This window comes from Drosophila obscura, unplaced genomic scaffold (genome assembly GCF_018151105.1).
Source record: "Drosophila obscura isolate BZ-5 IFL unplaced genomic scaffold, ASM1815110v1 contig_200, whole genome shotgun sequence".
NCBI lineage: Eukaryota > Metazoa > Arthropoda > Insecta > Diptera > Drosophilidae > Drosophila > Drosophila obscura.
Window position 1 is genome coordinate 4,727,596 of NW_024542791.1, and position 121,896 is coordinate 4,849,491.

General features: G+C 41.4%; 2 protein-coding genes across 5 annotated transcripts; both read left to right on the forward strand.

Moving 5' to 3' along the window:
• Nucleotides 1-16,371: 16,371 nt before the first annotated feature.
• Nucleotides 16,372-120,300, forward strand: LOC111077335 (putative neural-cadherin 2). 4 transcript variants are annotated; one of them, XM_041593926.1, is made up of 15 exons: nucleotides 16,372-16,414; nucleotides 30,092-30,132; nucleotides 42,541-43,287; nucleotides 90,262-90,405; nucleotides 96,028-96,143; nucleotides 97,344-97,508; nucleotides 100,872-101,009; nucleotides 103,624-104,044; nucleotides 104,231-105,139; nucleotides 107,631-109,956; nucleotides 110,454-110,624; nucleotides 112,420-112,661; nucleotides 118,194-118,421; nucleotides 118,518-118,691; nucleotides 118,774-120,300. In XM_041593926.1, the coding sequence occupies exons 3-15, from the start codon at nucleotides 43,233-43,235 to the stop codon at nucleotides 119,040-119,042; spliced, it is 5,358 nt and encodes a 1,785-aa protein (XP_041449860.1). In that variant the 5' UTR covers nucleotides 16,372-16,414; nucleotides 30,092-30,132; nucleotides 42,541-43,232; the 3' UTR covers nucleotides 119,043-120,300. The 4 variants fall into 4 exon arrangements, with proteins under 4 accessions (XP_041449860.1, XP_041449862.1, XP_041449861.1 ...); XM_041593927.1 differs by having other exon boundaries at nucleotides 16,396-16,414; nucleotides 42,546-43,287; XM_041593928.1 differs by lacking the exon at nucleotides 90,262-90,405.
• Nucleotides 94,241-94,912, forward strand: LOC111077355 (akirin). The gene is made up of 2 exons (XM_022371604.2): nucleotides 94,241-94,533; nucleotides 94,596-94,912. Exons 1-2 carry the CDS (start codon nucleotides 94,339-94,341, stop codon nucleotides 94,839-94,841), a joined length of 441 nt encoding a protein of 146 aa, XP_022227296.2. The 5' UTR covers nucleotides 94,241-94,338; the 3' UTR covers nucleotides 94,842-94,912.
• Nucleotides 120,301-121,896: the final 1,596 nt, after the last annotated feature.

Consider the following 121,896-nt stretch of genomic DNA (forward strand, 5'->3'; position numbering starts at 1 on the left):
CATTCAAATCTGTGGCTAAAATCTATGTACAGTCCATAATCGCAGGACTGGTCTGCTATTTGACCCAAATCTGTGTTAATCTGTGGAAAAAATTGCACTCTGATCAAAATGCAAATGGCGAAAATTGAAGAAAATTTCATTGACAACAAAATGGCGCAGCGCATATAAAATGCAATGAATAGCAAATGGCAAAATTTCAAAACGGCAAACAGCAATAAATCGATGACATAAATGCATTAAAGTGTACCCAGTTCTACAATATACGTTATCTGTGAGATTTAATGTGCGATTATAGGGTTGTTGGTCCCGCTTAATTGAGCATGCATTAAAATAATAGCAAAATATAAATTAATTCCGTCATAAAATATAAAGGAATGCTTACATAGCTTAGGCTTATGAAACATTCAAAGCCCCTCCGTAGCGCATACAAATGTTGATGTCAATATATTGTAGTTGTGAGTGAGTGAGTGCATCAGTGCGAAGGTGAATTAAATGCGTTAATTAAATGCACGGCATTAAAACACAGCCCGCTCGGATACCCCTGGGAATATACCCTGAATAAAACGACTCTTTGGTAAGCAATTTATTCTATATTCAATTTAAAATAGTCATTTGAAAAGGAAATCAAACAAAAATATAACTGAATAAATGGTATAAATGTATTTTTATGGATATTAATTGAGTATAAATGCATGAAAATTACATAAATAACAGTGCAGCTGACAACAGATGGAACTGGGAATTGCAAATCAATTCAATTTAATTTCTTAATTGATTTGAAAAGAAATCAAATTATATTTTTAACTTTTTATAGCAGTTCTCAGAAGTAAATTTGCGCAAAAATGAAGATATTCTGAATTCTATTAAGAAGTGTAAAACAAATACAACCACTATAAAATTCTGTACGAAGAAATATATATTCTATAAATTATGCATTGATGCTAGACATTCGCCTGAAAACCTACTGAGGCGGAAACGATTTGCCAAAAAGGACAATAAAAAGAAATATAATAAGAAAAGGGAAGTGCGCAACATTTGTTCTGATTTTTATTGATTTCCCCTTGGCATAAAAACGAAATTAATTGATTTCTAATGTTGATGCAGGGGAAAAATAAACAGAGTACTTGACAACTTTCTACTTTCCTTAGCGCCCTGTTGAAGTGAGAGCCTATCCCAAGTTCTCATACCATTTCCCAAGTAAAGTCCTTTCCCCAATGTATAGTCCCTTGCCAATGTAATCTCCCGCCATTTTTTTTTCTTTCTTGTTTTCCCGCCCCAATCTTGGTTGTCAGAGTTTGCTTTGAGTGTTGATTTTGGGGCCGGGAGTTGTACCAGCAGCAGCAGCAGCAGGAACCCGTGAAACCCGCCAGCAGCTTTCCATCAAACAGCGACTTTGTTGCTATTGCATGTAATTAATTTTTGCGCTTGAAGCTGGCGTTGCTTCCCATGGCAACCAGATAGATGGAAGAGAAACTCCGTTATAATTAATTTAAATTTAGCTTAAAATGTTTTGATATATTGTTCGAGTCTTTCGTCGTGTGGCACTCACGCCAAGTTTCCGTGGCTTCTCGTCACAGGCTCAGCGCGGACCAAAAGCAAATGTCACACTGTGCGTGTATTAAATAATTGGAAGTCATGAATTTATAATACCTTGCGCCCAGCTACATGGCCTAAGTCTTTGCTAATTGGCACCATGAATATTGTTTAATATTAAATCGACTGCCGGCGAGTTTTCGTGCGAAAGTTGAGGAAAGTTCTGGCAAATGCAATTTTCTCAAATTGATCTTAATGGAATTTTTCCACAAACTTTCAGTGAACTACTTTTTTTTCCGACCTTTTGATTTAACTTTCATGCTGTGGACTTTTTGAAGTTTTGGGTATTGCTCTACAAAGTGGATATTCCGTGGATAAGACGGGACTATGCATTAAGTTTGACGAAGGTAAGCCTAAAATATCAGGTGAATCCTCTCAAAATGTTTGCCTAATTGGTAAAAGGTACTTTTCCGATGCCCTTTTCTATGAAAATTCGAAAGAAATGGGAGAAATATTACTCTGACTCTTTTATTCAAGTTTTCCTTCCAATATAAAATCTGTAATAAATATCGACAAAATCTTGCTGGAAAGCTCTTACTCCCTTTAGATTATCATTCTAAATGCAAGCTAAGCTCGGATTATGGCACTAATAGTCACGGCTGCAGCACTCTCCGCTGAATCGCACTTCCTTCCTGCGTTTCTTCCTGCCGCGTGTTCCCCATCCACAGCTCCTTGCCACACCGCAAACGGCGACGTGCTCAAGTGCATGACAAATATGTTGAGGTAAGCCGATCCAAGGCAAATGCTGCCAGTGGCAGACGTGGCAGTTCTAATGTGCCATGGTCATTAGCACCACCACATCGCTGCCTGCCAGATGCACTGGCAGCAGCATCCGAGAGATGGCTACAAACCGAACGACGTTAACAATTTGTAAGTCATGTGTAAACATCATAAGTCAGGACGCGCATTCGTTCCAATTATAAGCACTTAATATATCTCCTGAGAGCGGAAGGCCTCCGTTCCCATCGTATCCACATAGTCGCATTCTGCATATATTACACATACGCCACGTAGCACACTCTTCCAGTAATAAAAACAAACAAAATATATCCGCATATGTATGTAGGAATATATATATGCATGCTTGTACAGGAAGTTGTCTGAGTCCTTGTACCCGTCCCGTAACCCCCGGAGTTAGTTAAACAGCAGGCAAGTAATTAGATTTTTCCACATGAAACAGACACAGACTCAAACACACTGCCGCATTGGGCCACCCGGAAGAGAGAATCGTGCCAAGCAGTGTGCAAATACGAGTAGTTTCAAGTGCAAACAAAGAGCCTGCCACACCCACAAACAGCTGCTTGCCGCCCATACAATTCAATTAAAAAAAATAAAAATGAAAACTGTGGAGTGGCGTGGAAAAGTTTCTGGGAAAAACTTAATGCATTTAATGCGTGAGGGGCAAGCAAATGGATTAGTGAGCAAAAAGGGAACTTTTGTTTTTCCCGTTAAGCCACACAACTCAACATGACCCACCAAAGGAGCAGCGCCCAACGAGCACCACCCAGCAAAAACACCACCCGACCCACCTGCCATAAAGTTGTCGTTGTCATATATACATTGCCATATGCCACATGCCACATGCCAAAATCTCTCGAGTGTCTGTATGTGTGTGTGCCCCGCAGTAGGAAAACAAAAATATCCCAACTCCAGAACGAGCATTGCAGCCCTTTGGGTATACCAGAGCATACCTTGTACTCGTAGAGACCAAGAGACCGTATTGTGTGTTACAGGAAACGTTTTGATAAGTTATAGTAGTAAAGAATATATAAAGAAATTTTCGTGTGTCTAAAGACTAGATATTAGAAGTCATTGGAGGTGATGCCTTGGAGACGCTATACAGAAAACGCTGTGGTATCCACAATTTTAAAGGGTTATGCAAATCTAAAATGCTAAAATTGTATACCCACATATGTTGATTATAATCATAACTAATAATTATCCATCAATCAAAAACCTTTTTTACCTTTTTATAGAATGTTTTTTTTTTTGCTTTTTCGATTTGTTGAATTCCATTTATATTTGATTAACATATTCTCAATAAATACTCAGGAAAATTCACGGGTATCTTGTAGTCGTAGCATCAAATAATTTATTCTTGTTATATTTGGGTTTGTGTGAGTCTCAAAAAGTTATGCTTGAATCTCGCATTACAGGTCCAGTATGTATACACTACATACATACATATATAGATGTGTGTGTGTATGTGTGCTCTTGTGAATATGTGCTTATGTAAGTTTTTTTCGCGCCAGAGCAAAAACACCTGACTGCCGAGACAGGTGGCAAGTCTATGCAAAAAGTACAAAAAGTGATACGAGTACCTCTGAAAAAACAGAGGCTGACAAAAGAATTAATAAACTTTCCGGACGTTATTTAATTACCCAAAAGTAGTTAAAGTTGAGATGTGCAAACTGTAATTACCAAAAGTATGGTTTTTTGATTGGTTAAGCACATAGTTACTCTAACGGGTCGCAGAAGATATAGAGAAGTGTGGCTTTGGAGATTTATGAAGGGTGGAGTAAGTAAGTTAGTAAATATTAATTTTAGCTTGTTACTATTGGGTTTTAAATATGTGCTGTGTTTGAAAATATTTAATTTCTGCTTCCCTTAAAATAATCAACTATTTCATGACATTCATAAAGCCTGTATTTATGACAGACTCCATCACAAACTTATAATACCCTACTCTGTGGTTAAAAGACAACAAATGCTGCCCCTAAGGCAAAAACATGTTAAGCTTCGGAAAGTTTTCGCATATCAAGTCACGCTCTCAGGCACAGATATACTCGTGTATTGTGGGAAATGCATACAACGGGCCAAGCAGCTAGCTGCCTCAGGTATACACTTATATGCGGAGGAAAATTTTAAAGTCCAATTTATGCATATTTTAAATAATATGGACTTTGGTGCATATGCAAACTTTATGCGACCGCACATAACCTCAGTGTGTGGTTGTGTGTTGCATCTTCGTGTAGTTGAAGGTGAAACGCTGAAAGGCTTTGTGTTTTTGGCTCTAGACGGCAGCAGGACCCGAAGCATTGCTCCTTTGTGGGAATATATTCGAATATTCTACTCTGTATGCACATAGAAGATAAAATAGCTGCATATAAATCATGTCATGGCCGAGATAAAGAGCGAAAATAGTCTCTCTTTCTCTACTTTTCGGGGGAAAAACGTGTAAGGCAAGGAAAAGAAAGTACATGGAAAAAATTGAAGACTTAGACTGTCGTACACTAGAGACATACACAGGACTTTGTTTGATTCAGACTTCATAATGCATTTATAATGGTCAAGTGCAATGGGATCCACAGACTATAATTGAATTACCTTTGAGTGGTTTTGATGGTGGGTCAGTAAAGTCTTTATTTTGGGTCAGAAAATTTTCAGATAAATGGAAATATATGTACACATATAATAAATGGAAGAACATGAAAATATTTGCCGAAGAAAGAACAAATATTTTGGAGCATCAATGGATTCAACAGAAAGAGAATATCTTTGGTTTATTATCGTATAATATTTTCTAAAATATTCTCAATAAATTTGATTTATTTCAGTTTACTTCTCTCTTCTTAGCTCATTCAGAGAGTTCTAGTTCTGGGAAATCTTGTTCAAATCGGAATCGATTCCCCAACAAGTTCTCCCCAAGTATGACGCTAATCCCCAAGTAATTGTCTGCTTAGCGCTTACTGCCAATTTATTGAGATTTTTGTTGCTTTTCTTTTCTTTTGCCGTCCTCTTGCTCGTTCTCACCTGTCGCACGTAGTTAACTATGTCGATGGTCTTTGGCCCCCAGCCACCCCCAGCCCGAGAATATGGTAGAAGTTGAGCTGGAAATCCCTGGCACACATAGTTATCACGTCGCAAACTTTGCACACTTCAATTTTTATTATGCGATTTTATTTATTTTGATTTTGCCCAGGAGAAACTTTTGCGCCCCATAGACAGGGAACGTCTAATGATGTTAACAGCCAACGGCTTATCCGTTGAGCGAATCATCTAAGGATTTAATAAGTTTGATGGAGTGGGAGTGCAGCTGGGGATCGTTGCCATGAACATTAAGTAACTTGTGGATAAAGTTCAGCTTTTGCTGCCCATGCTGCAGAAGCTTTTCCCTGGTCTACTCGACGCTCGAGTCGGTTCTTAATTAATACCAGGCGTGTGCTGAAATCAAAAGTTTTTCTCTCTCTTGCCGAATTTCCAGAATGGGGGAAGAAACGGCAGGACCCCCCTCCCTCCTGATCCAATGAACTATCCTGCACTTAATATATTTTCCATTATTTTGCGTACTCTTTTCCTTGTGCATTTTACCCCCATATGCAATTTCAATTTTCTCATAAGGTAAGAGGAAAATGCAATTATTTTTGCGCCACTTTTGCACCCACTTCATTCTGCATAAGGGGCGGTTTCGCCCATATCCATGTCCTTTGGTCCTGCTTCACCTCCAGATCTCACTGCAGCATCAGCAGCAGCAGCTTCGGGCGCCATTGATGGTCATAAATTTTTAAACAACAGAAATTACAATTACTGACCGCGCCAAAGGGGGAAAAGCAACAGCATCAGCATCAACATCAGGGATGGGGAAGGAGCAGTAAGAAGTGCGGAGAATATTGTGAAAAATGCATAATGAAAGCAATCCATATTAAAAATATAAATCACGCATTGCGCCAAGGACTCAACAGGACAGGAGGATCGCAGGATGTAGGAGGCAGGCTGCAGGACATGCACCATATGCAGGACACTTTGGGAACAATAATCATATGGCCAGCTGTCAGTCAATGCGCCTGCGGCCCAGAGTCTGGTCAAATAATTAATTGGCTGCATTATGTTACTCGGCAACCAAAGACTTGGCCAGACTGAAAGCGACAGCCCATGTGTGTGTGTGTGTGTGTGTGAGTGTTAAAGCGAAAGGGAAACAGAAATGAGCGGAAGAAGAAGCAGGCTCCGCGGCAGAGCCACCTGTCAGTGGCATTCATTCCCTGTCATCGTCATGCTTCTGCAACCATTATGGGCCATAATTTTCAACTTGTTGTGGTCGCCCAATTGCCGTTCATTAAAAGCGCGTAATTGTGGGCAAAGTGGTTTGGCACTCGAGTGCCCCACCACTCACTCAGTGGTTGAGAGGTGTCGCAGAAGACTTGTGGGGTCTTTTCGTATGCAGGATAAGATTTAATTGCCTTGAAAATGTATGACTTGAAATTAAATAAAGTGTTCGAGTGCGCCGCCGCTATTCGGGCTCTTAAGCAAATTAAGTGGAAGTGAATGCACCACTAGCTCTGCGGGAAAACTTCACCATGAAAAAGGAATTCCAATATAATATGAAATATTATTATACATATTCTGAATATTCTGAAGATATTGTGTCTCTCCCCAAAAAACATCAATAAAAGAATACAAACTAAATTTTAAATTTCATTCAACTGAACTCCAAATTTTTGGCATTTTCTTATGCAAAATATAAATTAATATTCTCGTATCAATATTCAAGTTCTTGCCATATGTTGATGTGCTGTCCATTCGACCGTATATATTTATTTATTTTGAATCGAGCCCCAAGGAAGCCCTGTAGCTGCATTTTCTTTAGAACGAACAACAATTCTGCACTCTGGCTTACAGGAAAGTCAAGACAGAGGACATGCCAGGGACAGGACGAGGACTAGGACGAAGGCTAGGACCCAGAGCAGAGCCAATGGATATTAGCCTGCATTCCGAGCAGCTGTTGTGCCATTGTCGCTGGGTCTGTCCTTGTTTTTATAAGCTTTCTAGCATGTAATCAGTTAGGGATATTCATGGACATGACTATGATTTTAGTCCGCCCGAAACACACACATATAATATACACATATACATGGATGTCTGGCACAGATTTGTGCATGGCAGTGGGGGCCATTGGCTGGCGCCAAGTCACAGCAAGAAATCTGAAACAGAAAAAAAAACCAAAAAATAAAAATAAAAGAAACAAAGACATGGGGCAGAATGCCATGCAAATCCTGCTGAGCAACACAACTCAACATGAGTGCTGAGCGATGGAGCCACTTGCTCTGCAACGGGTCCTTCCTCATCAACAACATCCGTGTCCAGCGGCAGCCTCTTGGCCAGAGCCAGGGACGTCTGCTGGGCAGGCGATATTTGTGGACTGCCGACTGGCTTTAAGCCCATAATCAGGCGATTTGCAGGCATTACTGAAGGGCGAGTATGGCAGTAGCCTGTAGGATATGGCCTGCCTGTTGTCGTCCGTCAGCTTTTTTCTATCGTTGATCATTTGCTGCACACTGGATTTTGTTCCTAATACTCTTGAAAATGTCTTGGCAGGTCGGGGCACACATCGAGCGAGGCTTGTTGCGTGTGCACTCTACAGCTTCGGACTTCTGAAGATGAGAGTACTTATTGGAAGCTGTGGAGAGGCAGTGCCAGTTCTGATTGGTTGTCAGGATTTGGTGCACCTCTCGGCAATTGGAATAAAGCCCTTTCTTCAATTTTGTTATGCAACAGACTTACTTAACTGCAGCTTTGTCTTAATGTTCTCTTCTCTCCTATCGTATAGAAGCAACTAATCTAAGGTAGACCGCAAAAAAAAATGGGCAGGCAAACTGTCATCTATCTTCTGGCCTTATGGAAATCCGTTTTCCCCACTTCTTGGGACGGCTTTTCCAAACCGCAAGCCTTTCTTTTGCTCGCTTTTAGTGTGTCTCTCTCTCTCTCTCTTTCTGTGAGTTTTTTGTCCGGTCCATTACTAAAGTACAGGACTTTTTTATGGCTCTTCACTGCATATGCTGACATCTTGCACAATTTCCAGCCGAGTCCGCTTCTTTCAGCTTTCATTACGTCTCTCCTGCACTTGCCATTGCCCTTATTTTCTTGTTACACTTGCCTCCAAGAATTATTGCCTCTTGCATATTCCACTTTATTCTCGGACTCTTTCCTTGATCCTGTCTCTGTCTTTCTGTCTCTCTCTCTCTCTTTCCCTGTCTCACTATCGTTCGTTTTTTCTTGGAATGTTTTTTGCGGCTACTCTTTCCACAAAAATGGCAGCTGACACTTGCGTTTAACCGCACAGATTTGCTCTTAGTACGCTTACGTATCGTCTTTTTTTTCTGTCATACCCTTTCTTTTACTGCTCCATCTCCTTCCACTCCTCTGTGGCCTATCAAATTGCGGTCCATCGGTTTGTACGTTCATTCGAAGGCAAGATGTAATTGTCGTTTGTATTACCACAAAACGATGACAAACCTGAACCTGCCTCCCGGCTTTGGGGTGTTCTGATTGCGGTTTCCTCCTGGAACAACTCTACCTTTGCGTCACACTCTATCTGTCTCTTTGTATTTTTCCTTGTCTCTTCCGAGTCCTCTCAGCATGTCTCTAAATCTATCCTTTTCTGTGGTTTTCCCAAAAAATGTTAGCAAAAAAACTCAAAATTCAATTAAGCCAAGAGATTTCCTGTTGGGCCTTTTCCTTCAATGACTTTTGTTTAAGGATCTTGTCGCTTTATTAATACATACCGAACTTGAGTAAAAGTTAATCTGTTCAGAGTTGTAAATGAAACTGGATGTTATTCCGATTTTATTTGCTATTCTGTATAGGCCTGTGCATACATTTGCATTCAATTTGAGCCCAGTTTTTGGGTTCTGGTGGATTTGTTTGGGCTGCTTACACGTTGGCTCGCTTCAGCTGAAAATCCAAAACAATTTGCATTTGCCCTCTCAACAAAATCCTACCGTATTCCTTTAACCCTATTCCATTTTCATAGATTTTTCCACTTCTCCACTAGCAATATTTTCGATGGCCCATACGGCGTATGATGAATTTTTTGTTACTTCCACGTCCGAGCACACTTCGAACCCCCTCCCCAGTGGGGCAGTGAATAGTTTTTTGTGAAAATATGTATACATTTTTGTGTATATATTTTGAAAGGGTTAGTTGCAAATTGTTGCATTCCCTGCAGAACATTCACTGGGAAAACTGTGCTGGGATGAGTGGATGATTTTGTTGTAGGATACTCGGCTCGTTGAGTTTTTAATTTGTTGTAGGTTTTAAAAAAATTTTTGCCATCGTGTTATTTGAACTCCATCTGGCTGCCTGTTGTGCTGGGCATATGAGAAATTATCAAGGATTGGGTAGGAGAGTGGTTTTGGTTGAAATTTTTTATTCTCAATCACTCAATATACACAAAATACACTTTCAATACAAGTGAAAGGTTTTTTCTGCTCTTTAAGGTCATGTTTCTTAGTCCCTATTTAACCGAAAAAAGGAAAATATCTAATCATCCACTCGAACATAAAGTCCAAGGATAAATGGCTTAGAAAATGTTCACCAACAATTGCCATAAATAAAACTCACTTCTTCCCACCATCTTTGGGGCTTTGCCATAATAAATACAACATCGAGAGGAAGGGCGGTGGAACTTGAAGCTATTGATGATGACAAAGCCGACAATACGCAAATAAGATTTGGCTCAAAAATGTATTTAATTTCATTTTATTGGATGAAAGTCAAAGGCTATACAAGTCGCCAGACAGTCAGACTAACGAAAAATCCATGGGGGACCCCGCAGGAAATGTAGGGGAATGTTTTCCAAAGACCAGCGCGACTCCAATGTGGAATCATTAATCTTTTCCCGCTGAATCAGCTCAAAGAGCTTTGCCCCCAGAAAGAAAAAAAAACTCCCAAGACGCAGAACTTCTGGCGAGACGGGAAAAATAAACAAAATATCCAATTTGATGCCAAGTCATTCGGGGCAAAGCAGAGGGCGGCTCTGGTCTGGTCTTTCAGCCATTTGCAAATGAGTCGCCAGCATAATGACCATGATGCTATTTACTGAACAACAAATTGCAAACCATTTTGCACACTCCATTGACTCTCCGCTCTTTCCGCTTTCGGTGGTTTGGGGGCCTGTTCAATTTTCATTAATTTACTTATAATTATTTGCTGACATTTTCATATTGACTTTTTCCATGGCCTCCGCGCCTAAACAATTGAAATTAAAAATTCAAACGGTAGCCGGGGACCCGGGAAAATGGTTCTTGTTCCCTCAACAACAATAAAGAAAAAAGGCAAGAAATGAGAAATATGCGCCTGTTAACTTGTTCATTACCCTAATGGAGCGTTTTCCCATGCATTCTTCTTCGTAATATCCCATTCCCAGTGCTGAATCCCAGTCCCACACAAACACACATTTCGCATCCCTTTGGCCTTTTTTTTTCCAGCTTCCCTCTTGAAGGCTGCCATCGTCGAGATGTTGTCCTTTGGTTCGTTACACTTGTGTCTCTCTCTCTTGCATTGTGTGCCTTTTGTTATATGGGGAACGGGGCATGGGGTATGGGGGTATAGGGCAGGAAACATGCCTGTCTGCCTTAATAGAGTGAAATTCCTCACTGTTATATATTTCATTTAAATGACATTTTAATTAATGTCAACAATTTTGCTATTGCGGCAAGTCGACGCACTCATTATGACGGCCTTTCGGTGTGCTCTTTCCTATCTAATTAGATAATGTCATTAAAATATAATTCGTTGAAAGGCTTCTAAAGGGAATACTACTGTAGATGATTGTTTTAAGGGTTTGCTTGTTGCTTGGATACAAAATTAACTAAATAAATGGAAAGCTTGGGACCGTTTATTTATGTTCTGGCTGAAGTGTGGGACTTATAAGATAATACATAAATACACAATACACAAACTGGACATAAGAGAGAGCATATCAGAGTTACAAATTCAAAGCAAACTCAAGTACTAATCACAGATTAATGTCTGGATTAAACCCAACCCACGTCCCTGCTGACAATCGAATGTTTGCCAAAGTCAAAGACAGAATTTCAAATGCCAATACCAATACCCCCCACTCAGAGCTCTATAAAATTATACACAAGAGACCGACAAAATATAAAGCCAAACAGAAACGAAAGGGACGACGACAACGAATGTTTTCTTTCCATTTTGGTTAAAAAACTTTTAGTTACAATAAATTATATGCAACAGTTTAAAAAAAAAGGCACAGAAGCCCCAAACGAAACCAAAGAGTTAACGATGTTGTGATGTGGGGTAGGGCAGGACTTCAGTGTGGGGGCTCTCGACATGTTTTTTGGGCCAAATAAAGCACTTGAGGGAATTGCACATAAAACGACTGACGGATGGGGTTGTGGGCCCTCGAATCGGTCCTAGGCCCATCATTGGCATGTGGCGAAAAAAATCTTTTCATTTGGGAAATGCCAAATATTTGCAGGTAAAAAATAGAAGACGGCAAAAAAAAAAGGGACAAATCCCAATATGCCAGGCACTTTATTGCAATCCCTTTAAATACATTTTTTCCCCTTTTTCTTTTTACATTATTTGCTACCTTGGCCTGGGACATGACCAAGACTCCATGGAATCCTTGGACTACTACTTCACGTGCAAATGCGCCAAACAAATGCGAGAAACACTTCCATGTTTGAGTGGTGGCAGATATAAGCATTTGTGTGTGTGTGTGTGTGTGTGTGTGTGTGTGTGTGTGTGTGTGTGCGTGTGTATTTTGGGGAAGTTGCTTTTCCCCTTTTCAAATCCTTTCTTTTTTGGCTCCCGGCAAGGGCAAATAAAATATGGAATTACTTAGCGGCAATGTCAGAGCGTAGACATTGTGAGCGTCTGTCTATTTGCTGGCGGTTGCCTTTGTGCTGGCACTGTGTTGGATTCTATTTGCACTGATGTGATTTGTTTAGAGCTCTCTACTCCCACAAACAGCAGCAAGCAAATGTCCCATATGTCAGGTTGTCTTTAAATTCTCGTTGAAAATACTTCGACTTTGAAGGGTAGTTGGAGCAGCCCCAGCAGCAACAGCAGCAGCACCATCAGCAGATGATGTGTGTGGGAGGGATTAGGGAGACTAAGTGCTACATATGTATGTGCACTGGCAGGGCTTTAAAAGTAATTTTCCCATGTTTGTTTCAATTGTTTTTACACTTGAATCACAAACAGCTGCACACCCGGAATATGATTGATATTTGTGTGTGTGTGTGCTGGCGTAGATGAATCTTTTCGCAGAACTTTCCCATTAGACCAATCTTCTTATCGCATCAATAATTTACGAGTATTTGCGCATTTTAATAAAAATCTTAAATAAAAACTTTGCCAACTTTCTCTACTATCTGGAATTATTTCCGTTTTTCTTATTAAATGTGAGGAGCGAAAAAACTTTGGCCGTCCTGCGAATAAATTTTTGTATTAAAAACGTTTTCCGTCTGACAAAATTTTGCACGCTTCATAAAACTGTGGCATATAAATAAAATTTTCATAAGAAAAGGACGGAGATTTTCTCTTCGTATTCGTAGGAAGGGTTGCCCGAGGCCTGGGCTGAGTATCTGGGAAAACTCATCAGTAATTCAGCATGCGTGGTTCTTATGAAAACTTTGATGCCTTCGTGATGACACTCATTGTCTTGAGTGAAAAGTGTGGCAAATGACATGAATGGTGGAGGCTTACATCGTCCCTCAGTTCAGTGGAAATTTCAAGCATAACTGGCAAAGCTTTTATAAAATTGCCAGAACAGAACACCCACACAATTCTGTCGCGGCCCGATGCCTTTTGTTTGGGGGCCCCTCTTTTTAAACTTTTGCTACACATTTTTGCTGAGCGGCAAATGACTTTCAAGCTTTCATTTCCTTTTCAGGCTCGGCTCCGGAATCCACTTCCACTTCCTCCATCAGGTGTCGTCTCTCTTGTTGTGTTGTGTTGTGTCGTGTGTTTCTTTCAGTGCATAAAAAGTTTTCTAATGAAAAATTCAGCTGCTCCTGCTGCCCCCTGAAACGAGTCTGAAACGATGAAGACCACGCCAACGACCACTCATCCTTCTAAAAGAAATACAGGAGCTAAACTAATGCTCTGCTAAAGTTTTGCTTATGAAAATGCAGGAGTGACCAGATAACTGGCAAATGTCGCATTCAGAAAAGAACTCCCTTAAGCTCCCTGAAGCTGCCTCCAATTGCGAGATGAAAGGTAATCAAATTTCAGTTGCTAGTTTACAGTTTCATGGAACATGAAACAGGTTTGTGCAAGTTTTCACTAAAACTTTTAAAGTTTTCGGATTCTGAAGGTGACAGAAATGAAATTAAAGTTTCGCTTGTAAATGTATTTATTCCTCGAGAAAATTTAAATTATTTAATTAGGTCTCTAACTGTTTTTGTTAGGAGTTTTACGGAACAGAGAAACTTCGGCAAAACACTCTCAAAGTATTAGCTAAATATTACGACACATAAAAACTAGCAAAAAGGAGGCTCCAAGCCAAACAATCATAAATAACACCCGTAGGCTATAGTTTAAGAAGGAAGACAGGCTGCACAAAATCCATTATCAAGACCTAACATTTAAAGGGACTAATGATTATCATGATAAAATAATCTATACAATACCCAAAATAGCAGTCATTCAGTCACCTCAATATGTCCGCCCTTCAGAGACTCATTTAATAAAAGACATTTTCTCAATTCTTGATCAAAATTAATTTGATTCTAGTCAAAACATGAAAATTTCATTAAAGCCTGCGCCACTACGACTACCATCCGCATAATTTATAAAGTGTCGAGCTGAAAACTGCCCAGCCCAAGGAGCAGGAGCATCCATTCAACCAACCAACCAACCAACCAACCAACCAACCAACAAATCCGTCCATTTATCCATTGAGGAAAGGGTCCAGCTTTGGCCATAACAAGGCGTGACTTACAGCGTACTTGAAGGGCCAGAATGAAGCAATTTTAATTTTCTGCTCTTGGCTGGGTAGTAAAACATCAGCAGGACCAGTATCAGGATCAACAGCAGCAACAAGCCCAAGATAGAGATGAAAATGTGAAGAAAGAGAAAGTCGGTGATGGGGAGTGGGGTAGACTCCGAAGTTTTTGCAGTCAAAATGCAGTGGGTGGCTCCTAAAGTGTTGCGCTTCATAAATAAAATGGGTGGAAGCCGAAACGAACGGCGGCGGATGAAAGGAAGGATGTGGTAGAGCTGGTGGTGGAGCGGCTCTGGATCAGCAGTAAACTTATAGCTGTGTTGTCCAGTGTAAAAGCATATTTTCTGCTTTTAATTGCAATATATTCTTTTAGACAAAATGACTGATGATGGCCGGGCTCTTGCTCGCTCACTCGCTCGCTCCTTCATCCGTTCTCTGGCTCTGTGGCTCTCTGGCACGAGAAGCAAAAATATATTGCCATGAAATTTGCAGATGGCACAGGAAACGGAAACCCAACGGAGACAGGCATGTCTCCACGCTGGCAAACTCCGTTTGACTGCTAAATGAACAAGGAAAACTCATTCACCCCACCATATACACCCCATTTTACCCGTTTTCCTCCACTTCCTTTGGAAAATCTTATACGATGCAGAGCTCCGGAGGCACTCCGAGGAGGAGCATTGCGGTTGCTGGTCATTGCGGTGCCTGTTGTTCTTCTCCTGCTAGTTGTTTGTATCCCTTCTCGAATCCACAAATAACTCTGAGATACTCGAAAGAGTGAGGCTGCTCTAAAGAGAGGCCTTTGTCTTGGCCATCGCGACCGCCATTTTGGATGATGAATAAATGAAGGCCTTTGTGTTTTTGAACGTGGCCAAGAGAAAATTTACCACTCTCATTTACTCGGCGTGCATTTCTCATGGCCTCGCCTCTTAGCTTTCAGCTGCCAGCTCTCAGCCGTCAGCCCTCAGCCCCAAATGGAATAATTAAAATGCTCTCAACCCACAAATCCCTGGCACATCTTTAAAGCTTCAGATCTGTTGGGGATTATACAATTTTGAATTAATTTATAAACATTTTTTTGTAGATATTTACCCGGCTTCAAGATGAACTACAACGCTCATTACTCAGTGAAGTTTTCTCCTCATTCACTCTCCGGCTTTTATATAAATTCTATAATTTATTTCACACTGAATTTTCAGTTTTTGCGAGCGGCAGGCAGACGTTGCCATTCACTGACCGGGAGACAAAGGAGAGCGCAGAGTGAACAAATTTTCGCTGAACTGCAAAAATGGCAAATCGCTGAGAAAACTCATAATTTTCAACCGTCTGCCATGCTGTGAAGGCGGCGTAAATTTTATTATTGGCAATGCCAAATGCACGGACAGCAGCCACCAGCCCCTCAGCCATTATGAAACTACAACAAAGTTTCGGATAAAGTTTTATTATACTATATATATTTTTCTGGGGCCATCAGAGTCTCCACCTCCCCATCAACCCTCTCAAACAGATGATTAATGAAGCTTTGAAAAGTTGAGTGCAAATTTAATCAAGCGCACAAGCAAATCGAAACAATTGACGGAAAAAAAAATGGAGGAGAACTTATAATAAGCTTGAAATTGGAACAATATTCAAAAGGGAAAAAAATAGAAAAGCCTGAAATGGAATCAGGAAATTATGCAGAGAGAGAGAAAGAGGGCGCATCGAGCTTAGAAATAAATTATGCAATAAGTAGGACTGTGATTTATTACATGATTTTTGACATGTATTTATATTGTTTTAGTCGGTTTGAAATGAGATTCGAGTGGGTTCTGCGGGCAGAGAGTAATGAATTATTCAAATCGTTGGAAGGAAAATAAGAGTAATGATTGATGCTTTCAAAGATAAAGCTAATTAAAATAGTTTTACTATTAACATAGCCCTGAGGAGCTTAAAAATAATTTAAGATCAACTCTCTAAGTTAAAACTGAATTGAATCAAAATATTTATCCTTATCCTTTTATAATATGTTCTAGAAATGTAAAAAATAATTATTCAAATTTCATATTTTTAACATTTAAACCAATTATTTTTACTTTCAGATGACGTGGTTCTCTTTCGTAACATATGCGGGTAATAGAGGCAAAAAATGTGAGTTATATTTATGTAAATTTAAAGATTTGAAATGCTGATTATCTCTGAATCCGATCCGTTTCCATTGTAACACTTCCTCGACAGAAAATCTTTATTAAAGAGTCTCTTTAATTTATTTATTGCTGCAAAGCTTTTTGTATTTCGTGGGCTTTCGAATCGTTGAACCCTCTTCTGAGTATTTCTAGCCTTTTCCCGCAAAGAAATCAAAATTAAATTCCGTCTTATCCCATTTTTAATATTAAGCATTACTTCAAACACCCTTAATATTTCACGTGAAAATCTCCACCTTGAGTTCCTCACCCCTGACCCTCTTCAAAATATTATCTGGCCACTCTCGCAGCCTCAGTTGAGACATATATTTTCTCAACCTGAATGAACCCTTTTCTCAGGCACGTGTTTCAAATTGAACAGAAATTTTGTGTGTTTGCTCCACGAAAAAAAGTAGCTCAAGAGTGCTTCAATCATTAAAGAAAAATTCATTCATCATGCGGACCCTCCAATGGCTGTCTGTTTTATATATAAATTGCATTAAACTTTATTGGGTCCTTCTTCGTTCCGTGGATGCCCAATAATCAAGTGGCCGTTTTATGCGTATTTGTTTTTTGACGTATTCATGAGCACCAACTAACGCCATCAATTTTGGGAAAGGAGCTCCAGCTCTCTCAATCCTGCAAAAAGACCTCCGACAGGGCATGACAGGCTGGGCCTAACTTTTAGCATTTCTCGGTGCCGCCCTGACCTGCACATTTGACATTAGGTGGACCTGGCAGCAGCATAGTGTGATGGGGGGGCCTGGCTTCTGGCCCAATTATTATCATAATGCCAAATGAAGATGACAACATTGACAGCACGTTGGGTGAGGAAACTTTTAATGATACTGTTAAGGTTGCTGCCAGAACTTGAGGGCCAATTAATCACTGCTACTCAGGACATTCTACCAGTGTCTCGGTTTGAGTGTCACTTAATTTTTTTATGATGCCCTAGCAGTCCTTCGGACCCGCCCCCGTCTCGGCGATAGGGCTTGCGTCAAACGCTTTCACGTTCAATTGTTTTATGCCGTCTGCGCTTTGAGGTTACGAGTGGCCTCTATAAAGTGTTTTTCTCTCCCCCAGTCTCAACCACAGAGCACCCACCACCAATCTCCTTCGAGCGAATTGTTGTCGAGACTTTCGAGCCATTTTGAGTGGCGGGGGGCAGAAAGTTTTCTGTGTTGGCCGAGAATGAAACCGTCAATTTGCCGCAAATATACGTATACACCCGTGCAATGTACAGTGGGGAGGGAGAGAGAAATATACCAACTATGAGAAGTTTTTAATGGCCATTGAGGCCAGTTTATGCAGCTGCCAGTCACTGCTGCTTCCCCTCCGATGGTTGGTATGTATTATTAAATTAGTTGCGGGCGATTTGTGGTAATTAGGGTGAAATTTAATAGCTCTTTGAGGGCAGCATCCCCACAAATGCACAGCCACATACTCAAACTCATACTGGTACTCATAGCGGTGATATGGGAAATGGAAACTCCATCAAGATGACATCTCTGTGGGGTTCAATTAGTTACCATCAGGGAGGCCATCATCGATTAGCCCAAACACACACCACACACACACACACACACACACAGTAGTCTCGATTGACGAGGCACCTCTCTCTCTCTCTCTCTCCATAAACTTCAGTACTTCAAAATTGGAAACACAAGTCCCTTCGTGTGCTTAATCCTCTTGGTGAGGATATGAAGAAGAGTGACATGAGGCATGTGAAAATCTGTGCGTGCATGATGCTGAATCTTATTTGAGGAATCATCATCATCATCATTTATTTATGCGTGGCACAGCGTTGCATGGCTGCATCATGGGATGACAACATCTGGCCAGACTTCTCTCTGGATTCACGCGGTGTTAATAACACGTCAACATGCACACGCACACCCCCACGCCCACTGAGAGATGGGATCCGCATCAAGTATATGCCGCCATCGCAGCTTCCTACACAATGTCACCTGGCATTTGGCGAAGGAAGGAGCATTTCGCCTTGGAGGAGTGGCGTATGAGTGCGGCTAGAAGAATGCAGGATGACAGCGGGTGCAGCTAAACGCATTTAATGGCCATCGCTGTCACCCTCCCCTGCTGGGTGCACCGTCTCCAGGACATGCTTCGCCTTGCAAATTGCAATTAATTAATTGAAGTGCTTGAGCTGCTGCTGTTGCAGCCACCGCGTTGCCTATTAATGTCTGCACAATGGTGGAGGCTCCCGAGCTCCTCACCGTTTAAATGGCTGTCACGTCTGTTACCCTACACATCCGCTGAATCCTCCACACTCGAGAAGCACTACCCAAGACCCCAGCCAGACTCTCCTGTCTTATTTATGTGTCTTAATGGCGGAGTCAGCAGCCTTGTGGCAGAAGCCCACACATAAGTTGTGCACGGTTTCTTAACAGGTTAAGTAGCAGTTTCCTTCGCAAATTGAATAGCAATTGAAAACTCACTCTTGCGCCTGGATGTCAGGGCCTCAAATGAGTTTATCCTTTAAATTACACGTGCAAAATGTTCCAAATTAAATGGGTTGCAGACGGCGGAGCTCCTTTCTTAACGAAGGCAATTCAGCAGGCGACCATATTGGTCCAATTATAAAAGATAATATGGTAAATCAATGAGAGAAATCAGCAGGTGCCAGGCAAGAGAATAATCAGCCATAATACCCGACGTAATGAACGAGTATACTCGTACATACATATATGCAGCATATGAAAATGACTTTAATTAATTTTCATCTTTGCACTGCGCGAATTTTGAGAAAGAAAAGGATGGTCGAAGTTGGGAATATCCTATGGAAGATATTGAATTATTATTAGTATTTTAAAGACTTTTGTCTATAGAAGCTAAAGGATTTAATAGATTTAAAATAATTAATAGTGAAGAAATGAAGTCAGAGATGTCTGCAGCAAATAGTTGGTGCATTCTAAAATCCCCTCTCTTGCAGAGGGTATCACAAGCATGGGGGAAAAGATTCCAATAATTTGGTGGCATAATAAATAAAGAATTTCGTTACGAAGCTTGCCTCTGAGAAATACTTGTGAGAAGAGTGCCAGATAATATTTAAGGATAATTGTATCCGAAATTCCTGCTACCAGTGCGTGTGTGGCTCTTAATTAAGACAGAAAACGCAAAGGACTCCGATATGTGCAACTTCCCACTCTGTGGGGGGAAGCAGATACTGTTCTGCAAAAACAATATTTATTGAAATTTGTTCGTAATGATAAAATAAAAGCGAATGACACACGCGAATGGCATAAAAGAAAACGAGTGGGTGAATCAAATTAAAATTGCGCACACATTTAATATTCATTGAAAACATTTTGTAACAACAATAATAACGGTGCCATCGAAATTGAATGGCATATTCGAGGAATATTCGTATGTATGCCAGAACAGTTCAAAAATATTCCCAAATGCTGCCTTCAAATAAATATATGCGTGTGGGAAACAAATTTTTCGGTGGGTTACTACTACTCCCAGTTTGATTAGATTGCTTGTATCCTCATGCGGCAAAGATATCACTGTGAGTGATCTGAGGAATTTTAATAAAAGTACATGCATACATACATACATATATTATTTTCTTAAAAATTTGTTGGAAGTTTTGCTTTGTAGTAAAAGTTACAAGAACACTTCAAATATATTTTATGTGTATTTATCTCGAATGGGTTACCTTTCCATTCAAGTGAGTAAGCTCATGATTCACTTCATTTGGCAACTTAAATTCCCAGCCAGACAAACTCGTACAAAGTACATCATATCATGTCTTAGGCATTTGATTAAATGTCCGTTTCTAGCACATGCTTATATCGTACGAGAGCTGCCACGAGTATATTATATATGGGGGTGTATATACCCATGCATCTATCAGCTATAATGAATTCAATTAATTTACTCCTGCCAAAAATGTTGGAATACACACACACATGCTGAGGAGAGCTCCCTCACTCATTGTCCCCACTCAGCCTCATCCTCGTCGTCTGGGCCTCATTATGATGAGTGATTGTTGCTGCTGGCCGTGTCTGCGTGTGTCGAAGATTTCTCTCTTGATATACCCTTGCAGGGGGCATTATGAATATGGATCATTGCAGTGCAAAGAAGAAAGAATAGACTATAAATAGATATATTGATAAGTGTGCCAGAGACTACTTTTGAATACATCTTTGAGTAAATCTCAAATCAGATGATTCTATCCATTACCTTCTAGTGCTCTAAATGGGTATCAGCATCGTCGGCTCTCAAACACCAATCTTTTTTCTCATTTCTTTTCTTTGTTGCTGTCTTTTGTTTGACTCACGTTCCTTGCGGTTTTATTAATGTGTGCTAAATGTGCCGTCTACTTATAATATACGATCCACTCATTCATATATACTTTTGCACTTCAGCCGTACCCACAGACGAACAGCGAATGGCTTATTTTTATGGAACATCATGAACTTGAGGCTGCGCTCTCTCCTCTCCATACACTGCCCTCACTCTTTTGTGAGTGATTTGTTTGCCCAAGATGATGCCAAGGCCATCTATGTGAAGTGTATGTTTATATATCTCAAGTGCCGGCAATTTTCAAGTGATTTTTCTCGCTTTTGTTGGTCGGTTAGGGGGCAAGGACAATAGCCCGATGGCTATTTATTATTTTCCCAGGTTGCAAGTGGAAGTATACCAGAAATGGTGTCATCATGGGTTCGTACGACATGAGGGAACATTTTAAGGCAGAGGCAATGCCATGAAAATTAAATCCTTCCTGTCGATTTCCATTTTGATTTTCAATCGAGCCAATCTAATCGAATATATTGTAAACCGTATCTGTGTTGAAGCGATGTCCAGAAACCACTCACTACATCCCCAATTTATATTCAAAAATCTGCATCCAGTTTCACTGCAGCATGGCAGTGACATTTCAAAGCCAATTTCACTCGGTTCCAATTTTCCGCCTGCAACCAAACTAATACATAATTAGTTCAATTTCCGTTGTTGTCGATGTCAGCGAGGCATTTGCCCAATTTTTGCTGTTCCGAGGTCCCTTTTACACTGGAAAATTGCTGGAAAATTGTGTTGCCTCTGAAATTAGGCTGAAAACTCGAGCGAAAATTGAACGTAAATTAGGGAAATTTATTCAATTGAAAGTTTTTGGCCAAAGCTCAATTGAGGTTTATTGCCTGCACATTTGTTTGGCCAAAAATCCTACAACTAATGTACAGAAATAAGCTATGGGGCTTATATATGGAGGAATCGGTATAGAGCCCACAGTGCAAAAACCCTGGGCCTGGGCCTGCAATCTCCATATCAATGGAACCAACTATTTAATATCAATCTAGTATCAGTTCTTTTTCTAAGTAATATACACATATGTATAGTAGTATAATCGGTGTATGCAGTGTAGATATTTGCATCCCAATATTATGAAAATGTCAACAAAATGGTTTGTCACAAAAGGAAGCTTAGATTTCTCCATCAGTACTATTTTATAGTGTGCTTTCTCCTCTATTGGGAACTCAAGTGTGAAACTGCATTTGCCATAAAATATTTTTCATGTCCGATTCTCAAGTTTTTTGGCCAGAGTAAAAGCAGAAAAACAAATAAACATAATGCGTCTGTTTGCCACTTAATGAATTTTTTTCCAGCGCAACAAACAAACCCAAAAATGTACACAAAAAGAGATGGCAAAAGTCACACAGAAAGAGATAGCAAAAGTGAGAGATAGTATGAGGGAGAGAGAGAGATAGTGAGAGAGAGAGAGAGTGGCAAAAAGAGATGGCAAATGGCAAACCTGTGTCCTGCATTGTACGGCGGCAACTTCATTTCTTGGCTTTTGCCAACTTTCAACTTTTGTCGCGCCCTCTCAGTCCTCAGCCAAGTGGCAAATAAAATATCGCTGCCACTCCTCTATGGTTGGGGTTTACGCTTGGGTTGCCGGAATACTCCTGGTAAACAAGGTCTGGAGACTGGCGCAGAGCTGGAAAATTTTCGCTTCTGTCTGCCAAGTTAAATGTAATTGTAATTTTTAATTTTAAGTGCTCTGCCGAAAAAAACACAACAGCGAAATAACGAGTGAATGCGGGGAAATGTTCTGTGCGCCAGCATTACAAATGTTAATTGCGCAACACATAACTCATAGACAAAGAAGCGCTTTCGGGGATGGGGCCCAGCGATGTCTACTCGTAGAATGCTGCATGGAGGCGCAGGGCTTCCTTGTGAAGCAGTTTTAATGAGTTGTGCAGCGAGTAAGTGGTATATTTTACTTCAGGTGAAAGCGTATATGATACGCGGTAGGAAAGGGCTCCTGGAAATTTGGCAATTCTTTGAAAGCGAATAAAACAGAATTTCCCATTGTTATCTTCAGAGAGATTTGATTTTATTAATTTGTGAGTTTTTGTTGATATGAAGACGGAAGTTCTGAATATGTAACAGCATAGCAGGAAGGCTCCAGTCAAGCATATTTTTATCCAGGATATCTTTAATCTTTAATTTAACTCCTACCTGCACTTCTTCTCTCAGCCCATTCCTTTCTGACCTGCACTTGATTATTTTCGTTAATTTAAAGTGCCGAGAGGGGCTCCGGTGCTTAACTTCAAAGATGCCGCTACCGTTAAAGCTCTTTCATGGCTCTGATTGAGCTCCGTTGAGTACCTTTCCGGCTGCACATTCCCCTACCTGATGTCACAGGAGGTGGAATCCGCCACTCAAAGGAAGCCTCCACAAATGCCTGCGAATGTCAGCGCGGCCATATAAACTGCACGCTTCCTGTGTGTACGCAAAGGGTGTCTCCCACTGACACGACTCCACGCCAGTCCCTATAGGATTTCTGCACTTATGCCTTTTGTGCGATACTTATGGGCGGCACTGTATCTGATAAAAGGACGTTTGCCATCGGCGGCGTGCAGCTTGCTGCAGGACAAAGCATAAATTCCGCATATAACGGGACCCACATGGGGGCTATGAAGCTCTACGTCTCTGCCGCAATATCCCCTCTTTTGAGTCACCCACACTGACCATTGTCCTTTTTGTGCCTCGACTGTATACGCTTTGCCAGCAATTGCAATTGTTTTCTATGGTGGCAGCATCGATGATACGGTCATGACTTGCCGCTACGCTATCTCAGCCATTTGCCCCCGTTTCGACTGCTGGTCCCTCTGCCATTATTTCAGCTGTATCTGCCATTGTCGGTTTTAATTTTCACCCCTTCGTGTGCCATTGGTTGCGATTTTAATCAGCCTGGAATCGTTGACTGTCGTCCAGGGTCTGTTGTTCAGCTCACTTGCAGTTGATTATCGCATTTGCACTTTGCCACCCTCCGTCCCTCTAATGTGGATTGCTTTATGGCCTAATCATTAATAATCGCTTAAAGGCTTCCAGCTTGGGAAGCCTTGCGAGATAAAATCTGTGGCTTAAACAAAGGGGAAAGCGAGGCAGAGTTGTGTATTTATTTTGTGGTCATCATAATGAGCATAATTTGGATCTCATTCGGTACAAATAGAAAGAAAAAATACCAACAAAAAATTTAGCCTTTGCAAGAATGTTATAATTATGAAAAGTCTCGGGTGTCGGGTATTCAAACACACAGTATGCCAATGGTGAAACACACAAAAAATTGTTATAGATATACTTCATTCAATGTTATAACAATTTTTGTTGTTATTAGTGAAGTCCACTTGAATTGGCAACTGGAAAACACAATACCAGATTTTTTTTGCTGGAATACAACTAAACAAAAAAATATACATGTCATTTATAAAAATCTGTAGAAGTCTGCTCCTCTCATTACAAAAAGTTTCAGTGCAAAAAAATAATCGTATTACCAATATTTTATTTATAAAATTGTTTAGAGCGTTTCATCAGTATTTAAACCATTCCTGTTTTATTTGAAACGTAAGTGGACAATAATTCGTACTCCTTTATTAATAGAGCGGAATATCAAAAAAAAAATAAAACGAAAAGAATTCCTGCTCTCATGAGATAACAGTTATTTTTTGAATATAGTTTACTTCTCCATACATCCAGAAACAGTGTTTTATTTGTACAGAAACACACATAAGCAGAAATGAGAATGTTTCTGTGCCTGGTCATGGATTTCGGACCTGCTGTTGGGCCTAACCTAAGCGCATTTCCAATCACAGCAGCAGAAACAACATGCATACATTCCCCAAAGTGGGGATGGGTAACTCCCAAAAAAGAAAAACAGCAACAAGAGCAAAACGATAACAAATTAAAAATCTGGCGTGTTTGCTTACACTGCGTGTCTGCGTGTGTGTGTCTGTGTATCTGCGGCCGGAACTCTGACAGAATCGCAGGCCTGCCTGCCCCTCCATCACACCATGTGCAGGATGTTCCATATGTTCTGTAATATTTTTTGGTTACATAATTATTTTGGTTTGGCCTCTGGCGGATGTGGTCGCTTAACTGCATTTGGTTGGGTTGACTTTACCGGGGACTCGGAAAACGCATTTGATGAAAATTTATTCCTGCCCAGCGAGCCTACCCAGTACCCTTTGTATCCACCACAGTTGCTACAAAAAGAGAGAAAGCGAGAGAGAAATTCAATAAAAGCCAATCCCGCTTTCCCATTGTCGGGTCTGTGTCGGTTCTGGTCAATTTTTCTAGCTAATGATTTGGTTTCCTGTCGGCCAAATGTGTGCGTGCCTGAATGTGGTTCCGGATGAGGCATCTCCTTCTCTCTCTCTCTCTCTCTCTCTCTACAACTCTGTGTGTGTCTCTGTGTGTGTGCTAAATTTATGGCTTGCCAAGTGGTTAATTGTGAATGCGAGTTCGCGGCTGAAGCGCTGAATTGTGGATTGTCTGCTGGATTATAAGTGAAATGGGTTGTGAATGAAAATGTGGCAAACAGTAGCAGGTTAAGCGGAAAATTCTGTTTGTAGAAGTGTCCCTTTGAAGCCAGAGAATCGTTTATTGAAGTGCCGATTGCAATTCCATAGTTCCAGCAAAATTTCAGTTCGGAGTAGTGCATGCAATTTCCATGAAAATATCTCTAGTGCATGAGAATTGCTCATTGATGTGGCATTACTAATTCCCCATTCTCTGACATTTCCACAGCTCTGGGCTACGCCTCGGTAAGTCCACAACTAATGAGGTGGTTCCCCCTCCCACAGCCCGGGCGGCAAGGTGGCAAGGCGGTAAGCTTGTGCTATACACTCACACACGTATATATTCTCTAGGCCCACACCATAAATTCTGTTATTTGTTTGGGTCAGTGGAGTGCTGAGGAGGGTGACCAAATATTTCGGTTCGATCATGAAACGCCACCTAATGAGAAATTGTATTAAACTACAAATTTAATCCTCTAACTAATTTTGCAAGCACGCTGGAAGCAACACGCACACATTTGGCAGCATCCCCGATGGCTTTGCCGACACTCGGACATCCTTACAGCTGCGACAAACTGACAATCTCTGTGGGTATGTGTACATAGATGCATGTATAGGTATTGAGTTTCTAAAACCCCAGTAAACCCACCCCCTAAAACTAAAACCGAACTGAGCTGAACTGAAAATATGCACAGGCGATTGAATCAATTAAAAGTTTGCCACACAAGTATGCAACACCAGCTACAAAAGTGGAGAAAGCCAGAGAGTTTTTGGTAAATTTACCCAAAAAATTAACAACAACCAGCAGATGGAAAATCTGCAAAGGGAAAATGTATTCCCCAATGGAGCCGAGTGGAAAGTGTGGGCAAAGTAACTTCAACTTCTATGATAGGTAAAGTGCACAAGTTGTGGCAAATATTTTGAGCGCACTTTATTGACCAATACTCGTATGCGTTGCAGCTGCCAGTCAGGCAGTCAGCCAGTCAGCCAGTCAGAGGGAGAAGTGAGTGGCAGAGGGGGGACAGCAATTGATGTTGGTTCTTGAGCAGCTTGAATGGGGTGGGGGGGGTGGTACAAGTTTTCTCTGGCAACCAATGGAAATGACTGACTTCTGACAAACTTCCATGCAGCTCGTGCGCACTGAGCGGGAAAGATTGACATTTTTTAATTGCAGCCAAGAGTTGGACAAGCTATTGGGTCATGTGAGTGGATAAACTCTAAGATTAATCAATTATTGTTAAGCTGGGGATTGAAAACAATCCAAGGAGAGATAGTAGTCTTTGTGTAATCTCCAGAGCTCTCGTTTAATGACAGACAGAGAGGGAGAGAGAGTCAGTCCCAAAAGCTGGGACTCCAAATAGCTGGAGACTTAACGTACTCCACAGATTGCATACGAGTAGTACGAGTAGAAGCCATATAAATTGATGGTTTTCCACAGCCCGCATGTAAATGAAAAACCCAGACAATTGCATTTGCGTCAACTGAAATGCAATCGTTTGAAATTTTAATGAAATTGAACAAACTGTGCTGCACGAAAGGCAGCTGCAGCAGCAGCAGCATAAAATAAGAAGTAATTGGCAGGCAATAAAAAATGGCCAAGAAAACTAAGAAAGAATAAAATTCAGTTGGCTGGGTGCGGTGGGGTGGGGGGAAAAGAGGTTTGTTCCGCAACGACAGCAAATGGAAATGGAAAACTTGCACTCGTCCGTCGAATCTATTTGCACTAAGTGTTCGTTAGAAAATGTTTGCATAGCAGCACTCAACGTCATTCAAAACACATGTAGAACGGGTGCTGGGATAAGGCTGTGCGACAGGGACTGGCGCTGCGACTGAGATTGAGGAGAACTGAGAAACCAAGGCCGAGGCTGTCCCGAAGACTGAGGCTGTTCCGGAGACTTTAGCAGGACACGGAACGACAGCCGTGACTGTGTGCGTGGTGTGTGTGTGTGTGCCTGTAATCTGGTTGAGTGCGGGAAATCAAAGAAAATCAATAAAAGGAAAATTGACGTAGGAAAACAGAAATGTGCATCATTTTCACTTTATGCAAATTGCAAAATGTGTGATGAAGTCGACAGCACCAATGATGGCGGTGGTCCCCTTTTTTTCTTTTCTCCTATTTATTCGTATTCACTCAATCTCAAGCGCAGTACGATTGCGAATGCGAGTGCGAGTGCGAGTGCGAGTACGAGTACGAGTATATATGAATGAATACAAATAGAAGAGGAGAGTTTGTGTGTGCGCGCGCCTGCCACTGTGTTTGTCATGTGTAAATGCAATGGCTGACAAAAGGCATTTGCATATTTAATGTTATTACGTTATTTTGCATGGCATACAAAAATTTATGTTTGCATGCGACAAAACTCTCAGACATTTTCATGCTCATGTGAGTAACCGTAGCCCGTAGCCCGTGCCTCATGGCGTATACGTACTCCCATATTCGTTATATTTCCCACAAAATTTCGCAATAATTTCGTTACAACTTTTTAGCACTGGGACTCGTTGGGGATTCTTGCCACCGCCATCGTCATCGTCATCACCATAAATAATAAAATTATTGTGCTGCCAGTTTGAATTTACGCCCATTTCCCCCTCTCCACCCGTTTCCACCATTTTTCCATCCAAATGCCAGGAAGAGACTGTGGAATAGTGGAGTAAATATTGAAAATGCACAACAACAAAAAAAGAAATGAAAATGCCATTAAAAACACGTTTCAGATTTCATGATGAGAATAGTGTGGCTCTCCGGAGAGCATTTATCCCTCCACTAACTGTGTTGGCCCCAAGTCATCATGTCAGATTGGGATACAAAACTATCGCTGAATGCAGCGGGGGCTGTGAATGTAGCCATCAGCATTGCAGGAGAGGGAGTGCGAATCAATAATCCAGTGGTTTCCGGTTTAAAGGGTTGCTTAAAGCGACTCTTCCAAGCGATTATGGCTACTAAAAGTACATCTAAGGAGATCAAATTTAATGTACCATACTTTCTAGGGCAGGCAATTTTCCGTTCTGAGGGAATATATCAGCAGGAGACAGTGCTCCATTTATAATTTTAAATTCTGTATCATCATAATCAAAGCTTAATGTAGTAGCACATACGCAAGCGGATCCGCTTCAAAGGGCACGCACATGGCTCTAGGAGTAGCCTCCTTAAAGAATTCCCCATACTGTGTTGCTGTTGCTGCTGCTGCCACAAAGGACGCCCACACAGTGCTGCTGCTGCTGCTGCTGCCTCAAAGGACTCGCACACGTTTCTAGGCTGCCGTTGTGCTCAAAGGAGCACAAACGAGCGGCCAAAAGGCAAAGTGTGACTTCAGTCACTTGACATTGGCAGGAAACCAAAGGCCAAGTCAAGAGTGCGATAGAGCCCTGGCCTACATACATTATATAGAGACCGGTAGTCAGAGCCAGGATGTGTGTGAACCCACGATACATATACAGAGGGCGGTGGGGATAATAAAGAGAGACTGGGATTGAAGAAGAGCGCCAGAAAGTGAGAAAGGAGAGATACCATCTTCTGGCCGACAATCATGGCAGCCGCAAATCATCATGGATATTTCGAAAATTTCATTACATTGTTAGGTTGTGCTGGGCTAAAGGTGGATCCATCCAAGACCCCACCCCCTGCCACCTATATCCAGCATCCCTTGGAGCATCGACCAGCTCACTTTCTCGCCGCTTTTTCTACCCCACCCACTGTATGGCAGTGTGCACTTGGCTGAATGTTATCTACCATTCCAAATGATGTCAACGAATGGTTAGATGAGGTGTGCTTGTGTCTGTCTGTGTGTTATATAACTCCACGAACACGAACACACATACACTTATGCTCGCTCACACACACTGAGACACACAGTTAATGACGTCTCTGGCTCTGTGCACTGGAAATTCCCCAGTAGCCAGGAAAATCAGCCAGAACGTACACCCAGCCGCCATTCATTTCTACCATTTTCCCCAAACCATTTCCCTGTGTTTTTTTTTTTGTTTTTTTCCGGACACCCTTCCTATAGCATCCCTAGCATTCTGGTCTATGTCCATGTGTCCTTGTTGTTTTTTTGCGGGCTGTGTCGGCCAGCGTGCCGCAGCAGCCGAGGCTGGGGGATGGTTGGAAAGTCCTGTGTGCCAACTAAAACTCGGCCCGTAATCTCAAATGGTAGAGCACCAACAGCAGAGCAGCAGCAGCAGCAACAACAAAAACAACAACAATGCCTGGCAATCATGTTGTAACTGCCAGCAACAAAAACAGCAGCAGCAACAATAGTAATAACATCAGCAACAAACAACAAAAACAACAAAAACAACAACAACAACAAAAACAATGAGAACGAGAAAGAGAAAATGTGTTTTCACATTAAAATTTAAGATTTCAAGGAAACATTGGCCGGAATTTCATTAGATGAATGCTGAGGGTTGGCTGACTTTAAAAAGGAAGCTGTCGAAATGAATGGATGCATAGGAGATTAGGAAAATATGGATTTGTTTTTCATTTTCTGTGCCGGAAACCATATCTGAAATTGATGGATTACCAACTTTGCTGGCATATAACATAGCTAACTAAACTGAAAGCGATAGTCTGCATATAAGGGGAGGTTTCGGAATGGTTTAGTTGGATATGTTTAAGAGTCTTTAGCATCAAAATTGAGAGCACAAGCCATGTGTGCAAATACGAAGTTTCGGTCGCCAAAATATACAATTTCCATCCTTAAAATTTGTATTTCCCTGTCAATTATTTATAAGCCTAAATTCAGAAACGATTCCTTTTACATTTACAATGTGCTCAATACATTTAATTAATACAACACTTTCCATGTTCTCTTTCTTTGCAGTTCAAAAATAAACCAAAATTCTGAGACAAATCCCTAGAACGGTAAGCAAATTTCATCTTCTATCCGATTATGCCATAAAAGACCTTAAATAAACCTCATTTAGGCAATCTAAATGCCAAGTACTCTCTTAATTTATTTATGAAAATGTATTCAAACCATTTTCCATACAGGAAAAATTGCCTGCAATTCACATTGAGCACCCATAAATACCTTGAGCAATTGCTATTGCCTTACAGCGCTGTTATCTCAGCGCAAATCTGGGCAATTTAATAAAAAATAAAGACACAATCTACATATCCGAGTACACCCATACACATTCCTTGCCTGCTGCATTTGTCTGTAGAAACCAATTTGGGGTTTACCTAAAAATTTCGTAGAGCGAGCGACAAGCAGAACAAAGGGGCGGAAAATCAACCTTTCACTCTCACACAATTTGTATTTCTAAATCGCAAACAAATCGAAAGCCGCAACCGCTCCAGAGTCCTGTCTGTCTGTGAGAATGTCTCAATTGCAGAAGGAGCAGCAATGGGAAACCAAGGCAAAGGAAAAGGATAAACAGCAAAAGAAAAAGAACAGAAAAGTGCCTTGGGCTTATTTGTCGATTGTTGGGAGGGGAAGGCAATGCAACACACTTTTTGCTCAATCCCCAGGTTTAAATGAATAATGGCAGACACTGCCACCGCCTCCGCCTGCGCATCCGTTCAAGCCAATTTCAATTCCATGCCCTAGCCCAGGTCCTGGTCCTGGTCCCAATCCAACACCTCCTGGAAACTGTGGCTGCGTCATTTCCATCAGTTGATTGCCATTATGTTGTTAAGGTGAAAAGCGCAGTGACATTGTTGTACGTAGATGTTCCTACTGCTGCTGCTGCTGTGGCAGGTGTATTGTGACACTTGAGGCAGCAACACAGTGCCATGAATTGTCTGCCGTTTCTCTTATTGTTCTGTTGTTGAGTGGAAAATGAGTTTACACTTAAGTAAATCACTTTTGCGCTTTCATATTGACAAATGAAATTATCCTGCAACAGCCACAGGAAGAGACACACGACACAGGAAAAGTTTCAGCCCCGAAGCACGCACACGTAACACATTGCGTATACGCAATGTATATGCAATACACAACCAGTGCCTGTCGTGCCACATCTCCATCTCCATCTCCATCTGCATTGTTAACTTGTTTATTAGTTTATGGAATGGGACAGAAAGGTAGAGAGAGACAGATACATGCCTGACCTGGCCCACCAGTGACCCACCAATGAGCCACAGTGATAGAGGAAACTTGATTTCAAGCCCAAAATATTCAAAGGGGTCAGAGAGAGCTCTGCAGAGCATACTCAATTTGCTGGCTAATTTAATATGCAGGCTGCAGCAGAAAAGAGGAGTAAAATAAAGGCATATACCCAAATACATTCAATCCTCGTAATTGGATTTCCAAAAGTTATTGTCTTCAGGTTGTTCTCCTCAACTCATTTTTCCCTTTTCTTTACACATTGCATTTGAAATATCGGCAAAAGTTTTTGTGTATTCGTTTTCCTGGAAGAAAAAGGGTTGAGGGTCGCTGCCTTACAAATTCGTATGAGATATGCATGTTAAGTCATGGCTGACCAAGCATACAAAACTTTTAAATGACTTTTGCTTACTCTTCTGCCCAGAGAAAGAAAAATCTTTGGGGACCGCAGCAGCAGCAGCAGCAGTTTCTCGTATATAACAATAACTTTTCGCATGTAAGTTTAGTTTAATTAAAACTAAAGAAAATATATAAAAAACAAGAGAAAAAATTGTCATCTCTTGGAAGTTTCCGCATTGCATTTTGAGACTTGTCGACAGAACTATTTCAATTTATGTAACATTGCACGTCGGACTTGGCAACTTTTTGAATTCTTTGCTTCACTTCCTCCTGCAGGAAAACCTATATGAGCATACCTTTTGCCATCAGTGTGTGTATGTGAGTGGAATATGTTAAACTTTTGTACATCCCCCAAGCAGTGCACAAGTTTCTACTTGTCTCCTGTCGTCAGAACTGCCCTTTTCGAAGGCAATTATTCAGCTAATTTCACAGATTTCTGTGCAGGTTGCAGCATCAATATGAATTTACTTAAATATTTGCAAAGTATGTCCGTCTACAAAGAGGAGCTCTTCTCATTTTTAGCATTGCTTGTCAGCCGCAGAAAATTACTTGTATACTTACTCGCACTTTTACGGCAGCAAGGCCACGATTTCGCTACCAAAAAGCTATTTTCTTTTTGTTTCACAAACTTATATTTTACTCAAAAGCACACGCTGGAAAAATTCCTTAAGCTCTTCCGACAGACGCCTATCACTTGGCTGGAAGACGCCTTGACTCGCTCCGTCAGTTCCCAAGTTGGTCTTTTGAAATATTTAGTCGTACCTGTAGGTACCCTGTAGGTGTGGGTTGAAATGGGGCTTTCTCAGTGATAAAATGTACACAGTTTGGAAGATTATGTAGAACAGGAAGCTTAGGAGATTACTGGAGATAGTGCTCGAATAATTTCTGAGTTATTCAATAAACGTCTTGTCATATCTGGAATCTATACTCAGTTCTTTTAGTTAGATAACTTCTCATATCCCTTCTCCTACAAGTAAAACCTTAACTGCTTATGCTTGAAAATGGATATAAATTATGCACCAGTTAGGGTATACTTTTATCTCTAATATTTAGTTGCTCTACTCGTATCTCTCTCTGTGGTACCATTTTCTTGTTATGTTGATTATTTTCGGCTGGCTGTTTGCTATATTTCACCGCACAATTTCCTGCCGCCACGAGCTTTGAAAGTATCAAAGAGCTGACTTTTTTTTGTTATTATTTTTATGTTTACGCATACCCTCGGCAACGGATTTTTTAATTTTAAGGAACATTTGGGAACGCACATAAGAATGCATTTTTGCTTCACAAATATTTCGCTGAAAAGTACTGGCAGAATATTTTCGTTTTGAATGTCCCGCACTCATCAGATAAAAATAGCTGTCTTTTAAACAGAATGGCAGCGCTGGTCTATTGGATTTGGAAAGCCCCAACACACCAGAGATCCCTTTCATAATATCCAACTAGCTGTTAGGATAACAAAATAACATTTTGACATGAAAAAAACTGTATAGAAGGACTATTTAAAGTGTGTGTTTCCCCTTTAAATTCCAACATTTTCCATCATCTCTCAAAAGGGTATTCAAACCATCGACCTACCACAGCTGTTAAGTTACGTATCTTTCAACCATTTTTGTGTGAGCCTCATTCCTAACGCATCCTCCGTACACACACACACACACACACACACACTCGAACCGGCATAATATTTATAATGAAAAGTGTGCAAAGTGCAGGCATAAGTTGCAAGTTTATGCCAGGCCCTCGATTCATCCACATAACCGTATGTACTACATATATGTATCCATAACATACCCCGGGAACCTCTCTGCCGAGTGCTTTGAACCTGCTGCACCTTCCGCTGTAACTCAAAATAGTTTTTGTTGGCATTTTGATAACGTGGCGTATGGCAGCGTACGTTAGTCTCTGCTATCAGCTGCTTCCTGTTGTTAAGTTTCTGGCAGCCAACTAGTGTGCAAAGTAGGTTAACAACTGAAAACGTTGCTGGGTGCCAAAGGGTGTATACTAAATAGTGCTTAATGCCATATAGCCAGGAATATTGCTTAGGTGAAAATCAATTCAATTTCGAAAACACACAGACTCAGACAGCACATTATGCTGATGCTCATTGTAATCTCTTCCGACGACCTCCCATGAGACCCAACACAATGCCAAGTGGTTGTAAAAATCAAATGTTATAGACACAACAAGGGCCAGGAGAGGAGTGGAGGGGAGAACATGAGCCAGGGCCAACACAATCTGGCCAACACAAAAGTCAATATGCATCCTGCTGGTGCATTTCTCAAGTTGGGTAATATTGTGGGAAAGCTTTGCATGGGGGGCGGGCGTATGCAGAGATCCGGGATACGTTTTTTTGTATTCCAAACACATACGAGGGAAGTCCGAGAAGTACTTCAGACTGGAGACTCAACAAATAATGGAAGGAAACCTTAAAAGTTGTTCCAAGAATGAATACCAAGATTCTGATGACAAAACCATCCCTAAAGAAATCAGACTCAGATTTATACTGATATACCAACATTTCAATAAAGTAAGACTTGTACTTTTTACTTTGTAGGCTCTTGTACGTAGCACCCCTCGCATATTCCATACACCCACAACATTTTGCAACGTCTTAGTTTTTAGTCAGAGTGTTGTCCTCTTTTTTTTTACTGTTAATCGGCTGCAAAAACAAAATGTACTCGAGTGGCAAAAGTTCCAGAAAAGCAGCTGCATCCAACTGTGAATGCAAACAGGAGAAACCAGCAGGCAGCAGGCACAAGGCAAAAGGAAGGAAATAGTTACTGGAAGATTCCCTAATGCGGTTTCCACACATCAGACCTCCCTCCCTCTCACTCTCTCTCTCATTCTCTCTCGCTTTGGCACACTGTCAGTATGTGTGGTTCTGCTGGTAGTTGCTGCTAAATTGTTGCACCAGAGTGCCTAATAGCAATTCAATTTGTTCTTAAACGTAAGCTTCAGAGTGGTAACAGCTTGAATTCGCACAGAGCCAGAAAGCTGCCAGGGAACAGGGATTCAAGGGCTACTTTAAAACTAGAAACGTTTCGATATGAAAATTATTTGATGGGTTGAGCATTTCCATTTCCATTTATGCCCGAAAGCTACGGGAGATAGACACTGAGGGCGTACTCTATTTCCGACAGAATCCTTTTTTCTTATGGTCCTAAAATTAAAAATTTGATAAATGCCGAAATGAGAGTGAAATGATGAGAATTTCACGTTAGCATTTATGAACAAAGTGGTGTTAATTTTTTAATGAATAAGAGTCCTAAGGCCACAGAAGTAAGATAGTAAAGGGAGAACCTCTGGGTTTAGGAATGCTTGCTATGGAGAGTTATGTGAAATATTTCGTTAACATTTCCTGACTGAATTATTCAGAGAATTCAAAGGATAAAAGTCAGAATCATTTTCAAACGATTTGTAAAGTTACTTTCCTGAAGAATGAAATTTCCCAAACTCTAACGAATATGATCTCCATTCCATTTCACTCAGTGTTCATGCAACAGAGCTCCAATTAGCACCAAAACTTCTTGCAACTCCACAAATGAATCAATGGAAAAGCATAGAAAATGAAAAAATTCGGTAATCAATATTAATGCCAGCACCCGAGGGAATCTATTATGGAACACAAAAAGCAAGCCTTCTTTTCGAACTGTATTTTGCCCGAATATCAAATGAGGTTTGCCATGGCGAGTGTTGAGCAATGGCTAAATGAGCGAAAAGCTATTAGGACCAGCCGTAAATTCAACAGTTTATTGGCTTGGCCCCAAAAGTGCAGCCAAAATATTTTGCTCCTCTTAATTGAAAATGCACTTGAGCTCACCTTCCATTTGGGCCCTCGTCCATTGCCCAGCTTTCGGATACCGCTTCTGTTGCTCGTCTCGTCTAGAGCATTTCTAATGAGCACTTAACAATTACATACCTCCCGAGTGGGCTCCAAGAGTGGGGCTCTGATGGTACTGGAATTCTTTACCATTTCTCTCTGTCCTTTTGCTTCTCTTCCGTTTTATCGTTGCCGATGGAAAGGCGGTGAAAAAGTTTAGCACATACTTTGCTCTACTTTATTTCCCAATGTCCTTTTAATCAAAAGGCAACTTGACCATTCCACCAACAAAGACATTCCCATTCACATCCACATCGCCAACGACAAGGAACCGACAAAATGGAGCATTGAACAGCCATCGACTTGGACGGGAAAGGAAGGAGCAGGCACCAGCACTGCCACTGGCAGACTGGCACTGGAAAGCAGCATTTACCTTCTGGAGTGCACTTCAAGATGCACTCGTTTAATTGAGTGACCCAAAAATGAACGAGCTGCATGTTTAATTTCTCGCTCTTGTGCTTCTTAAGCACTGATTGAGTTGCTCTTTAAATATTTAAAGATCTCCCTTTGGCATCGACTTGAAAGGAATAAGTGTTGCCTGTCAAGTGAAGTCGCCAAAGGGAAGCTAAGAGGGAATCAGATCTAGCAGGTTGTTTGTATAGAAATGGTGGGGGGATGCAGAGCCAATTGCTGTTACTAGATTGAATGCTAAATGGGAACTTCTATCCAGTAAGAACGCTGTAAAATGTAGTATACGTGAATTTTGACACTCTTTTTTCAGCATTCACTCTAAGCAATTCGTATTAAATTTTTGTTAAATTCTGACAACCACTGAGGGACATCATCTGGTTAGGACTTTGCCCACGTTGCTTGGGGTGGTTGCTTCCTTCCGGCGGCTAATATCAACATGGAGTCTCGCATACAAGTCGATTGCATGTTGCTGGTGAATTAATAAACCAAATGAAGTACACGGCACACCAGGAGCACTCATCCATGGGGATCCTGGGCAGGGTCCTGCAAAGCCCACGCACAGTGCTGCCTCCTGTCTACCCATTAATGCGTGTACATAAAACCAAACTGTGATTTTCCTTCTTCCTTCCTCGGTTTCCCCGCTGCTTTTCCTCTCTGCTCTTTTTTTCTTTTTTTTTGGATTCATCATGAATTTATGCGGTCTGCAGGTTAATGATATGGATACGGCAAGTGGCTCGGAAAAGGGGCACAGAGGGTTCCAGGGGTGCTGAAAGTGCTACAGCTAATTATGCGCATGTCGAGGTCTGAGCGGATGAGGTCATGTACCAGCCCCATTAGTTGTATTATTCTAATGAGTGAGGGACAAATTAATCGTGCAGAGAGGAACCCAATGAAGTGAGGGAAGTGCCAAATGAAAGGGCTCCCCACGTTGAGTGGCAAGAAAGGCACTTGGGGAAAATGGTCAAACATTAACACTACCAGCTGTTTGGATCCACTTTTCCACTCTCTCTCTCTCTCTGCCCTCTGCCCACCCAGGTAATCGTTTTGCAGTTTTTCCTTTCCTTAGGGATTATTGCGGCTTTTATTCGACCCTTAATACGCGATTGCTGTTGGTCATGGAATTGCAACCATTTCAATAACAATCAGAACTTTTGCCAACATTTTTGCTCTCCTCTCGAACCACTTAATTTTTAATAACAACCATTTAAAACGTGCGTCCCACTTCTCGTTGCATTGCCACTCGATTCAGATGTCATTACTTGAGTCAACATGCAATCAATGTGATATATTAAGCGCCAAGTGAAAAATAATGCTACACAATTAACAATAATTGCACTGGCTATGAGAAATGCGGTTCGATTGTGTGAAAAATGAAATGAAATACAAACATAAAAGTAGAGTAGCTCAAGATAATGATTCTGTGGATACTCTTCCGCGATTACTAGTAGCAAATGCACAAAATCATAAAACAATCTTAAGAAAATAAAAGATAGGTAGGACTAATGAATTCAGAGAAATTTCCCCTTTTCGGAAAATCAGAGCTTTAATTTTTTATATCAACCATATTATTTAAATCTCTCATAAGACTTCCCCTTCTACTTACCTCGAAATAAGTCCCAGCAGAAGTCCCTTTATCTACCTCCAACTTCCCTAATTGACTTTTTCATAACCCAAGATATCTGCAGGAGCAGTTAAACACACGAGTACATAAATCAAATCAAAGAGGGAGGCCATAACGTTGATCACGTAATTGATTATGCAATGTGTAGAGCGGGCTGTGTCATGAGGGGCGGGGACCGATAGAAAGAGAGAAGTAGCACACTCCATCCGATTCTGTTTCGCCAAGAGATTTCGCAATTAACAAGGAAAAAGTTGGCTATCATTTTGGGTATGGGCGAGTGTCCCCCTTTTATTAGAGAGAGAGTGCCAGAGCACACGCAACTCACCAGCACGTGGGGCATAAAAAGTCTGGTCTTTGGGTCCAGTCGGATGGTTGGATTGTTGGATTGTTGGACTGCTGGTCCGTTGGGTTTCTGTTGTTGTTCCTACTGCTGTGGGAGTGTGTAGGCACGTGACAATAAAGCGCCGATCCGTTTAACTATTGTGTGCCATAAGGATTAATGGCATTTACATAATTTCCCCATGTGTGAGTGGGTGGGAGTGGGAGTGGGTTAGGAGTGGGCAGCTGGCAGTTTTGATTCTGATAGAAGGCCATGGCGAGGTGTTACTGCCATCAGCGTCTGTTAACCCAAACAAGCAGCCAACCCAACCATCGAGACGAACACGCATTTCAGCATTTCCGAATTTTCGTGGTACTAGGACTGGGACAGAGACCACTCGCACGAACAGCTGCTGCAACATGATTGAGCTTTCAATTTGCTGGCCCCGGATGCCAGCCCACTGCTAACCGCCAAACAAGTGGAGCCATCGGAAGCTGGAACCCAGCAGCCATCACCAACGGAATCCAAAATGTTTTGCTGAACAATTTATGAACATTTCTCGCTCTCTCTTTGTATCGCCAGACGCGCAGATGGAATGAAGATTTGCTTTAATTGTTGCGAATTTAGCTGTAAAACGGAAATCCAGCATATCCAGCCCCATAGCAATTTCTAATCAGTGCCCTTCACCCTCACCCTCACCCTCACCCTTACCTGACTGCCCCGAATCTGATGCCGCTTGCGTATCTGAGTTGGGGTTTTCCGGGTATTTCCGCTCTATGGCCATAATTATCCCTCTGACTTGTGCTCGTTCGTGTGTGTGTTCTGTCGGGACATCAGTTGGAAATTTTTCGACAATTACAGAGACAACCGCAGTGAACAGTGAACAGAGAACAGAGTTGTCGTCACACTGAACGTCGAACAGTGAACAGTCTTGCCCTTGTCGTCATTGTCTGTCCATCATGCCTGCTACGACTGCTAGTGCTCATTGGTATTCGAAAATAGTTGGGGCGTTGGGGGTGAACTACAAAAACATAAAAACTTTGCCATGACACTGTCAAACCACAATGGAGTCGCTTGCCCTTCCGCTTGCACTCCTCGTGCAATTGTGAAACATAGTTTTCGGTGGGTCCTGCTGCTGCATCGTGTTCGCAGTCGCAGTCCTCGAAGGCCCGCCCACTCGATCCGGGCATATCTCAGTAGCGACAATTGCATTGGAAATTGGATTAAGCACATGCCACAAAGAAATCAACAGCAGCTGTCTGACAGTGCTACAAAAAAAAGTGGGTTCGGCCATGACGACTGACAGAGGATTTCTGGCAGCTTATCATAGGTGAATGGATAATACCATGCCATACCATACCAAATATAGAGCAGGATAGATAGTATTATGATGTATCCATTCCTATATCCGAGTATGTTGCTAAGTAAAATAAAACTACGCTTTTAATAGCTCAAAATTAAACAAATCTCTGTCTACTCTTCCTTAACTCTGACGCTTCTTCAGTTGGATGCCACAGGCAAATTTCAATACTAATCTGTCATTAAATCCCACAAACAAACCTTCAATGCAAAAAGGGTTCTAAAAATGTTGCATCAGCTTAGCATCAGCATTGCCTGGCAGGGTAGCGGTCGTAAAAAATGTTTGCCATGTGTTGAACTGACAGCGACTATTGCATTACTCTGGAAGCAGACCGGCGCACTCTAGCCATTCCCATATCCCAGACGGCACCACACTCATAAAGAATCATGGAGAGAAATTGTTGAACATAGTCGTCATATCAAGCCATAACTCATGCTTTGCCCTCGTGTTCCTCGAGTCTGTCTCGTCCCCTCCCTCAGTCACATCCACTCCAGCTACTGAAATCTCTTTCTCTTTAATCTGTAGCCCATATTTGGGTTTCTGGATTTTGGTTTGCGTCTCGTTTCGTTGACGTGACGTGACGCTGGAGTTTTGCCTGGTTGGGCAATCACAATGACAGTGCCAATGCCATCCATGTCTTGCACAGTTCAGAGACAAGCATGAGTCTTAGTTTCTCAGTCGTCTGGTGAGGTTTTTTCTCTTTTTTTTTTTTGTACTGTCATATAAACGTACATATATATATATATATATAAAGATGGAATGTTTAAAGCGCGTGCCAGGGATTACACGTGTCAGTGGTCGTGTCAATTGTCCGAATGAAGTGCAAGTTTCTCAATGAGAACATTTCAGAGTACATCAAATTTGGACATTGATTTGCAAATATACGAGGAGAGCATATAAGCATATTGAGCTGTGTAAACGGATCCTATATCCTCCTAATTAGCAAACAAATTTTCGAAGATATTCTTGAAAGTTTCTTACTTAATTCTGCATTTCCAAGTTTACACAACTTTAACTGGCTGCTAATACTTATACTTTTTTTTTTGGGGCGCCTCCATAACTAATTAGGTGACTTAATAGAGACCGTGACGTTGACACGCCAATGAGATGTCGATGGAGATGGTAATGGCGACCCGATGAGGATGCTGATGCTAATGCTGCTGCTGCTGCTGCTGCTGATGATGATGATCCAGCAGCAGATGCTGCGGAATGGAGCACTTCACCACGAACACGTTGAGCATTAATAACTTGTGATTTATAGTGGAGGATTAACTTTTTCCTCTCCATCCACTGATGCTGCACAAAATGGTGTTAAATTGCTCGCAGTTCGATGAAAGTTTTCCCCAGACAGTCAATGTGTATGTTAGATGGCAAGTTTCAGCCAAGGATGGGAAAAGTATTGTGATAAATGGTCTGCCTGAGCACTGTGATGAATTTGCCTGAGAAAAGATCAAGTCGTAGTCTGATTTGTGGATTATGAATATCAAGCAGAGTCAAGCACAGCAAACATCTATTCAGCATAACGAGAAGCAAAACGAAATCCATTTTAAGTGACAACCAAAGACACTTGCAGATAATCACTGGCAACATTTGCATCCAATCCGGCCCAGACCAAACATAATGACAATGTCGGCTGCCCCTCTCTCGCCGATTTCTAAACTGTCTTTTGTTGTGCAAAAAAAAAACACACACACACACACATAAAAAGAGTGTTGGGGAAAAACCCCATGCATAGAGTGCAGGATAAGTCCCTGGCTTTATCCAATCCCCGTCCCGACCATTCGCACTCATTGTGCGAGAGTACCGTCCCGGCTGCAGGTCCACAATGCCACAATGCACAATTTTTACGCGGTCTACTTCATAAATTAAATAGCAGCCGAGTGACATGCGACTCTTGCAGAGACACACACATACTTGTACTGGTACTCGCACCCGTACATATAGTGGAAGCATTATTGTCTTGTGCGGTTGTTAGAAAACAAAACGTCAAGAAAAGTAATTCATGGCACAAAAGAGACAGGCCGCGAGTCGGGACGAGAGACTGTGCAAGACTAGACGGACCGCGAGCCGAGACGAGACGAGCCGAGACTATGACTCTGACTATGGCAATGTCTGTGACAAAGTTTCCACAAAGCTCTGCCATCCCCCCCGCCATATTATCCCCCAGCATCGTTCTGCTCCCCTACTTTGGTATGCTGCCATTAAAGTGTAATTTCAATAAGAGCAGCTGGGGTCCCATCTTAAAGTTGGCAGAGACTTTGGAGCAGCATGTAATCCTGACCTACTAACAATCTCTGAGTCCCGGATTTTATCCTTAGATATAAATCTGTTTGAGCAACTGAATAAGTAAATCATCATCGCACTTCCTAGTGTATTGACATAATTCAATTATTTCACGTTATTGACTGACAACTCAAAGCAGAAACCAAGTGGACTTCTGTATATATTAATACTTTGAAAGCCGGGGAAAATGTAGCAAAATGAATACTTGTCATGTAAATGAATCCTTAAAACGATACTCCATAATTGCTTTACAATATTACATATTTTTACTCATAGAATAACTGCCGCTTCAATTACTGAAACTCACTCTCCGCGGTTTTTTTTTCTGTGCTCTCACTGACTTCTCTCTTTTCACTCCTCTCTCTGCAAACTGTGAGCAAATTTTCCAACTTTATTGCATTTATTAATTATGCTCGACTGCTGTTTAACTGGTTTGCTCTTTTGGTTCTTTTGGCCCATAAATATGTACACAATATATTAAATATAAAAAAATGTGACACACTCGTCCCGCCAACGACTGTCTTTCTGACTGTCTGGATGCCGGCATGCGGCAACAATTATTCAATTTTGTTTTTTTGTTGCTGCATTTATTGCATTTTTAATCGCACTTAATATTTCAGTTTGTCGCTCTGGTGCATTATCCATTGGCATTGGCATTTTCATTATTTTCTTCTGTTCAATATTTATGATGGCCATAATTTGTGTGATGTTTTGGAATCGGCAAAGAGTCAGTGCCATTGCCGTTGTCTGGGATGATTATAGTTAATCAATGGAACAGGTAGAAACCCGTAAAAGAACAACAATGTTGGAGAGTAATTAAAAATTCAATCCCTTAAATATACTTGATAGCTTTAAAGCAAACGTAAATCTATCCCCTTTCTACTTTCACTTGGCTATTTTTTTTCCAAACTAATCTAATCTTTTTTCCATTTCTCTGACTCTTTTCCAGGACAGCCAGCAATTTAAGCTCAATTCAATGGGAAATACAAAATCGCAATAATTGCCAAATCCAGTTAAGAATCGTTCCTCAAAAATAAGGGAAATAAAAGATAACTTAAAGACAAGAAAACGGGAGAAACAAACCCAGAAAACAGAGACGGAAAAACTGAAAATTGCCACAGAAAATTGCATAAAATTGCAACAAGGCGAAGAAGAGAAAGAGCAAGCGATAGAGTAATAGAGAGAGAGATAGACAGAAGCGATAGCCAACAAAAGACAGCGACAAAGGACGCAGCAAGGACCAATCCTAACGGGGTCAGTCATTTACTGCACGATTGCCGAGTCGGGGCCAGCGAACTGAAAGTTTAATTGCCTCTCGTTCCTTCCCGAAAAACAGGGAAAATATACAAAAAAAAAAGAGGAAGAAAAACTTGAACCGAATGCAACAATTAAAATCAAAAAGTTTTCGACAAGATGCTGCTGCTGCCTACGCTGTCGAGGCGACAACAATTCTCAACTGCTGAGCGATTCCATCGACAAGTTTCCCAAGAATAAGAAAACCTTCCAGCCGAGGAAGATTTCTGTGGAAAGCGGAAGAAACCTTCAAAATAAAAGGGTTAGACTATAGCAAACGAGATAGATAGATAGAGAAGGCACGCTGGAGAGTGGCGAGGCTTCATAAATTGTCTGCTTCTAATTTGAATGGACTCAGCAGCATTCGACATTCAAATGCATATTTGGAAACTTTTGTTAATTGGTAAGTGACAGTCCGTGTTATTTAATGCTTGATGGAAACGAAAACTTGACCAGTCCTTGGATAACTTCAGCTCCAAGTCCCAGTAAACAGCAGTGCTCCGCATGGGAGAAAAATTAAGCGTAGGGTAGGGTAACTGAATGCTAATTTCAAACTTTCAACGCATCTTGAATGGGTTGGGAAAATGAAAGAAAAGACAAAAGGGTTTAGTGGGAATGCAGCGAACTTGGTATGCTCTAACAACAGCTGTTGGGGTGAAAGGTTATAATTATTTAAGGAACAAGGGAGCTGGAACCTAAACCAATGCAGAGAAACACTTTTTATTTTGCCTTTTAATTACCACGAAGTGGGTTAGCCTTGGGATCCGAAGCATTATATACACTTGAAGGTCCATATGATGTAGGGAAAACTATATAGCCTCTAGCCGGCCGATTCATTGTTTATCCAATTACACCTTAAATGCTTATCAAATGCTCGGACATTTTATTGTTAGAAATTTAGATGAGTCAGAAAAGCTGAAAATACTAATACCCCCTTGAAAAGGGTATACAAAATCCCCCCGAAGAGCGGCAGAATGCTGGAAAAAAAAGGAACACCCAGAGATAGCAGACCCTCCAAATAAAGGGTTAAAGTTGCCGCTCTCATATTTTTCTTTCATTTTTTTTTCATTTTTGATGTTCCTTTTTTCCATCTCCTGTTCATATTTAGCTTGGCCAAAGAGTTCTGCTTCTCAACAGTTTTTTATCGTCTGCTTTTTGCTGTTTTTCCTGCTAGGCTGGCTTAAATAGTACTTTCACCTACTTTCTGCAGAGAGTCCGAGGTTCTCCGCTACTCCTATCGACTCGACTCGACTCGTGGAAGTTAAAGCTGTTGGAGAGCGGTAGCCCGCAGGGATATACCGCCTCAAGAACATGTTGTGGCTTTTAATTATGAAGCAATCTCGCAGCGTGCTTCCACTGGGCGTCTAGTTAATTTGTGTGTGCGTTTCAAGTTTATTAGAAACCAGCAAATTTTTTAATATAAAACTTGAAACTTTTACAAGTTTGCCAAAATTAATTTGATGTGAAGAAAACTCTGAGCAAAAAAAAAGAAATATATAAAAGAAGCTCCACACTGACAGTTTCCCCTCACAATTTGATGAAATTGCTTTGCCATATTAGCAGGCAATCAACTTTGATTAATATCGAGCACAAAACGTTTTCGACTCGATTCAAGTTCAATTTCAATTTGTGGCCCGCATTCTCCTTCAATCGCAGTTCCATTTTTATCCTTGTGTGCACTTTGACATGGGGATATGGCACTGCTACCACATGCTCGGCACTTAATAAAGTTATTTATCTAGACCCCAGACTCCGAGGTGGAGTTCGGTAGTGGTAGTTATTCGAGGGCCATCTCATGTGATGGATGACATCGATAAGTTCTTATAAATTGCAGACGCTAGTGGCAGACATGCATCTAGCTCTGCCAGAGGAACTTAAGTTGCACTAAAAAACTGCAGTCTCTGCCCCATTCCCTAGAGGGCAATGCTAATCTCCCACACCAAACGAAACCTTGCATAATTACACTCTCAACTGATTCCACGACCCCAATATAAAATTCAACTGCACTTGAGACTATACTTTAGGGTTGACCACAAAAAAATGAGGTTAACAGAGGGTTCGCAAAAATGGAAATTCCTAAAACTTTAGCTCCAAATGCTTACTTAATGAGTGGCTCATAAAAATACTCATATATATGAAAGTAAAGTTCCAGTTCAGGGAAGGGAAACAAACAGAAATGTCAGACACAAACATAAACCGCAACAATTAAACTTTGACAGAGCTCCACACAAACTGCCAGACCAAACTGCTTTATAATGTATGAAGGTTTTTCTGGCAATTGCCAAAACAAAATTACTGCAAATTGCACAAGCAACACTCTCCCGACTCTCTTTGTGTGTGTTTGGGAGTCACTGAAACGGACATCTGTGCAGGATTTGGGGATGAGCACAAAAAAGTGTGGAAGCACAGAAGAAGAAAGCCTTTGTGGCTCAGACATGTGGTTAAGTTGTGAAATTTAATTTTTAAAAGTTTTTAGAAAGATATTAACTTGCTGTGAGCAAGCAAGAGCATAGGGCAAGGAACCTAATCTATCTCAAACTAATTTCAAATGGCAAACTCTCCACAATACTTTATAGCACATCACATCTCAACGAAAGACTGTGTATACACGTGTGAAAGCTTTTTTCCATTCAAGTTTTTTCTGTTATAAGAGTGTATAAGAATTATGTAGAGAGCTTTATCAGTATATTTTCGACTTTTCTGACTTATTAGAAAGAGCGATAGAATATAAGACTTTCATATAATATAAGATAAACTTATAGTAGGTTAGGCAAAAGCTTCTTATCTCCGAAAAATCATCATAAGTTAGAAAAAACTCTTCCGAACAAAGTTTCCTATAATTTGACTTTCGCTAAAATAATCTACTATACCAGCATAGATCTCTGTTTAGTTATTCTACTTATAATAAGAATAAACTAAGTATAGAAGAAGTTTAAATATGTGTTGTATAAGTTTAATGTTTGTAGAAGACTTTGTGAGAACATATCCTTATTTAGAAATAGAAGAGGTGTAGGAGAGTTTTCTAAATCGAACTTCAACTTTTTGTGTACTTCGAAAGTTTGTGTTAAAATTATATTCTACGGTATTGAGCTTTTGAAGCTTTTACATAGACAAGCTCTTATACAAGAGACAAGCTATGCGAATATAATATGCGAATGTCGAACATCTTTCTTTACTGTTGGATAGAATCTGTGGGTATATTATACGGAGAGTAAGCAGGGACAAAGTCTTCGAACAATACCATAAAAAGTCTATAAAATATGTCTTATTTGTATGGAATAAATTCCCCGTATTTGTGCGATAATTTTCTTATTTATAATTTGGTCTGCTGTATAGCAAAATGTAAGCGAGATGGAAAATATCTATAACTAAAAGAGAGCAACTATTACTAAGTGGAAAGTACAAATTCATCCATATATATTGGTTTTCCATAATATTTTAATAATTTGAACCGAAGAAAATTGTTCACACAATATTTACATTTCTAGAATGGTTGTGTCTGCTTGTCAGACATTCCACTCAAAACTCAGCAATTCAATTAAGATTTAGCAAATGCCAACCTCTACAAGGAGTCAAGAATGTCGCCCCAGCCATGTGGCAATACAATAAACAAATTAGAAATTGCGATGCGATGAAAATGACACTTAGAGAGACAGACAAAGAGACAGACATAGGGGAAAGCCAACTAACCAGCAAAACCATTGAGAGTGTTAGCGCTATGAAGATAAGAGCAGAAAGAGCATCTATTCGCACAAGCCAGAGGGAAAGCCAGAGGAAAAGCCAGCTTAAAACTATAATTTGTAGGTTGTTGCAGTCTGTGCCAAACCAGAAAACACACACTCAAAAGCAACACCACACACAGATACATCAGCACACACAGATGTACAGATACACCAGAACACATATAGCTACGCTCTACATATGAGAGTCTAGGGGTTTTTATTATTGTGGCTTCATTTGCAATGCACAAAGAGAGCAGTCGAGGGAGAGAGCGAGAGACGGAACTCAAAGCGTGGCAAGTTAGCGACCACATCTAAAATGAAAAATCTCAAGAACCCACAGACACAGATACAGATACACACACAAATGCAGAAAAAAGTAACGCAGGGAACGAAAATATTAGGAAAAAGTTTGGTTACACCGATAAAACACCAAGAGATTCAAGTAGAAATCAAAAAGGTTCATTTCAAATATTTCTCCAAAATTGCATTTGGAAATTCCCAAATCGACCTGTCAATCTCTGCTTGAAATAGTTCTTATTTTTTCCAAAGTGTAGACGGGTATACACACGATCTCCGGGACAACACTTGTGGCTTTTTTTTGGGGGCATACGCACACAGACACAGACACACCCCAGCCCTAGATACATGAAACACACTCGAACACGCAGTTGTTGCGGGTGTTAAAATGGCCGCAGCCACAATTTGTGTTGTCACGAAGTAAATGTTGACACTTGACATAGACAAATATACACACACACACACACACACATATACATATTTGAGGAAAGGGAAAGAAGGAGGGATACTAAAAGGAAAAGAGAGTGAAAAAAAGAGCTAACCCGTTAGGAGTTTGTTTTATGCTTCCGCACACTTGACATTACACTGCCATTGCAGTATCCTCTCCCAGACTCCACTCTTTCTCTCGAACGCTCTCTCCCTTAATTTTTCAGTTGTTTGGACAGCTACAATAAAGGGTAGCAAAGGTTATGATGGTGTTGATGGTGACCCTATACAGAGGTAATCATGAATGGATTCTTAAAGATGCAATGAAATTTTAAAATTTATTTACTGACTCCAATTATCTACAACTTCTTTCCCATACTTTTACAAGGTATCCCTATAGTGGAGTACCCACCATCCCTTGGGTATTTGGTTGGGCATCCCCTACAGCCCCCTCCTATATTGTGGTTCGTGCCTTTATTCAATTTCACTTTGACTGCTTAGCTCATGGCAGCACCCAACAACCCAAGCACCCAGCCAGCCACCTCTCGAAGCAGCACCCGCGAGGCGTTTAGTTTAGTACCACATCCCACATACACCCCATCATCCACCATTCACCAGCCACCCACTGTTCGTGACACTCTCTGATAGCAAATTATTACAGTCTGATGAGTCCGTCCTGCTGATGAATGAATGCTGGGCCAATAAATTGTGCTCTGGGCGCAAAGATACTAAAAGATCGACCCCCTCGACCCATTTTCCCTCAATCTCTCTTTGTATTCTTTTGGAAATCTTTTAGTCTTGTTATATTGGGTCGTACCACCCACCTACAACTGTGCCGGGAGTGGGTGGGGCACATCAATTTGTTTGCTTTATTTAAGTTTCTGTTTTGATAAAAAATTGTTTGCATACTTTGGCAAAGTCAGCGCCTGGTCAAAGTCTTTGCCAAAGTCTCTGGCATATTCGATTGTACCGAGAGAGATTCCAGCTGCCTCGAGTCCCATTTCGACTGTTTGTCCAGGCATTATGGAGCGGTGCAGAGAACAATATTTTCGTAGGACATTGCAAAACCCGAAAACTGTCAATGGCATTTGTCCTTTGCCCTTGTGTGGAGGGAGGGAACCCACACACACACCCACGTCCACACAACTTAATTAAACTGCTTTTAAATTTGGGGAATTAACCACGTGCATAACTCAGCGAGGATACAAACTGTTCGTAGGACCGCACAAATGGCCAAAACTATGGGTTGTGCCAAAATATTTTCAAAGAAATTAATTACGCAACCATGGGAGTGTGGTGGGGCATCCTGTTGTGTGTGTGTGTGTGTGTGTGCCACATACCTGTCTATCCTTATTGGCCATATAATGCGGTAGGTGGCCAAATGCATTCCTGGATGTCGGAGCCAGGGTATGGTAGAATACCCGACCGCAATCCTTGAGAAATAAACTACCTTGCGGTTCAAAGTTGATGGCTGAAACTTTGTGAGTGCCTCGCGTCCGCAAGTTAATTAAAGTGCTTTATATCCTGTGTTGGCGGTGGAATCCTTGCAGTTGGCAGTTTATCTTGAGGCTGTTAACTTGCCCGCAATCAAGCAGCAACGAACGAACACTTGCTAAGCATTTGAAGAGACCGCTTGGGAGAGAGACTTTCCAGATTTTCCCAGAGTTAACCTTTGATCAAAGAGAATCTGACATTCGTTATGGATTCAATATATATATATATTCATTTGGCGTTGCCACCACATTCCACTCAGGCTGCGCCGCGGGTTGTCAATTGATGGATTAATTCGATTACGTATACGCCACAGTCTGTGTCGTTTGAGCGGGCGAGACCAAAAATTCAAAATTCGCGACAAAGGCATAATTTGCGGTGGAATTCAATTGAAACAAATGGACTCGGAGAAGTGCCAGCAAAGTGCAGCAACGGCAAATGGCAAACAAGGTGCAGATAAAAACTTTAATGCGACAATTTGCAGATGCCGCCACAGATGGAGTCGCCAATGGAGGCAGACAGGAAACAAGAAAATCAGTGAAAGACAGCGGGAGAGATGATGACAAAAAAAAAAAAAAACCCCAGGCCGAAGACAAAAGCAAACTGCCACACAAAAGTTGCAGCTGTGAGGCGAACCGGAAGCAAAAGTTCCCTCCAACTTGCTGACTCCTTCGAATGAAAATGAAGTTGTTGGTTAGACAGTAACCAAAGAGAGAGAGAGAGAGAGAGAACGAGAGAGAGATTTGCTGGAATAACCCCGTAATGATTGCAAGAGTTTTTGATTGTGACAAGGCGTTGGCTCTTCTATGTATATGTACTCTGAAAGCCCACCCCTTAAACGATGATAAATGTCCAAGCAGGCGACACCAATTTGTCAGACCTCTGAAAATAGTTTTCGATTGAGATCTTTTCCCCTTTCTGCTGTGTATTTTCTATGGGTGCGTGCGGAGGCATACAAAATTCGAATTAAGTGCTCGCCAAAGGCAACATTTGTCTTTGATATCAAAACAGCCGATAGCCGAAGATATAAAGTAAATATTTATGGCCTAGCCCAAATCAAAATGACAAGTAACAGCTGTCAAAACTTGAATCAAAAGTGAAAAGCGAAAGATTTTATTGCTTTCGGCGAGGACATTTAGATAATCTCTGCCACAGTCCATGGGGTTCTTTCACCTGCATCTTGGCCATCTTTTCTGGATTGTCATTTGCGGCGGAAGTGGAAGATAGAGCTTCCTTTGCTGTCTTGTCCATTGTTTGCCCCCAACCTTTTGTTCAGTTTTGGTGTCTCTTGCCTTACTTATTCAAGCTTCTGCGTTGCTTCTTACCTCTCATTGAGTGTCTCTACCACTCCCACCACTTCTTCCTGCTGCCGCTTTGGTGCTCCCTGACATGCCCCGAAGTTGTTTAAGCCGGCACTTATTTAATTTTCATGTAAAGTTGCTGCTGCAATTTTTGCCCTAACAAAAAAGTTCCCCTCTCTCTCTCTCTGTCGGGCGGGGCTTTTGTTTAGTAAAAAGTTCAAGTTAAACTGTTTTCAGCTTCAACGGCAAAGACACTCTCTATCTCTCTCCTTCTCCCGCTCTCCCGCTGGGGCCAAAAACCAAGCAGTTTCCTGCGCTTCGTATTTGGAATGCCAAAGTTGTTGGCAGCGCTGCGGCTTCCTTTGACACAAGTCGGGTGGCCTTATCCGTTTCCCTCCCTTTTCCCAGTTTTCTTTGCCGCTTCACTTATTTGCGTTTGGCCATCCTGGGGGCCAGGTTTTAATTTTCCCTGCATAATTGAATTCCTGGCAGCAGCAAAGGTCAACAGGTTGTTTAGTCACAATTGAATACTAAATTATTGGCTGGAGTTTGTCGAGATTATGATTATGAGATTGCCTGCCATTCAATTCCAAAGTAATTAGTTATTTATTTACTTGTTTTCTGCCATGTGTTTGCCATGTTCCATGTCTGGGCTTTGGATATTTGGTTTACATAATTGATTTCGGACTTTTGGTTAAATAACGTTTCACATCACTTATGCGACGGGCTCTTCAACGAATGCGGCTGACCCTTCCAACAGCTTTTGCTAAAGCCAGAAAAAATACAATAAATATTTTACCATATTAATTTTAGTTTAATAGACAACCACTTGCAAAAAATGTTTTCTCATACTAAGAATTTGTTCGCTCTATAATAAAAGACAAGGATAATTTCATATTTCATAAACCCTGTGTTTTGTTTAGTGCAGCTATTTCCTAGGAATATTTACGGTGTTACTATGTTGCTCCATCAAAATATTAGCATAAATATTTTGTTAATTTATTTTGATATGCCATGAAACTGCAGCGCACACATTCAGCTTTCTGACAGCCTTCCGCTTTGGTAACATGCCCAACATTTTACATTTTACGCGTAATTTTTCTAATACATCAAGCATATTTGCATAGTTTATGAGCGCAAAAAAGCTTCAATTTTGGTAGCGCAACATATACAAATTTTAATAGGGATATAAAATTAGTGGCTGAAAATAATAATAAAAAATAAAAGACATTGTCGCATTTGACGCATCATTTTATATATTCGTACTAAAATAATGCAAAGTCTCATCTCGTGGCCCCTCATTAATATTATTATTATTCCCCTAGTTTAGTAAAAATAAGTAGGGTAGGCCAACAGTTTTCCAACAATTTGTCACGTTTTCCACAGGGTTGCGGAGTTTTTCTTTTTCTCAAGGCCGCCACCGGGAACCTTAACGAGTGTCGGGCTGTGTGGCTGCTGTGGAAAGCTTTGAAATGTCTCTGTTCAGCATGCACAAGATGTCACAAAGAGATGACGACTCCGAAGACGTTCGATCTGACGAGTGCGTGTGTGTCATTTGACATCGCAAGTCGAACTTTAAAAGTCGTGACGCAGAGTTCACTGCACCACGAAACACATGCACTCACACACCCATGCATATTTGCAGCTAATGTCTGCACTGTCCCACTATCCGTGGGAGTGCATCTTTTATTTCAATTTACTGTTGCATAAACCGCGGCGCAGTACAACCCCCATTTGTCAGTGTATGTGCGTGTGTGTGTGTTCGTTTGTCAGTGGGGGAAAATGAAACAAATCAACAACAATTCATTTGAAACGCAGCACAGAGTCGAGTGCCTCCGTCGGGGGCATTTATGCAACGCACTCAGTCATGCAGTTAGTGTGTCACTCAAATGAACCCTGGCAACCCTGGCGGGGTGGCAACCCTAACCCTGCCGCAGACAACGCATCATGGGGGGGAGTAGGGGGACACAGCCCCATTGGCATTTATCTTCGTTGCCTTTGGGCTGCTGCCATTTAAGGTTCGGCATTGTTTCTGGAGCCCAGGACTCAGGCTCATGCACTGCAAATGGCATTTAACGTTGCCAGGACTCCTGCTGACAGAACCTGAAACATGTTAATGCATTCGACAGGACGCCTCCTCCGCCCCGTTCGGCATTTGGTTATTGACCGATTCTTTGGTCAGGTTAGAAATAGTTACACACGTGGCGTCCCATTGTCATAGCCAGGGGCTTAACATTCACCTGGTTATGCCACAGACCGCCCACACACACCCCACCCATTTGCCGTCCATTCTAATGGACTGGCTACCCATATTGACAGCTCCCATAAGGCTCTTATTTCTGCTCTCGTTCTGTCAGACTTTTCTGTTAAATTTCCTGCAAAACCCAACTGACGAACGAACGAACGACTCTCCGCACAGTTAATTGAAATTTAGACCGCTCCGATATTAACTTTTCAATTATGCGCCTGTACTCTGAGGCATGAGGTTCAAAAACCACATTCGCATTCGCATTGCGTCTCGATATGGGGCCATGGCTGGTTTTAATGTTCGTCCAGCACTGGAGAGTTTATGGCATGTTAAATGTGTTTTATGTTGCCAGTAATCGTTGACAGTGTTGTCGCTGTTCCTGTTCCTGCTCCTGCTCCTGCTGTTCGGGGATAAGTGATCGCACCCAAACGGAGTACAACTGCATCCCATCCACATCCCTATCTGAACTCCCTGCTCATGCTCATCCCAACTGCATCCCCAGTGCCTACCAACTGCATCCTCAACTGCATGTTCCGTTCAGATGTGTACTCTTGTTGGTGGACAGCATGTTGACAGCAATAACAACAAGAGCATACATGCCTCGTTGCAGAAATTATAGACATAAAAGCCATGTCCCCAGCGCACACACACACACATACTCGAAGAGCTGAAATATCGTTCTACTTGGCCAGAGCTGACATGACAGTAACTTCAGCTGCAATGCCACCAAACTATGCACAGCAGCAGCAGGCGGCAGTAGAAGCAGCAGCATAAACTGTTGCACTGTCTTTGCCACCAAAATGACATTCATAGGTGGCAGGAACGGAGGGGTTTTGGAGCAGCGTGTGGCATACGAAGTTTTGCTCCAGCTGAGGGGTAAAAATTGCATTTGTGCATGTGACGTGTGGCTCCTCGTCCTGCACGCCAGCAATTTGTGCAGAGAGAAACCAAAGGCAAAGTTTCTTCTTTTTTTTTTGTTCTCTGCCTTGGAGATTCTCCTGTCATTGGCGACCACCACACGACCAGAAGAGCGGACGTGTCGGCTGTGGTTCAGCAGCAGCAGAATCAACCAAACAAAAAATCAAATTTTAGAGGCTGCTGGGCTTGGGAGCTTTGCTAGGAATGGGATGCCGTCGCTGGGATGCCATTGCTGGGATGCCGTCGCTGGGTGTGTTAAGTACTCATTAAAGTGATTGACTCATGTAGCTGTATGACTGAAAACGCAGCAATGAAAGAACAAAAGGTGAATAAATTATGGCACCTACAGCGACTCCTAATTCAATGGTGAAAAATATACACATATTCGTATTCGACAAGGAAGGAAATGAAATGCAACACCCTAACCAAAAGTACTTCCTTCTACGCTATCCCCTCCTTTTCCGTGGAAAAACAAACAGAAATAACCACTGTATACCTTTGGGGTTCTCTCCATTTAGTGTTTTCCCAGTGGAGCCACCATGTTTGCTGTTTAAAGAGGGGCAAAAAAAGAGATAGGGAAATCCAATACTACTTGTAGCAACACTTGACAAGGACTGCTCTGACACTACTCCATCCTGCCCACCCACCACTTAATGGGAAGTGCATTTGTATATCGAGCGTGCGCACATATCTACTATAAATTTTCCCCATTTCGGGTCAGTGGGATAATGTTGATAGCCGTGGCAGCAGCCGGCTGGCTCTAACGCACATGTGCCAGTAATTTACATGCCTGTCTATTTGGTATGCTTGGAGGTCGCTGCCTGTCAGATCCGTTAGAGACTCAGAAGAGAGAAAGAGAGAGAGAGACAGATGAATGGGCGGGAGGAATACGAAACGAAACCGAAAAATTGTACATGTAAAATTCGCTAGAAACACACAGAGCCATTGCCAATGCAAAGGCAGTGTAAGGGCAACCTTCAAAAAACAGTTGCATGCATTTTTCAATTTTTGGAACGACGAGGCGATGGTTTATGCCACGCCTTATGCAGCGCCGCCACAGTCGGTTGATGGCTTAAAATTTCACCGCATGACATTCATCATACAGCGAGGACCTAGACCCGGTCCATTTCGACCCGAATCGACCCCCAGCTGTGTGTTGAGGGAGGAAGGCCCTATGCCACTGCCACTGCCACTGTGCTTTTTGTGTGCTTTAGATCTTTGGGTTTGTTTTTCCACTTGCAGCAAACACTCACACAGATGCAAAACACCACATATACACACACACACACACATAGAAAAAGAGAAAGAGAGAGAGAGAGCTGGTGCCTGTGTGTATGTGTTGCCAAAACAAACATTGCAAAATTTATGTCGTCTCATAAATTTGTAGCATAATTCTGGAACTGCTGCTGGTGCTGCTGCAGCCGCCACCACTCGAAAATGTTTGGCCTGCAATTTTGTGCTTCTGGCCAAGCCCAGAGTACAGCGCATGCAAACCCGTTTGAACGCCCCAAAAAGTTGGTTTTGGCCTTTGAGCCGTTTCCCTCAGTTTCTTTTGGTTTCGTTTCGTTTCTATGTTTGTTGGTCTAACGAACCGCGTAAATGCAATTTCTTCGGTTCTATTCTTTTATTTTTATTTTTTTTGTTTTTGGTTTTTCTTTTAGCCTTTGGCTTCTTTGCATTCTTGTAGAAAATGGCAAATATTTCGAGAGCTAAGTTTAAGCTCAAACATTTGCATTTTGTCCTGAGTGTGATGTGGGGACCAGGAATTGACTTTGGCAAAGGGAAATACTTCAATTTAGAGATGGTAATGATAATGTTAGCTTAACCGCTATGGTAGATGGTAAATAATATATATTATAATATAATAAATAAAATATATTATAATATAATAATATAATAAATATCGAACTATTTTAATCGGTTTGCATTTTTCCTTGAGGGGATATATTTTTTTCCAGGCTATTTATCCTATTCAGCGTATGCTTGATTTTATCCAAAATATATTTCGTATATTAATATCTGATATTGATTCTGATTAATCACAGAAGTAAACCACCAACATCTACGAATACTTCCTTTACATCCAAACAAAACCCCCCAGGAATTTCACTACGATTCAAAATCCTTATCAATAATTGGCCCTCATTTGACGATATCAAAACCATCATCGAGTGGAAACTTCAACAAATTCTATGAAATATTTAAATCTCTTGCGGCCATCGCAGTGGCAATAAAACCTCAAACCGGCCATCGACAAATGCCAAGAAACTTTCTGCATATTAATTGAAGGCAGAGTCGTCGTCAGACCAAGTTAGAATCAAGTTGAAACTGTGATCCGGACAATTCGCGCTGCCTGGCATCATCAATTATTCTTTTGCTTCCTCTCTGAGGGGGCATCTACGCAGCTGGGCCCATAGGCATCCCGACTGAGAGCCCGACTTAAGTCACTCGATGTGCATCACATAAATCACTTATTAAATTATTTACCATGCATGGTCGGATGCGATGCGATGCTCTTGGGTTAATGGTTGACTTTGGCTGGTGCAGGAGTCACAAGATGGCGGGTAATACGCTTAGGTGGTATTAGGCTAAGACTCGAATGCTTTTGAGACAAGGACTTGGTTAGCAGATTGCGCATACGCAGCGTATGCCAGCAAAACCGAATCTTTGGCCTGTCACTCAACCAACCTTTGGCCCAGGCTCCCAATGCTACCCATTGCCTCCTTCCTCTCTCTCATTTATTCATATGCATTTGTGGGGGGCCAAAGTAAGCCAGCACCTAGAACCCAGCAGCCAGAAGCCAAAAGCCGAATCCAATGCAAGTGACAGCAAAGAAATGCCAGGGTGAAACTTTGCCCCACTCACTGTTCTCTAGCGCTTGGTCTCGAGGCGATGCAGAAGCCAACTTGAAAGTAAATTCATGAATTAATAATATGCGCAAAGTGATTTTGTGCTGGGGAACAAGTTCTCCAAGCGCCACTACCTTTGTGCGGTCAGATTTGAGTGGAGCTTAAGCCAAGTTTGCTCTCTGCTCTCGCCTTGTCCACGATTATGGTGGATAATGGCTTATTATTATCATACCAACTAAAATAATTTACTCCTAATGCAGAGCCCAAAAATGCTTTCCAAACTGAGTTAGGTAAACTGACCCCAAATACGGACCACAGCAATGCTCTTCCAACTTTTGCCTGAGGGGAAATATGAACTGCACTACAACGACTGAAATTGTAGCACTGGCAATTATTTTTGTGGCTCGTTGGCAAACAAAGGCAATGCCCACTCCTTGAAAAGGAAAGCCAAAGAGAAGCCTTCCTGTAAATCCTCAGGATGCCACTGTGTGCCCTGCATAGACAAGCGGACACAGACCGGCCACAAAAGTGAAAGCCACCTTCCATCTTCCAGTCTTCCTTCCTGGTCCTTCGGTCTGAGTGAGTTGACTAGCAAAAATGGTACTGTAGTAGGCAGTAGGCAAGTCTAACTGGCGTATACTTGATATGCAGAACGATTTGACCTACATATATGCATGACAGAAATATCCTTCGAGGCGACTGTCCAAAAGGTAGACAAGGCTATTAAGATTCTTCATTCAAATGAACAAAACTAAAACGTTAATTTTCTTTTTTGCAGAGTTTCTTTATTGAATTTGCATTTTATCGCTTTGAGGTTGACCCAGCCTTAATTCCCGGATTTATAAATTACAAAAAAAACAAAAAAACAAAAAATGAGATATACTTTCCGAAAATGTTGAGCAATTTGTGGCTGGTTTCGGGGGTCTTAAGCTTTGTCATTAATTTGGCTTTTGGGTCAGCAGATTTTTAGTAGACCACAAAAAATGGCTTTAAATCCATTTTATGGCTCTGGCCATTAACCGAAATTTGTCTGTCATAATACAATATGTATGTATGTATGTGTGCATATGCAAGGGTATGGCTTGTTGGGGAAATGTTTACGGATGCCACAGGAAAGATTTTTCAGAGCGAAGGCTCCTTTAATATTATGAGGGGTCTCAGTCTCATTTGCCTCGAGGTGAAAGTGTAACTATCGGCCATTCAGAACTTTGTTCAAGGGAAATCACGCATACGCCAATGCTAAACGTTACGGATACATTGGGATATGTGGCATTGGGGCTGGAAACTTTTATTTTTGGTCTCCCAAAACTTTGCTCATTTAAATGATTATTAAATATGCCTGGTTAGGCTTTTATTTCAATATGGGAGGATACAGTTTAGGAAGAGGTTCGGCTAGGTGATACCTTTTAAATGGAAAAGTTATTTAAGGTATGAATTGGAATAATTGCAGCTTCTGCAAAAGGCTTATAGAAGAAATTTCTACCAGAGTTTCTATAGAGTAGAGTCAGGTTTATCTGATAGTAGGTTTCGAATCAGAGTGACCAAAAGCAAAGCATTTTCAATGCACATTCTGTTACCCATTGGCTAACAAACCCAAGGAACCTCAATATACCATTTAATAGCTAACGGGTGACGAAACGAACTGGAAAACTGTACACATTGCACAGTGGTAAAAATATAATCAAAATAGAAAATGTTGATTTTTCGTGTCGCTGCGCATACTAACGAGTTTTGGGTAAAACTTTAACCCACACAATCCATACGCATTCCCACGCACACTCCCACCCTCCCATTAATGTTAATCCCACACTGCCACACACCCTTGACACATTTTTACCCCAGCGCGCATTCGATTTCATTTTGCATTTGAGGTCCTTGATTCCGTGTTCCATTTTTTTCATTTTTTTTTTTGGTTTCCACCGCCAACTGGCGGCTCTTGTAATTTCCGCCGTGTGTTTTATTTTTTTGCCCGCTTTTTCGGGTTCGTTTTTTCCAAACGCTGTAACCCTTTTTTACTTTCGCTTTCCAGCCTTACCGGGGGAACGCCTTTCTCCACAGCCATTAAGCCCTTTGAGTGCCTTTGCCCACAGCTGTATGTAGTCCTCGTTGTCGTTGGGTTCTGCCTGCCTGCCTGCCTGCTAAACTGCTAAATGTCGCATAATTATCGTATTTCACTTGCGAGCTCCTACCGCGGGGGAAGATGTCTTTCATTATGCCGCGTGTATTGTCTGGTGCTTGTTTTTGGAAATCCTCTTTGAATTTTTTGTACATTTTTTCATCAGCCCAGCCCGCTCTTCGGGCTTCCATTTTTTAGGGGGTAACATATTTGCAGCATAAAATGAAATGGGTTTTTATTAATTTCGGCATGCTTCAAATAAAAATATATTTGTTTGCGTTCACATGCAGGTAATCTCTTTCGGGGGCGAACCATCCTTTGAAGCTAATTAGAAAGGTTCAGGTGAAAGGGTTTTTGTTTGCTTTTGCTTTGCATTGGGATTCCAGTTAATCCCAGAATTTATAGAAGAACAGGGAGCCCTCAAAGAATCACACAAATATACATATATATTTGCCAAATTCACATACAAATCTGTTGAGAAAATGTTGATTGTTCAACCACAATACAATCCATGTCAAATGTACAGACAGAATTCATAACTTTGACAAATTACTCACATTACTGCCAGAAAATAAAACTTTTGGGGCGACTCTACACAAAAGCAGAAAGCAATTAATGCTCACAATAACAATTAAAATCATTTAAGCCCATTCGAGCTCACTTTGGCCAAGTATTTGTTAGTTCTACAGTACCACACATAAGTATATACACATGTATTTGCAACTGCAATAACCATAAAATATTTGCACAAAAGTTTTCTCGTCGCGGCATCGTTAAAGGGACAGTCCGTGGAGGAGCTTCAAGTGTTCGTGCCCTGGCCTCTGCCTCCCGCCACACCCACGACACTCAAACAAAACCGCAGAAACTTTCAAAAGTCCTGCACTAATCGCCTGACAAGGCCAACACACACACACACACACATATTCCGAAAAAGAGACAACTTTTTAGGTGTAGTTGAACACAAAATACAATACTCGTACAAGTTTTGTTCCATTTTTTATTGTTTGAGAATTATTTTTTGGCTCCCAAGTGCAGGCAGCACAATTTTGGTTATGCCCTTTTACGAACGGGTTAAGGTGATTTTTATAATATTTTCTCGTAGCAGATACCATCAGCGGGCTCTCTAAGTTTGCAAACTATGGATACGTAAGAGTATTTAATGCTTCGTATCCCAAAGAGCGGCTGTCCTGTTTTTTCTTTTGCTTTTTTTCTGGCGCCTTTTTCCGCCTAACATCTCGTTGTAGGGGACTACGACTCTCCATTTCTTTTCTTACTTTTCTGTTGTTTATATCAGGACTTTTTACGAGGGCACCGAGCGCAAGACAACATTTTATTATTTTGTAGCATTTTGTTTCCGTTTACACTCAGTTTTTTATGCGGCCTGGGCCTAAGTCACTCGACTTCGTCCCCTCGTACCCTTGCCTCATTCTTAAGTGAAACTTTTTTTAACTTGAATTTGAAAATTATTGTTTCTTTGGCTTTACTTTATCCAAGGATTGTGGGGCCGGCGTGGCCTGCCTTCGGTTTTGGGTTTGGCCTCTTGCCTAAACGTTTTATTGTTTCATAAATACTTAATATGTGTTGTAATTACTTTAAAGGATCTTATCATTGTTTGTTATGCCACGTTTATAGTGGGTCTGCCCTGCCGTTCGTTTTATGCCCTAACTAAAACCGTGCCCCGAATCGTGTGCGGTTTCATTAAAAAGGATTCTCACAGTCACCGTAGTGTTCTTCTTTGTCATTGTGGTTTCACACAAAATGGTCGACTCCTGGTTGACCCAAACAGACAGACAACATATGTATGTCTGGAATGGAATGGAATGCTTTTGAGAAAATGGCAAGCAAAGTGTGAATTTAATTAGAATTTAACTGATGGTAGATTTGTTTTTGGGTCTCAGCCAACTTTCAAGGGGGTTAATAAGGCAGAAGAGCCTGCTGACAGATAAAAGGTTCAAAGTGGATGGAGGGTAAGGGTTATATCCTTTCTGGAGGGTATAAATAAATAGCAGACACGAGAATTAAGGTGCCGGTTCAAAATCAGAATGCAATTGCCCAAGACTCCTAATAAATCCTTTGTCATTCAATTATTTTTAGCTCTCTCTCAAAGCTTGTTCGCCCTTTGAACAAAATATTCTTAATTTCATAACACATTTTTCTGGGCACTGATGTAGTCATAAAGTTCCCATTTCATGGCCAAGGCAATTGTCACAATCACATAAACTCCCACCCACATGTCTGGAAGTGCCAGAGCATTGCAGCCATTTCAATTCATATAAATAAATATATGTACATACATATATAGCACATGCGAGTATATGTACGACAAAAGATAGCCCCGGCACGACATAACATAACACGTACGTAGCTCGAGCGCAGTCTGCAATAAGCTAACAATATACAAAAGGCGACAAATGCCAACGAGAGTAAAAAGTGGCCAAATAAAATCCATAAATCGCCAGACAATGCAACAGAAGAAAAGGAAAATGTACCCAAGGATATGTGGTTGGGTGGTAAAATGTAATATAAATACCAGTACGAGTGGAGGGGAAAGTGCATGCGGGAAAGCCATGTGCCAATGCTTGGACTTCATTTTTACAATTGCCAGAGAACGATGCGAGAAATGCATCTTGTTGTGGCAATTTTTGGACTATATTCCATGTCCATCTATCGTTCATCTCGTTTTTAATAAAATGTTCCAAGCTTCTCAGCTCTCAAAATCAAGTCAGGTCGTGTCGGCCAGGCTTAGATTCAAAGCCCAGTCAACTGTAGTTATTGCTTTTCCAGCAAGATTGAGAGAGAGAGAGCGAGAGAGAGAGGGGATTCAGGATAGTCAGGGGACAGGGCAATATCAAAAGCTGTCGAATCGTTCTGGTTCTGGTTCTGGCTATGGCTCTGGCCACAGCACATATGCGGACCAGACCCCACCAGAGCCAGCTAAAAGGACAGCAGCAGCACTTGACCACATTTGAAAAGAGTTATGAATATTACAGCCAAGGTCTGCTATGGCTGAAGATGGGTGGGGGGGCTTGGTGGCCCGTTCCCCGCAGTGTTTATTGCAGTCTGTGTGTGTGTGTGTGTGTGTGTTGTAGAAATTGTTATTTTCCTTATTTATTTCAATTTATGAGGTTCTTTTATATGCGCACTTTTGTGGCTTGAAGTCCTGTCCTCATGCAGGTCTCCGTGTATATTGCCTTCTAAATAAAGAGAATTTGTTTGTTAATAACAATGGAAGGGCACCTTGTGTACTGCCTGATATTGATCAAAGGTATGAGCCTTTTTGGGCACATTTCAGATCTTCGATAGCTAAATAAAATTCTTTGCACCACCTTAAATCTGAGAGTTTCATTAGGCTGTTACTTTTAATGAACTGGATGCAGCTTGTTTTATGTGTGTGTGTGTCTTAAATAAAACCAAGTCAATGGCTGGAAGGTTCCTTAACAAATTATCACATCCATTACTTGGCAGCCAGCTAAACCATTCGAAGATTAGGAAACCCAACTGCCAATGCCACTAATTCAATTTCAAGTAACACGCAAAAAGACAAAAACGAAAACTAAAAATGGAAAGCAAAAGAAGAGGGAAAATTGAGGATAAAAGAAAAATAGTTCAAAGCAACTGCAACTCGGTCACGAACTGCCATAAAAAGCGCAGTGAAAATGGACAAAAACCGAGTATCCGAACGCGAGTGTGGTCTGGATACAGAGGGATTGGTTGGGTGGAGGGTCCTGGGAGTCTTCCTGGGAGTCCTGCGAGTGTGTATTGGAGTTGATATTTGCGCATCAGTGCGCACATTGAACTGTCAATGACAGAAAAGAAGCTCCAGCAAAAGAACTAGAATAAGTTGAAGGGAATAGAGCGGGTCTCTGTGGGGAGGTGTTTGGGCAAGGGGCACGGGGCACGGGGTAAGCAGTTCCATTGCCAATTTATCAATTGCAGCTGGCAATTGACAAAGCTGCAGCCATTGGCATTTGACCTGTGAAGTGGAGAGCACAACACAAGCAGAACCTCATCATGTGCGTGTTGAAAAAGTAATTACATCGCTGACTTGCAACTATAAATAACCTTAAAACGGGTACACCGAAGAGACGGGCTTTTTATTGCAACTTTAAAGTGTCATTTTGGGGGCATAAATTTTCCCACAAAAAGCATGCTCTCGGCTCCATCTACAGCTCCAGTTTCCAGTTTCCAGTTACAGGCTCCTCTTTCCACAGACTCTTTTCTCAGTCAGCATAAATCAACGTAAATGAATGCTATTTAGTTGATGGCCCAGGCCAGGAAATGCCCCGCTTAGCCAACACACACAAACACACACAAACACACACACATACAGAGAGAGAGGTAGTAGAGGCAGTTTCCAACTGGTTACAGTTACAAATGCAGTCACTGGCTGGCATTTTCCACATGCATTTCTCAAATGTGTACGGAAACCGAAGCCAAATGCAGCCAAAGCGATGTAGCCAACTCAAGATGTATGGCCAAAGGAACGAAAGAGATGGAGATATATGCGTGTAAAAGAGACAGAGACAGGGAAAAAGACATCTCTCTGTGTATGTGTGTGTGTGTGCTTGTGTCTGTGTTTGGCACTTCCGTTTGATATTAGCCCTCGCTCTCTTATATATGAATTTAGTCAGCATCCACAAACATTGGCGAAAACTTAAGCTCCTCTTCGCTTCTCAACATTTTTGGGGGGGAGCGTAATGCATTTCTGCGGTTTCTGCCAGACATACTCCTACATAGTACGGCAGGGGAGCAGGGGGTCGAAACTGCTGCTGCTCGTGGGCGGACTTTGTTGCATCTCGAGAAACTGAAGATGTTTTGCCTGCCAGCGAAATGGCAGAGCAGACTCTCCAACAGGCATATTTTGCGTAGTTCGGGCCTGAGTCTTGTGCTGCTCTGGCCATAAATCCATTGCGGAAATGTATCATACACCGACTGGATATCTGCCAGGGTCTCGAACCGAAATGATTTGTGCTCCAACGCGACGCTCAATTGCATGGCGTGTTCGATCATAATGGCGTGGTGTGAGTGTTCGCAGTTGGCTGCCAATGCCAGGCATTAGTTTTGCATTATGTTGAGCCATAGACAGAGCCTTCGGGGCAGGTATGAGCTAGTTTGCTCAGAATGGAGAATCGATGGACAGGATAGACGAGTACTGAACACTGGACCGTGGGGATTTATTGTTGTTTGTGTTGGGTAAATGTCCGATATTTAAAGTAAAGTTAAAGGAATGCGAATAAAGTGGATTAAGCCGCAAATGCTTGCATAAATATTTGACATATATCTAAATAAATCAGTTTGCAAGGCCGATCCATTTTTCTTAGAAAAAAATTTAATATTTTACTTGAATGAAAAAACAAACATGAATATCATAATTAAATCTGTTTATCTCTACTTTTTTGCAGGTAAGTGGAATATCCTTGAATTATATTCAGAGAAGCGTAAGTAAATGTAAAAATAATAGAAGCAAAAGCATTTCAGCATCTGCTCTTGTTTACAGCAATTCATAAAGCCAATGCAATGCAATGCCCAATGCAAATAGTCAACAAAAACAATATGAATTAAGTAAATAAATAAGTTGTAAATTTTTTAGTGAGTTTCACACTCACACTCTCCCACTTTGCTTCGCTTTCAGCAGGTGAAAGCTTCGAACTTTTAACAAGCCTGTAAAGCGATGCTCAATTTTATTTTTAAAGTTGCTGAGCCCCAGTCCCTTGATAATGACTTTGACAGCGACAGCAGAACACTCAGGTGGTGGCGCCGACAACATTGTTTTATTAAATACAAAGTAATGGCCACACCCAAACATATACTCAGCCACACACGTGCAGACAGGGACGCACTCTGACTCCGGAACGGCTTAAATCATTTTCCAACTTTCCTGGATTTTTTTTTTCCATTTTGTTGTTGTTGTGCGACACTTAAATTATGCAACAATCGTTACACACACGTACAAAGTCTTACATACAGATACACCCCCATATGAGTTATGGGGACATTTTCCAAGTTGGCCTGGCCTGCACGCGGCAGGCAGCCTTTAAGGCTTAAATCGCCAGCTTAGCACTAAAATATTTTTGAATAATATCCACTGCAACAATAATGGAAAATATTCTCATCCATATCATATTCAAATATTCGTAGGTCAATGATATTCTGAAAATAACTTGCTTAACTTTTCTTGAAATTGGCTTATTGTTAAGCTAACATTTTTGAGTAAATGTTAGCTGTTGAGACACTTAACAGTGAAAGAGATTGTCTGCAATGCTTATAATGTAAGAGAGTTATTCTTGCTTATGTTAAAAATGTTAAAGAACGATAACAGACGCTGAACAGAATGAGAGAATAACAGAGTCTGCTGACGGGAAATTAAGAGAGTTGTGCTGTTAACAATTTAACTGCTTCTGCCAAACTAAACTGAAGAGCAACTGCTTTGGCAGTTCTTTCGCTGTTAAATAAATGCATTTCTTTTAAATAATTTTAAATAAATTAGTCAACAAAATGCAAAATCTTCTTTGTGATTTGTTACCATCGAGTGCACATGGTTAGCTTTCTTAAAGATACATTGGCAGTCTTTTTAAGAATAGATTTCTGTATATTGTTTGTTTGGCACACAAATAAATACTAAACTTAAATCAAATTTGTGCCAACCATTAAGCACAAAATGGCACTATAATTCCCACCAAATGTGCTACATTGACTTGTTGAGTGGACATCGCACCGCAAGAGGAGCTTAGCTGTGTTACCAACTTCCATTTGACACCACTGTGAATCGTTAACAGCAGCCGGCTTTCCCTGGCCAAGAGTAAATTTCCCTCCAGAGGCCGGTAGACGGCAACCTACTAACCTACTGAACACTCGCCAGAAGAGACCGACCGCCTTGTTATCACATTAGGAAATGTAGCAGGGGCTTAGCAGTTACTGCCACTCTTAGAGCTACTGCTGTGGCTACTGTTAGAGCTACTGTTATGGCTACTACTGTACTGTCCAGCATCCGTGGATGGAGATGTGGCAGTCAGTACTTTCTGAGTTGTTGACGGCGGAGTGCGCGTTCTCGGCATCCGTGTGCGCTTGGGGCATGTCCGTGTGTGTCTGTGTGTGTTCGTGTGTTCGTCCTGCCAGCGAGTGGCTGAGTGCATGAGAAATTACACCGAAAATGTAAAGTTAGATGAGGGCCAATCAAGAGGTCCTGGAGTGTCACACATCCACAGCTGTAGCATCCGCAAATAACGCAAGAAGATAAATTATTTTAATGTGATATGATAGCCGAGAATTTATGTGCTGCCTGCTGCTAGAGATAGATAGAGCGCACACAATTTTTACGGCAATCATTTTTGATCGAAATAAATAATGCACCGAATTAAATTTAAAAAATAGAATCCAGATAAAGCTGTAATGTGTGTGTGTGTTTGTGTGGTGCCGCTTAAATGCCAGTTTATCATAATCAAAGTGTTCGTGCGAATGCTTTAATTAATATGCAGCCCCACCCTTTGCTCTTGGCCATCTCCTCATTGATTAATGGAATATGCAATCAATTAACTGAAAACGATTGAAAAAGAATCGCGTCAAACTATCTATGGAATTTGCGTGCAAATTAATTAAGTAATGTTTGCGGTGCGGAGAGGTGCGAAAAGTACAAAAAAAGAAAAAAGAATTTGCCAAACATCTGTGTGTGCTCGGGCTCAAAACTTAATGGAGTCGACTGGCTGGCAGCATCGATGCGGAATATTATATGCGTTTTATTTGAATTTTAATTAATTTATAGAAAAATAAACACCTGAACTGATTGCACAATTTAAATTATGTGTGGATAGAGGAAAATAAATATCAAATGAGAATAAAATGTTATTAAATATTGAACGGATAATGTTGAAAAATAGAAAATTTAAAATGCTTTAAAATAAAAATAGTGTTTAAATTTAAAAGAAACAGCAAAGAAACAGCAAAAAACAGCAAAGAAACAGTTCCAAGTGTTTGCCACACACACATGACTTCATTAATCCCATTTAATCGCCCAGAGTTTCCACACAAGGGACTCTTTTCAGAGGTTAATACGATTTCCATAGTGAATAATGAACTGTGCAGGATAAACATGTCTGCCTACGGGTGGTGGCGGGGGGGAATCAAACAATTCTAAGCGACTGCACATGAGTAAATATCGGACAAATTGTGCGCATAAACCAAAAACAATTATTGACAATGGAGCAACAACACTGTCGCGCCAAAGCTGAAAATGCTAAGCCTCTTAAGTGCCATCCACGTTGGACAATGTCAATCCCCAATATTTCGGGAGTAAAGCCCATCAAAAGCATGATTAATCTCAATTTATGACATCAGCAGGAAAATGGGCAAAAAGTATGAGTTTATCGTTTTTTTGATTGTTCCTATCGCTGGCGGGGACGCTGGCGCGCTAACGATCAAACTAGCCGGCAATCAATCAATCAATTTATCAATCAACACTTTCGACATAGAGTGGTTGGCTGTTGCATTGTGGGGTGCTGTGGTGGTGGGGCAACTAAACTTTATGTTTGCTGTAAGCCTCACCAATAGGCCTAATTGACATTTATGGCTGATGGGATAAAATCCATCCCACCACTGACTGTGATCCCACATACTCGTATACTCGTAGTGGTGGCGGGGGAAGAGCTCTCATCATACATCAATGAGTAGGGGCACACAGACAATATGATTTATGCAGGACAATAATTAGTTTGGCTGCTGGATGGTCTCTGCAACTGAGTACCCGTAGAATTAGAATTAGCAGTCCCCCTGTCGTCGTTGTTATTATTATCCTCCCTGGATAACTAATCACAAATCGCCTAATATCTGACTTGATAAAATAATAATATTCACTTGTTTATGGACGAAAATTATGCTTTTGCTAATTAGTTGCATAAATCAAGCCATAAACCGGATGGACACACACCCACCCGCACATTTCCTGTCGCTGCTAATTGATTTGGGCTGTAATCGTACGAGTACTCCCCGTTTTCCGACTGGATAGACAAGACTTTTGCATTTGTATTTGCATAATTAAGTGCCACCGACATATGCCAAGTTTATTTCGCAATAAACGGCACCCCCTTGTCCCACCAGTCCCTTCAGTCAAATGAAAGTGACACCAAATCTGAGTTATTTCACACCTCAGTTTAGAGATTCTTGCTTTGGCTTTCACTTGAACTTTCACTTCCGCTCCACTGGCGCTGAGCGCTGGGCGGACTGCTAGTGAGTTGTTTGCTTGTGGCCCTCTCTCTGATGCTCTTGTGGCTCTTAATTTATCATTTGGGGTTCATTTGCTCTGCTCCCTGCCCCTGCCGCTGCCGCTCCACCCTGCCCCTTTCACTTGTTTGGGCCATTATTTTTTGTGGCTCTCTCGTTAGGTTTCGGCTTTACATGCCGGCACATAAAAAGTGATGCGTGGCATTATGATTAGGGTTCTACGTGTGTCAGCATTGTCTGGCATAATGGAGTCGAAAGCTGAGAGGCGGAAAATGTTAAGCCCGTTTTAACAAAGGGGAAATCTGCTCGGATTGGGGTACATGACAAATTTCTGGTCTTCTGGAGTAATCACACAATAATCCATAGTAAATGGTAGTAAGTCCGTCTGGTGTCCCTGCATGGTTTCATGTACCTCCTCTCTCACGAGTCTGCCAACAATTGGTGGACACACATATATCCCTGGGATGTGTCCCTACACCAATTGAATTCCGCGGGCCGTGTCGCATGCCTGCAATTCCGGCAGAATGTCTCTATAAAGATATACCTATGTGGGCGTAAGGGCGGCCATGTGGGCAATATCCTCAAGTGGCGGCCCGCAAACCACCCAATGAGATAAGCAGCCGTGATTTATTGCATCTAATTGCTCACGAGGCGATTCGCGAACGTGCCCCAATAACATTTTGGGGGGCATTCACACCTTAGCAGATTCATGCAGCGGATGGAGCATGGAACGGATGCCACAAATATCACAGGCATCGCCATTCCAATGCGATTTGTGGCTAACAGTCGACCGCCAGTGCCCTTCGCCATCTGCCGCACGCCAATCAATTTAAAGCCAAGAAGTGGCTTGGCTACGCTTCATTAAAACCAATTTCGGATGGGCAATCCGCACAGCAGCAGCTGGCACCGCTCAAAAATATTGGATTTAGTTTTGGAATTTGATTTATGTATGTATTCATAGAGGAGCAAAATATTTATAAATATTTTAGATATCTGGCGTGGAAATCGATTCGAACTCTTGAAATTTTAACAGCAAACAAGGTGAATTTTTGCACAACAACAAAGCGGACGGAATAGAGAATATTCATGACTCTTTAAACAGGACACAAATTTTCAAGAAGGTAGAGCTCAGGGGACTTAAAAATATGCATGTGAAAAAAAAGATCAATTTTACTTCCAGGAAGCTTGAAAATTACATGCCATGGCAATAGGAAAATATTGAGACAAGATAGGGGACATGCTTGAGGTATTTCTCATTAAGTTCCTATTAAGACACACACATCGTGCAAACTTTTCTCAACGATACAAGATTAATTATTCAGAAATGTTTGGCAAAAGCAAATGAATAAGCGATGACTTCATGACAACAATTTAATCAACTTCGAAGAAAATTCCAACCTAATTAGCCCCGCCCACTCTTAGCACAGTTGAGGGAGGCCCTGTCACGCCTCTGCTGCTTCCGATCAGTGAGCTGCCAGACACTGAATAACTTTATAACTTATTTTTTGCCACTTGAACGCTTTGCATTTGCTTGGAGTCCCAGCCCCCGAAAGCTCAATGAACCACTCATCGAATGAAAACTGAAACTTTTGTGGGGAAAATATGAGAAGGTTGTAGGTTGTACTGTAGCATTTTGGTTGGTCCGAGCCTTGGCCACAGTCCTGTATAAATTTCAGAAAATAATATATATTTAATCTGTCTGCGAGGTTTATTTTTGCAAATGAAGAGCGCTGCGTGGTAAAGGATATTGCACCCATCCCATCCCACCTGTCTGTCAATCATTTATAGCCCCACGTCTGTTGCCCACGGCAGCCTTTTACTCTGTTGAGTGAAGCCCCCGAAAAATTACCATCGCGTGCTTTATTTCTAATTAGGCGGCCATCGAAAATTGACAGCAACAAATCTAGGCAATTTTCAAAGGTAAAATTTAAGGCATTCAGAACAGTTCCAAAAATAGAAATAAAAACCCTTAAAGAACACAAAAGTTCCACAACTTTAGGCTCTTGCTAAAAACTTTGCCACTGAACTTTGCATGAAAGCCAAAATAATGGTAAAAAATGAAATAAAATAGAGAACTCAAAAGAATGAAATTTGTTTTGTATCCTTTCTATGGTTCAAATTTTGCTTACTTTGTTTTCCGGTTAACCTAAAAATAAAGTTTTAAAAAACTGAAATTTAATTTCAACATTTTCGTCGTTGTCGTCGTACGAAAAAAAGGCAAAACACAAAAAAAAGAAAGAAATAAAGTGGGTCAATAAAATGCAAGTAATGCATAAATTTGTAACTGAAACAGAAATGGCAAAACTGTAACTGGAAAGTGGGGAGATGGAAAATGGGGAATGGGAAATGGCAAATGGGAACTGTGCTATGCCCCGAGGGAGAGAGAGAGAGGCATTAAAATAAATAAAAATTAATTGGTATGTTACCATAGCCATGGCAGAGGCGGAATGGGTGGAATAATACGAGCAATAAATGCGAGAGGTACCCACCCGGTACAAGGTGCGGAACACAGAACAGAACAGAACAGCATCACACATCCACTCGACTGGGCAGCTGAGTCAACTGCGCTCAAAAGTATGCTATAGCCATGGTCCATGCATATGCATGAGCGGGGGCGTGGCACTGGGATATAGACAGACTGGGTGAGTGGTCGGTCTGTCCGCCGTGGGGTGAATGGGGGTGGCCAACACTTTCAAGTTTATTAACATGCCAAATAAAGTAAGAAAATATTACATGGAAATGAAAGCAATGCGAGTGTGCTCGTGACCTCTTGAATCCTTTTCACCAATTTGTGGGCTAATTCATGTGCCAGCTGCGACTCCGGGAGTGCTACCACTTTGAAGGACTACTTAAGACCTCCACAAAGCCAAATGAAACGTGACGGAGCTTTGCACAAATAAAACGTGACGATCCTTGTGATAGGCAGAATATAAGAGATGTGAAATGATTTAATATAAGAAAATTCGGAGTTGCAGGTGTAAAGAATATCTGAAGATTAAAAGCTCGTACATTTTGTGGATTGCCAAGTACAGATATAATAGTTCATAGTAATTAGTGCAGTATCCCTGCACACTTTTTCCTTTATTTTTATTTTTATTTGTAATTAGTTTAAGTTTTACACACAAAACATAAAAGGTTTTAAGACGATCAACATTAGACGAACGAGTATTATTTCTTGACTTTACAGACTTATTACAGTTATGTATAGTGAATAGTGAAAATGTGGCGTTAAAATAAGTCTTCGATATTTTTATTTCATATTCCCAAATGTGAAAGTTCAATAAAAAATCCCTTTAAAGTTATCCCTATTTGGCTCTTTACGTTCTGCCACTACTTTTCCCGCGAACTTTGGCCAACTTCTTGCCAATAATCCTGTGTACTTATGAGGCCATTCTTGACTAGTTCTTTTTCGGTTTCCTGAACTTAAAGCTCGCTTTAAACCAGCTCAAAATGATTTCAGCCAACTTATGACTTTGCCAACTTCTGCACAGGACGACGCACACAACCTTTGGGTAATATAAAAATTTGTGCTGGGAGCTCGTTCATCAAATCATTTTATGGTAACTACGTTGCAGATTTTTGTTATTCCTGGAGTAGAAGAGCGAGAGAGAGAGAGAGGAGTGGCAGCAAATGCATGCAGCGTATCATGTATATATGCCAGCAACAACAAATAGTTGCAACTCATTTTTTTTTAGAAACTCGGAAAGATTGCGAGGCGGCAGTGCAGTGCAGTGCGGTGCGGATGGGTATGGGGAGGTGACTTGGCTAAATGGGTCACACGGCTCAGTGCGTTTTTGGGCGCGTCAAAGATGTCGATGTGCAGCAGGCAGCTGGCACGAAGAAAACCAAAAGGAAAAGCGCACAGAGAAAGGGGTGAGAGGGCAATGCAACGAGGAAAATTGTGTGTCGTTTGGCCCTTTTTGAGCGGAGGCATGGAGCTCGGCCTGCCTATGAAATATGCTAATGATCAACTTGAGACATGTTGAAATTATTGTCACCCCCATGCTTGCTGTCCAACTTGTTGGACTCTGCTTGGCATCCTTCCTGGTGTCGTTACTCTTTAAAGCTGCAAACTTTGGCTATAAGTTTGTGCAACTTTTTGGATGGGGCAAACACCCTGGGAAAAGGCCGTGGCAGTAAGAGGCCTCCAGACGCCGCTCGCTGCTAATTAAGTCACTCGCTGCCTACTTTATTACTGGCGTAATATTTTTCCTTTCCCTCATTTTCCTTCACTGCTGTATTTTCACTGTATTCTCTTCATTTTTTTTTTTCACGCTGTTGCTGCTGGCAACGTTTTGGCACTTTTGTCTGTCGTTGCGCAAATTGCTCGCAAATTAATTCTTATAAATTTAATTAGCCCTGCATGCTGGACCATACAGCTCGAGGCAATTTGATAAACTCACAGACAATTGAGCAGACGAAAAACAAACGTGGAGAGAAACAGACAAAAGGTGGCATGGGGCAGAGTTTATTTGATAGGGAACGTGTGGCTGAAGGGGGAGGAAATATCCGAGAAGTTTTGAAAGAAAAATATATTCCGAGCTTTTTTTTACCTTCTTCTTAATTTCAAAAGGTGTTCCTGAACAGCACTCACCATGATTAAAGCAGAAAATTTGCTTAAGCAATGAATCGGAGAACTCAATCCATTTCGATTCTCGCAAATCGTAGAAACAATTCAGAAACAAGCCATGAGAAAAAGAAAACCCATCAGTTTCGTTTGCTTTTCTAGCCATACGAGAAGAGGAAGGAAAAAAACGGCATCGCACGCTGGTATATTTCGTATTGGTGCTTCGAGAACGTGTCCGATTGCAAAGATTTTTGGCTAATTGGCAAACAAATCTGTGGAACTCTAAAGAGCTTTACAATCCATCAAATTAAAACAGGAAAAAGTATACGGAACTTAAAGATGCAGACATAAACAATTGGTCTTTTACTGCTGATGACTCTAGAGTACGAAACACTGATATATGCCTGTGACATTTCCTGCATAAAAAATATATACCAATCATTAATATTAAAATTAGAAACGCAGCAATGGAAATTCCATGAATATCTGCATGCTGAGGTTTCTTTTTTCCACTTTGACAGATTAGTGACAGATTATTTATTTGTGAAAATTGCACTTTAGTCCTGTGATGTCCCCAATCTTTTTGAGCCCTCTAGGAGCTTTATTTTTTCGCATTTTAATTGCAATGCTGTTGCTTTTGTGCATTTCCTCGCTCGTGCTGTTGCCATTGCCTTTGTAGTCTCGCTGGCGTTTCAGCTAGTTAAGGCGCAACAGCGGAATGAAAAAGCCATGAAGATGGATTTGGTTGGCAGGGAAAAAGAATAACAGTGGAAAATATATATATATCTGTGTACAGTGTGCACCAACAGCTGCACATTTTCCCCATTTGCCACTTGGCGGGCGCTGAAGGGAAGCCCTGGGATATGCGAACTACTATGTGTGATTGTAGCCGATGCAAGGACGAGTGCACAGGATCCTGCATTAGTTCCCCGCACGGTTCACTGCTTCCAACTTAATCCTTGCTCTGTTGGGGCCTCCCTCACCCGCTCTGACACCCTCATACTACCCTCATCTACCACTCGTGTATGTGCGAATCGTTAGAGTATAATTTTAAAGTTGGATTAAGCCAAGGAGGAGGAGCGCGGAGCACTGGGAGGACGGGGCGCAAGGACGTTCACAAAGAATGTGCTGTGGGGAAAATCAGGTCAACTGTATGTGTCACTTTTACAGCTTATTATGGCAAACGGAATGGCCGCCCCCTACCACGCCCACAGTTGCACTATCTGTTTGTCACCCTGCAGCCTTTTATGGGGCAACATTATCGCATAATGTAATCATTGGCCCCAAATGATGGCATGTCCTCAAGACAAATTCTTTGTTATATTAGCCCGGCTCAAAGACAGCGGCACGTTCTTGTAGTTGGCGGCCATAAAAAGGAGCCCAGAACAGAACGCAAAAAGGAAACCAATAAAATAATAAAACTAACTTTAGTTAAAGGCAATAAAATGAACAGCACCAATGAAGACCCTTTATTCTATCTCAAGGCCATAAAATATCCGATTAATTGGTTGTCAAGAGACACACAAATCAAGTGAAAAGTCTCGACATTAATGTGCCTCAGATTGATGAATTTTTAATACATTTTGCCAGTCATGAAACATGATGAGGGTTCAGTCATCAAGTTCTTCACTCGATAACTCTTTAAGTAGAAACTCCTCAGAAACAATGAAACGGAGTCCTACCCCTTGAGTTTTTCTCATTTGCAGCTGTGGCAGAACTGAGAGAGAAATGGGAATTACAGCAAGGAAAGTTGCAGCAGAAAAACTAATGAGTTTCCGCAAAAGATTTGCACTTGTTCCGAGCTTAAGTGATTTGCGGTCGCTTTCCATGAGTTTTCCTCCCCTAGTTTTCGCTATTTTCCAGCTCCAATGATGAGTGGTCCCCACTGCCTTTCTCTTTTCGAATCCCTCTCAAGTGTCCAATAATGCAGTTTTATGAGTTTTTCAGTTTTTTTTTATTTATTTCGTATTCTTTTGACATTCTTTTCTGTTGAGAGAGAGAATTATTTGTTTATTACTTTTTTGTTGCAAAAAAACGGAACAAAATTTGCATATTTATGGGTGAGTTTTGTAAAGAGGCAAATAAATCTGAGAGGACATAATGTAAATAAGGTCCGGTCGTAAAAAGCCTTTTGCCAAAGTGCGCCAAGAATCCATCTCTCCCACTTATACTATCTGGCTTATTGATCTCTCTTCCCATCTCTCTCTCTCTCTCTCACTCTCTCCATCTCTTTTGGGGACATATATTAAAAAATTTGTTTACTTTGCGACAGCAATTTGATTTTGAAGCGCAGATATCCGTACAAACTGACAAATTTATGGATGTCTTTTGCTTGATAAGAGGCACAGGCACTGGCACTGGCACAGGCACACTTGTGCCCGAAATCGCAGCAAGCCTTTGTAACTTTTTAATGATCCCCCCCCAAACAAAAGTGCTCAAGTTGAGTAACAAACAGCAATTTGTCAAGGCAATATAATGTGAAACTTTTGTTCCGCCATAATTGATTTACTTGCGAACCCTGCGTAGGGTCTGACTCCCTTCTTCTTCTGTTCCTGGGTCGCTCTGGCTCGTGTCGTCAATCAATTGACGATGCCAACACTCATACGCCACGTGGTACCCAGACACTCTCTCTGCCATGAACCACATCCACTCCCCCCTCTCCACTCCCACAGTACCACTCTCAGCTCCAATCCAAGCTCAAGCCCTGATATAACGAGCAAACAACAGCAAACGAAACGCACATCGGCATTACATGCTCCATTGCTGATAACGTGTGAGCATGAGACAGTATCCGTGAGCATGAGTGTGTGTCTGTATCTGTGTATCTGGGGGAGTCAGGGTGCACGAGTAGCTGAGTGAGAATGAGTGGCTGAGTATGTGTGTGAACGCATTAGGGGCGTGGCATGCCGCATTGATTGATGTCACTTTAACTGTCAGGCCACAGCATTTGGCAGCAGCCCGCGCGATACTCTCTTCCGCGATGACATTACCACTCTGCTACCATCGATGATAAAAGTTTTGGGGCCTGCAGAGCGCGATCTTGTGATTGAGTGACGGAATAATGAAATTGTTTAATGTTTGGAAAGGGAAAGAGAATGGGAAGCACTGCATACCTTAAGACTGAAGCCAACCTGTAACTCAAATCTTATCGAGCATGTATCTTGTTTCTTCTCTATCAAAATCTTCTCTCATCTGCTAGGAAATTCTTTCTACTACATACCCAAATTCCCTCGCATATTCCCCATCTCTAACCGGAAATATAATTTCTCATAAGTCTCGCACAATTGCGCCATTTAGATGAGTTTCTGTGGTAAGGGCAGTGAAAGTGCCACCGATATGGTATACAAAACTTTTGGCACGTGACAAAGGGCTGAGGGCGTGGCTGATGCGTATGCGTCTCCAACTCCAGGCTCCATCTACCCTCCCAGGGAGTGTCGGCCGCAAAACTGGGAAGCAGAAATAATGACGCTTATATTTATGAAATTTATGCGTGACACCCACTTGACTGAGCGAATGAGACTGTGAGTGAGAATGAGAGTGCTTTGGAGTGGGTATTCTGGGCGCTTATCAGCAGGCCGCCAAAAAGCATGAACTCTGTCCTGGCCCTCTCTCTACATACTCCCCTTCAATATTGCGCTTTTGTCATTTTTAATCTTAATAAAAGAAAGTTTTTTTCGGACAAAAATGTGCCAGACAAGGCGATTTTATTGCGCCTACCCTCCATACACCCACCCACATCCACCCATCCACTATCATTCACGACAAAAGTCGTGAAGAACAAAATGTTTATGTCACATGACAAAATGCTGTAGCACACTTACGAATATAAGGGGCGCGTCATTATTATCAATGCATGCTGTTGATGATGGCTGGGGATGGGATCGCGTTGGGCGTTGGGCACTGGGCGTCTGGCCCCGGAGGGAAGGACCAACTTTTGGGGCAAAACTTTCATATGAAATAAAATCAAAATATCATAAACACTTGAGCCAGCGAGGGTCTACGTCTACGCTCTCCAGATGGATATATTTATTTTCTTATGCCCGACGACAAATGCCATTAGATAAATAATACCAAATAGAAATGGCAGCAAACAAAAAAGTTTTCCACACTTTTCCTACTCGTGCTCGTCGTTTGCTTAGTGTCAGTTTCGTGTCGAATCGAGTTTTTGGCTTTCAGTTTCTGGGTCTCTGCAAACACAGAAATAAAGCCAATAAACGGCTTGAAAATTGATGAGGTTTTCCATTGAAAGTTTTCTGACACGTTGGCCTTGAAAGTTTGCTTTTGATGTGCGTCGAAAAAAAGTTTAAAAATACGCCAATTAAGCAATTTTAGAGAATTTACTTTTGATATACAGATATTAGAAATACAAACGAATATATTTAGTGATAATTCATAAAAAGAAACTGCACGAGAAATGTTTTATTAGATTCTGTGTTTTTAATTTCATTGGGAATACCATCAAGCAGCCGTCATTCCAATCCATGCCTGTCGAAATATTCAACGATATGTCGTGCTGCCTTCATTCCATTGACCTATAGCGTGTGTGAAATGTTCCCGCCCTGTGCCAATAAAAACCCGTTGAATATACACTGCAATTTTTATTGACTGTCGCAGCGAAAATGCACTACAAAAAAGGCCAACAGAAATCAGGAAGGAAATCAAATAAACATTGCGCATAAAATAAATTCTCAGGCCATATCAAACCGGTGCGGTGCCACCGAAAAACGATTCTGAGCAAATACAATACAATTTTCATGTTGGTTTTTGGGCGAGGGATTGGGTGCGAGTACTGGGGTGTGGATTGCTGCAATACGGTAAAAGAAAATATTGGGAGGGAAAAAAAGCAAATGCCGAAAATCAAATAAATCAAATGCTCGTAAATAAATCATTTGAATTTATTTTCATTTGGCCAGAAACGAGAAAAATGTTGACAAAATAAAAGCACGATAAATACTCAAAAAAAAAATGGCAACATTGCACAAGGAGCTCAAGGAGCAGAAAGAAATATTTATATATATACGATTCCATAGATACATACACACATATTTATATATGTATATACATGTGTATATACACTCAGTAGAAGGACCAAGAGCATTGCTGAGTGACAGAAGACAGGCAGATGAAACTGGAATTGGAATGAGGGAATCGTGGCCCAAAACTCGTGAGCCTGTCACGAACCAGAGTCCTAGGAAAAGCTAAAATGTTATTTTCTCACTTACTGCTCCATTGTTGAGCGTCCTAACAGTCCTCCGCCTTCTCTAGTATCCTGTCTGGCTGTGGAATGATTGTTTGTGTGTGACTTCCACTTGTGGTTAGTTATTTGGTCGTTGCCCAAACGCCCATCAAGTGCCCAATCCACCACAAAAACACCCAACAACAACAACAACAACAACAACAGCAACAAAAACAACCACAATTGTATTTGCACCATATAAATATATATAGCTGCCTTTTTACTATTTTTTTATTTTATTATTAAATGTACGGCAATCTGATCCTCTGCTGGCCACGCGACATGTCCCGTCGATTGTCCATCCCAGCGACACGTTTCTATAATAATACAATTATAGGTCACAAAAGCAACGTACATAGACAGCAAATTATTTGATTGTTGCTAGGGAAATAATTGTGTCTCATGTGATGCATAATAAGTGCAGTTTAAATTCAGTTTAATATCAATTCATTGATTGGCTAGAACACGAAAATCCTCAACGAATTAATCAATTCATTAGAGAATGAATACACTCTCTAACAACAATAATTGTAAATTAGTTTTGGCTTTGTAACAATTAAGTAGGGGATTTCCGAACTAATTCGACTTTTGCCCAAGTTTTAGACAAATTAACAAACAAAGCTCTCGGCAAAGATTGCAATTTTGAGCCTTTCAACAGGAGAGTGCTGACTCAAGGTATGGAGCAGAGGAAATCCCTTGAGCCGGGGATATGCTAAACGAGAACAATTTCAACAAATCGCTGGCCAGAGTTCCCATTCCCCTTTGGTCTGGTTGCACTCTGTGCCTGACTCTGCGCCAACATCTAATATTCAGACCAGATGGAGCCTAATCCCCGGCTCTTGGCCAACCGTTTACTTTTGGTTCGCGTAGAACTTTTCGAAACTCTTGAGACATCTTGAAACGCCAGAGAAACAAAAATAAGAAAACCAAATGTAATTAATTACATTTTATTCAAGTTCTTGGGCTCTCGATTGATTATTTGGTGTGCGCGCATATTTGGCGCTTCATTTGTTTACTCTGCTCCAAGTTTTCCGCGCTGCAACTTGCAAAACTTCCACGTTTCCCCCCCCTTTTTCCTGCGGTAATCCGATGCCACAGGGGCGGGATGGGGATGCGGATGGGTGCATCATCCAGACTTTCTGCTCGTCTGGCACGTCTTACAATGTTTCGCTAATTGAATTGTTGAGCGCATTTGATGCGTTTGCCAAGTTGTTCTTAAGATGCAATTTTGTTGAAGATTTAGCTCCCAGCTACAAGCAGCTTGAGCAATTCAGCTTGATTTGTAAACATTTTCCACCGTGAGGCACGTTGCCGTGGCAACAACTGCAACGGAGTTAGGGGCTGCCTCTTGCACTAAGTCGGTATTATGAATTTGAGTAGAGGTATAAAACGTCGTGAAGGAATCATTTTCCAACACAAAAAGATACTCATACATTTATGATACTCATTATGCATTCATGTATCCAGTAGAGTATCCTTGTCCTCATATATATTTCTATTAAATAAAATTAAATTAAATTAAACTAAATAACAATCCCATTTTAAGATCAATGCATCTTTAAGAGCATCTACACCTTCGGTTCTACTCAGAAGTAGCCTTTCTTTCCATTCTTATTTGTTGTGAAGAGCCAGCAATGTCTGCAACAGGCAATCTGCCACTTTTTACGGAAATGCTGGTTATAATTGTTTCCCCACCCCACCTCTCCAAAGCACAACCACTCGGATCCATCTGCCTTTATTCACTTTGTTGTTCTGCAACTGTGAACAGCATCCACAGAAACAGCACAGCAGCATGACGGATATACACATGTTGCCTGCTTGTTGGGGCACGGGCTTCTCTCGTGTTTTTACAACTTGAAATTTTTGCATGTTTTTTCATATATATACATTTTTTTTATATTTTTCCTTCCGTTTTTAGCTGTAGTTGTAGCTGTTTGCCAGCTGTTGTTGGATATGGCCGGCGATGTGGGTCACTCACTTTTTGCGTTGTTAACTCATTTGAATTGCACGTCAACAATTGTGAAAACAAAGCGAAAACTTTTACCATTTTTTCAAACAACAACTGCGAAACAAACTGCAATTGCCAGCCACGACAAAGCGGAGTTCTCCCCCACTCCCCCTCCCTCTCTCTGAAGAAAGCTGAGCAGCATTGGGACCGCTTAGAGACTTAGGCTTTATCTACTAATTCCTAGGATCATCCGCTGCTGGAAAATAGATATGCATAATTGTCATTGGAAGTTTGGAATTAGCAAAAGAAAAAGCAAAAATAGAAGGAACTATTTCTATTGGAATGCTGGTTCTTGGAGTCAGGTTACGAAACGACTTACTACAATAATTGAAAAGGATTAAACCTCTTGGTATATCAAGAGCAATCCTTCAAGCAGACAATTTTCGCAAAGCTCGCAAAGCGATCTAGTTATGGTAAACGTTATGTAGTTTTCCAGCAGCGCCCCAGGTGTCCAACTGCTTTTCCAGAAACCATTTTCAAAGATAAACATTCCGATATCCCGCTGAGCTTCGCTTGCACGAAACCCCCCTCATAAAGTTGTCATCCAACTTTCATTTGCGGATATCATATTTCTTTCATTCTTTTCATTTCTACTTTCTTTCGTTTCATTCCTTCTTCTTTTCGTTTCATTCGTTCAGTCATTCATTTTCTTGGGAGTAAACTCAACTAATTTACTTGTTTCCTCCCCCACTGGCACTCCGACGCACCCACTATTTTGGTGCTGGCTGGCTGGGTGGGTATCGAGCAAGTTTATATTCATCTAACTTCCGCCACATTTTGCGCTTTATATTTTGGCGCTTCCAAATGTTTGGGGGGCCGCCTCCACTCGACGCCACTCAACTCAACTGTGAGCTCAAAAGAGGCTGAGGCTGAGGCTGCGGTTGGTTTCTTGGCCGGAAAGTTTATGCTTTTGTATTTCCGCCGGGGCTGGGCAACAGTTTTTCCCACTGCTTCCTACAAACGTATATATATATATAATTTTTTTTTTTGGTTCTTTCGTTTCGTCCGCAAGACCTCATCTTGGGGCGGAAAAGTGCAATTTGAAAATTTGTGCCTGCATTGAGCCTGTCTTTTGCCCGACTCAAAGAAAAGTTATGAAATGAGCATGTTTAACTTTTTGGCAGGCAAAAGGCAGAAGAAAAAATGCTGTTTGCTGACTTAAATTTATCCGAGTTACACGGATCAAGGCAGCATCTGGCAGTCGGTATTCAAAGTTGCATAAATTTGCATAAATTGCGTAGACGGGGATTATAGAGAGATGGTGGCTCCGGGACTGACGCTAATTTCTCTGACCTCAATTCCCCCTGAGCGTGGCATTTTTTTCTACTGCTCTTCCCGACATTTATTCATATTTGAGGACGCCAGTTGGCTGCCAATTGATTTGGCCAGCTTGTGGGCCATGGGCTTGCGGGTTTATGACAAAACCACCAATAACCCATCAAAGTCGGAAGCAGGCCATTTGTATGCGCGGCTCTCAACGCCAGAGCCAAGCAATTGAGTCACTAATTACTTTGCCTTGCCTTTAATCGTTTCGGCCACACAAAAGTACGTACTTCCTGCTCCTCTATCTCTGAGATGGCGATGGCTGTCCATTAAAAGTCCCTTCCAGAAGGCGCGCGGCTAAATTGTTAAAGTACATTTAGAGCGGTAACAGGGGGGGGGGGGGCTAAGCCATTACCCCTTATGGCATAAACAATTAAAAATTTAGGGGCCACAGCTACGGCAACGGCAACAAGGAGTTTGTCTACGCCTCCGGATAAAGGTCAAGGCTGTGACCGCCTTGCCTCGCCGCCTTGGGCACATTTGCCTAAGCTCCGGAGCAGAGCTCTGGAGTCCTGAGGATCGCGCACTGTGTGCGTTAATTGGCGCTGCTTGGACAGCCTTTTGTTTGGGCCCAGTCGAAAGTTGGCTAATGGCTGTTAACTGTTGTAGCTGGGCCCACTTGACTGCCAACTGTTTGAAGAGCGTTTGAGAATTTCTAAATGGCCAACAAAAACAACCAAAGAGCGAGAGAGAGAAGTTTGGCATCTAATTGCTAAGATTTAGGCCCCACCTTGCCTGAAGCTCACTCAAAACTAGAACAGGGCCTTGGTAGCTGCTTAACAGGGATTTTATCCCCAAGCCAAATCCTTTTTGATTATAAAGCGAAGAGAAAGAGAATCTTAACGTTTAGAGTCTCGACAAAGGGATAACAGGTAGTCAGTCAGGATATATGTAAAGTTATAAAATTTTATTAATCCTCAAAAGTATGGGTGCTGTAAGGTATTCTTGAGAATAAGATTAAGAACCCACTACTCGGAGCTACATTCTGACTAGATATAATTATATAAAAGTAACGAAAATCAATGAATCGTAACTATTTTAGGGTGTTTAAGGGTTGGCTATGCTTTCTTCTCTGAACTACATTTTATAATAAAAATATCTACCCTTCCACCATTACTCTATGACTTCCGCGCACAAAAATTAATGAGTATTTTACGCCATTTAATTTTAATCCCAACATAACTGTTTATATAAAACTAAATCCAATTTAATGCCTGCCAAAAAACATCAACTGCACACATAATTAGTGCCTGGTCTTGTTTAGGGCTTATGGCAATGTCATCAGTTTTTAATAACCGCTGATTACGATCACAAAATGCTGATAATAATAACGATAACGATAACGGGGAAGTGTGTGCGAGTGCGTGTGTGACATAAATAAACGCAAAATTTTAATTACCATGCCACAAAAACGGAGACAAGGACACCAAGAGCAATTTTAATTACAGCAAATAAAACTCCACAAAAGCCGCCGAAAATAAACCGTAACTCAAACAGAAACAGAGCAAAATTGAATGGTTAGCTCTCTGTGTGTCAAGGGCGTGAAAGTGAAAGAAAGTTCAATTTGTATAATATTTTGTGGTTTTTGCAGTGAAATATGAGCAATGCGCAGTGTTCTGATTTATGTAAATGCCGCAAAAGTGCACAACGAAAATTGCAACGGAAAATACCTCAAAGGGAGAAGCAACAACAGCTACAAGGACCACCGCAGCAACTCATTAAAAATAGTGCAAATCAACAAAGGGAAAAATAAACTGAACAACTGGAGATAGAAGGCCATTGCCAGAAGCAAACGGAGGAACAGAATCGTTACCAGGAAGGGCAGCAGCACCACCTGGAAAAAATACTCAAAGTCTGCATAAAGTTGTCTCTCAACACCTGGAAGAGGTTTTACAACTTTTGGCCAGCAGTTTGTGCCATAAACTGCTGAAGGAAGTTACATATTGTACAGCCACTGGTACAGCTCCCACCCCCCGCCAAACAGCCTAGCCCTGGTCTGGTCTGCGTAGTTATGGTCGATCCATTAAAAATCTTTTGGGTTTTGACAAATAGCACCTATTTGGGTAAGTGTGTACAGCCATTTGTGTGCCATTTGTGTATGCGTATGAACTAAGTAGTTAGATGTGCATATGATTATTTCCAGCCCCCTGAAGTCTGCTTTCTGGTACGAGTATGCGTATGCCTTTGCCTTTGCGTTTGCCTTTGCGTTTGCCTTTGCCTCCTTCCGTCTTTATGCTTATGTAAATGGTCTTGTGAAAATTTCATGAAGTGTAATTTGTGGGGCTTCCACACAGCAGTCGAGTCGGTGGGAGTGTGTGGGAGTGGGCTTCGAAGTGGGGGCACGTGTGTACGTGAGGGATCCAGGCTAACGACACCTTAGGGCATGGGTATCTGGGCGCCTGGCATTCTACCTCCTTCATGCATTTTAAATATGCATGCATTTGTATTTCCGGTACTGCTCTCTACTGTAATTTTCTTAGTAGATTTCTGGGGGCCATAATGAAGAGGGTTGTCCGTATTTGGGGAGGTGGATAATTGAACAAAGCGAGAGGCAATGGATTTCAAGGGATATGTGAACTGCCAGCAAGAAACGGGTTAAAATATGATTTTGGATAAATATTTTACAGAAGGTGTACCCACTGAGATATGATATTTTCCATTTGGGACTGCTTTTCATTTAACTATCTAAATCCGAAACTTTATTACCACAAAATGAATTCAATTTAAAGTTTTATTTTTTTTTAACGCTGTAAGTTAATTTTTAATTGCGGTGACTATCCCCTTTTTCATATTCCGCTCAAAAATCTACACACACACACAAACACATGGCGTATACGCAACACATCTAATGTAAGCTGATAGCAACGCAATTTCTATGCGAGAGAAAGTTTTTTAATTGAGGCCAAAACATACCATAAACCATCCCCTCCGCCGGATGTATGTAGGTCGTAATTAACACGCCACTGGACCAGCATCTAACCCTGAACATTCCATCCCAGCCAGCCCTCCTCCCTCCCACCGTGGTTAATGAACAGCAGCGAAACAGGCCCATAAACAAGGTCCTTGCCAGGGTCCGTGGCTCTAGCCCGGCACCATGCCTCACCTTGTCTTGCCTTCCATTCGCACGGACTCATTATGACAGACAAAATATTTGTCAACTCATCAACGCTGTAGCCAACGCCATATTTTTTATATTGGTGCTCAGCCCATCTTGTTTCTCATTTTCGTTCACTTTTGGCTGTTTGTTGTGTGTGTTTTTTTTTGTGATTTTGCGCTTTGTCTTGTGGCCCTGCACACACTTTTTAATTAGTCGTGGGAGTCGTGGCAGCGGCGGCGGCGGCCAGTAGCCAGAGGCTGCAAGGGTGAATGGTAATTCTTTACGAATAAAAACCTTTCTAAACATTTCATAAGTTTAATTAACAATTTTTTGTTTTGTTGTTCATGGTTTTTTTTTTTTGGCCGGCTTGTGAAAAGTTGAAGTGCAGGTCACTTCCGGCATCGGATGTTGGATGTACGCTAATGCCAAACGCCAACGCTAATGATGATGATGATGATCTTCTGTAATGAATACAAATATCCATAGTACACGAACCGAGGGCTTTTAATTGAAATTTCACTAGAGAGGTCCAAGTCCAAGAGAGGCCCCTCCCTTTGTGCATCATCAAAGTTAATGAGCTGAAAGGCTCAAAGGTCTCCGAAATCCCGAGTTGAATACATGCCCGCGGCCCCGAAAAGGGTATTATTTGGATTCCGTGGGGTTCAACGAGTTCATTAAATGGATTTAATTGTATTTTTTTTTTTTTGCCCCACAGCGCACGGGAGTGTGAGAAAGGTTTTCGCCCCTATGAGATTTGTGCTTATGCTGAATCAGAAAGGAATTTGACCATAAGCGCGTTTCATAAATCATGCTTCAAGTGGTGCAGGAGTTATGAGTGGATTCCTGAAATTGTAATCGGAAGCCAAGCAGCCAAATGATATTCATTTCATTTATCTATGCGTAATAAAGGTATTTTGGAGCAAAGGAGCATATTGTGAAATTATACAGAGCTAGAAGATTCACTAAGTTAATTCTGTGACATCAGATTATATCAGGCACACATCCAATTAATTAATAGTACCCGATAAAGGGAGATTCATCGCTGTCGAAGAAGCTTAACGTTATTCCCACACTCTTACAATATTCCAGAGACTTCTCTATCCCAGTTAATCCCACCTTTCATTTCAGAAGCTCATATACGTACAATCGCTATGTTTTCCACTCATTACCAGGTATCTGTTTCGTCGTGTCATTTTCTTGTCAGTCCCTCGTCTCATTTTTTCATCCTTACTATTCACAACAAATGTCAAATGTCAACAGCAGTTTTTGGTTTTGATCAAAGTGCTGCCACCACAGCAATAAATTAATGGTAAAACTAATTATAAAAGTCACATGCACACACACAAACACACGCACATGAGCTCTGGGACCCTGCTACGCCCTGCCTTGCCCTGCCCCACCGCACTTACCTAAATCATTTAAGTGGAAAAGTCAAATGAGTTGCCATTATGTGAGGGACAAATTCAACAGCAAAATAACCCTTTGCCTTATGAAAACATCAGTATTGTGTCTGGTTGGATGTAAAATTGTCTGACAGTTTAAACTTTCACCACATGACATATTACTCATACGAAATGTGAGCCCGTAGTTGTACCCCCGTCGCGTGGCCCATTAAACTAATAATAACTTTCACACGCTTCCAAGTTCTATCTCATTGCTTCGTACCATCATTATCCACTCGATCATTACCCTGTCAATATTTGTTTTATCCCGAAAACCAAAGTTTTCCTTTCTTTTTTTGTTGTTTTACATATTATACAGAAAACTAAAAGAGAAAACTTAATCCAAAATACATGAGTAAACACAACATGAGATTATCATAAACTTGCTGAAAATTTATTACGCAATGTGTTTTCTTTGTGTAGGCGTTGATGCGGGTGTGTGTGGGTCTGGGTAGCTGGGCGTGTGGGCATGGCCCTATCGCATTAAGCCCCCTTTCAACGCCTTCAGGATTAAATTATTGCCAAAGGACAACAGCCACAATCACATCCGGTTATTTATTTGCAATTTATTTATTTGGTTTCATTTATTTATCTGTTTGTTTTTGTGTCAAAAACTCGCCCTGCACCCTGAAAACTAATTAGTAAATTAAAAGTTGTAATTTAGTTATTTGGCATAAAAGTTTTGCCGTAAGACTTTCAAGGCATTTTTGTAACTTGATTTTTGTGGAAAATAAAGGAAATTAAGCTGTTACAATGCCTGAGGGAGATTATGGGAGTTTGTAGTTTACATTGTGCGAAAATATGATTGAAAATTTCTGTTTGAAATAAGGAACTATAAGTATAGCTATTTGATATGGGGAACTTTTTATTAATAATCCAGTAACAGTTCCTCTACATGCCAGTCATTGATACAGTGCCACAAATAATCCAGTAGCTTATTCAATATATGTACGGACTGCCAATTAATATCCTCTTGAACTAACATAAAACAAAACGAAAAGTATTCAAGCTTTCACTTACTAAAATGAAATATAAATAAACTTCTACATTTCATAATATCATCCATTCAAATCTGAAACAATTTAAACAGTGAAAAATGATACCAACAAAAAAAACCGTGTACACATCAAAATCAATATTGTAAATTTAATGCACACTTGCAAGAGGCGAATAAAATATTATGACTAGAACCCGACAAAGGCGTAGAGAACAGCAGAAGAACAAGGATAAACTAAGGCGACAGACAGCACAGACAAACCCATGGAACACTCTTAGGAGCACCCAGCTCCGATCCCCGCTATCCTTTATCCCATCTTATCAAACGAATACCCCTTTTGCACTAACATCCCATCCCCATGTTCCATTCATGCTGTCAGTTTTAATGTGATGCGCTTTGTTGCCTTTTGGAAAATGTTACTTCCGGCTCGCTCTTTGCTTCTGAAGCTCCACAAAACTACTTCTTTGACTATCGTCCCGTCTCTGTCCTGTCTATTTTCCGCTCTGTGTGTCCGCATGTGTGTGTGTCTCTGTCGCTCCTCCTCTGTGTGTGGCATGGATGATTTGAGCAGCTCTGACATTTGACGCCACTTTGCACACATTTTTCCCTTTACCATTTCTCCCATTTCGTTTTTTATTTATTTAACTTTGCGCAAAAAAAAGGACAGACACAACGACTAAAATAAAAAATACACCAAAGAAAGATTAGGATCATGAACCGAAGATTTATATACCCTTTAGGATAAGAGACAGGAGCGGGAATGTAAAGAGATGAAGACAAGGAAACGTTATACCCTGAGCAGACACCTCACCTGTGAACTTGTTCTCCTTATTCCTTGCTAAATCACAACAAAAATGAAAGCATAAGCATTGGATAAAACTAATCAAAATCATAACACCCTCTTCTAGGGTACCAAAACAAATTCTAAAGCTGCATAAAAAATACAGAAAATGTAGGGCTGTGTTGATGTTTACTGGCAGTACAAAAAAAAGAAAGAGAGCCAGCTACCACTCATTCATAGACTGACATATGGCACACCAGCAACGGGGGGCCAGATGTCTGGTTTGGGGGCAGGGCCTGTTGGCTTGTTAGTGTGCCAGTTATGCGGCCATAAATAGCTGACGGCTGCTGGGTCTCTGGCTCTGGCTCCCTGCCTCTGACGGTGGCTCCTGCTCTCTGCCCCACCTTTCACCTGCACGTTAATAGTTTAAAGTGAGCCCTTTTGACTGCCTTGCCAAGACAGCGTGATGAACGGGTGGGTGAGAGAACGCGTGCATAGTTGGGGGAGTGAGAGAAAATGGAAGCCTGATGGCAGGCTGATGACTGGGCGCAGCTCACTTTGCTGCTCAATTTAACACCAACAAAAAGGCAGCCACTTTACCAGTCAACAGGCAAGCCAAAGAGTTTTTTTTAGCGCTTATAGGGTATCTCGTATGTGAGGGTGTACGCCGAACTTGGAAAAACATAATGTATCGCATCGTATTTACAAATACTAGCATACAAGAAAGAAAAACTTGGGAATATCCTGGATTAAACCAGATTATACTGTATTAATTTATGGTTACCCGAAACACAATGCATTAAAATTTTGCCTGGCAGTTTGCTAAATCTTAAAAAATTTTCAGTTACAAATGAAATTTATTCCCCCATTTCTCGTTAAGCAGTACAAAATCCCTGCATCCCTTTTTTCATTTACCTTCCCATTTTATGATAGGTAAAAAAAAATGAAGTCAAGAATGGTGGAAAATACATAAAAATGCTTTTGGAAATGCCACTGCTATGTTTGCTTTGGCCCCTGAGTGCTTCATGATGAGTATTTTGTGTGGTATTTCGTGGTGTTTATTCAGTATTTATTCAGTATATAGTAGCTACACACACTTGTGCACCTACTTTGAGTCTTTCATGTGTTTTGGGTTTTCTAAGCGCTTTCTGCTCAAGTCGTTTTTCTCCATCTTCTTTTACTTCTTTTTCCCCCTTCCGGGTCTTATTTATACGAACTTTTCGCTTGAGCTGGTACTCGTCCCACCTCAAAAAATAAAGAGTGGCCTACACGACCAGGAACGAGTGTGTTTTATGTGTGTGCGTACAAGTGTATGTACTTATTTTTGCTCATTTCTCTTTCATTTTCCGGGTGAAAAGGAGGAGCATATTACGTGCTTAACTTACCTCCAAACTAAATAAGAGGCAAAGAGCTAAATTCTAAATTAGATTCCATTTGTCTTGCTTTAAAAACACACGCTCTTGTGAGGTGAATGAAGAGGCTCAGGAATTCATTTTTTCATTTAATTCTGAGCAGAGAATATGGTTCAAGTTTTGGGTCTAAGAATTTTGATGAATAGATGTGTGAATAGCAGTTGAATTAGGGAGATCTTGAGAGGTTTTACTTCAAAAAGCTGCTGTATATTCACTTAAGTGTCCAACAAAGCAAACAAGCAGAAGGCTGAACCATCAATTAAAGTTTAATAGTTTTCCTTAATGAATTTAAGACATTTTTTTAGCCATTCAAATAAAGAAAAGATTGCACAACTCTTCCACTAAGCTGACTGGCAACTAGTTTCCAAATTTATGTCATCTGCATTGCAAACATGTCGCAGGATTCTACACATTTTCTTATTGAATACAGGATAAATAAATTGCTGGAATCGTAGTGCTGAGAGAATTTCAATAGACCAACATTTTTTGCATCTTAAAAATGTTTTCTTTGAAGCAGATTAAAGCACAGAAAAAGAGAGAGAAATGCATTTATGTAATAAAAGTATTTTCCTATATCAACTTTCGTACGCATACGCATGAAGCTCCAGGCGTTTCTGACTGCTGGCCATATTAATTTTCTCCCCAAACATCTTTCCAGAGCAGGGTCTGGGGCTCTTTTATGACGTGTGACTGACTGCCAGGTTGGGTTACTTTTGCTGTTAAAGCACATTTATGCTGCTAGAAATATATACTTTTTCTGTGATACATATATTTTTTACACAAGTTGGGTTTTGAGGCTTTTTGTGTTTTGTTCTTTTGTGTTTTTGTTGAAAATTGTAACAGGAAAAACAGATTATTGCTTCCGCCCATGTGGGAAAACGATACAAGCCCCAAAGAAACCTTACCGAGAGTCCTTTCAAGTCATACTCGTGGTCTTAGTGCCACATGGACTGTGTGGTGGGGTAAATTGGAAACATTTTAAGACATACTCCGAGTTGACAAAAGGACACTTGGCCGAAAAATACTCAAACAGCCAAATTGAATATGATTTAATTATTTACGGAATATTCTAGTGTTCACTAATGGCAGGCTGAAAGGTTGTTTATGTCTGCTTTGAAGGGAATTTCATATTTGTAGAAAACTTTATCCCAAAAGTTATAAAACCAAACCATAGGACGAGCTTCAGAAAGTTACTGAAAGATTTTCCAAAAATCTACGCTTATTTGCTTTACCAAATGCCATGTGAAGTGCAGTGCAGTGAAGTGCAGTTGTTGAGCGTTACCTTGAGTCCCATCATCGGGTAAAACTCATTAACGCACGTTCGTTCCACACAAAAACTACAAAACTATTCAAAAAGTTTTGTTTAGCAAGACATTAGCTGGAAATAAGCAAATAAAATGAGGTGGGGGGGAAACCCACTTCACATCGCTGTGCACTTTGTGAAAAGTTATTTTCCTTTGGACTGAAAACGGGGCACCAACTTTTCACTTTGCACAAGTGTTTTGTTTTTTCAGAGTTTTCCTTGGAAAATACCCAGAAATAGTTCGGGGGGTATTTGACATCTGGACAAGACCAACATGTTAACAAATTTACTTAGCTATGCTCATTGGAGGCTGACAAATTCGTGGAGCCTAAATTAGAGAGGAAGAAACAGAAGCGGCTGGTGGTACGTATCTGTTGTGCCTCAAGTGTATGACTCCCCAAATTTTATGCTTGCCACGTTTCACGCATAAACCGAGCAACTTTACGACTTTCTCGACCGCAAAGGAGGCACGCGCACAATTTGTCAATCAATAAATTTGCTATAATTAATGCTGCTTATTGGCATTTCATACACTTATCACACTGCCGCATATCCGTACGGCCACCACATCTATCTATATGTACAGTATTTATATGTCTAAGTCATGGCTTTTGCTTTTTTTATTTGCAGTTACAAAATTTGTACGCATTGGTATTGCCGACAAAAACGATTCACCACCATATTTCGATAGATTTCTGTACGAGACTGAAATCGATGAGAATGCCGATTTGCAGAGCACAGTCCTCACTGTCAACGCCAAGGATCACAATGAGTGTGAGTAATCAAAATCAAACATTCAGAAAGAGTAATTATTATTCGAGCTGACGAAAGATTAATCAATATGCCCCACATTCCCTCCCGAAAGTATTCAATGTCCCACATCCTGCCAAAAAATTATCCTTCATCAAGACAAAAGAATAAACTCTTCATTGCGTCTCTGTGTGTATTTGTTATTTAATGTTCAATTTTCCTTTCGTCTCAAATTGGATTTCTGCTTCAGCTCCGCTCACAAAATACTTGCGTAATCGAGCGATGCCGAGGAGAATATATTGCATAAATTGGCAATTGATTTAATTAAGTGTGTCTTTAATTGTAATTGTCGGGGCTGTACTAGCCATGAGGGAGCAGAGGATTTGCATTGCAAAGATATTAAGATGTAGACACAGATGCTCTGTTGAACAGTAAAGAAGAAGGCGAACATTAAACGCAAAGGATTGTAGCTATAAAAGAAAGGAGACTATAATGTGCAATATAAGACTTAATAATTAAGATTCAGAGCTTAGAAGGATTACTCTTACGCTTAAGAGAATTTTTAGAATAATTACGAAAGCAAAACAAAAAGGTTAAACTTTAAAGGATAAAATTATTGATATTAAGAAAATACTTAAATATGTATTTAATCACTTAAGATTCATTTTAAATACACAGTAATGTACTATTTATACAAAATAAAAATTCTGAACATTTTATTGAAAAGTTTTACTTATTACCAGATCTAGATTCTATTGTAATTAGTCTGTATGCAAAGTTGATGATTCAGAAGAAAAACTAATGAAAATCTGACTCACCAGACATTGTAGGATAATTAAACAGCTCAATGTGTACGTCATTGATTTAAGCTAAAATCAAGCTTTATTAAAAGCACATTAACCAAATTCACTTTAAAAGACCGAACAAACTCTAGAAGTTAGTATCTGCAAGCCATTTCTGAACACATTTTTATGGAGACCTTTTGTATTAGTGGAATTAAAGGATTTTTGTATTCAAGCAACTTTAAATATTTACATGGCTCTTCGTAGCGGACAGAACCTAAAGAAAATGCACAAATTAATAGGAAATTGGTACACATTAAGCTCATTTAATTGTAAAAGAAATTCGTGTTGAGCGTTGGTTGCAACAAAAGCATGCCTGAAGTGATGATTCCGCATTCCAAGTATAACCAAAACAAGGGGAATTCCTAACACATAACTTTAATAGCAATCATTTTGGGAGTGAAATTACTATTGACCCACAAAAAACTCAAGCAATTGGATTGATGTGAGAGGGTGAGAGAAATACAATATAAAAAGTGTGTTGTCAGTGAAAGCTAAATGAAATTCTAGTCGAAACAAAAGATTATCATGGAATGATAGTGAAAAAATCCGTAAACGTTTAAGATTTCACCTTGGATCGAATCGAATTGAACTGTCATTTCCTCACCTCACATCAGAGAAGAGCAATAATAAAGTCATCTGGGGACAAATGCTTACATGATTTCTCGCAAATCATATCGCAGCGACATTTTGCTGTAATTTTCAAGGCAGTATAAGTATGTACATATATGGCCTAGAACTTCCTTCCTTCCAGAAAGGAAGAAAAAAAAAACACGAAAAATTATGCGAAGAGATGCCATAAACATTTAGAAAAAACCAATTTGGCAATTTCCCCCATGGGTACCCGCCCTCCCACATGAATGTACTTATTTATATGCATAAATATTAAAGCAACTCTGGTATATTTCTCCATAAACATTTATTTATTTTAATACTCTTCTGGATTATTATTAGGCCTGGGCCATGTACCGCAAATATTTACGAAATATTAACAAATAAAGGCTCGTCTCATTGAAGATAGAAAACGAGATACAAGATACAAACCCATGCATAAATCCATAAAATACAAAGACAAACACAAATGGAAACCAAGTGAGCATCTAATATGCGTATTTGTATATTTGTCTATTGATTCCCATGCGGAAATTATTATTGTTAATACGATGGGGAATCGGGAGAAAGGATGGCGGCAAAACTATGGAGGGAGAACACTCTCCGTATCTGTGGAAAATACGATTTGCAGCATGAAAAACATTCAAAATCTCATTGAAAGCATTTAACAACTTTGTAACCCTCCAAAGGGAGACCACGCTGTGGCTTTTTTGGGGGCTAGAACTTTGTCTTCCCAGCCCCCATAACAGCCACAGCAACAGCTCCAAAGAACTAAAGACAAGGGAAAAAGACCGGAATCCTTATTGTCGCCGTCGCGACGACTGCGAAAAAAGCATTAACCCGAATTGGAGGAAAAAAAATAAGAACAGCAGGAACACACAGTCGTGGCACAGAAATGGCCATGGAAACAATAATATGCCATAGAGAAGGAATACGGAGGAGAAAAGTTGAGTTGAGAGCGCCAGCAAACGGAAAAATAAATGTGCACACGAAAATTTTTGAACTACTCGCAGCAGGAAAAGCGAATACATAGAAGAAGGCTTTTCGTACCCCCAGCCAAATTCGTGAGGAATACTCGTATACTCGTATGAATTGAAGGCTGTGGCCCGACTGGGTGGGGGGGGTCATGACAAATCTTTAATGTGATTTCTTGTTAGCATGTTTGCGTCTACTTTCGAAATACTCATACGAAAGGAGCTGTAAAACTTTGTTGCTGCTGCTGCTACTGCTGCGTACCACATTCCAAATTTATGAGCGAAAAGATTATTTATTGGAGTGTGTTCCTATACTCTGCTTCCTATTCGGTGGCTGCCATGTGTTGGCCAAATGTTACCCCATTTTTGATTAAATAGAAATGGAGTGTACAAGTTATTCTATAATGAAAGTCCTTATACGGAGCTTGTGGGAGTTTCAATCATTCGAGGGGTATGAATATAAAAATGAGTCATGTGATGAATCAATGTGAAACGTGGAGAATGAGAATCACTCCTACATATGTATATGTAACGATTATAATCGTTTCCAGCGTCTATTAAGACAAAGCTACTACCTTTTCTAGTCACTAATATTTTATAAAAAAACTTACTTGTTCCTTTAAAAAATATATTCTTTAAGAAACTTTTTTTAAATCACCACGCGGCTTATCTAAAAACAAAATAAAACCCAACAACCTTTCAGTGCGTGCCATAAAAACACTTAGGGGCTGTCGTCCTCCAACAGAATCCTAAAAAGATCAAAACAAGACTAAAAAGCAAATGTTTTTTTCTACTTTTTAAAATGACTTTTCATGCTAAATAAGTACGTATTCGCAGGCAGCACAAAATACAAGGCACTGGGGGGTAGCCCAGCGAGAACCTTGTGGCGTTTCGATGGGGTGGATGTGGAAGAATGTTTACTGCCTTGCGCGGCTGTTCCCATGTGTGGCTCGTGTGTCTCTAGGGTGTTGGCTGGGGCACGGTACCCGGACCCGGACCCTGGTGTCTGTATATTAATTTATTATCATTATCAGTGATTTAAAAATGGCGTCATGACTTCGTAAATTATAAACGTCATTGTCTAAGACTGGGGACCACTTAACACGACTTTGCCGGAGCTACACTTAATGTCCATGTTGTTGCTTTTGCTGCCAACCAATGGGCGGAAAGAGACTCGAGGCAGCAAAGCGCACCATGTGGCACATTGCTTAAACTAGAGAATATTTTATGGCATATCTTTAAGACATTAACTGAAAACGTACACTGCTTGAAAGGGGGTTAAGGCAGATCATCAGCAGCCTGGCGGCATTCAACCTGATGATAGCATCATTCACGAAACATCAATCTCAATTTCATGTTCGACCTTTCGGTCTTTTGAAATCAAAGTAGGCTTAAAATAAGACGACAAAATATATTCTGAATGTCATATAAAATTCAGTAGCCCTGTAAAACTTGAAGGCGTCACACCAAAAAAATATCTACAACAAAAAAGAATTTTAAAGAAGCTTGAACCAAAATAAATTCTTAAAATGTCTTGCTTAACCCTTAAACGCTCTCGTCGCTTTGAGGATGAATCGCCAGATAAATATTCCCTTAAGCGAACTCGAAAGCTCAGAAAATGCCATGGAATAGCCAAGCGGTCGCAGGCCATGGATGTGGAAGTTGCAGACATCTATCCCGCAAAGCGACAGTGCAAATATGCTCTCGAAACCAACGCAGAAAAAGTAAGACTTCTGTGAGAAAGGTTTCCAAGGTTTTCCTTAAAAATTCGATACATTTTTCTTAGCTTATCCCTCATCAGAGTCCACCGAAGGAGGACTCCTCCAATCAAAAGGAACCAATACTTTTTACATTCAATCAATTGCAGGCCATGTGCTCTAACATGATCAATCAAAATGAAAAGGAGCTCAGGGACTATTACGAGTGGCAGCTGACCGAACATATGACTGCACAATATGACATTTTCATTAAGTTCACACACGATCAAATGCAAGGAGGAGGTTTAGTAAAAAATTCAAGCTATCTCTCATAAAAAATGTTAAATATATTAATGTTAAAGTTTTGTTCAAGAGTTAAAATAATTAATGTTAAAATAAAATTAAATTTCACTACCCTGAAGAACTTTTCAATCTACTTAAGAGCTAAGTTCTGTAGCCAAATGTAGGACAACAGGATACAATCCTTTAATCTTCTAATCCTCTTGCTATTCCTGTTCCAGTTAGAATTACTCCCGTCCCTTAACTTTATCTAGTGAAGCAGGTTAAGCGATTTACGCGTCGCTAATTTACGCTAATGTTTGCTCTTTCACATTTCCGCATAAATGCACAGACAATGTGGCAACACCATGCGCGGCCCCATTTTCCTGTCTCTCCTCCTCGTTTTTCCCACTACTGCTCCGTCTGGGTTGTCACATGTGCGAGCATTTCCATATTCTCCCCAGTGTGGTTCTGACAACACTTTTGCAGGCTGTTTAAACATTGAATAAGTAAATTATATGCCATGTACGAGCACCAGTACGTATGTTGTTCTTCTACTGCGAACGACATCCATGACATGCCACGCCCACTCACCCAGACACACAGTTCTGGCAGCATTAGGGGGCATGTCTCTCCTTCTGGTTGAAAAATGTTTTTTAATGAACTTAATTATTTTCTGCCGCCTGCTGCTGCCTGCCTGCCTGCCTGCTGTTGCCTGTTTCTTTGCCAGTCTTTTGCCGTCTTTGACTTCTTTGGCCTCTTTTCTGATCTTTGGGGAAGTTTCTTTTCGTGAAATCTGTGGTGTAATCTGTTGAGGCGTGTGATAGGTGGTTACCTGCGCGTACTTGTGGATGGAAGTGTTCTAATTTGTGACTGCTGATACCTAAGGGAATTCTAATGGAGTGTGCACAAGTAATGAAAATATTATGTTTCCATTGTGGGAGTATACATAAGAATAACTCAACATTTGTGGCGTCTGCATTTAAGTTATTAAAAATAGAAAAAACGTGCTTCCATTTTTCGAATATTACTAAAAGCCTTTTCAGCCTCGCTTTTAATATATTTATTCCAAAAGAGGATATACCGCCCATCGTGCATTGCCTTAACCCTTTTACATTTACTCTTTGAGCTCTTAATCAAATTTAATTGAACACTTTTGTGCGTCAGCTACTCTTAATACACCAACTTAATTAGTCCGGTGAGTGGAAAAATTAATTTAAATATTCTTCGTACCTTTTACAGCGACGAATATTCGATACCAGATCACAGGCGGTAACATAGGCAATGCCTTTGCCGTACAAAACACGACCGGTGTCATCTACGTGGCGAGTCCCTTGGACTACGAAACGCGGCCAAGGGTAAGTACTATGCCATATACCATGCACGTAGATTCTCTAGGACTCTCCCTACCTCTTAGCTGGTGACAAGCTACGACTAGGCTAAGGCCCTTGTCTACAAGTTGCTGCACATTTTTCTTTTCCCTCACTCATACGCATACGGGGGTTTTTTTTTTTTGTGCTAGGTCTTAACTTTCTGTTGCATGCATAATTTATATATTTTTCCGCTCTAGTGATTCTACGCAAAGAACACAAAAAATATGTAAAACTATGCGAAACTTTTCTTCTATTTTTTTTTGGGCACACAAAACTTTTGACAGATGAACAGCGGGGAAAGCAAAAAAAGGCAGACGGGTGGCTACAAAAAATTAATCCAAAAAAATAAAGGAAAATTCGCTTACATGCTGGAAAACATTGGAAGCAGGGCAGGCAGCAGGAGGCAGGGAGAGACAGCTACAGCTGTCGTTACATTTCCCAATGCGCATTTTTAACGTGATTGCCCCGACTCCCAGTCATCACCTACGCAACTTGTTTTGGCTTTGGCAGCAGCAGCCTCCACACGAACCCCTCCAGAAAAGTTCTGGGTAAATCCGTGTAGCTGTCAATGCCCAGCCATGCAACAAGCAGCCACACTGCTGCCAACGTTTGCCACCGTGCCACCAGCCGGAGAGCAGCAGCGAAAACAACAAGCCACAGCACACAGAACATGTGTTGCCAATTTTGTAGATTTTTTTGTTTTGTTTTATCCTTTGCAAAAAAGTTTTAGTGTCCATTCATGCGATTTTGGCTTTTGTTGTTTAAATTGAGCCTCGACAGCGGAGGCAGCAGATTCAGCGGCAGCGGCAGCAGCAGCAGCAACGGTGTCAGAGTCAGTGGCAGCTGCACTACCATCAACAGCAGCTACATTAAAAACGTTTGGGCAATATAAATATCTTTAGCTAATGGCTGTGCTGCGTTTTAAAAACTTTCCTTATTTATCCACAAATAAATTAAATTTCACAAATTAAAGTGGCAGTTTTCAAAATGTTTTTGTTTTGCCAGATTGGGATAGGAATAAGAGCGATAAAATATTGAAAAGTGTTCAGTGATCATATCATAATTGTCTATATTTCTGTCATTTTTATTTGGTCTTGAATCACAATTTTCTTTTTATTAAAATCGTATTACTATTTTATTATTTTTAAGATCCTTAATATAATTCTCATTTCTTCTTGTTCACAGTTTGAACTGCGTTTGGAGGCCACGAGAAATCGCAAAAACAACTACACCACCGTTGTGATAAATGTACGCGATGTCAACGATAATCCACCGGTATTCGATCGTCAAACATATCGAACACAAATCACAGAAGAAGACGATCGGAATCTGCCAAAACGCATATTGCAGGTTAGTCTGAATAGATTATTTTGAACAACAAATTTTTGCATAGGCACATTTATATATTTATTTCTAAATTTTTCTTATTTTATTTTATTTTATTTTATTTTATATAAATATAAAACGTTTTTCGATGATTAACCGATAAATTGAATACTTATTATATTTCAATTCATATTTATACCTACAAAAATATTAAAGGCAAATGCTCTTCAGCGAGGTTGAAGACATTCAACAAGTTTTTGTTTTTGATCCTAAACTATCGATAGTATTATCAATAATTTCGTTAGCGGATACCCATCCCTAATTTAACCCGTAAACTCAATCAAAAGTTCTGGTACACTTTCCAGGGCAAGTGTTCTGGGCCAACATTTATCGCCTTATTGGCTCACAACAATTTAAATATTGACAGAAACAGCAAGAACAGCAGAACAGCAGACCAACGGAACAACAGAAGAGCAGAACAGCAGAAGAAGAGCTGAAAAAAAGTACACACAATACGCAGTAATTTGCATAAAAAGCCAAAAACTTAAAAAAGAAAAAAAAGCAGAATGAAAAACCGAAAACAAACATCATGCAGCCAGCCAGTCAGCCAGTCAGTGCTCAAGTGGCACCCAACAAGGCCCCCAGAACTCTGGTAATGTCTGGTGGCAGCATGGGGCAGCATTATGGGGAGAGGTAAAGTTCACTATTCGAGTGGTGGAGCCGTTCAGCCGTAAATACAAATAAATACTCATTCATTAATAACAACGTGATAGTTGGGCAATGGCTGCCATATAAGCACAAATACCTACATAAATACATCATACATACATTTATATACATATATGTATGTAAGCATGAAAATCTGCATATATGTATATAAATACGAATATGAACAGTAATACATATACAATATATATACAGTATGTGTGTAATGCATGTAGATATATCTCTGAACAAGCGACTTTTATTCAAGCCATAACTTACAAACATAAAGAACGGAGGAGCAGAGGAACAGACTGAAACATGTTTACGGCTCCATAAACATTTAAATACTCTTTAACGAATGCATTAAAGAAATTGCCTTTTACTTGGCACTGTATGAGCACAAATATGTGACAATGTTCTATATCTAAACGATAAACATCAAATGGATTAGCTTTATGGCTTAGCATTAGAATGATTTGATCAAACTGAAGCTTTATTTTGGCAGTTCTGTTTATTATTTTGTTTTTTATTTGATTTTCATTTTCGCTACAGACTTTAACGTATTTCTTCTTATTAAATTAACGAGTGTCAAAATATCTCCTGCTTGTTATCATGCCACTTGTATCTAGCATCGAAATTTTCTCAAATATGCTTTCCCTTTCAACAGCAAAAACTCTTTTATAGAGCATTTCCTTGTCGCCAAGATGTAACATTTTACTTCCTTCTTTTTCCTTATTTTTTATTAAATTTTAAATACAAATTAAAATTGCACAGCTCAGCACGCGAGCCCTGAGCTGTTTCCAGAGCTTTCTGTAGCCATTGCACAACGACCACCAGTGCGAATTTTTAATTACACATTTATGTATATGGCGAGAAAAGTGTTGCAGAGACAGCTGCAGGAGGATCCCAATGCTGGGATCCCCATTGTCATCGTACACCCAATAATTGACGAATATTTTCATATATATATATGTATGTACATAGAATCCGGAAGAGGCGGGGGCGAACACACTTTTGCTGGCTCCGACACCTTTTCGGTGCTCAAATTGATTTCGGTGCTTGGAAAATGGAATGCAAATATTTTAATGTTGAACGTTGCTGCACGAGAAAAAGGCATTTAAATTATGCACAGAAATGGTTTGCCGAGACGATGCCACGGGAGGGGCAGGAAAGTCTGAAAGTTGTTGAAAGGACAATGGCAGGACGAAGGCTCGTTTCCGCCTCCAACGAGCGGGCAATAATAATGGGCACAATGATGGCACGTAGACAACTCTTTTGTCATATCAAATTGTGTTCAACATTTAACGTAAATTGTCGCATTGTGAACGGGAATGGCGAATGGAAATGGTGGGAGAGCGGAAGCGTACAGGGACTGGGCGGCTGGCTGGGCGGAATGGGAGGCACTTAACACGTGACGATGATATAATGGACCAAGGACCCAAAGGATATTGCTACAAGTTTGTCTGTAATTGTCAACTGCAACTCCATGTACGAGCAGGAGGCTCTTTTTTTTTTAAATGGTCCGGTGGTTGGTTTCGTTGTGAAAAATGTATAATAGAAATGGGTTACAGGACTCATGCATAACTTTGTTTCCATTACACTTACATCACCGTTACTTCAGAGCTGCAGAATGGACACATAAAAGTACAGCAGATACAAGGAAATAATTGCTTTTAATTGGCATGACAACTGTTTGAGTAGGAGGGCGCCTAGTGTTTGCCTGTCAATCGCAAAGATGAAAAACAGAGAATTTGCATAGTCTTCATATACTCACTCGTACATGTTGTTCCTGTTCTGGTTGTTAAATGGAGATTACAAGCACTATTGTGCGACAAAAAAGGGACTGCATTCATCAGTCTTAGGCATCATGCATGCATGCGTGGGAGAAATGGCAGAAAATTGTATGCCCAAGCAGCAAAAGTAGTCACGTATTTATAAATCCCCTTCACTCAATGCTGTCTCAAGGCAGCAAACAGTTCTGCACAAATTGAGTTTGAACAACGTTTTGCGTTAATTTCAGTTGCTAAATTTCTTTCATTTATTCACTCTTTATGTCAACTTTCATATTCATTTGATTTCATTCAATTACCAAAACCCTTCATTGATCCAGTCCAGTCTACACTTTTCCTATGCCCAAACAAAAATCAGATACAATATTCCAAAGGCACGAAAAAAAGTCTCCTCAATGCTGATTTCATTTACTTACCGCAAAATGAAGAAAATAGAAATAAAACAATAAAAAAATGGCCCAAATCCGATTGAATAATTACATAAATCTCTGTAATATTAGCATTTTTTCGTCTGACAATATTTAGGGGCCAGCACAACGAAAGACACACAAAAAATCGAAGCATAAATTTACAAGCAATTTTGTTGGCAGAGAAAACCCACCAGCCACGACCATTGAACAGATTTTCCACCGAGAAAATCCTCCCAAATCCCAATACCAATACTTTTTCTTTTTCCTTTCCATTTCAACATTCAGGTTGCCCTTTATTGGACATTTAAAGCGTTTTGCTTATTTGCATATTTGATTTATAGACTCCGATATTGTAAGCGAGGTCCAGAGGAATCGCTCTGCCCACAAAAGACCTCCCCTATAGTCCCCCCCCACTCTATATTCTGGTAATGCACTTTTTTGTGACCCTCAACCGTTCTGTTCTTTTCCCGTTCTTCTTGCAGGTTACCGCCACCGATGGCGATGTAGATAGACCAATAAATATTGTATATTTCCTGACTGGTCAGGGCATCGACCCTGATAATCCAGCGAATAGTAAATTTGATATAAATCGCACAACTGGCGATATTTTTGTACTCAAGGTAAGTGCCCACTCCTGTCCCACTTAACCACCTTTCCACCTTTTGGCATTTAAGCAGATTCCAATTTGGAGAGTCCCATCGTAAAAACGAACGTAATGAAAGCCAGTTAAAATATCACAACGAAGGGGAATGACTCCAAACCAATGAAAATGCCAAAACAAAAAAGAATCTTTTTTTATGTTGAATACTCCTGCTGGGGGTATTCGTACTCCCCCGTGAGATGATGGCCGAGCCACGTGGGGGCCCCTCGCTTTTGGCTGCTTACAATTGAGCCACACTTTATGCCCAACAATGGAACACAGTTTATATTGTTTGACGAGTGGAACAGCTTGGGGAATAAATGGGGAAGAGGCATTTAAGCAGGGGGCTATGGTAATGGACTTGCTCTAACCAGAGTGAGCTCAGGAAATTCCAAAAAATATTTGTAGGTGTGAAAAAACTAAAACTAACAACTCTTAGATAAATATAATCGTTAGAGCATCCAAATCATGAACCAAAAAGCCAAACATTGCAATATTTTCATGCCAAAAACCATTAATTTCCATATAGCTAGCCCACAAACAGTACACACCATTAGACACACCGTTTAATATTTCGATTGTGTCTCGTTTCATGGCCGGCAAACGCTTGCGAATATTTTCAATATTTAACACTTTTGTCGGCTTTTAATTGCAATCATCCCTTGCCTCGTGGCACCCCTACATCTGACTCCACACACACTGCTGGGCGTAACTTTTGTATATTGTAAAGCTTTCCACGCGTTTCGGTGGCGTATGATTAATTTAAAACTGTGTCGAACCGCAGAGACGCCGCCCCACCAGAATGCGAGTGTGTGCCAAAAAAATAATGACATTTAGATGCATAAAAACTGTCACCGTTGGATGTCAGATACATAGACTCCAATTAATTTCAGACAAAGTCCATAAAAACGAACGTTTCAAAGTGGCGCAGCAGCAGCAGCGTTCCCGCGGCCAACGAATGGGGGAAATGGAGTGGCTGACCCCCACGCCGCATTCTGCATAAAATGTTCAAATGTTGCTGCTTGCGGTTTGCTTTATTTGTTTTATAGTTGTCGGAAAGGGGCGCCGTCGCCGACGCCCCACAACCCAATCCTATATGGGACAAAACTGTGGACTGGCTGTGGGTCCGAGGACAGCGACAGCATGTGGCATTTGTGGTTTTGACGCTCCGACAACCGACCACATGTAAATGACGTTTCGTCGTTCGTTATTGGTGCGTGGTCGCCTCGCATAAAATTGAGTGTAAAATCAGTAGGAAAAGTTGCTGGAGTGGAGCATCCGGCAAGGGATAGTGGATAGATAGCAGCAAAACACACACTGCAGAGGAGCAGCAGGAGTGAACCTTGAACAGGGGTCATTTCGGTTACTGGTCTTCGTTTGGCGAATGCGGATGCGGATGCCACTTGCCAGCTACATGACGGCATTTAATTTTGTAATTGCAATTGCATTGCCTGTCACATGGTGGCGAAAACCAATTCTTTTACCCCGCACATTAATTGAGCGATGGTTGAAAGTTTATTTACCGACAGCTGAATGATTTCCAATTCAATTGCAGATCTGACTGGTGGATTATCCACTTAGATGGGAAATACTTTAAATAAATTAAAAATTGGTGAGAGGATAGAGAAGAAAGTCAAAGGGAGAGAGGGTTCAGATTTGATTTAGATGATTATATAAGGGAAACATTATTCAGAGAGCTATAAGCAGATACTGTACTTATTTCTTGTTCACACTTTCACATTCAAGTCTTCATAAAATCTCCTTTAACTTCTGGCTAAGTACTCATATTCCGCTTTCACTTCTATTATTGTACAAAATAAATCCATACATTCACTTTTCTTGGTCAATCAAATATTCCCTTTAGAAACAGGATATTCAGACTGAATTCAGACTCTTGGATTAGATATTTTTGGCCTGTTTTGAGTGACTCATCACTAAGCTTTCATTTACTTCAATGGGAATACGCACAGAATTAATTCATCGTAAAAGCAAATTGTCCTTCAGTCCAACCAAAGAAACATACAACAAGCAAGCAAGCAGAACAAACATTTACTCGTATGCATAAGGCAATTTGTTTGAGGGCAATTTGAATAGTGGCAAAAGGGAGGCCAAAAAGCAGACCTACAAGTTGGCCAGACCAGGCCAGGCCGCCTTGCTATGGTTCACATTTCAATTGATTTGATGGCTTTTATTTGTGTCATTGGCAATGCAATTTCGTGTGGATAACTCATTTAATGAGAAATCTAATAACAGACCGGTGTCGGGGCTAAGCCACCGTATCCAATGCCATCAAAGCCAGCCACAGTCAGAACTCACAGAACCCACAGAACACACACACACACATACATAAATAGATGGAGGACTCAAGGGCTTCAGAAATGTGGATTGCGGATTGGGGATTGCGGATTCAGGAGTGCGGATTGGGGCTCCCTGAAAGCTCAGTCAGTTACAGTTTACCGGCAGGCATAAAATAATTTGCAAACAAACAAAACAGCTGCCAAATCAAACGCCTCACTCACTCTCTCTCTCTCTCTCTCTCTTTCTCTCTGTGTTCTGTTCTGTATCCATGCCACAAATATGTATATATATTGTAGCCCCTGGACCGTGATCAGCCCAATGGACGGCCACAATGGCGCTTCACCGTATTCGCACAGGATGAGGGCGGCGAGGGTTTGGTCGGCTATGCGGACATCCAAGTTAATCTCAAGGATATCAACGACAATGCGCCACAGTTCCCCCAAGGCATCTACTTTGGCAATGTCACGGAGAACGGCACCGCCGGCAGTCCGGTGATGACAATGTCTGCCATTGACTATGACGATCCCAACGAGAGCACCAATGCGAAACTAATCTACTCGATTGAGAAGAACGTCATCGAGGAGGAAACGGGTGCGCCCATCTTTGAAATAGAGCCCGAAACGGGTGTCATCAAGACGGCCGTCTGTTGCCTGGACCGAGAGCGTACACCGGACTATTCCATTCAGGTGGTGGCCATGGATGGTGGCGGATTGAAGGGTGAGTACGACTACGAGTACATTTTGATTAGTATTTTCATGGCTACGAGGAAATAGTCGCACTGTAGGCCTAGAGAACACATTTCTCGCAGTGCACACATCTCTCTCTATCTCTCTCTCTCTGTCTGTTTGTCTGTAATTGACACTATTTTGATGGGACGCACTCGCTGTTGTTGTTTCTCTGCAGGCACTGGCACCGCCTCCATACGCGTCAAGGACCTCAATGATATGCCACCGCAGTTCACGAAGGACGAGTGGTTCACGGAGGTGGACGAAACAAATGGCACTTACATACCCGAGACGCCCATACTCACCGTCACAGTGCAGGACGAGGACGAAACGAATACGTTCCAGTACAAGGTGGTCCCCAACAGTGGCTTTGGCTCGGACAAATTCGCCATGGTGCGGAATGCGGATGGCACGGGCTCGCTGAAGATCATCCAGCCGCTGGACTATGAGGATCCACTGCAGAGCAGCGGATTCCGGTTTCGCATTCAGGTGAACGACAAGGGCGAGGACGGACCCAGTGCCGGTGACAAGTACCATGTGGCGTACTCTTGGGTGGTGGTCAAGCTGCGGGACATCAACGATAATGTGCCGAAATTCGATCGGGAGCACATCGAGGTGTCCATCTACGAGGACACCAAGGTGGGCACCGTTCTGGAGCAGTTTCGGGCCACCGATGCGGATCAGGGCGGTCACTCGAGGGTCACCTATAAGATTGTCCGTGCGACCAATCGCCGGCGACAGTTTGCCATCAGCGACAAGGGCGCCGTGAGCATTCAAAGGCCCCTGGATCGCGAGACCCTGGACCGGCATCACATCCAGGTCTTGGCCGTCGATGATGGCAGTCCGGCACGTACGGCCACCGCTACGCTCACGGTTATAGTCAAGGATGTCAACGACAATGCGCCGACCTTTGCCCAGGACTATAGGCCCACGTTGCCGGAGAATGTGTCCGGGCGCAAGATTGTGGAGGTGGCTGCGCAGGATGCAGATGATCGACAGCGCGGCAATGGAGGACCCTTCACCTTTCGCCTAGATCCATTGGCCAGCGATGAAATACGAGCGGGCTTCAAAGTGGAATACGATCGAAGTAAGTGGGAAAATAGATTTATAATTATTTTTCATTTGGGGTAAAACACTTAACATAATTAATGAGGCAGTAAAAAATGTTAAACGCTCACTAAACCGAACATCTGTCACAATTCCAAAGGGTTGGAGGAGAGGTGAAATGTTAAAGCATTTGAATATTATATCAAATGAAAATGCTGAACATATTTAATGCATTAGCTTGATTAAAAATGTACGAGTGTACGCACCTGATATGTTTGTGTGTGCTGCAACAGCGTTTTATACTAATTACGCATCTCATTTAAGTAATTATGCAAATTAATATCTCTGTGGATCCACATATACATATCCATACATACATTGTACATTATACATATGTACGTACTAATGTCTAATTTTTTTTTTTTTTTGTATATTTATTTACGGCCGAATAATTAATTCGGTATTCCAAAATCAATTATTTATTTTTGCCTCAAAGAACACTTGAAACCCAAGCCACGTGCCAGTCCGAAAAGGAGCAAAATCGGAGATAAAAACACATCAATGAGAATGGGACCCAAAAACAAAATAACACCAAACAGAGCGAACCCAAAACAAAGACACACACAAAGACCAGAATGTGCCCTGAAATTCAAACTGTGGTAGGCGAGGCAGAAAAAAAAACTGTGCTGCTCGATGAGAAAATTGAAAAACTCACTGTCAATGTCAGTGGCAGCCATTCAAGTGACACCTCACACTTTCCTCCATTTGTTCGATTTTATTTGGGACTCTCTGGCAATTTTGTTGGTTCTCTTTCCTGCTCTGGCGGGGCTCTCATTTCAAATAAGTCCCCCACAATAAAAGCTATAAACAAAGTTTAGAGCGTTTTCGTTTTTACAGGAGAAAATGTTCAACAATAAAAGTTGTCTGGATGGAGAACTGCAAGCTTAGAAAGGATACTGTGAATATTTTAATATTTAATAACAGAATAACATTTTATTTTTAAGAGCTCGAAGCTGTACAATAATTTTGTGGCATGAGGTTTTGTCTTGATTTCAAGGAAAATTTTGTCTAAAAAGACATTTTGCTATGCGAAAAAAAATGGAGACTATGCGTCCGGATTTATTTTCCAGTGTTTCAGTTTTAATTAAAGAAAATATTAAATTTGGTTTCAAAAAAGTTTCACAAACACGGGGGATTTGTTTTTATTTTTAAATATATAAATTCAAGAAACTAACAAATTTCCGGCACTTAGATATCGAAGGTTTTCTTTTTGAAGATATTTTTTTTTTTTTGTAATCTTTTTCCTTGTGTTAATAGACTAAAAGTTATTAAGGAATTTGTCTTGATTTCAAGGGAAATTTTGTCTAAAAAGACATTTTGCTATGCGAAAATAAGTGGAGACTATGCGTCCGGATTTATTTTTCAGTGTTTCAGTTTTAATTAAACAAAATATTAAATTTGGTTTCAAAAAAGTTTCACGAACACGGGGGATTTGTTTTTATTTTTAAATAAATAAATTCAAGAAACTAAGAAATTTCCTGCACTTAGATATCGAAGGTTTTCTTTTTGAAGATTTTTTTTTTTTTTTGGTAATCTTTTTCCTTGTGTTAATAGACTAAAAGTTATTAAGGAATTTTGAATATTAAGCGGAAATTCTTTTCTTTTACAAACTATTCTCACTCAAGAATCTATAGATTTCTGTGTTATTCCAATTTCTTTGAAAAGAACTTCAACTATAGAACTATAGAGCATTTTAGGGTCTCTACTTGGGACTGTTCGTTTACTCTTCGACACAAAGTCGCAATGAAGACAAAAGCCCAGCCTGGCCTGGCCGTCTTGGTCAACTGCATCAAGGGTGATGATGCCTTAAGGCTGTGTTCTGTGCCACTCCTGCCCTTACTTTCTCTTCTCTTTCGACATCCCTTTTCATCTAGTGCCATTCAGTGCTAGTTGGCTTTTTTCCTGAGCTTTTTTCGGTTACTAACTGTGAGGCACAAACATTGCTGATGATGCTGATTGTCTGAAACATAATTCAATCACCATTACTATGCAAACAGAGTTTGGTTTAGCGTTTGATTTGGACTTTGATTGTGCGCCAATTGCCTTGAATGAATCGAGTGTCCAAAAGGGGAGAGAGCAAGAGGAGAAGAGAACTGAATTCCGTCGAGTGGTGCAGAGAAAGAGAACGGCGTAGAGTGTAGTACGAGCAGGAAGGCAGTCCCGTCCCCATTGATGCGGTTTTCCGGTTTGGTTTTGGTTTTGGTTTTGAATTGCAAGTTGCCTGCCTCTATCGCTTTTGGGCTGTTCTGCCGGTAAATGCACTGGGCATGTTTTGAATATTGGTGCAGTGCAGACTCAGTTTCTGTTTAGGCGTCATTGTTAAGCGGATATCAATGAAATTATAGCCCACACACAGGCCTGCATGCAATGACTGCAGAGGAGTGCAATGACTGGGCCTGGGCTCTGAAAACTTTTCTTTACACCTGAACCGACACAACTTTGATTAACTTTTTGTCTGCCAATCTTTGCAGGAGGCGACAGTGGCAATGGTGTGGCCATCATCTCATCCCTACGGCCCTTCGATCGAGAGGCGCAAAAAACCTATGCCATTCCCATTGAGATCAAGGATAATGGCGCTCCTGCAATGACTGGAACGAGTACGCTGACCGTCACCATTGGCGATGTGAATGACAACAAAATGCAGCCGGGCAGCAAGTCCGTGCTGGTGTACAACTACCAGGGACAGTCGCAGGACACGCCCATAGGCAGGGTGTATGTCAACGACCCCGACGACTGGGATGTGCCGGATAAGAAGTACTACTGGGAGGTACAGGAGCATCAGCGCTTCAAGCTGGACACAGACACGGGCATCCTGACCATGCGATCGGGCACGCGACGGGGTCGCTATCAGCTGCGCTTCAAGGTCTACGACCGGGAACACGGACAGGAGGACATTCCGGCCAATTTGAGTGTCACGGTGAGGGACATCACGGCGGAGGCCGTGCAGCAGGCTGGCTCCATGCGATTGGCCCACATCAGCGATGAGGATTTCGTGCGAACCTGGAATCCGCTGAAGCAGCAGGTGGAAGCCTCGAAGCTGGAACGTTTCCGCAACAAATTGGCCGAGCTGCTGTACACCGATCGCGATAATGTGGATGTGTTCAGTGTGCAGCTCAGGGAGGACTCCCCGTACCCGCTCACCGATGTGCACTTTGCCGCCCGCTCCGCCACCCAGCAGCCCTACTTCAAGGCCGTGCGACTCAATGGCGTGGTTCAGATGCATCGCGAGGAAATCGAACAGGAGGTGGGCCTCAACATCACCATGGTGAACATAAACGAGTGTCTGCACGAGGCGAAGGGTAAGTGCGGCTCCGGGTCGTGTTCCTCGAGGGTGGAGCTGGGCAAGAAGCCCTACACCGTGAGCGTGAATCGCACGGCTCTCGTTGGCGTCCGACTGGAGATCAGTGCCCAGTGCGTGTGCCGGGCGAGGAACTTCACCAGCACGGATCACAACTGTCGCTCGCATCTCTGCTACAACGGCGGACGCTGTGTGGAGACGCGCAACGGTCCACGCTGTGTGGCCTGCCCCGTGGGCTATGGCGGTCCGCGATGTCAGCAGTCGACGCGAAGTTTTCGCGGCAACGGCTGGGCATGGTATCCGCCGCTGCAGCTCTGCGCGGAGTCGCATCTCAGTCTGGAGTTTATAACGCGCGAGGGCGATGGCCTGATACTCTACAACGGGCCCATAGTGCCGCCCAAGCCCGGCGAAACCGTGATCAGTGACTTCATAGCCATCGAACTGGAGCAGGGCTACCCCAGGCTGCTCATCGATTTCGGCTCCGGGACGTTGGAGTTGCGGGTGAAGACAAAGAAAATTCTGAACGATGGTGTTTGGCATCGTTTGGATGTCTTCTGGGATGCGGAAAATGTTCGGATGGTGGTGGACTTTTGTCGCACTGCCCTGGTAGCGGAAATGGAGGATGGCAGTCCGCCGGAATTCGATGACAATGCGTGCCAGGCCCGCGGCCAGATACCGCCGTTTGCCGAGTCCCTGAATCTCAATCAGCCGCTGCAACTGGGCGGATTGTATAGGCAGCATTTCGACCAGACCCTGTACAACTGGCAGTATGCGTTCAGCTCGAAAGGCTTCGATGGCTGCATACGCAATGTGATTCACAATTCGGAGCACTACGACCTGGCCTTTCCCGCCCTGGCGCGCAACAGCTTTCCCGCCTGTCCGCAGACGGACGAGGTCTGCCTGAAGACCGAGCACACGGCCCGCTGCTGGGAGCATGGCAATTGCGTGGCCAGCTTGGTGCAGGCCAAGTGCCATTGCCAGCCCGGCTGGATGGGGCCCGGCTGCAATGTGCCCACCATTCCCACCACCTTCAAGGCGCAGAGCTATGTGAAGTTTGCCCTCAGCTTCGAGCCCGATCGATTCAGCACGCAGCTGCAGCTGCGTTTCCGCACACGAGAGCAGGGCGGCGAGCTGTTCCGTGTCAGCGATCAGCATCATCGAGAGTATGCCATCCTGGAGCTGCGCCGGGGCCAGCTGCAGTTCCGCTACAATCTGAACTCGCTGCGGAACGAGGAGCAAGTGCTGGCCCTCACGGCCATCTCGGTGAATGACGGACAATGGCATGTGATTCGCATTAGCCGATACGGCTCGGCGGCCCTCATGGAGCTGGACGGAGGCGAGTCGCGGCGCTACAACGAGTCCTTCCACTACATTGGCCATCAGTGGCTGAGCATCGACAAGCAGGAGGGCGTCTATGCGGGCGGCAAGGCCGAGTATACGGGCGTCAAGACCTTTGAGGTGCAATCCGATTTTCAAAGGAGCTGCCTCGATGACATCAGGTGAGACGAACACAAAAATTAGATGCTTATCTTTCGTAGAGGAAGCAAAGAAGAAGGAATACTCGTATATTTCAGGCATTTCCTCTAGCTGCAGACAGAAAATCTATAAATAAATCTATTATCTGACATGGGAATGATCGAAAGTCTTATACAAATTTTATTGATTTTTGATTTTTTTTTAAATTTAATGGCTAGCGAAAAAAATCAGTAGAACATTTAAAAACTTCCAACTTGAGTATTTCTTAAGATAAAAATAAAATAATACATATAAAAATTCCTTAACATGCTAGTGTTTGTACATCATTTATTTAAGCACCAAATTATAATTTCCCTGCCATCTTTGCGGCATTCATATGCCCCACAAAGGGTATTGCCAGCTTCGTGCCATCACCGATTCTTATTGAGCGCTTCGATTGCTGATGAGTGCTGCTGCTGCTGCTGCTGCTTCTGCTGCTTGTGTGTAACTCATGCATATTTTTCACTATCCTGTTTTGTAGATTGGATGGCAAACACCTTCCACTGCCGCCTGCCATGAACGGCACTCAGTGGGGCCAGGCGACGATGGCTCGCAATCTGGACCGCAACTGTCCCTCGAACAGGCCCTGTTCGAATGTCATCTGCCCGGATCCCTTTGACTGTGTCGATTTGTGGAATGAATACGAGTGCACGTAAGTACCAACCATTACCTACCACTACCCTTGGCACTGCCTTTTGTCGTTGCTTCCTTTTCCGCCTCCTTTTGTGAGGCTAATTAAATTGAATTTGCCAGTATTGAAACAATTTTGTTGCGGAATTTATGGTTACAGACTCTAGAACTTTTCCTTTGAAATGCAAGGAACGGCCAATATGATTAATTAATTAAATGAGAGCTCTCAAGGGGAAAGGAAACAAATTATAACTTTTGTCAAAGGTTCTCTCTTCCTAGAACTATGGGGGAGAGAGGGATGGGATGTGGGTGTTCCGTATCAATTTTGGACACCGTACAAGTTCAACAGATGCCTTTTAGTGCCCCACTCATCCCATTAGGGTGGTAAAAGCTAACCGAGAGTGGGTTGATATCGATTTGTGGGGGGGAGAGAAGACTCCATCCACTCCAGCCATTTTCCCACCTGACAATGGCAAACAGCAAATTGACACCGAATGCAAAACAAATAATATCAATTGTCATCACATGAACTCCTCTCAGGCACTGCTAGACACCGCAGGAACATACAAATACACATACATTTCCATTGCTGGGGCTGTGGCTGGTGCTGCTGCTGCTGCTGGTATCTGGGGCATGACTCTTGATCGTAAGGTTTCTACTGCTGCCATTTGCAACACCTCATCGATGATGGGCTAGAGCTTCCCATGAAGCAGAGCACATTTTCCACATCATTAGTTTTGCAGAGTGACTCCATTCGAGTCCTCCCACTCCCTGGCAGACGACAGGACACCCAATCTGGCACTGCATCATGTCGGTGTCGCAACCGCACAGGACCTTCACTGCCCGCCCCCGCGCTACCCCCCTGCAGCGTAAGCTTCATTCTCGCTCCATTTGCTTTCAGGAACAGAAACATCTGGGGCCCCCGCCTGGTATGATTTTCCGACACGTGTTTGCCTTTCAACAGCTTTTCCTTGCACCATTTTTTTTTTTGTAAATATATTTAAATAGTGGCCGCCCACGTTTCTAGGTCCTTCCACCATCTTCAGGTGTCGACGTGTCATAAATTATGCTTACTTTAGCCTCAATTCCACTTCCAGTTGCGGTGGGGCTGGGGGGCGCAGCCGTAAACGCAATGCCTCGGGAATTTGTGTCAGTCAGACACTAAGACGTTGCGACCATTTCGCTCCTCTCAGGAATACCGAATTACTTGAATTTGAGTGTGCACTCAACAGTTCTGGAACTCTAGAAATTTAAGCTTTAAATTTTGTGCCCCTCCAGCCGGGGCAGCTCCTCAGGGACACCCGCCAAGCGAACCAAAACCCCAACTTCACGCCCTTAATGCGCTTCAAAAAACTGCATACCCTGCGCAGCAGTGGTGTTGGATTCACAGGGGATTCAGGGCGAGCTACACAACTTTGGTTGCAAATAAAAAGTTAATATTTTCCTTAAAAAAATAAAAGTTGAACTACAAAAAGTTAGAAGAGATAAATTCCGACTGGAAGATACCCGCTAGTTCATCGGCTTTTCATTGGGAATATAAATGCAGAAAGATACGCTTTCATTTAATTTTACAGATATTTTTTGCTTGGTGGAAACTCTCGCTGAGACTCTCCCTCTCTCTCTGATAGTTTATTGTATCGAATCCACATTCTTCTACAAGCCCAATCTACCCGCAGCACTCCCCATTTAATAGGTATCATTACTACTCTCCCGCATACATTTTTTGTTTTGAAGGGTACCGCCTGCCCGCCCATCCAGTAATCAGCTTTCAATTTCTAATTCTCTCTCACTCTGCATCTGCCCTCGTGTCATTTCAGTTGCAGTGAGGGACGCATCATGTCCTCGGACACCAAGGGCTGTGTCGATCGAAACGAGTGCCTGGATCTGCCCTGTCTGAATGGGGCCACGTGCATCAATCTGGAGCCTCGTCTGCGCTACCGCTGCATCTGCCCGGAGGGCTATTGGGGCGAGAACTGTGAGCTGGTCCAGGAGGGCCAGCGATTGAAGCTAAGCATGGGCGCTCTCGGCGCCATATTCGTTTGCCTGATTATCATTTTGAGTAAGTACCAATTGTGGCCACAACTGGGGCTGCTTGCTGGCGGGGGCTTTCCATTCTACTTGACGATGCAAAGCTGCTTCCAAATATTCCCATTCAGTGTGTGTGTGTGTGTGTGTGTGTCAATTAAGCGGCTTAAGCTGCGCGAGATGCAGTGAACAATTCTTTGGTGCCCGAGGGAGTGTCCTGGCATTTGGTTCTTCTTTGGCAGTGTTTCTGTTTTCCCCATGCTAATGCAATTTGCAGTGGGTTCAACGTTTTTCGCACTCGACTTGCCCGGCTCTGGAGCCCAATCCCAGCGAGAAAACACCACCAAAAAAATGTAAAAAAAAGAAAAACACATGAATGTGCAAGCCCTTGCGACACTGACATCTGTTTGGACAGTCGTCTGATGTGTGTCTCTGTGTGTGTGTCTGTGTATGCATATGGGCGAAACCCTCTCTGGACGAGGGCTAACGAGGGTTATGTGGCAGCGCCATGCATTTTCAACAACATAAAGTGCCAGCAAGTCTTGTTTTCTTTGTTTTACCCGTTCTTTTTTTTTGCGCCCGGACAAGGGCAATTTGTTGGATTAGCTTAAAAATAAATGGGGTGAACATATTTTTTTTTAGCGGCTAATTAATGCTAGAGAAAGCGCTAAACCTTTTACAGTTTGTTTTATCTTTTAATTTAAGAGAATAGTGGGGAATAAATGCAATTAAGTTCATACGTTTATCGTGAGGGTTTTTCGATGGGTGAATATTCGGGTAATATTCGGATTTATTTAACTGAAATAATTATATAATATTCTCACTTGCTTTACGAGAAAAGAATAATCAATTTGGCGAACAGAATTTTCTAATGCAAATTGTTTCCTCAGATGCAACAGGATGAAAAATCTGCCCTAGCTCGAGGCCCTTTTACACCTGTCAATTCCCAATCGGATTCCACTCTTAGCTGTTTTTTTTTTAGTGTGCGCTTCCCTTTTGGCCATTTATAACGCTGCCTAAGCCAATTTGTGCCATTTTATTGCTTACTTTTCCAACACACACACACACACAGAAATAATAGAATAAAATTTCAACAAAATTCTGGCACTTAATGGATTTTCCGAACGAGTGTTAAGTGGCTTTGGCCATTTGGTTATTTTTCGGTTTTCAGCTTTGGTCCGGTGCAGGCTCTTGTCCAGGCTCTGCTGCTGCTGCTGCTTCTGCTGCTCGTTTTGGCCATGCAAATGCGTTTTCTCGTACGCATTGCGCGACAATCTATTTTCGTTTCGCTGGCTCGTCTGGGATTTGAAAGGATTTTCAATTAGCGCTACACATTTACCCCTGCTCCTACACCCCACCCCTCGCACATTTTTCTCTCATTCTCTGTCCCATTCCCGATCTGTGCTCCGCTGTAGGCAATTTATTTTTGGCCATATTTAAAAGTGACGCTGATTTATCCGTAACCCCCTGCGCAGCCTCCATCCCACTCTAATGGGTCCCACACGAAGCCCTGAAATTGCAGTGTAACAAAAGCGGAACCTTAAGCTAATTAGACGCTGCTAAGCCAGATAATTATCCAGTTGCCTGCGGGCCCTGGGAGCCAGGGAGCACCAGAAGATGCTCGGCAAACAATGGCCAGAGGAGTGGCCATAAAACCGCTAAACCGCAAAATAGGCGCAATAAATAAGCGACGAGCCACGAAAATACTTTCGTGAGTACTCTTCCCTCCACTTGTCCGCCTTATGATGTGAAAATTTTTGAAGAACGCAAAGCATAAACTCGGACGGCCCAGTTCAGATTACTCTTTACGGTTGTCCTTGCACCCTCGATAAGGGTAAAATGCTGTTTATTTATGCAGAAAAGAAAACATTTTTCGATGGTTTATGTTTTTATGTTTATATTTGATCAGTATCAAAAGAGTCGGAGCTTAAAACAGTATAAAAATCAATACCGCCCGGCACAGATCTTTATGTAATGTATTTTGCATTTCAGACGTTTATATCCACAGATTATTTCTGATATATTCTAGCTGCCATTGATCTATAAATTTTCCAGGGTATCTGCAGTTTTAGCTCTCAAAATCTCTGCTTGCTCTGCTGGTTGTTGTTGTTGTTGATTTCCACATTTTCTTGCTGTTTCTTTTGTTGCCTTAAAGTGGCGTGAAGATGAAAAACAAACTAAATAATTATCTAACATTATTTACAGTCAACGCTTTTTCATGTCCCGTCCGCTTGTCCTGCTGTCACCCCGTGTATACGTACTTTACTCCCTGTTCCAGGTTCCTGGTTCCTGGTGCTGCCGTGTAATCTGTGAATCGCTGAACTGTACTTTAGCATAAAGTTTCAAGTGAAGGAGCCACTACAAAAACCTGCTTGTTTGCACAAAAACCCATTCCCTATTCCACTTTTGATGAGCTGGGTGAAAACTGACCCCGACCCCCAACCCAACGCCGACCTGGTCAGCAGGTTCAGGCCAGCAGCAGCTACAAGATACGAGTAATTCCTTGGTCCATTGCTGTATAGTTGAGGGCAAACAAAGGCTGTTAAAGAGCTTTGCTTTCCGCTTTTGTTCTGTACATCCTCACAGTACAGGATATTTTTTTGCCTTTGCCTTTTGCCTTTGTTTTTTGTTTTTGTTGTATGTAGGTTAGTAGATGTTCCTTGCTTGTTGTGTAGTTTTTCGGCTTGTTTGTTGGCTTGGGTTTCTGTAATGTTGATTAAAGGCTGATGAATGAACAGCTGGCCCTGGCCTGCTTACAAATAAATATTGTGAAATTTTGTGCACCGAAATCAGCTCTTAAAATTTGCTTTTAACATGCAATTTAGTTCAAACGGAAATCCCAGATTTATTTTACCACAAAAATTGCGACATTTTAATGAGTTTGAATTTTTTGTTTGTTTGCTTTAGAATTAGATTTGATTTAATGGCATTAGGGCAACATTAGGTTCTATTTGATGAGTAAATAAATGGTTGGATTATCAAATTTGTGTTGTGTAAAAGACAAATATTATTGTTTTCCTTTCTGGATTTCGATTTTAAAGGTGCATATATTTTTTTTATTTTCAAAACATTTAAAAAACATTTTTAGCTTCGATAAATTCATTGAAGTTTCAATTAAAAACCATAACAATTCTTACAGCGAGAGAGCTAAACAGAGCGTTGCTGCTCTCTTTAAGAACAACCCCTCTCTGCCAAGCTACACTGGGAGAGAGGCACGGATTTGTAGAGCATGAGGCGGGAGCGTGAGTGAGCGTCAGCCGCGGGTCTTTAATTAACTTTTAAAAATATTTCCAGTTCCCTTCCGCAACTTCGTTTATGCACAACTAATTAAAAACGGATTCAACTTATAATTAATCCCAAAGAATGACATTCCTTCGATTCGCATAACTTTCCAAAACAGATTTGGACAGGCTCTCCCCATCTTTTAAGACGAATCATTGTAGATTTTACTTGGAGGGTGGGGCGGGGTGTGTTCGGTACCCATTAATAGCAAAACTTGTGTGGCAAAATAATTTAGAAAGTTTTGTCGCTCCTTTCTGCGGTAGAAGACAAAATTTAATGCACTTCATGCCACGGCCAAGAACTGGCAATGAACTATTTTCGGGTTTTTGGGGTTTTCCGGGCGTGTTGCAACTTTATGTTGTAATTGTTGCATTAAACTTGCGACTACAGAATCTAAAGGGAAACGCCTTGTGTCTGTGTCTGTGTGTGTGTGTGGGTGTGTATATGAAGTGGCCAAGACAACACGAGTCGAGAGGGGCAGCCATTGACAGCCATTTGCCATCTAAGAGGATTACGACGAGGCCAAAAACACATTCCACATTCCAAATGCACATTTCTAGTGTTGCCAGAAGTCCAAGAACTCCAAGTCGTTCTACCATGAAAACTTGTTAAGTTCTGCCCTCAGTTCTGTCCCACTGCCTCTGCCTCTTTGCCTCTCTCGCTCTCAGTTTGCCTTTTTCCTTTAGTTGCCTTAAGTAGCATAAAGTTATTAATAAGTTTCTCTCGACTCCAGCCACTGGAACATATTCTTGGGGCTGAGAATCCTCTGAACTCAGTCTTCAGAATCATCACTCTCTGTGTTTGTCGTGTAAACAGGACCAACAAAAAAAAAAGTGCGGGGCACCAAAGAGTCGAGAATGGATGGTTAGTGGGGAGTCGTTTGGTTCTCCCTCATAGTATGGGGCAAGTGGGGCTCTCATTCCTGGTAGGAGAGATGTTTTTGGGGCATGGGTGCGTTCTCTCGAGTAGACTTGCATTTTATCATTTGCGCTTCAGTTGACAGGAATATTAACTTGGCTCTGCACTGTGGGGTTAAGCAAACAGCCAAGCAAAAATAATTAAAACTCTGTCTCAAATGACAGCATGTTTCTTCTTTTTTTTTTATTCTTTTACATTTCTTGTACCACATTTCTTCGAGGCTAAGGGGATTGGATTCATTAGTTGCCAAATAGCTGCCAAGCGACTTTCACCAAACGACATGGAACAAAGTTCATTTATAAAACCAAAATATGGTACACATTTCAGTAGATTTTCAACTTAATTGCTTGAATTGTTGATGCAGCTAAAGAGCGATTATCTTCTTATAGCGATTATGTTCAAGAATTTTCCCGAATTTACATAAATATTTCCTAATCAGCCGCAGATGCTTAGCTGTTTCTTCCATGCTACAGATATTTAAATTAACATATTAAATATCATATATGTGCTTATATTTTATTACGTCCAACACAAAAGTTGAACAACATATTAATTGCATCACGAACTGGAGCCCAATTAAATTCGTTCCCTCTTATATTTATCAGTTTAGAACCTGTTCTCTGCCTTCCCGTGCAAGTTTTCATTTCTATCTACATTTTATAAGTGGGCAAAAGCAAAAAGCGGAAAAAGAATAACATTTTTCCGTACATTTAATTACCTTCATTAAATGTAAATGGAGTTGTTGTTATGGAGATGGAACCCCGACAGTTAACAGACACCACGACACAGACTTCCAGTCACAGTGCCAGTACCCACAATATATACATTTGCTTCACAATTTTTGCTACTCATTTGTTTATCAAGGCAAAAAATAAAACAGGAAGAACAGAAACATCGCTAAGAAGAAAAAGAGAGACAGACTTAAATGAAGAGCAGACAGGATGTTTAGAGAAGAGTGGACAACTCGCAAAATCAAATGAAAATTGTATAGAGCAGAAAGGAAAATTGTAAAGAGCAAAAAAGCATATTTATTAAATGGAAGGCTGCTTTCAGTTTAAATTTAAATTTTTAAAGGTGGAGTTTTGTTGGATATTATTCTCTTTAAATATAAGATCTACAATGAAATTATTGTATTTATTACTAGATTTCGATCTTAAGGAGCAAGCAGTAAAATCTTCTTTTATTTTTGCTTACGAGAATTAAAATTCTTCCCAAATTCTTGCCAACTCTGTGGTACTTATCCCAGGATATCCAGGGAACTCTCTGAATTAATAATCTAGGTTCAGGTCTTGTACCTCGCTTAGCAGAAATATCCCTTGTGAAAACACGTAATAACATATATTTCCCAATTATAATTTGCTTTCAGTTCTGGCCCTGATCTTTGTACTGTATTCTCGCAAACGAAAAACGACCAAAAAGAAGAAACGCTCTGGACCCGAGAAGGATGTGCGCGAAACGGTAATCAGCTATGAGGACGAGGGCGGCGGCGAGGATGATATGACGGCCTTCGATATAACGCCACTGCAAATACCAATCAGCGCTCAAGGTGGTGGCTCCATGCCGGACATTGCCGCCTGCAAGATGCCCATCATCTGTGAGTAAACAGCCGAGATGGGCCATGGGCCGTGAGCCGTGTGCCGTCGTGTGGGAAGTGCCCGAGTAATTGTGGTAATGTTTGTCTTGGGTGTAGATCCAGTGATGACACTGCTGCCACCCGGCCAGGAGCTGAATGTGGCCTATCTGATGGAGGAGCGGAAGCAGCGCATCGACAAGGATTCCAATGCCCCGCCCTTCGATGACCTGCGAAATTTTACCTTCGAGGGGAGTGGCAGCATAGCAGAGTCCCTCAGCTCGTTGGCCTCAGGTACTGCAACTCCACTGTCTGCCTGTCGGCCCCTCCATAAGGAAACCTCTAATGCAGCTCTTGTTCCTTGTGTTTGTTGCAGGCACTGACGATGAGAATCAAGACTTTAACTATTTACAAAATTGGGGTCCACGTTTCAATGCGCTCGCCGCCATGTACGTGCACGATAAGGCGAAAGCCAAGCAGCCCCCCATAGATGGGGCAGCGCCATCATCAGCAGTTGCAGCTGCTGAAGGAGCAGCGGCATCCTCGCCAGCGGACAGCGGTGTCCTCGCTGTGGTTGCAACGGGCAGCGGAGCCGGACCTGGCGGTGGCTGTCCCAAGCCCGATGCCGACAAAGTTGTATTATAAAAATAAATAGCTAAGTTGTAGTTAAACCGATGTTTCAGCTGTAAGCATTATGGCATTATGGCCATGCCATCATCTGGTGGGAGGGCACGGCACACTCTCCGACCGAAAATATGTTTTGTGTATTCCATGTGTGCATCGTATCGTCTGGCTAGGATTAAAATTGTATGTATTATATATATAGAAATATGCCATGTGGGTTATTTGTGGAATTTAAGACTAACATAAGGTTATAATTGTTCTGATAAATAAGCTATAGATGGATGTATGTATATCCCAGTTCTATTCATACTAAAAGTATACTTCTCTTAAGACTCAGATTTCATTTCTTCTATGCCTTATTCCCAGTTCGATGTTTTACTTCTTGGCAGCTCTATCAATACAACTACTGAATCTACCCTATCTATCGTCAAATCCTTGTTTCTTATATGAATTAACGATGGATTGATCTTTCAGCCTCTCGAACTTTACGGACCAACTTGTATTGCATTTACAGCTACGAATAATTCTCTTGAAAAAAAGGCCCAATATTATTATGGAACTTACTTTACTGTCTTTCTTCTAAGTACTTTATTTTACTCTTCAGAATATTTCTGCCATCTATCTGTTCACTTTACTTCAGTTAATAGTCTCCCCAAGTCCTTCCTCCCTGTCTGTACTCCCACACACTTTCTTTCAATATTCTTCTCAGTGATTTTCTATCGAACCAACTAAGAAATCAAAAAAATTCAACCGATAAAACTACGAATATATAAGTACATTAAGAATACTACAATGACAAAGAAAAAATAAGTTTATAAAACTTGAAACATATTAGTTAAAGACCCTGTTAAAATACGGTGTTAACTCTCTAGCACGTAAGTTCAAGCGAAAACTAAAGCTCAGACCCAGACCCCCACCATACGGGGGGAAACACTGCAACTTTTTTGGTGTGTGCCACCGTTTTGGGGAACGTGTCCGAATGCCGACCAGGTAGCACCTGAAGCTGTCGGTGCCACAGAACCATGAGACCGTAGAGCAGAGCCCGAAGAGGACACCCACACGTGGCCACAAAAGTTTCCTGAACAAGGGAAAAAAGGATTAATAAAAACATAAACTTTTGCCTGGTAAAAAAGAAAACTCGACACGTGAATGTAACATAATTTTGTACATATTAAATTCTGTAACTTTATGATTAAATTAAAGGCAATTAAAGCAAAAACCAACTAATAGACTAATTAAACTACAATTAAACATACATTTAATTACCCAAAAAAAAAAACAGAAAATAAAAACAGAAAGACCGAAACAAAATACGAGTGTTGATCAAACAATTTTCATATTTCTGCATTTACTAGCAAATACACTAGAAAAATTCTATCCCAGATAGAAACAACAGAATCCACAAACAGAAAATACAAACAGAACAAAACAGAAACAAAACAGAAAAGAACATAACAGAAAAATATTGAATATAATAATATTGTAATATTTATTAAACTATGAGTCATATGCAAAAAAAAAAAAACAGAAAAGGGTTAATTAAATTTACGTTAGTTAATGGACAATTTGTTAGTAGTTAGCATTTAAGCATACTTTTTTAAAAATCAATAAAGCCCCAAACAAAAAAATATCCAAACGAATGGGTTTTCCCTTCTATGAATTTTCTGAATACATTTTGGATGTTGGCCAATCAGGCAATCCGCTTGTTGACACTGCCTAATGATCCTTGGTGCTGTTTTTAAAAATTTCTCTTTGCTTCCTGGGCAGACATTCTGGCATTCTTTGGCTGTAATGCCCCGTTAAGTCCCCGGGAAAGGTGTCGGCATGGAAAGCAATGCCGAAGGGAACAAACTTTCAGCGCCTGAAAGACCAACGAAGCGTTTGACAGGCGAACAGGCATTGCCTTTTACACAAACCAGAAGCTGTCAGTTGGTGCGGGCCACAGGCAGAACAGAACCATTTCTTCTAGGCCATAAAATGGCTGAGCAGTGACCTTTGAAATTTTTTCGGTTCAGGTTACTGGTGTCGGTGTCGTTGCTCCTACATAATAAATGATGCAGCTTTTGAGCCATCGATATAAAATATAAAAGAAGGGTGGCATTAAATTAATGTCGGATATTAGTTAGAGGCAGTTAAACATGGTCCACAAAAGCCAATGAGAAATGTTTAGCCACCAAGTTAAATATCAGATTGATTGAAATCCACGACTAAATCGGTCTTCAGGCAAACACGCGGCAAGTCAGCCAATTAGTGGCATTAACACCGATTCCCGACAAGCGGAAATGTATGCCAAAGGCTGCAACCTACACGCACTTACATTCACTCGTAGATGGATGGGCACATGGCTACATGCCATAAGCCTCGAATCATAACTCGAAGGACTTACGTGCACACTCATGCCCGAGGAAATCCCACTCGATGCACTTGGCTTGGGGAAACAAATGGAACTACTTTGAAGAGAGGGGAGAGACGGCTGCTAATTTACTTTAACGACTAGGAGCTGGAACAACAAGAAAAAGTACGAACAATGGAGTCGATATTCCGACTATTAGATACCCGGTACTGAGATTTATTTTCTGTTCGCTGTGTAAGCTGAAGCTGTTCCCTTCATTTGATCTTTTAAAGCGACTGTTTCCAATTGTCATTTGTTTTTTTGACACAAGTCTTGCAGCTCTCTTTAAATAACATTTTAAAATATAAAAAAACTAAAATTTTCATAATTTAAATATTAATATTCCCTCGCAATGTTGCCTGAAAAAGATACCTAATTTATGTTGGAATATTTTAATAATATTATTGACTTTCATGCCGGAAATGCAAATGCAGTTTTAGTATTGCCCCCCAAACGGTTTTGTTGGTTAGTTTGGTTTTCAAC

Coding starts and splice junctions, on each gene's coding strand:
- LOC111077335 (XM_041593926.1), top strand. CDS start 43,233: ATGGACTCAGCAGCATTCGACATTCAAATGCATATTTGGAAACTTTTG. Junction 96,144..97,343: donor ACTACGAAACGCGGCCAAGG/GTAAGTACTATG, acceptor TCTTGTTCACAG/TTTGAACTGCGTTTGGAGGC. Junction 101,010..103,623: donor GCGATATTTTTGTACTCAAG/GTAAGTGCCCAC, acceptor TATATATTGTAG/CCCCTGGACCGTGATCAGCC.
- LOC111077355 (XM_022371604.2), top strand. CDS start 94,339: ATGTCTTGCTTAACCCTTAAACGCTCTCGTCGCTTTGAGGATGAATCG. Junction 94,534..94,595: donor TCGAAACCAACGCAGAAAAA/GTAAGACTTCTG, acceptor CATTTTTCTTAG/CTTATCCCTCATCAGAGTCC.